The sequence below is a fragment of the Myripristis murdjan genome, chromosome 20, assembly GCF_902150065.1.
Source record: "Myripristis murdjan chromosome 20, fMyrMur1.1, whole genome shotgun sequence".
Classification (NCBI taxonomy): domain Eukaryota; kingdom Metazoa; phylum Chordata; class Actinopteri; order Holocentriformes; family Holocentridae; genus Myripristis; species Myripristis murdjan.
Window position 1 is genome coordinate 2653628 of NC_043999.1, and position 118541 is coordinate 2772168.

Sequence of the window (118541 nt, forward strand, 5' to 3'; positions counted from 1 at the left end):
GGTTGATGACGAAGATGACATTATGATGTAACAGGGATGATGAGAAAGCTGACGTTATGATGTAACAGGGATGATGAGAAAGCTGAGGTTTTGATGTAACGGATGATGACAAAGCTGAGGTTATGATGTAACAGGGATGATGACAAAGAAATGACAAAAAAAATGACAAAGCTTACATTGTGATGATGATGACGAAGTGGATGTCACAGTGTTGATGATGTAACAGCGCTGATGATAGATGACAACAACCCTGACATGAATTATTAGTTGGTGATGTAACGGCGATGACAGTCACACTCATCAGCATGTGGTATGATGACTGCGAATGTGAGATTGATCATCATAATTTCAGTGTAATGATGATGATGATGACAGTGACAGTGACCAGTGCGATGATGAAGGTGTAAAGCTAGTCTGGCATGCTGAGTTTCATTTGTTTATTTTTGATTCACTTCCTGTGGATTTACAACCGTCTGATGAGCTCAAACACTTTTACTACACCATCCAGCCGTTTTCCCTCCCTCACTTCAGTCCTAACACATAAAATATCCCTTCAGTTTCTCTAATATTACATCTTAAAGACTGAAGGAATGGCTTGCTTTCTTTTGTCTCATTTTCCTCTCTCTCTCTCTCTCTGACACACACACACACACACACACACACACTATAACCATGGTCAGTGCTCAGGGCAGAGGAAGTGACTGAAAGCAAACAGCTAAACAGAGAGAGAGAAAGGGAATCAGTCAGAAGTAAATTGTTCAAATATTTTCTTAATCACTCACTCATGTAGGAACACACACACACACTCTCTCTCTCTCTCTTGCCTTCTCTCTGTATCAGGTAGTGTGTGTTACAGTAGTTGTTTTGTTGTTCCGCATCTCACTCCACTGCATTAACGCCACTCCACAAATAGCAGGGACGAGAAACATAGACAGAGAGAGAGAGAGAGAGAGAGAGAGAGAGGGCTTGAGAGAGGGAGGGAGAGAGAGATGAAGGTCCAAACAGCCTTTGGCTAAATGATAAGCAGTGGCTTTTCAACCTCTGCACACACACACACACACACACACAGAGAGAGAGAGAGAGAGACTTGCACGCTTGGACGCTCACACTCTTTCTCACTTTCACTCTTTGGGACACTCATACACGGAGGCAAAGTCACACACACACACACAAAGTCATACACTTGCACATATCCGCACACACACACACGTGGACATATGGATGTGCATTCTTGCACACGCACTCTTTCTCAGCCTGACTCACACACACATACGCACACATTATACACACACACACACACACACACACACACACACTTATACTTACATACGCATGCACTGGCTTGGAAATTGACACACTCTCGCTCTCTCCCTGGGTGTTTTCCGCCTGGCCGTCTTCATAAATGACACTGTGTATTGTGACGTTTTTATTTGGTTGAACTGGCCTGGAGCGAGTGAGCGAGCAAAAGAGAGAGAGAGAGAGAGAGAGTCAGTCATTAGTAATGCAAAGATAGAGACCAATTCATGCACATCTGAGTCAGGAGACAGACTAGATAATCATTATTATTATCATTAGTTATTATTACTGTTATTAGCAGTGGCTATAGATGTAGTAATGGTAGTTGTAGTAGTGTAAGTAATAATCGTACTAGTAGTGACTTTAGTAGCTATAATTTTAGCCTGAAGGAGTGTGAAAAAAAGTAGCATCCTCAGCATTAAATTAGTACTAGTAATTGTGTTAACATAACAACTAGTACTAATATTAGTGCAGTATTACTGGTATTATTGGTTGACCGTATTGTAATCAGCAGCATCAGCATCAGTAGTTCTTGTAGTGTACTACACTCTAATACTACACAGTATGTGCTGAGGGCTAATGTTAACACTGCACTGTTTAGGCTGTTAGGTGTATTACTGGCTTGGTGCATGTTGGTGGAAATAAAAGTACATTTTGGCCTGAGGGTGGCGCTAGAGGAAAGGTCACAAGGTCACCAAATTTGACCAGATTCATCTTCTGTGGAGCATGAACGTGCTTTCCAAATGTCATGGCAGTCCAACCCACAGGTTTCACAGGTCAAGTCATTTTCACAGTCTCATCTGAAACGTTATTGCCTTAAGTCATCCCTGTAGATCTCAGGCTCGGGTAGTCTTTGACGTAACTGCCTGATTCATAAAGATGTCCGAGTTGGGTAATCTTTAAGGTAATTCTCTAACACTATATTGCTTAGAACTGGACAGATCTTATCATGCTATCAGTCTTGGTTAAAACGTGATTCTGTAACTCTTCCCTGTGTTTCTAAGAGCCGGGTAATCTGATTCCTGAACCCTACCGTGGAGCTCTCAGTGTTGGGTAATCCATGATATAATTCCTCAAAAGTTACCCTGTAGTTTGACCAACCTTTGTCATTATTGGTAAACCCGGTTCCTGTACCTATCAGAGTTGGCTCATCTTTAAGATAATTGCCTAACCCTGAATTTCTTGGAATTGGACAGTTCTTCTCATAGTTTCTTAACCCAACTCCCATGTGTCTCAGTGTTGGTTAAAACGTGATTCTTTAGTTCTTATCAGTTCTTATCATACAGGATGTCCATAAAGTCTCTTTACAATTTAACAAATTTATTACAAAAGCAAATGAATAGACAAATCTGTGGAAATTATTACAAAATTAGAAGTAGATACTGAAGTTTTTTTTTTTGCCTCATTTAATCCACCTCTATATGGGTACCGTTAATTGCACAAAGCACATCAAGACGGTACTCGATTTCTCGCCATGTTGGCTGTAGCAGAGCCTCATCGATGGTGGCAGTGGCATCAGTGATCTTTAGCTTCAGGTCGTTGATGTCCAATGTGATTAAAAACTTTGAGAACCACTGAGTACATAGAACAAATCTGATTAACATATCTCATTAATTGCTTTTGTAATAGATTTTTTTTTTAAATTGTAAAGAGACTTTGTGGACACCTTGTAGTTTGTTAATCCAATAAAACGTGATTCTTTAACTCTTCCTCAGTGTTTCCGAGAGCCGGGTAATCTGATTCCTGAACCCTACCCTGGGGCTCTCAGTGTTGGGTAATCTCTGACATAACTCCTCAACAGTTACCCTGTATCTCTCAGAGTTTGTCCAACCTTTGTCACGATTGGTTAACCCGGTTCCTGTACCTGTCAAAGCTGGCTGATGTTTGACGTGATGCCTTCACCCTAACCCCGTAGATCTCAGTTCTGGGCACGCTGGCCCGGGCCGTCACTGTGGACCAGATCACCACCATGCGGGTGCTGAGGACGCTCAGGGCTCTGCGTCCTCTCCGGGCCGTGTCCCGCTTCGCCGGTATCAGGGTAAGAACTCGGCGGGAACCACTGGAAAAACCGCTGGGAACGTTAGAGGAACTGCTGACGGCAATGTCGACCCTAAAAACCTGCCGCTCTGTCACGTGGAAAACTGAGATGTGTGGCTTAGCTGGCTGGCTTCAGGGTTGCTGTTTCTTTTTCACAGCTGATATCTGTGTGTCAGTGCCTTGACAGGAGCTAATAACTCACAGTCATTCAAAATCTTGTCATGTTTTGGTTATGCTTTCACAAACCTTTGCGAAATGGGAATGATGCCTTCAAATGGTACAGATGATTCTGTTCCCAAGTTTTCTAGTCTGAGCGAAGTTTAATTTTATTTCACCAAAAGCTGAAGCTAACCTCAACCAAAGTGCTTTACTAAACTGAAGCATTAGCCAGACATTGTCACCCGGTGTGAATTCGCTTCCATTCACGTCTTTGCATTGACTTTGTATGCAAGAGCATCGCGTGAAAAACTGGCTTTACTGTTGATTTGAACACACAGTTGTTGTTTTTTTTAAATCCCTTCTTTGTTTTAATGCTCGCCCAAAATTGTGTTCAGTATTTGTTCCAGTTCACTGAGGCGCCCTTAAAATATATAATACAATATATTACTACACTTTTCCTAAGGAGTTATTATGTGATTCTGTTTATTAGAATCTCAAAACATCCTAAAGATGCCCTGCTCACTTTTTGTCACTAAGATTTCCATGGATAACAACTTAATATACATTTACATGTGCCGATTTTGCATTTTCCAATCAAATTTAATCAAAAACCATATCAAACTTATGGCACGTTGCCGAGGGCAGAGCGCGGCTGAAAGTGGCGGAGGGCTCAGTGAATCTGGCCCGGGGTTTCAGAGCAGGTTCTCATCTCTTAACAGTTTGTTAGACTGTTCTGCAGCCGCAGACAATTATCTGGAAATGTGCCTCAAAGACATTTTAGCCGACCTGCGCTGGACGGTGAGGTCACTGTCATTTTCAGCAGTGCAGCCGCTTCTAAAAAAACAGACCTCGAGCACCTCAGCGGCTCGGCCACAGCTCTGAAAAACGCTCTCAAACACCCGAGTTTCAGGCAAATGCACCGCGCCGCTGTGATGGTGTTAACTCCTGTCAAAGCAAAACCGACCCACCAACGCTTCTTCTCTTCTCCACAGCTGTGGCGATGGAGGGTTTTCACCAGGAAATAACCAAAACTCACCATAATGTCTCTCTCCTTTTTTCTAATCACGATGCTTTTTCTCTTCCACAGCCATCACCAAGGAATTCAGACTGGTTTCCCTCTGTTCCCACAGGTCACAACTCAATATTTCCTCATGAAAAATAACCTGTTTTATCGATATAAGTCTGTTTTTCCTTGTGACATCTGCATGCAGTTCAAACGAGCAGAACAAGGCACTTTTTGCTTTTGTGACTGAAAATTTGAGCATTTCTGTGGCGTAGGACCTCAGGCGGCGTTCTGCCATCTCTCTTCTCAACATGACTGCATTTTATGAGTATTGATGAAACTCTCTGTTGCACTGATGGAGCTGTGTGTGTCCTCACTGGCAGGTCTTCTCGGGTGTTTTCATCTGTGGATCCAGGCGTTAAAGTTCATGCTCCTGGTTCTCTCTCTCTCTGTCTTCCTCACTTTATTCCCATCTGCCTCCTCTCTCTGTCTCTCCTTTCCACCTGTCTCACCTGTCTGTCTTTCCCCCGCTCTGTCCTGTCTCTCTGCAGGTGTCGTTGGTCAGTTTGGTAGCCAACACGTTGGGTTACTCAGACTTTGCAGCCATCAAATCGCTGCGCACGCTGCGGGCGCTGCGGCCGCTCCGAGCGCTCTCCCGATTTGAAGGCATGAGGGTAAGAGAGTCAGTATTACCAGAGCAAACGCACCCGGGCAGCACACCACCCCCAAATCTTCCTCATCCAGTTCCCCCGCTCTCATCCTCACTGCATCTTTCATTTATTTTATTTTGTCGTATTTGTTGTAGCAGACGCCCTCCACAAGCGTTTAACCTTTTAACTCTTTAACCCTTTAACCCTTTAACTGGAGCAAATTCACTCGATTTCTGTCAAAAACATGGGAGGAAAAGGCTGATCAGCAAATTAACAAGAAATAAGAAATCACCATAAAATAGTAGAAAGTTGCCAAAAAAAAAAACAAAAAACTGAAAATTATCCCAAAATTTACTGAAATTTTGTATGAAAAAAACATAATAAGTAGAAGTAGAAGTAGAAAAAGAAGAAGAAAAAGTCAGTATATAGATAGATAGATTTATTATTATTTACAAGGAAGGTACAGTATATTTAAGAAAATTATCACATTATACATTAGTTTGTTAAAAAAAAAAAAAGAAGAAGAAGAAAAAATGGAGGAACAAATCAAGGAAAAAGAACAGATAGCAACAAAAATTCAAAAGAAAAAAAAAATTCCCCTCAAAACCAGAAAAAAAAAGACAAAATAAGATATAAAATAAGATATTTTCTGGAAGGTGCCCACCCACAGCCTCCTGGGTTTCAAAGGGTTAATTTACACACAATAAAAGCGATCCAAAATTGTTTATTTGATTTCATCTAATAATAAATTTAAGATTAAATTAAATTAAATTTTAAAAAGTCTCACTTATGAAATGCTAGCTCCACCCCTGCAGCTTGTTTTACCTCAGCGTTAGACGTCGGGACACTGAAGACAGAAAGCAGCTCGGTCCTTTTCCTGCTGCTCAAACGTCCCGTCTGAGGTCTTATGGCGGCACCTTTTTTGTTTTTTGTTTTTTTTTTTTTAATCATGGGACTGACGGTAGCACCAGCTAACATAAATCAAGCGCCCCCTCTTGGTGTGCTGTCGGCCTCCTGTCAGTGTTTCCTCTCAGCTGCTTCTCTTCCAGACGCTCGGCGGGTCGAGCGCTGCTTTCATGGCTCATGGTTTCTCTCACCAGGAAACAAAATGATCTCACTGCACTTCTGCCCTCTCTGTCTTCATATTTCCAGCTACAGCTTGATGCTAAACTAAGTGAAGAAAAACTTTTTCCCCTTCATTACGCAAAATATCTCATCTTTGCATGTGGATCACCTTCATCAAACTGACAGTATTATAATTATCATTATTATTAAGATTATTATTTGATAAGAAATAAATGTTAGTGTGATAAACAGCAGTTGTTTTACTTTTTGAGCAGCAACATTTTGTATTATAAAGCAAGTCATTAAAGACTTTTTTCAGACAGCCAGGACTGATTTAATTATTTTCCAGACATTATTTTCCATTATTTACCTTTTTTCACACGAGCTCCTCAGCCTCTCCTCCTCTGCTCCGTCTTGCCAGGATCTTTTACGACCTCAGAGTCCATCCAGTTTCCTCTCAGCTGATGTTTCCGTCTCGTTCGTCAGTATTATTGTCAGCAGAGTCAGAGTCCTGCAGAAGCCTCCTGTCGCTGCAAACTTTGGGGGAAAAAAAAATCCAAAAACTGCAGGGAAACATTCAAGGATGCTGGAGAAAATAAAAGGCAGGAGGACCTGATGAAACTGGCCTCACTGTGGTTCTAAAGAAAATGTTAGATTGGCAGATTATAAAACTTTAACAGACTGGATCCCCTGAATATTACAGACTTTGATGGAGTATTAGGACCACTGTGGAGAAAAAAAAGAAATTATGAAGCCAGGAGAGGGGTGGGATATTCTAAGAATATTTGTGACTTTTTCAAGGTTTTCTTGTCCTAAATTTGTTTTTTTTTTCTCATAAATTTACAACTTTAATCTCAGAATTTCTGAGTGTTTTCTTGCAAACCTGTGACTTTATAATCTCAGAATTTTTGAGTTTTTCTCTCATAAGTTGTGAGTTTTTTTTCTCGGAAATTTACCATTTTAATCTCAGAGAATATTCTAGTGTTCTTCTAGTTTAGTTTTTTAGTTTTTTTTTAGTTTTGTTTTTTTTTTTAGTAAATTTATGATTTTAATCCAGGAAATTCTGAATCGCCCAAGGGCTTTTTTTTCTTTTTGTTTCTTTTTGGGGTTTTTTCCCTACGATGGCTCTGATACACCGTCATATACAGATGTTTTGTTTCCACAGAGGGCTTAAAGAGCTTTAATGGAGGTTTCATATTAAAAAAAAAAAAAAAAACAGTGTTTTTTAGAATTTTAGAGGCAGAGGTTCAGTCTCTTGTGCACGAGGCGAGGCGTGGATTAAAGCTGCAGTGACGGGACGTCCCGGCCCCTCGCTGCCGGTCACCCCCTCTCTCCTCTTCCTGTCTCACCTCCTGTCTCACCTCCTGTCTCTCTCTGCTGTCACTGTCAAATAAATGCTGAAAAAAAAAATAATCTCAAACAGGAAAAGTTGCAGTGACAGGAGGAGGTGCAGCGCTGACTCTGACGCTCCACTTCACATGAACTGCATGCTGGGAGAAAACAAGGCTTTTTGCTATGGATCGCTCCTCCTCCTCCTCCTCCTCCTCCTCCTTCTCTTCATCATCTTCCTCTTCATCATCTGGCTAATCAGATTTGGTCTCACGCCGGTTTACAAATGCTCCGCTCTCAGCGCCACATCGCTCACTCAGCACGGGATTCTGGGTAGAAGCAGTGCGTTGTGGGTAGAGGAAGGAGGGCTTGAGTGGCAGATTACTTTTGTCTGTGTGTGTGTGTGTGTGTGTGTGTGTGTGAGAGAGAGAGAGAGAGAGACAGAGCGCTGACACTCAGCTCTCTCTCTGTAGCAGCAGCAGGAGGCAGGGAGCTAATTGTCCTAAAAATACAAACTGGAGATAAGAAATCCACATTTCACATTTCAGCAGAGCAGCAGCCTCCCTCGCCGGTCAGCAGCGTCACACTTAACTCCGCCGGCTCACACTCACTCACTATTTTTACATGTTGTAACTCAAAGCTACGTTTTACATCCTGGACATTTTGCTGACTGTCTTATTCAGAGAGATTTATAGCGCGGTCAGCAGGACGAAAAAAAAAAAAAAAAACACATCTTAAAGGACCAGCCCAGTGATTCTGCCCGTTTAGCGTAATATCTGCAAAATGTATAAATATCACGTTTCTGCCTCTCCCACATCACTCCTCCTCCCTTTCCTCCATTCATTCCACTACGATATGAACATGAACTTCCAGAGCCTTCACACTTTCTTCACTCCAGTTTTCCATCAGCCCAATAAAGTCCTCCACATGAGTTTTCCTAAAAGCAGCAGCACTGTTGGCTTTTCAGGACTTTTTCAAATTGTGTCCCTCCGCCAGGGAAAATAGTCCCTAAGCGGGGAAACGTTTTGCTTTCCACAGCCGATCATCAGCTGTGTGGTTTCTGAATGTTGAGGACTTTGGCGATGTGGAGGAATTGTAGTAAATGGACCAAACATCCAGAATCACTGGGCTGGAGCTTTAAATTTTTATACTTTCCAACATTACAAGCTGCTAACAGTGAGATGACACGGTGGCTTAATCTGATTGGCCAGATTCACCGGCATGCCTGCACTGTAGATTGTAGAAAAATGAGTGAAAGTGTGATTTTGTCACCGTGAATGAGCCGAGGCTGAAGGGAAACTGCAGCGTTTGGTGGACTGTCTCACTGCTATCGCTACGTTCACGTGCACGCAGGAAATCAGATTATTGTGAGGCGGATGTGGATTTTAAATCTTCATCAGAGGCGGCGGTGACTTGGATAGATAGATAGATAGATAGATAGATAGATATACTTTATTGATCCCAACCAGGGAAATTCTGGAAATCAGATTATTGGAGTTTCCTTCTCCGTTCTCTTTTCCTGCTCATGGAGAACCCGTTCAGAAATGTAAGTGAGGGTTTCCATGGCGACAGTGTTCGGGTTTCTTCAGCTGGACTAAAATCACCAGGATCTCCTGGTCACTAAATCCGATCGTATGAGAGTCTGAGTTTTTCTCGGAAATTTTTGATTGTGTCTTGTCAGAATTTTTGAGTTTTCTTCTCATGAGTTTTATGACTTTAATCTTAAAATTTCTTTTTTTTTTACTCGTAAATTTATGACTTTATAATCTAAGAATTTTCCATTTTTTCCCATAACTTTGAGGGTTTTTTTCTCATGAATTTTACGAGTTTAATCTCAGAATTTCTATGTTTTTTCTCGTAAATTTGTGACTTTATAATTTCAGAATTTTTCAGTTTTTTCTCAGAAACACTCAGGTTTTTTTCTCATTCTTTCAGCAGAAATCTACCTGAGAAACCTGATCATAGAAACCGGATTTCTGTTTACGTGGCAGCTCAGAGACCCGCCTTTATCAGGTTATTAAAGTGCACGTGACCGTCAGAATCAGAAACAGAAATACTTTATTGACCCCTGAGGGGAAACTGTGTCGGTTGCAGTTGCTCAGATTTTCAAGAGATGAATAAGTGAAATGATAAGAAATAGAAAAAGAAATAAAAATCATAAAAAAGTGCATTAAAAATGTATAACCAAAAGGTATGTGCATTATGTATAAAATGTGCATTAATCCAAGTTGTAAAAAAAAAAGTATATGCATTATGTTCATCATGCATAATTATGTGTATTAATCCTGTAAAAACATTACACCAGTAAATACAGAAATAAGAAATTGAACATATGGAAAAAGTATTGCTACACATCCCGTCTTTAGTTTAGTTTTGTTGTCAGTGTAACATAAATAACATTCCCTGTGTTGAGGGATAATAAACCATTAGCATTATGCTAAAAATAAGAAAACGAGTGCTCGCAGCAACTCACAGTTCAACATGAAGCATTCTTACATGAGTTGTGGTAGTTTTGTGTCGGTAAAATGTTTGTTGTCCAGTGAGACAGTCCTCCAAAACGTTCCTGTCCTGTAAGACTTGAACTGAGATGAGTTTTGAAAAAGAAAATTAAAGTTAAAACAAAAAAAAAAAAAAAAAGAAGCTAATTATGTACATCTGTATTTTGGGTTATTTGTGTGTGTGTGTGTGTGTGTGTGTGTGTGTGTGTGTGTGTGTGCTCCAGGTGGTGGTGAACGCCCTGATCGGGGCGATCCCCTCCATCATGAACGTGCTGCTGGTCTGTCTGATCTTCTGGCTCATCTTCAGCATCATGGGCGTCAACCTGTTTGCGGGGAAGTTCGGCCGCTGCGTGAACCGCACCGGCTACATCTACAACGCCTCCTTCATCAACAACAAGACCGAGTGCCTGGCGCTCAACGACACGCAGTTCTACTGGAGCAAAGTCAAGGTCAACTTCGACAACGTGGGCGCCGGATACCTGGCTCTGCTGCAAGTGGTGAGCTGCCCCGCCGCCCGCCCGAGGTTTTCTTTTTAAAGCAAAACTGGCCTCTGGTGCAGTGTGTGTTTGTGTTAGCTAGTCTCCTGGGTATGTGTGTGTGTGTGTGTGTGTGTGTGTGTGTGTGTGCTGTCGAGTTCCCTGGGTGTGATGTGAGTCCACATGGTGGTGAAATCTCCTCATTAGCTGGTAATCCATAACACTGTTTTTTTTTTTTTTTTTTTTTTTTTTTTGTCTCTCTATTCACTTCCACAGCAGAACAGCTCCCAAAATAAAATCACACTTTTAGCACAGAAAGCAACACGAACACACAAGGTCAGGTCATTTCTTGGCACAAGGTTTCTGCAGACACTACCTGCCGGATCTACTTTCCAATTAAAATAGAAAAAAATAACAGGAAAAGAGACGTTTAACTTCCTGTGTTTGACATTTGACGTTTCCTGCGGAACTTTTATTTTGTGTTGATTTTGGCGGCCCCTGTGGACAAAAGCGGTACTGCCTCCCGGAATGAAGACTTGCTCCTAGGCGGCAGGGGGCCAGTGTGTGATTTTGGTGTCATGTCATATTGCACAGACGTGTGTTCCCCAGTACATTTGCACACACACACACACATGGTAAAAAATATGTGATAAATTGTTCATTAATAAACTTTTTTCACTGCTCCTAAATAGCAAATAAAAATCATTTGGGAGCCACATGTGCTCCTTAGGGAAATAAAGTGAGCATGGAGCCCCGTCAGTGTGCGTACATGAGGCTGACCCACAGGTTTATGAACATTAGGTTATATATATATATATATATATATATAATGAATGCAGAGCCTGGGAGTCAGATCTCAGCCCCATGTGTCTCAGCAGGGACATATACAGCCTGGGAAAATGTAAAGACCCTCTCACAGATGGTCTCGTTTGCTTATGTAGGTCATGACGAGGCCTCGGCGTTAAACTTGAGACGCTTTCGTAACCGGGTCTCTGTGTGTGCGGCCGCTCCGAACCAGGTAACGCCACGCCAAACGCAAAACGCAGCGATCAGACGCTTCGTTCCCCCCAGCCACCAAATTCAGGCAGCAAACGGACGAGCCTTTGTACTGCGTGGCTTTTTTTTGTTTTTTTTTAAAAGAGAGGGAGGAAAGAGAAAAAAAAACAAAGGGAAAAAAAGGAGAAGAAAAGCAGCTGTGTCCTGTACCAAACGTAGGAGGTTTGACTTTTCTGCCTCTCCTCCCTCTCTTCGTCTCTGTCTTGTTGTAACCTTAATTTTCCTCCCACGCTCGCACTTTATCTCTCGCTCGCCGTCGCAGGTTTGACTTTTTACTCTTCTCTCTCTCTCTCTCTCTCTCTCTCTCTCTCTCTCTCTCTCACTCGCTTCCATTTTCTTTGTGGCTTTAGTCAGAATGTGTCCCTCTCCTGCTCGCTCGCTCCCTCCCTGCATGTTTTTCTGCCTCGCTCGGCCTCTGCGTCTCTCTCTGCCTCCGTCTCCTCTCTCTGTTCACTCTGTTTTTTTTTTTTTTACAGTTTGAAGCTTTAAAGCAATAAAGTCCAAACAAACAACTCAAAGACAGATTCTCTCTCTCTTTATTTTTCATATTTGAATGTGAAATCCCCTCCTCCTCTTTATCTGTCATTCTCTCGCTTCATTTCTTCGTCTTCGTCTCACTTTTCCTCTCGTCATCACTTTTATCTTTTGAGCGTTCGCCTCCATCCTTCCGTTGCACTTTTCTACCCTTTTCTTCTCTCTCTGTCACCTCCTCTCTCTCTCACTCTCTCACTCTCTCTCTGCATCCCTCGCTCCTCATCTCTCCATCACACAAAACGAATAAATCCAATTACAGTCAACTCTGCTTTTCCACTCCTTCCCCCTCCTCTCTCCCTTTGTTTCTGCTTCATTTTTATTTCTTTCCTCATGAGTCATGTCCCTCTCTCTCTCTCTCTCTCTCACTCTCTCTCTCTACCTCTGTCTCTACCTTGCTCGCCCTCTCCTCCTGCTCTCTGTTGCCCACCAAGGGAGTCCTGAGAGCCTCCAATCAATCAGCTTCTGAGAGGCTTTTATTTTTAGAGCGACTTCAGCCAAGTGGGAGGGAAACGGAGAGATGGAGAGAGAGAGAGAGAGAGAGAGAGAAAGAGAGAGAGAGACTTTTGATTTTTATCACCTTTGTTAAAACATCACCAAAACTACAGGCTGAAAACTAACCACGGCATACATCACAAAAAGAGATTAGATAGAAATTAAGACGGAACCCACTGCCTCTCTCCTCACACACACACACACACACACACACACACACACACACACACACACACACACCAACATCACAATATCTAGAGCCCCCCTCCTCCAGCAACATAACATCAAACCATTTCAGAGCCACAGACGCAAAAATATGATCCAAAAAAAAGTGAAAGAGAGAGAGAGAGAGAGAGAGAGGAGAAGCACAAGTGGAGGAGGAAAATTAAGGTTCAAACTGCGAGCGGAAAGAAAAGGAAAGGGCAGCGAGGGAGGGAGGGAGGAGAAGACATGGAGAGAGGGAAGAAGGGAGCGAGCGATGCTAGAAAAGCAGGTGGAGGGAAGGAGGGGAGGAAGAGAAGAAGAGAAGGAAAAAAGGAAGGATGAAGGAAAGGAGAGAGAGAAAGAGAGAGAGAGAGAGAGAGAGAGAGAGAGAGAGAGAGAGGCAGGAAGTTGCCGGTCGGAGTCTGGAGAACTTGAGTGTTGTTGGCAGGAGGACGGTCGCCTAGCAACAGGTTGCTCGACGCCGCTCTGTGTTTGGCTGGTCGGCGTGGCAACGGTTGGCGGGGGCAACCCTTCCATTAGCATCTGGAAATAACAGCACGCTGCAGAAAGTGACACGGCGATGCTCACAAGGCTGATTCGGTCTGATGGAGCTCTGAGCTCAGTTTAACCCTTTCAATCCCATAGGCAAGCTTTTATTTTGAAAGGTTTTGGTGGGGGGATTTCCTTGTAATTTTAACTTTTTTTGTAATTTTGTGGTAATTTGATGTCAATTTTATCATATTTTTTCCCATATTTTTTTTCTAATTTTATTTTATTTTTCTAATTTTATTTTATTTTATTTTATTTTACTTGTTAATTTTCATAATATTTTCTGGTATTTTTTTTTTTTCTAATTTTCTTATCATCTTTTTCCCAATTCTTTTGAACTAAATGAAGTGAATCTGCTCAGGTGTCTGAAATCTAAAACATTATCCAAACCTATACATGGAATGTGTATGTACAAATACATTCTCATATTTATGTGCACATGGTTATATTTTAGCCGACAAGGCCCTTTAACACCTTCATCGATCAATCGACCAACCAATCAGACTTTAACCTGTAGATTAGAAGCTTGAGATTGCCCAATCAAACAGTCATAGGAGATATAAGGTGTAAAGGTTTTATATCGGTGTGGGACACAAATTCATAACAGAATGAAAACCAAAATATGAAAGGAAAGACTGAGAGGTAGAAACAGTCAAAATAAATAAATGAGTAAATACTCATGAATAAATTATAAATGGAAAGTTTGTGTGTGGTAAAACTGCTCATCATCTTTTTGCAGTGTTGGTCTCTCTCTCTCTCTCTCTCTCTCTCTCTCTCTCTCTCTCTCTCGCTCTCACCCGGCGACCAGCAGACCATAATAATAACAGGTTGTAACCCGCGGCGACGAGCTGGTTTCAGGTCTGAGTGACGGGCGGCGGTCGCCCACGGCTCGCCGCCTCCACGCGCTTTTACCTTCCGTCTGCCCTCCTTCACCTCGGCCTCTTCCTCTCCTCACTCGTTTGGTTTCTCCTCTTTTCTTCACATTTTCTGTCTCTTTCACGTCTTTCACTTCTTTTCTCGCTCACGTTCCCTCTCTCCCTCCCTTCTCCCCCTCTCTCCGGGACGTTCCCCCTCCTCCTCCCCCTCCCTCTCTTCTTGTTGTCTCACCAACTTTTCCTCTCCTTCACTCTCTCTTTTCGTCTCTGCTGTCCTGAAAGAAGGAAGGAAGTCCATAAAAGGCCGTTTGATCTTTCATTGATGAAAAAAAAAAAAACACGGTGGTGGTGTGGTTTCCATGACGCTCTGCCTCTGTTTCTCCATCTCTGTCTCTCTGCGTCTCTCTCTGCTAATTTCCTGCTAAAATAAGAAAGCCACTTCCAGATCCTTTTGTTCACGTTTATTCATTCAAGTCGAAGAAAAACTCAGGAATGGGTCGGTGGTGACGCCGCTGCCGAGCCGAGTGACGACAGCAGCTCCTGTTCACAAAGACAAACACACTCACTGTCATCGTACGTCTAATAAATATAACGACAAAATTATTATTTTTTTTTATGTGGAACTCAAATTCCAGTCAGCATTTTTAACATTCCAAAGAGTCAGAAAGTTGTTTGCTTTTGATTCCAAAAAGCTAAACATCCACTTTGGAAGAATTACGCCGCATGAATGTCATCAGGCAATATTTAAAAAAAAAAAACAGCTGAATGTCCAACTCCAAGTCCAACTCTGCCGTTTATCATCGCCGCACGGCCGAGATTTATTCCAACCCACAGAACTTTATCTGAAGTTCTAGCGGAGATCCCGAGGTTTCCAAAGATCCCAAACATGAGCTGCTGGATTCCTGGGAAATGTGTCCAAAATGATGCACGAGACATGTAGATCTTTTGCTGTCTCGGCAGCCATAAAACTACGGCATCTCGGCTTTGAATTTTTTTTAATTTTTATTGATTTTATTTTGATTTTATTTTGATTTTTGGGGGGCGTTGGAGAGAGCGAGGAGAGGCAAACAACAGAGATCGAGTGCAAGCCGCCAGCCGGTTTAGGGATCAAGTGAAGCGGCAGAGTCGCATAAACAAAAAATTCAACCAGCCAAACTCTAAACAAATGTGCATTTTCTCATGAGGTGTAAACACAGTCCGACAGGCTGATTACATTTCAAAACAAAAGTCGCTGCCAGCCGCGTCGCTTCATGTTTTCTTCGTTCGTCTCCGCGGCGACCTGACCTGGCCGAGTCAAACATACCTTTACGCCTTCGCCATCATCATTTTTGAAAATCTGAAGATGCCAGCTACGCTAAAATGAATTAACGTCACATAAAAACTGATATCAGCACTTTGTCCAGGAGATTATCAATATTTCAATACTGATCAATCAAGAACCAATCTGATCCCGGTTCTCGAGACCCATCCCTACCAATAAAGCTCTGTCTTTTCTTTCTGTTCATTTTAATGTTTTCTCTGGACGTGTTGCTGCGGTCGACTGCAGGAAGTGTGTTTGTGTGTTTGAACGAAGGGAAACAGCCTGGATCTCATGGGAATCGGTTTATTTTTACAGTAAAAGTGATTTCTAAATAATCAGAAACAGAGGAGCATGTGATACTTCTGCAGAAGTTCCACCATGAAAATCGCCAAAATTGATTTATGAGACCAGCGCAGACTACGCATATCAGTCAAGTTACACGTTTTGATTTATTTTATGATTTATAATGTTGGCGCCACAAAGCTCTTTGGACTGAAACGGATTACACAAATCAATCTGACCTGATTTGGCGGTCAGGAAGGAAAATGAGTCTCAGCTGCTGAGGATGAATTGCGGCGTGGCACTATTTAATCGTTTGTTTGTTTGTTTGTTTGTTTGTTTCCAAGGCGACGTTCAAAGGCTGGATGGAGATCATGTACGCGGCGGTGGACTCGCGAGCCGTAAGTTGACATGCAGTTGCTGTGCGACATGAAAACATAGAAGAAGAGCTGGGTGTCGCTCATCAGCTGACGTAAGATAACAGGAGAGATTGAATGAAAAGGTTAAATAGCTCAAGCTGAAATGGAGTGAAAAGGGGAGAAATGAAACAAGATGTGAGAAGAGATGTGATGACGTAGGAGGGAATAAGTCAAGTTTTTAAATTGCATTAACTGGTGAGTTGAGATTAAAAGTAAAGACGAGATGAAATGTAAAGAGAGATGAGAAGAAATTAGATGAGATGAGATGGAGGACGTCAAGGATTTTTCACAATTTATTTAGTCAAGTTTGAACAGGAAATGACATCAACGATGGTGAGTTGAAATAAAGGGAAAAGTCAGAGGAGATTAAAGTTAGAGATTAGGAAAGGAAATGACAAGACAGAGTGAGGTGAGATGAACTGACAGGATGAGATAAGTCGAGTTTTTAAATGAAATTAATTTGCCAGTTACAACTAACGTGAGATTAGAGAAAATGAAAACACAAAGAGGAAACAGGATGAGATGAGTGAGAGGAGAGATGAAAAGTAAAAACTAAATCCAGTGAGTTTTTACATGAGATTAGTAAGATTACAAGTGAAGCAGTTTAAGATGTGAAATTATAATGGAAAGACAGAAATGAATAAAATTAGTTTTTAAATGAGATTAAATCAGACGAGCAAGAAGGAAGACGCCAGCTAAAAACCATTAAATGAGCCAAAAAAGGATGGAAAATTAAATCAGATTAATAATTCTTTTTGAATAATTGAATGTGTGTGTGTGTGTGTGTGTGTGTGTGTGTGTGTGTGTGTGTGTGTGTGTCAGGTTGAGGAGCAGCCAATCAAAGAGGTCAACCTCTACATGTACCTGTACTTCGTCATCTTCATCATCTTTGGCTCCTTCTTCACCCTCAACCTCTTCATCGGTGTCATCATCGACAACTTCAACCAGCAGAAACGGAAGATAAGTACCAAACTAGAACCAGAGAACAAGAACCAGACACTTCAGCACCAAACTAGAACCAGAGAACAAGAACCAGACAGTACAGTACCAAACTAGAACCACAGAACAAGAACCAGACACTACAGTACCAAACTAGAACCAGAGAACAAGAACCAGACACTAAAGTACCAAACTAGAACCAGAGAACAAGACCCAGACACTAAAGTACCAAACTAGAGCCAGAGAATACGAACCAGACACTAAAGTACCAAACTAGAGCCAGAGAACAAGAACCAGACACTAAAGTACCTAACTGGAACCAGAGAACAAGAACCAGACACTAAAGTACCAAACTAGAACCAGAGAACAAGAACCAGAAACCAAAGTACCAAGCAAGAGTCAGAAACTAAAGTACTAAACAAGACCCAGAAAACAAGAACCAGAAGCTAAAGGATCAAACAAGATCCAGACACTAAAGAACCAAACAAGAACCAGAAATCAAAGCGCCAAACAAGAACCAGACATGAAAGATAAGACACAAACAAGAATCTGAAACTGTAGTACCAAACAAGATTAGAGCGAAAAAGGAAACAGACAGTACAGAACCCTCCAAGCAAACGGGTCTGACTTTTAAGGCGATTCCGTGTCTGTATAAAATCATGAAACTAAAATCATAAATCCTGGTTCACGTTCAGTCCGTGCCATTAAACCCTTTCAGATGAAGGAAATGCCAGAATTCACGGTGGTGGTTCCATCAGTACAGACGTGTTGCATGGCCGAGCTTCATTCAAACCCACAGAACTTTATTCGAATTTCTAGTCAAGGTCCTGCGGGTTCCAAAGTTACCAAATAGCATAAGTCATGATAAATTACAGAGAAATGTGTGTATAATCTGGCACAAGATTTGGGTTTGACCGTTTCCATCAGTATACAGATACAGAATATGTATGTGACATTATCATAGGGGAAAAACATAATTCTATCACTGGGGCTACCGACGAGGACAGTTTAAATTGAAACTTGGGGTAAAGATTAAGATTAAGATTAAGAAGGGGATGCCAGGGCAGCAGACCTGCCGAAACTGTTCATAGTTTTAGTTTAATCTGGGAAAAGGTCAAATCTGTGAAGGCGGTGGACGAGCTCTTCATCACCAACAGAGGAACCGTGAAGCTGAAAGCATGAAAACATCCCAGTCGTGGGGTTTTCCTCATGATGCGTTTGAGTGCAGTCCGGTGAAGATAACAGAGGTGCGTCTGTTTCTGGTTTACTTAGGAGGACAGGACATCTTCATGACGGAGGAGCAGAAGAAGTACTACAACGCCATGAAGAAGCTGGGCTCCAAGAAACCCCAGAAGCCCATCCCACGCCCTCTGGTACGAACACGACCTAAATTGTTGATTTGAATAATTTTAGAACCAGTCAAAGTGAGTTTTAAGAGAATTGAAACCACAGAAACCAGCTTTGTGACTTTGTAATTTCAGAATTTTCAAGTTTTCCATCATTGCTTTTGTGAGATTTGGCTCATAAGTTTGCAACTTTAATCTCAGAATTTCAGATTTTTTTCTCACAGATTTGTCGCTTTATAATCTCAGAATTTTCAAGGTTTTTGGAGAATCTGAGTTTTTTTTTTTTTGTTTCTCATGAATCTACCACGTTAATCTCAGAGAATATTCCATTTTTTTCTTGTAAATTTACCACATTCATTATGGAAACTCTGACTTTTTTTTCTCAGAATATTACCCCCCCTCCACTTGGCTCTTTTCTCCTTATAATGGCCCTAATATGCTGTCATACATCTGCACTTAATAGTTTAAAAAAATATATCATTGTAAAAAAATAATGTTGATGTTTGTGGCCTCGAAGAAGAAGCAGTAAAAAACATTAATCGTTGTCTTCTCTCTAATTAAAAGGCGTAGAGAACTGGGCTCTGACACTTCTGCGTGATTTTGAGATGAAGTGAAATCACATCAGCAGGAAGAGGAGGCACAGACTCCAAATCCAATTACTGAATCATAAAAAACACAAACCTGATCTGTGTCTCCCGTGCAGAACTCGCTGCAAGGCTTCTTCTTCGACCTGGTGGGGAAGCAGGCGTTTGACATCATCATCATGATGCTGATCCTCCTCAACATGATCACCATGATGGTGGAGACGGACGAGCAGTCGCCGCAGATGGAGTACATCCTGAACAACATCAACCTGGCCTTCATCGTCGTCTTCTCCGCCGAGTGCCTCATCAAGATCATGGCGCTGCGCTGCTACTTCTTCACCGTCGGCTGGAACATCTTCGACTTCGTGGTGGTCATCCTCTCCATCGTCGGTGCGTTAATCTGTGTTTATTTGTGGCGGGGATGGGTAAAAAAAAAAAAACATTTATTAATGCTACTGTAGTCATTCACGAGTTTAACTTGTCCTATGTGCTCGAAGTCTTTGTGTCTCCAGATAACTCTCCATACCAGGAGGGGGCAGTGGTTTAAAAAAAAGTCAACCAGAAAGATAAAGAAAATAAACACATCATATTTTGGAGGTGTGGTTAAGCATGAGGGGAAAGCAGTCCTACTCTACGCTGCTACAGAAGCTGGTCTACGATATGAGAATGAACTTTTAGAGACTTATTACTTATTAGTTTTCCTAAAAGCAGCAGCACTGTTATGTTTTCAGGACTTTTTCAAACTGAAACGCTCCCTCCTCCTCCTCCTCCGCCAGGGAAAATAGTCCCCGGGGAAACGTTTTGCTTTCCACAGCCAATTATCAGCGGTGTGGCTTCTGAATGTTGAATGTTTTGTTTGCTGCACAAGCAGAACATTTTAAGGCGGCTGCTTCAACCACAAACTCACATTTTGACTCTGAGCTGTGAAACCTTTAGCTCCAGTTAGAACAGCTTATGGAAACATCACTGCCTGGGGTTCATTATCCAGGATTCAGGATCCAGTCTTCAAGTGTGTGTGTGTGTGTGTGTGTGTGTGTGTGTGCAGCCATCACCTCTGGCGGCAGGAAGCTGTAATATCTGTTATCTGTCAGTGAAGTGAGTGTCCAGTTGGCCTTGATGTTTCTCCTGCACCAAGGTCCTATATGGTCCAATTAACACACACACACACACACACACACACACACACACACACACACACTCAAGGCCATACAAAGAAAACTAAGCAGGTAATTTATCCCATCGCTCACAGCTGTTGAGACGTATGAACAAAATATGAACATGAGTCTGACTCATCTGCCAGCTGATCTGTCAGAGTCTGCACAAACTGACACACACACACACACACACACACAAAAACAGGAAATACCTTCTAGTAGCATATAGCACAAAAATATAATTTAGCATCAATACTTTCACAAAATAAATAATTTCATTCTCCTCCCACCGCCGTCACTGTTACCAAATATAAGAAAATGAGAAATAAACAAACACAAATACAGTGTTTACATTTTAATGCAATCCTGCTTGACAAGTTGTCTTAGCATTTGACTGGTGTTTCAACTTGAACTGTGTGTGTGTGTGCGTGTGTGTGTGTGTGTGTGTGTGTGTGTGTCTGTGTGTGCAGGCTGTGTATGTGCATGTGTAAATGTGTCTGGGTGTGTCAGCTGAGGAGTACAGCATAAGAATGTGTGTGTGTGTGTGATACAGTAAGTGTGTGCGTGCGTGCGTGTGTGTGTGTGTGTGTGTGTGTGTGTGTGTGTGCGCGCAGACAAGGCTGCCCGGGGGAGGTGAAGGTAACGGCAGCAATCAGAGCTGCCAGAGGGCGGTCCCTGGAGACAAATCAAACATGATTGACCCGTTACATCAGCTGGTCTCCTCTGTGTGTGTGTGTGTGTGTGTGTGTGTGTGTGTGTGACTGTGTGTGTGTGTGACAGAGATGTCAGGATGGGCGGGGGGGGAGGCAGTTGAGTTGATGTACGGTGTGATGGTGATTCCCTCTCAGCCCCCCGGCCCCCCTCCTCCTCACCCGTCTATTGCCTATAACTCAGACAGGGAGACAGATGGGGGAGGGGGGCATACGAGAAGGGGGGGGGGGGGCGGGCGGGGGGGGGTGTTAACTCGGAAAAGATGGATGGATTGATTCATGGATACACGGCGCAGTTTGCAGAATTACACTGTTGACTTTATGTTGCGGGGGGAAAGACGCCTCCCGACCAGCTCACTGTAAATGCAGCGGCTAAAGGAGCGCTAAGGAAGTCTGACCCGTTGAAACTCAATGGGAACCGGCGTGGGCTGTTGGCTCGCACTTAATCAGAGTATTTCCAGGTGGTTCGCGTTGCCGTGGCAGCAGCTGTAGTGTTCAGACTGATGTGCTGCAAACAGAAAATGAATCAAAGAACTGTGAAAAACACTGTGAAAGCATCAGCTCCTCATGTCTGTTTTTTTTTTCTCCTCTGTCTTTTCCAGGCATCGTCCTCGCTGACATCATTGAGAAGTACTTCGTCTCGCCGACGCTGTTCCGAGTGATCCGATTGGCCCGTATCGGCCGCGTTCTGCGCCTAATCAGAGGCGCCAAGGGCATCCGGACGTTACTGTTCGCCCTCATGATGTCGCTGCCGGCGCTCTTCAACATCGGGCTCCTCCTCTTCCTGGTCATGTTCATCTACGCCATCTTCGGCATGGCCAACTTCGCCTACGTGAAGAAGCAGGCGGGCATCGACGACATGTTCAACTTCGAGACGTTCGGGAACAGCATGATCTGCTTGTTCCAGATCACGACGTCCGCGGGTTGGGACAGCCTGCTCAGCCCCATCCTCAACAACTCCCCCGAGGAGTGCAACCCCAACATCCCGCACACGGGCACCAACGCCCGGGGCAACTGCGGGAACCCGTCGGTGGGCATCACCTTCTTCGTCACCTACATCATCATCTCCTTCCTCATCGTGGTGAACATGTACATCGCCATCATCCTGGAGAACTTCAGCGTGGCCACGGAGGAGAGCACGGAGCCGCTGAGCGAGGACGACTTCGAGATGTTCTACGAGGTGTGGGAGAAGTTCGACCCGGAGGCCACGCAGTTCATCGAGTACGCCAAGCTGTCCGACTTCGCCGACACGCTGTCGGAGCCGCTGCGCATCGCCAAGCCCAACAAGATCAAGCTGATCTCCATGGACCTGCCCATGGTCAGCGGGGACAAGATCCACTGCTTGGACATCCTGTTCGCCTTCACCAAGCGCGTCCTGGGCGAGTCGGGCGAGATGGATGCGCTCAAGCAGCAGATGGAGGAGAAGTTCATGATGGCCAACCCGTCCAAGATCTCCTACGAGCCGATCACCACGACCCTGAGGCGCAAACAGGAAGAGGTGTCCGCCACGGTGATCCAGAGGTGTTACCGCAGACACCTGGTGAGGCGGCAGATGAAGGCGGCCTCCTTCTTGTACCGCCAGATCACAACGCCTCGGCACGTGGGCGGTCAGGGCGAGGAGGGCGAGGAGGAGGGAGGATTAGGAGAGGAACCGCCTGAGAAAGAGGGACTGATCGCCGCCATGATGAGGGAGAACTACGGCTCGGTCTTAGTCGGGATGGAGCGCTCCGAGACGATTTCCTCCACCTCCTCCCCGCCGTCCTACGACAGCGTGACGCGAGCCACTTCCGAGCTCTTTCACTCGCTCGCCGTCAAGGGAGAGACGACCGTTGTCGTCACCACGGACAGCGAACTGAGCGAACAGTCGCCTCAGAAGGGCGACCCCGACAGAGACTGCGAACCATTACCATAGTGGTAACCGGAAGCAAATAAAAAAAAAAACCTAAAACAAAACAAAAAACAAGGAAACAAATGTGGATTTCCTTGTTTTTGGGTTTAATCTGTTTGTTCTTTTGTTTACTGAATGTACCGTGGCTGTAGGACACTGGAGGCCAGTGAGGACGGCGGCAGGAGGAAAGAAAGAAAGAGCAAACGAAGAGGATTATTACAATATTTTATTTAATTTCCTGTTCCTGGGGGAGATTTCTAGCCTCAACCCAACAGCGGTTTGTGGAGTTTCTTAAAGGGAAGGAGTAAAACTGAAAGGCAGGGAGGAGTGAAACCTCTGTCTCGGCTGGAGTCGGCACTGCCTTTTGCTGGAGGAAAAGACAGAAGAAGAACCTCTGGATCCCTTTGACCTTTTATGTCTCTCACGTCAGACCGGAGCCGAGGGTTTTGAACAATTACTGACCTTTGACCTTATCTGGAGGGTCAGGGGGTCAGAACAACTATATCACTGATGTATCCATCATTTATTGGACCGGGGGGTTCACTCCTTCCCACAGCTGATCAATATTTACAGAGTATGCCTGGCTTCAAGAGTGAAGGTCTCATATTCCTGTTGGTGTTTTTCGACGAATTAACGGTCGACGACTTTCTGACTGACTGAGACTTGAGAGAGGAGGGCAATTAATGACAAAGTGATTCAGAAAAAAAAAAATGTTTTTCGTAGTAAAAGTATAACTTTGTTGATGTTACCAGTCTTTTAATAGCGGTACGATTATTACTATTTTTTATATTTTTTAGAGTAAGTTGAAGAAAAATAAGCAGTCTCTCTCTTTTGACTTTGGAGTGGCGATGGCTATGAAAAAGTGGCTGAACTACCAACGTTGTGATAGATGAGAGGGGAGCGGGCGTGCGGGCGGGAATAACTCGAAAACCTGAAAATGAAAAGCAACTTCATCTGTTTTTTGGTTTTTTGGGGGGTTTCTTTTTTTTTGTTGTTGCTGTTGGCAGTTTTGCACTTTTGAGTTTACATGTGTCACCTTTCCACACTTGGGCAACGATACATATTAGAAGAGCCTGAGATTGATGTTTTTCTCCAAAAAAACAAAACAAAACAAAAAAAAAAAAACACATCGAGGTGCATTCAGATAACACCAAATACTAAATCAAGTGCACGCTGAGATTTTCTGGACGGCCCCCAGCCTCTTTCAACATGTATTTTGCCCCGGTGGTTAACATCTTCATGTCTGTCTCTGACCAGTGGGTGATTTGTCAATAGTTAAGAAAAAAAAAAAAAAACTTATTCCAGCATTCCTAAGCTACTTGAACAAAAACAAGAACACTGGTATTCTTGATATTTTACATGAATATGAGGAGAATTATTGGACGTCACAGGTTTGTGATTTTTTTTTTTTTTTTTTTTTTTATTAGCTGCAGATACAAAACTAGGAAATTCAGACTCAAACTCAGGCTCAAAACTCTCTTTTGTTACTGTCATCATGTGGGAAAAAAAACACTAGAAACAGGCTAGAAACTGAGGCTCAACATTGGCAAGAATACCAGTGTTCAGGTAATTTTTTATTATTGAATCTAAACAGAAAAAAAAACAAAAAAACGAACTCCTCCTGGAGGTATTAACACTTTGGTGCGAAAAGCCGAAGCTCAACAAGTGATTTTTACCGTTCTTCTGTTCAGACTGTAAGACGCTGCAGTGGCAGATGTGTGCTCGCAGACGTTTTGTTTTTTCTCACACAGTCTGTTCACTTTAAGTTGGAAATAATAATAAAAAAAAAAAAACGATAATGCAGGCATTATAGGAATACAGAAGACCCAGACTGCAGATTTGAAAAATGAATGGTAAAAGTCACGTTACATTGGGATGCAACGTGAGATTTCTTAGGGCAGAGCGGTGAGATGACAGAAGCTCTGTAAGCTGAATATAATGTCAAATCAGTCACTCGTTAACTTTTTGTGGTATCTTCATTAAAATGAGTTCATCTGCGAGTGATTAAGCAGCAGCAGACCTACAGTCAGAGAACTAAAGCCATGCAGGACACTTTATACGTCATAAAATCACTTGTTGGGCTTTCTTTTTATGCAAACACTTCTCCTCAGTTGTTGGATTGATCGCCGCTGTCCAGAGGAACAGCGCCCCCTTCCTGACAAATCGCCCGCTGCCATGAACTCCCCATCTGGTCTGAGTCAGGCTGGGAACACACTGCAAGATTTTGAACCAAATTTTCTACGTCAGGCGGTTTTGTTTTGTTGTGCCTGGGAGAGATTAAGTGGGCGCTGCAGCGGGTGCAGATCCTGCGGTGTCGACCGGCCTCGAGTGCACTAACCAGGACCAGGAGTGCGACAATCAGTCAGAATCAGGACTCGACCCCGTTTTGTTATCCCCCCCGAAACCTCATGCTGCTCTCCATCGTTTTTTTGGCGTCTCATCTGCCATCGGTGTCCTGGAAAAACCACACCTCCAAAACAGTCAATATGTCAGGAACATAAAGAGCCGCGATGATTATGCAGCGCTGTTATCAATGTAGAGACAGCAGGCCGGCGGTCCAAAGCCCTGCTCCACTGCCAAAAACACCCATCCAGACAAGTTACTCAGATCACTTCTCTTGTTTGCAGTGCACTTTTCACTTAGTTTTACTAGAGGCAAGGCAAATTTTATTTTTTATATGCCCCTTTTTAACCCCTTGAACTCTGATTTTCTCTTAAATTTCCTCTTATGTAGCTTCAAAGTTGCAAATTATTTATATTCCCATATAGTTGGACAGTGTCCATGTTGTGTCTCTGCTGAAGCTCCATCACTCTGACACTGAGGGAAAATATTCAAAGCCAAGATGCTTTAAGTTGTTTTATGGCTGCAGAATCACATCAGATAGAAAAGATCTGCATGTCCCGTGCATCATTTCAGACACATTTCCCTAGAATCCAGCAGCTCATGTTTGGGATCTTTGGAAACCTCTGGATCTCAGCTTTGAGTTTCAAAATAAAGTTCTGTGGAGTTTGGACAAAATCCACCCGCAGGAGCTGCAGAGGTGACGTGGTTCAAGACACCTGATCAAGAAAAAATTGGGCATTTGTTTGAACAAACATACAATTTCAAGGGCCAGTGTTGACTTGTTAATATGGATAATTTATTGAAGTGTTTTTGTGTCAGAGGCTGTAAGGAGCTCCTTTCCCCATCGTGTCTGCTGTATTTTTTATTGTTTCTGCACTCCATGTTCAGGAAACACGCAGATGCAGAAGTCAGACATTTTTCTGCCTCCTTTCTGCAGATTTTCCTCATTTTCTGGCCAAAGAGAAGATGCAAACACAAGAGACTATTTGCTGGATAGATGCAGGGTGAGGGGCTGCCTGCTGAGCACGGATGGGTTTTACACTTTGGCTCTTTGTGAAAATGCAAAGCGGTTTTAAAAAAAAAAATGGGCTGGGTTTTTCCAGGATTGTTGATGCAATGATGCTAAAAAGCTTTTCTGCTTCCTCCTCCTGCTGAAAGGAAATGAAGAGTTTTGTTTCAAATGTATTCCAGAGCGGGAAAATACCGCCAGCAAGTCTTTCTACTCCTAACAAATGACTGGCCATTATTTGCAAGTGACTTTGTATTGGAAATATTCAGTGAAATAATGATATTGGATGTTAAATTTCAGGCACACAAAAGGTTTAACCCCTAAAGCTAAAACTGTGTATGAAGTAGAAGGCTTAATGTTTAATAGATTGAACAATATTCCTTGTCAGTTTTAATTTGAAGAAGCTGCAGTAGAAGACATGCCATTTTGAGAGGAAACTCTTCATGTCACAGCACAGCTTTATTTATTGACTTTTTTCTTTTCTCTCTTTTGGTTGATTGCTTTATTTATCTATGAGATTTTTTTTTTTTTTTTTTTTTGGTTTCATTTTGCACGTTTTTAAAATGCATCATGGCGGAGAAACGGAGGCCGAGCGAGACGGCTCTTTATCTATTTTGCACAGAGAAACAAAAAAAAATAAATAAAACAAAACAAAAAAAAAACACACAAACAAACCGCGTCTAGCAATAACGGTTTGCCGATACCTTTTAAGTGAATTCTTAGGCCACTCTTTGCTCTGCAGAGGCCTCGCTGCAGTCTGTTATCCTGTGCGTTAAGGCGGTGAGGCAGACAGGTAAAGGCCGGAATCTACCTGCTGCATGACCAAACGCACACGTACACAGTGCGCTTCGTGAGTACACACACGCTGCAGCACAACGTGTCCAAAACGCATGATACCGGAGGTCTCCACTAGGGGGCAGACAGCAGCAATCGGACCCGGAAATCGTGCAAAAAGCCGGTATTGTCTGGATATCGCAAACATGGATACGCTTTAGGAGGAAGAACTCATCATTTTGCTTCTATTAAGATTGTGACGAAAACAACGTCGCCATCGGAGGTGGTCGGTGCGGCCTGTCAATCAACCCCGCGTTGTCAGCAGCAGGTATATTCCGGCCTTACGGCTCTGTAAAGTGCTGCTGAGTGTGAGATGAGCTCAGGATCAGCGGGCTGCGCGAGCGCGGCGCCGGCCGAGTGTGTTTCCACGGCACTTTCCCGCAGCGTGTGATCCGCCGGCACCGGAGCCGCTGTAAAGTGAACTGTCGCCGGTTCTTTTTATTAAGATGAAGTGTCAAAGTGTGTGTGTGTACAGCGTTTGTTCAGTCTGCTTCGATCTCAACTCGATATTTCAAACAACCTCTCTCTCTCTCTCTCTCTCTCTCTCTCGCTCTCGCTCTCTCTGTCTCTGTTGTCGTGGTCACCCAAGGGATCTTTACTAACGCTTTATTAGACTAACTAAAAAATTTAAAAAATTAAAAAAAAAATCTTTTAAAAAAACAGAAAGAAAGAAAAGAACAATTCTACTGGCACCGTCTGGACTCTATTTCTACTAGACTCTATTGAGAATAGATAACCATATAAACTAGGTAATACTTAAGACTCTGCTGAGCTCTGCTGCGAGGCGAATTTCAGGTTGCAGTTGTGCTGAAGGGCTGTTTTCAGTAGCAATAGACCCAGAGTGTGCCTGCTACACCCCACCCCCCAACACACACACACACACACACACACACACACACACACACACACACACACACTCCCAGACATGCTTTTCCATTGGTTGATTGGTTAATTGATACAGCTTGATCGATTGATTGGCGGATTCTTTGATTTCTTGACCTGGCAGATCAACTTATCGTCTGATTGGTTTAACATCATCAGGTTGTTTGATTTGATTGACTGATTGGTTGATTGATTGATTCTCATGCTTTTGATATTCAACGAGATTCTCGTTAACCACCACCAACCCCCCCAAACACACACACACACACATGCACACACACAAATGGCATCCCATTCTCATCGGGAAGCATTCTGATTGGCTTTGTGTTGAATGAACAGCACCAGAGGTTTTGGATTTTGGACAAACCGAGTCACATTTGCCTCACGGCTCTGTGTTTTGCACCTCCACACCGTAAAAATGTTCAAGTCCAGGTTCACTAAATGTTTGTGCGGCAGAATTTATAACGGGACTGGACTTAACCAACCTTGAGATTCCAGAAACAGAGAATTTTGACCAACCTTACCAACCTTATTTCTTCCAGTCTGGAGAGTTTGTAAGCAGAATATGAAAATAAAATACAAAACTCAACTGCAATTGTTTTCCCAATAGAGACTTACTGTGTCTAAAAAAAAATACAGGCTAAGAAAATAGTACATCATTTCACTCTATAGGTCCTTTATTACAATGAAAAAGGAAGGAAGTCATCTTCCCAATATCTTAATTATCATATGAAGGCTACGCATGTGCCACATGGGAGCAAATCTACAAATCAAGTTGTTTGCCACTAATCTAAAGACTATCAGGATCTCATAAAACAGATCAAATAATGTGTTGAATCATCTGAATCACAGCCGGCAGAGACTGTCCTCCAGCAAAAACCCAGAGGTCGTTTGCACAGGAGATTATTACAAGCTGTAGTTACAGCTATGTGACTGTTATGTTGTATTAGCGGGCTGGAACAGATGGCCTGTGTGGTTGTTGGTTCAACACCAGCAGTGACGGTATGCACATTTAGACATTGCCCGCTTCATAACACTGACTCCCCCAAATTTCTCAGTGCAAACAAAACCCTTTCAGAGGAGGCGTTGAGCCTTTGCACAGTTTGATTTGCATTAAATTGCTTGTGAGTTACACTATGAATCTGCAAAATAAAAATGTGCCGACAGTCTTAGTGAATCTGGACCTTGAAAAAAAATCATAGTCAAACACCGACAGTGAGCGCTGGGACGGTCGGATGAAGTTAGTCGCCGTTTTGCTGATGACGCTGTGTTGTACAGCACAGAAACAGGCGGAAACAAAGCAGCCCGGGTGTGTTTCTGGGTCTCAGTCGGTGTCAAAAGACAAAAAGACAAACTTCAGCCGACTGTGCCAGAGCTTCATGTTGTACTGTAAGAGGTGGAAAACACAGAGTGGACTCTTTAAAAAGCTGACAAGTGTCCCAACAATGCAGCGTATCAGGGAGGGAAGGGAGAATACTCCAAAATGAAGAACGAACTCACAGAAAAACCTGAAAGAAGTTTGACGACGTTCTGCCTCCTTTCCCTCTCTGATTTGAAGCGCAGACTCCCTTTGGTGTTGTAAACATGTTTGTTATTGGTTAACACTAAAAATCATGGCTGGAAGCGAAGGAAAAGTCCACGTGGTGCTACTGAGGAGGCGGAAGAGTCCAAATTGTGCTCAGATTTGGGGGGGGATCTTTCATCTTTAATCCAAACCAGGTGAATGAGAATCTCTGCTCCCTCCTGCCCTTTTCTGTTTCACGTCGATACCAAAAGCTGCTTCGTCACCTACAAACAAAACAAGACAAAACAACAAAAAAAAAAAAACATCTATGTAACTACATCGAGGAAATGCACAGAAAAAAAGTGGTTTCATTGTTCATTATTATTACTCTTGTTACTATTAACTGTGTGATAAATGCAATACAACAGTTATCTAAACAGGCAGTGAGTGATGCTGTATCTTATTTATGAGAATAATAATAATAATGATGAGTATATTTTTGTTTATCGTCGTCATGGATTTGGTTTTCCAGGCATCCTCTCACTGCTTAAACCACTGTCGCCCCGTTTACACCGCGCCGGCTTTCGCAGCGGTTGCCGAGCTGGTTTTTGCGGCTGAAAGCAAACTTCATATCAGAGTCCGGCAGAAACCTCGTACCTCTGGGACGTTGCCTTTTTCAGGAGCGGAGGGGAAGACTCATTTGTTTTCTTTTTTCCCCCCTTTTCCGCTGGTGTAATCTTGATATCGCAGTGAGAGAGCTGCAGCCATTTTTGTTTGTTTCTGTGTTGATTGTAATGATCTTTCCATCTGTCCAAGACAAAATTCAAACTAAGATCCGTTCTGCGCTGTTTTATTATTAATGTATTTTTAATTTTATGGTCATGAATTTATCGACCAGTTTCTACACACAGGAGACAACCTTAGTTGGACGTGTTGGAAAAAAAAGATCAGAAAATCAGAGATAAGAGGTTTCTTGATGCTGGCTCAATTCAAGTAGTTTCACTTTGCCGCCAATGGAAGAAAACCTGGTAACTAATCAGCAGAGTGTGGTCTGTGGTCGCACACGGCAACAGTAAGGAGATGGAAACCATAAACTGGTGTGGTGTGTCCAGAATTGCTGAAAAAAAAACAGCCCTGATACTAAAAAATGCTTCAAATATACAAATTTGAATGTTTAAATTAGTCACCATGAAGTGGTCAATAAATTCATTTCTGGTTTAGACAGAAATGATAATAAAACCTCCACACAAACTGAGAGTTACTGAGCGTGTCTTCCTGCGGCGGCGGCGGTGGTTTTCTACTTGTGGCGTTTCGGCCGCAGACCGGCTCGCTCCTCGACCGGCGGCGAAAACGTTTGCGTGGACGTTCGGTGTAAAGGAGGCGAAGCCGTGCCTCAGTGACCCACCCTGGTGTAGACCAATGCGTTTTAGAGACAACAATAATTATGACAATAATAATATGAATATATATATAAATATATATACTTTTTAGTACTTTGAGTTGAAATACTTTTTAGTACTTTGCAAATACATGTCTCTGTATATAAAATGAAAGCCTCCTGTAATAAATGAGAAAAAAATTAATACTGAATCTGTGGTGATGGTTTTATGTGTGTGTGTGTGTGTGTGTGTGTGTGTGTGTTGCAAAGTGTTACATAAAATTACAATAAGAAAACCTGATGAATCACCACCAGCTGTGGTGTATTTGCCATAAAAATGTTCACATCAACACACTTTTGGGCCCAAATGAGAAGTTTTTGTTAGTTTGACTAAAAAACAGTGAAAAAGCAGCGTTCCCCTCAAACTGCCTGAGCCCGGACGCATTAATCATCTGAGTTTTTGTCCTTAATATTTGACTAAATGTGCTGTTTTGTCCTCACCTAGGGATTGTGCTTAAGGTTGCTGCGAAAAGAAAAAGAAAAAAGAAAGGAAGGAAGAAAGAAAAAGAAAACGGAAGGAAAAGTCAAATACTTTGTATTTTGGCGGTTAAGCAGAAATATGGCAGAGCTACAGGGGTGTAACTCTGAGGGGTCGGGGGGGCAGATTATGTCATGATCAACACATCAAAACCAGCGAAGCCTTCATCCAGCTCATATCAGCCACTTGCAGTGATGTAGTATTTCATGAAAACATAACCAAGTAGGATCTTTTTTTTAGTTTGGACAGCGATGGAGCTCCACCTGACCCATCTTTCCTCTTAGCGGCAGAAAAAACACCAACAGCTCCTCATTAAAACTAACATCATAAAGCCTGATCTATTTAATGATGATGATGATGATGATGATGATGGCAGTGTCTTCATCCAGCGGGGAGGTAATGTCCCGTTACAGTTAGCTAGCTCCGTGTCTGTCTGTAGTTTTTGAGGCTCTGCTTTGTTTTTGATTTGTTCTGTCCTTTTTGAATTAGCTGATTGGCTGCGGCTGCTGAAATGCCACGCTGACACGTGTCAGCGCGGCATGTCAGCGTGTGTGTGTGTGTGTGTGTGTGTGTGTGTTGCTGCTTGTTTTGGTCTGGTTCCACCTGTTGGCACAGCGGGGTGTCGTCGGCGTAAATGAGTTGTCATGGTTGAGGTTTTCCCGCTGGTGGAAGCTGCTCTGGTAGCAGACGCTGCTGGTTATGAGAGGATCTTCTATCTCAGGTATGGTAATGACATTACTAGCCATACTTTAAGGGGCTAGTTTAGTTTAACTTAGCTTAGTGCCACTCCAGTGTTTTTCTCTGGAGGTGGCTCCCTGCCTGTCACGTTGTGTTGGCGGCCATGTTTCAGTTTGTGTTACTGAACCGAAAGCCCTGTGCCGAAGGGTTCAATAACACTATGTGCATTGTTACACCCCTAATATATACTTGTACATAATTTTAAAACCTTTTATTGAGCTACGTAGAAACAGGTGGAGAGCTGCTGGTCGCTCGTGAGCTGCTCGTTGGAGACCCCGGGTGTAAAGCGTGGGGTTTTTACTCTCTCAGGTGTTTATCCTTTATCCTGTCAGTTTCCTTATCCACTCTTTCTTTCCTGCACATGCGCACACAGAAAAAGCTGTTAGGAAATCGGCATAAGGGTTTACATGCCACAATAATCTGGTTTCTTCAGGAGAAACCTAGAGAAATCAGGTAACTTCTGCACGAGGAGAAAAACCTGATTAAGATGCACATAAACACCACCTTTCCTCATTTGGACTTTTGTTTTGGCGGTCAAAAATAACCTGACACAGTTCCTCTGAGGGGAAAAACAGGATCTGAGACCTGAAGATGAGAATGAATGATTTGTAAAGTTGCAGCTTCACAATCTCATTTTTACAAACGGAGCTTGCAGGCGGGGAGAAACAGGACGGGTCTGCGTCTGCGGCGCCGAGTTCGCGACGCATCACAGCTCGTTTTCCCCGGACAGGTTCGTGGCGTATCTCCCGTGGCATGCTGGGTAGAAATCGGCCCCGTGGCATATTGCTTTTGCACACCACCGTGGCTTCGCATGCCTTATCTGCATCTGTCTCTCCGTCGTTTCCCCGCTCCGTCTCCATCTCACGCTCCGTGTGGGTTCACCTCCCCGCATCGAGCCGGCTCACACGGCCAAACCACTGATGTAATGCTGCCTGATCGCGTGTGTGTGTGTGTGTGTGTGTGTGTGTGTGTGTGGATCAGAACAGATTGAGGATGACACCTGAAGCCGTTGCCGAGAGTCCGTCTGTTGTGTTGCTCTTGCTTTGTTTCCTTCTCTTTTCTGCTTCAGTGGAATTTCAGCGCTGGTGATTTTTTAAGGTGTTTTTTTTTGTTGTTTTTTTAAAGTTGAAGTATTTTTTTCTCCTCCTGTTTATCAATAAGCAGCGTCAGTGTCAACACGTTGCGCTACAGTGTCGTCTCTTCATCCATCTAGACGGTGCAGAGGGCGTCACTCATGGAAAAAAAACGAGGATTTCCAGTTTCTGTAACCAGTTGATTTGTTTGAATTCTCAACGCCAAACAATTCAAAAGCAGGTAGCAAATGTCCGTTACCCCCCCAGAAAAATCACTTTAACAAGTTTTTACTTTTTAAAGCCCCACTGATCCCCACTGATCTCTGATTTTCCCTTAACCCTCCTGTTATTTCAAATTTACTAACATCTTTTATGTTTGGGGTCAATTTGACCCCAGCAGTTTAAACGTCCACAAAATTATTATAATTAAAATTGTTCCCAAAGTTTATGTGTCAGGTACTTTATGTTTCTTTGTTGACAACCTAAATAAATAAAACATGACCCCCACCCCCACTTATACATCCAGTATTCCTATCACGCGACTATGGAAAAATATGCAAATCACCATAAAATCTCACTGATTTACCTAAAATATTAGTTTTTTGGTGTTTTAATGGCTTTATATTATTTCTAAGTACAGATTTTTGTTATTTATAACCAATGCATTACAAAGTGTGTACAGGACATTGAAAACATATCATCATGTGAATTTAATGTTTACCCGGTAGTACCCATTACATTAGGAAAACTCATTAAATATTAAGCAAAAAAAATGATGTTAATGATTTATTTAGAGACGTTAAACACTGAATGGGGTCAAATTGACCCCAAACATAATAGGAGGGTTACATTTCCACCTCAAACACATAGCTTCATATTTGTTTTGTCCATGTATCACGAACATTTGTCGCCACATTTCCCAGAGTTTGATCGTGTTTAGATCGGGGATTATAAACTAAGCCCTTTAACTCTATTTTTCCCTTAAATTCCTCCTTAAGTAGCTTCAAAGTGATGTTTTTATGTTTTCATTTGTGTCTCTGCTGAAGCTCCATCACTCTGACACTGAGGGAAACATTTACGGCTGCAGAATCACATCAAATAGAAAAGATCTGCATGCCTGGTGCATCATTTCAGACACTTTTCCCTGGACGTTCATGCAGCTCATGCTTGGGATCTGCACTAGAATTTCAAAATAAAGTTCCTGCGGGTTTGAACGAAGCTCGGCGGCGCGGCGATGACGAACCCTCTGACCGGAGCAGCGAGGCCGAAGAGGTTTCAGCGTCTTGTAGCTTCTTCTGTCTTTATGTCTCATCTCAGATTCATTTCCACAGAGTAAAGGGTCAGTCCGTGAGTTTTTAAGATGTTTATATATTTTATCCTCTTTCTGTTTGTTTTCTTTTGTTGCTGATTTGTATGAAGTGAAGCATCAGTGAGCCGCTGCGTGGTCTGACGGCTGACGGGAGCGTGGCGGAGGCTGCGTGTGTTTGTGTTTCACGTCACCTCGTCCGCCGCTCTGTCAAACATGTTTACCACTCGCTCACACACTCCACATGTTACACACCGCTAAATAATGATGATTTGCTTTAATGAACGGTTGCACGGCGGTTACCGGGTGAAGAGGCAGCGGTTGCCATGGCATCACCGCCCTGACGACCAGTTTGATTGAAAGCTGTGCAATTATGACTGTTATGGGATGGAGCGGCCGCTAATATCTCGCTGATGTGTCGCCTCCACACACACACACACACACACACACACACAGTCTACATCTACATGTATGAGTCTTGGTGTATAAAGTGAAACTGCCGCTCTGGAGCAAGGCACCAAAGTTGACCTGCACTGCGGTTTCAAACCATTAAAGGACCATCCTTTTTTCTTTCTTTTTTTTCTTAATATTATTATTATTATTATTATTATTATTATTATTATTTATTTTATTTATTTTTTTTTTTTGGCACACAAGGGCGGCAGCAGGGGGAACAAACTGCACAGAGCCGGGGATCGGGGGGGTAATATTCCAAGAAAAAAACTCAGATAGTGTCTGAGATTAAAGTTGTAAATTTATGAGAAAAAAAACACACAAATTTTTATTAAAAAAAAAAAACTTTAAAATTTTGCGGTTTATAAAGTCACAAATTTACAGGAAAAGTTTTTCTTTTTGCTTTTTATGGTAAGTCAAGATGCTGATGAGAAGATTGTAGGTCTGGGCTCAAACCAGCAGGATCCCACAGGACAAGAACAACTAGTTTTTTTTGTTTTTTTCTTGTAAATTTTCAACTTTATAATCACAGAAATCTTTGAGTTTTTTCTCATCAATTTGTTAGTTTTTTTTCTCATAAATTTGCTAAACTTTAATCTCAGAATTTCGGCGTGTTTTTATTGTGAATTTGCGACGTTATAATCACAGAATTTTTCAGTTTTTTTTTTCCCCCACAGAATATATGACTTTAATCTCAAAAATCTTGATTTCTTTTTCCACAGAAATTTGATCTTGACAGCAGGTTAAAGAGCGTAAAAGGAAATGAAATATGGATTTTGAATCAGTTTCTCCACGGAGCAGCTCGGTGGTTTGTTGCACTCTGAACCACTGCATCAGATCTGGAGCTCATTCTGAGTTTTTCTGCTGAAGAATTAAAGGTTTGGACAAGCCTATGGATATTCTCATTCATCCAGGTCATCGTTCTCTTTGGGCAAATAGAATCGTAGGCAACTGGACGTGTAATCATGAAGCCCCTGGGATAAGAGGCAAAACGTCTTCCTAAGACAAATACAGGTCCAGTTGCCCATGATTCAATTTGCCCAAAGAGGTTTGGACAAGTTTTTTAACACAGTGTGAGCACAGCACTCCTCCACGTCGAGCTCGGCAGTTGTTTCCATGCAGACACACACACACACACACACACACACACACACACACACACACACACACAGAGCAGAAGCTGCGTCTGCCTCCCTGACGTCCCTGAGGCGTCTGAACGCGGCGCAGAGTTTTCCAGGTTTCTCACCTGAGCGCCGCCACCAACACAACAAGTAATTTTTCAAATTCAAAGCACGGCGTTTTGTGGTTTGGGAAGCGGTCAGCAGAAACGTAAAGTGTGTGTTCAGAGCAGAAAATGGGCAGAAACGGAAAAACAGTTTCAGCAGCAGTTTGGTGTTTTAAAGTCCGTTAATGAGACGTTCAGGTGCCGCCGATGACAAATGAAGCTCGGCAAAAAAAAGTTCACACGTTTTGTGGGGTTTATTTTTAGAGGCAGAGGCAAGGTGTCACCGTATGTGTGTGTGTGTGTGTGTGTGTGTGTGTGGTATGCACACTAACTTGTTTACATGGTTATGCAACCCTAACTCAGGCCAGGGCCACACGCACACACACACACACACACACACGCACAGATGGATGTGTTGTGCAAAAATTAAAGTACACGCACACACACACACACACACACACACACACACACACAGGGGAAGTCAGGGTTCCTCAGCATATGTTAAACGGAGCTTCCCCATCTGTCTGCCACCCAAAATCAGAGCGCGCTCTTAAAGGGACATTTCACTTCACTTTGAGTTTGTCGCTGCCCTCTGACTGGCTGCTGAGCTGAGTGTGTGTGTGTGTGTGTGTGTGTGTGTGTGGGTATAGGGGGGTACGGGTGACGATGGTTGGGGGGATTGGGTCCGGTGACATCACTTCCTGTAAACAGCAAACAGAAAACATGTTGCAGTCCAATCAGGATGGATCGTAAGGTGTGCAGCATGCGGGCGTGCCGTGCTGCGTTCAAGTCCGGCTCGGACACTTGTCTTATGTCATCATCTTCCTTTCCTCTGTCTTTCAGAGTGGTGTACAATAAAACATAAAACAGAAATATAGAATAAAAAACACAGGTAAAAGTACGTACCAAATCTACCTGGCAAAACACGAGGTGGAAAATATAAGATAAAATATACGAAAATGATACGATAAGATAGAAAAAAAACAAACATATGACCGTGACCTTTTTCTAACCTTAAACTGTTGATGGCTAAAGACTAAACTGTCTCTCTCTGAAGCTCCTAGTCACCCTGCTGAGAAACGTGCAATATCAATTAAATTTATGATTATTGTAATTATTATTAGTAGTAGTAGTAGCAGTAGTAGTAGTATTGGTGGTAGTAGTAGTAGTAGTACTAGTATTAATGGTAGTAGTAGTAGTAGTAGTAGTAGTAGTAGTGGTAGTAGTAGAAGTATTAAAAGTAGTAGTAGTAGTAGTAGTAGTACTAATAGTAGTAGTAGTAGTAGTAGTAGTAGTAGTAGTATTAATAGTAGTAGTAGTAGTAGTAGTACTAATAGTAGTAGTAGTAGTAGTAGTACTAATGGTAGTAGTAGTAGTAGTAGTAGTAGTAGTAGTATTGGTGGTAGTAGTAGTAGTAGAAGTATTAATAGTAGAAGTAGCAGTAGTAGTAGTATTGGTGGTAGTAGTAGTAGTAGTACAAGTATTAGTAGTACAAGTATTAATAGTAGTAGTAGTAGTAGTAGTAGAAGTATTAAAAGTAGTAGTAGTAGTAGTAGTACTAATAGTAGTAGTAGTCGTAGTATTAATATTAGTAGTAGTATTAATAATAGTAGTAGTAGTAGTAGTAACAGTACTAATAGTAGTATTAGTAGTAGTAGTAATAGTAGTAGTAGTAGTAGTAGTAGTAGTAGTAATAGTAGTATTAATAGTAGTAGTAATAGTAATATTAGTATTAGTATTATAAAATCCCACAGAACCTGAAGATGCTGATTAGAAACGTTTTTGTGAGACAAACAAACAAACAAACAAATATAATCGACAACAAAAACACGTTTCCATCAAACCTCATTCAGAGAGCGACCTGAGCGTCATCCTCAGGACACAGGCTGTGACCTTGGGGTTGACCTTGTGTGGGGTCGCGGGGTCGCAGGGTCGGCCCCCCCCCCAGAGGGATTGTGGGTGTTTTCCCTCCCACCGTGGAGCTCTACTGAGCGCGCTCAGCAGGACAGATGGTTAAACATCAACACATCTGACTCTGTAAAGCCAACTGTGTGTGTGTGTGTGTGTGTGTGTGTGTGTGTCACTGTGGTCTAGTCAGCTTCTAAAGCGTACTGACAGGTGTCAGCTCAGGTCAGCACTCGGTGTGTGTGTGTGTGTGTGTGTGTGTGTGTGTCGACCTGCATCACGAGGACAAATTTCCAGTCCTCACAAAAAAAAAAACCTGATTAATTTTTTCTTACTGATTAAAGTTGAATCAGCTGAATATTTTCTCTGCTGTGTGTGTGTGTGTGTGTGTGTGTGTGTGTGTAAGCCTCAGTGTGTATCTCGTGTGTATTGACTCTAACCAGCTGATTTGGCCCTGCAGTTGGTAACTTTAGTCATTTAATTGATTGAATTGTGATTTGGTCTAATTGGTCTAATTTAATGTGATCTCCTGTCTCTGTGGTCCGTCCCAAACGTCTTCCCCCTCTTCCTGCTGTCATCTGGAGGTTTGTTTTTTTTTTCTCAGGTTTTCTTGGTTGTTTGTTGTTTGTTTGTTGTTTGTTTAAAGGCCTTGAGGCTGTAAACAACAACTTGAGGCTCTAAAGGAACGTGAACTTGAGGGATAAAACACACACACACTGTTCAGATGTGTGTGTGTGTGTGTGTGTGTGGAGGGGGAGGGGGGGCTTCTCAACCTGTTAGTGTCAAAAAGCAGCACCTGTCACACACACACACACACACACACACACACACAGGACAGTTGCTGACACAGCCTGTGGTGTCATTTGTCTCAGTGTTTACTTCACTGTCCCCGCTTAGTCATGATGCACACACACACACACACACACACACGCACACACACACACACACACACAACTTTCTTTGTCATTACTGTGTGTGTGTGTGTATGTGTGTGAGAGAGAGAGAGAGAGAGAGAGAGACAGAGAGAGAGAGAGTACAGTGGTCTACCTCCCATCTTCTATATGTTTCCATTTTATTACATATTATATTATTTCCTTGTTTCTGGCATTTCAGGTCCTTTCCTTCCTCCCTCCTTTCCCCGTTTCCTTTCCTCCTTCCTTTCCTTTCCTTTCCTTTCCTTCCTCCCTCCATCTCTCTCCTCCTTCATTTCCTCTCTTCTAACTCCCCTCCTTCCTTCCCTTCGTCCTTCCTTTCCTTCCTTCCTTCCTCCAGCTCTCTTCCCCTTTCTTCCTTTCCTCCCTCCTTCCCTCTCCTCTTTCCTCCTAACTTCCATCCTTGCCTCCTTTCCTGCTTCGTTTCCTCTTTTTTCCTAACTTCTCCTTTGTCACTTTTTATACTTCTTTTCTTTTCCTTCCCCCCTCCATCTCTCCCTTCCCTCTCCTCTTTCATCTTAACTTTTCTCCTTGCTTCCTTTCCTCCTTCCTTCTCTCCATCCTTCCTCATCTCCTCATCTCCTTGACTCCTTCCTCCATCCCGCTTCCCTCCTCCTCCTCTCCTCCTTGCTGTCCTGTGTGATAAGTGTTAGGGAGTCCCATGGGACACTTTTACACTCTGTGTGTGTGTGTGTGTGTGTGTGTGTGTGTTCTCCGTTGCCATGGCAGTGAGGTGTTGATAAAGTCCCGTGACAGTAGCGAGGGGAAAAGATGAGTGTGACCTCGCTCTCCAGAGGTTTAACACACACTACCAAACACACACACACACACACACACACACACACACACATGATCACAGCTGCTGAGTTTTTGTTTTTTGACTTGAAATGTTTAACGCTCTATTTAGTGAGAGAGAGAGAGAGAGAGAGAGAGAGAGAGAGAGAGAGAGAACTGCAGAGTCTCTGTGATCACATTTTGTCCTGGGATTCAAACCTGCAACCTTCTGGCCACAATGGTGTGTTTAATGTGTGTGTGTGTGTGTGTGTGTGTGTGTGTGTGTGTGTGTGTGTGTGTGTGTGTGTGTGCACACCCTGGGTGACTGAATGTCATTTTGCAGTCTGGATGCTCTTTTTTTTTTTTTTTTTAATACATTTTGAAAGATGAATTTCATTTTTTCTCTCTCTCAATGGATATGAAACTTTCTGGAATCACCCAGAAAAAAAAAGGTCACAGGTACCAGACTGAGGTCGCCTACAACTCCCACAATGCACTGCTTCAGGAAGCAGCCAATCACAGAGCTTCATCAGTCTTCCATCAGTTCAACAGCTGAGACAGAGTTTTGTTTTGATCTGGAATACAATATAATTTTTTTTTTACTGACATTAGTGAAATTAATCAGAATGTATTTCTTGACTTCGGCTGGTGACTTCACCATAGCAACAGTCGCTGAGGCTCATGGGTATTGTAGTATTTAGGGCTAGTACTGTTTGATAATTAACTGCAGTCTATGCTTTATTTTCCCAGGAGCCTCTCTGTCATGTTGTGACTGGACAAAATAAAAATATTAATTTGGAGAAGAACAACGAGACAAAACCTCAGGACCCCGTGGCTCCGCCCACTTCACCGCTCCACTAAATCCTCCAAACAAGCAGTGACGGATTATTGCTCACAGCTTAAAATTGATTTTATCTGTTAATTTTTGTGTTTGTTTCTATTTTAACCATAATTTGTGTTGTTGTTGCTGCTGTTTTGGTGGATAAATAAAACAAAAAATGAAGCAGTAAATTAAATCTGAGGTGAAGCGGCTGCGTCTCTTTAAATCCTCGTCATGTGCGACAGCAGAGACGGCCTACTTCTGAAAAAAAAGAGACAGAAAGACAAGACTCAAGTCTCAGTAATTGTTTCTATTTCAGCAGTGTGTGTGTGTGTGTGTGTGTGTGTGTGTGTGTGTGTGTGTGTGTGTGTGTGTGTGTGTGTGCTGGTTTAAGGCCAGTTGGTGTAAAATGACCCAAAAACAACGAGCTGCCTATTAATAAGATGGACTCATTTATTATTTTTAACAGTGAGAGAGAGACGACATGTTGTAGTGCACAGGTAACACACACACACACACACACACACACACACACACACACGCACAGTCATGCATACACACATACACACACACACATGCACAGTCATGCACTTTCTGTAAAACAGAATTATCACATTCATCTTCATCCTGATCATCATGTGATTAAACATCTTCATCATCACCCTCATCATCATCATCTTCCTCATAATCATAATCTTAATCAGCATTATCTTTATCATCATCATCATCATCACCATCATCATCATATTCATAATTATTGTATTCATCTTCATCATCTTCTTCATCATCATTACATCATCATCATCTTCATCTTCTTCATCATCATTATAGTCACCACCCACATTGTTCTGATCTTCATCCTCATCATCACCATCATCATCCTCATCATCATCTTCATCATATTCTTAATAATCATCATCTTCTGCGTCATTTTCATCATCATCATCATCTTCAGAAAATCATCATCATCATCATCATCATTATATTCATCATCATAATTGAATCGTCCTCCTCATCATCAATACATTCATCATCATCATCATCATATTCATCATTTTCTTCTTGATCATCATCACCATCATTATATTCTTCATCATCTTCTTCTTTATTGTCGTCATCATCATCATCCTCAGCAGGTCATCATCTTAATCTTCATCATCATTTTCCTCTTCTTTTCTTCATCATTGTGTATTTTGTGAATAATCAATAATCAATTAGCGGATCGGTCCTCCCTCTCTTCCTCACACATCAGAGGAAACAAGAGAGGAGGAGAGGAAGAGGAGGAGAGGACAGAGAATGGGGGGACTGAGGAGAGAAAAGAAGGGCAGAGGAGAGGAGGAAAGCAAGTGGAGAGCAGGACGGAGAGGAGGAGGAGAAAAAAGGAGGTGAGGAGTCAGATGGTGTTTCAGTCACTGGAGAAACTTTTTACTGCTGTGGATCTGACTGTGGAGTCAGACTGCCACCTGCTGGACGACAGAGGTACTGCAGGAGGACAGGAGAGGAGAGGAAACAAGGAGAGGAGAGGAGACAAGGAGAAGAGAGGAGACAAGGAGAGGAAACACAAAGAGGAGACAAGGAGAGGAAACACGAAGAGGAGAATAGAGGAAAAAAGGAGAGGAGAGGAGACAAGAAGAGGAGAGGAGAGGAAGCAAGGAGAGGAGAGGAGACAAGGAGAGGAAACGAAACAAAGAGAGGAGATGAGGAAAAGAGATGAGACAAGGAAAGGAAAGGAAACTAGGAGAAGCAACAAGGACAGGGGAGACAAGGAGAGGAAAGGAGACGAGGAAAGGAGATGAGAGAAAAGGACAGGAAAGGAAACTAGAAGAGACAACAAGGAGGGAAGAGACAAGGAGAGGAAAGGAAACAAGGAGAGGAGAGATGGGCAAGGAAGGAGGAAAGGAGGGAGGAGGTATAAGCAAAGAAGTGAAGACGAGAAGGGGGGAGGACTTCAGTGAAAAACTAAGACTGACAGAGTGAAACTACTAATTACTGCCTCTGGTGAACTACACACCTGCTCCACACACACACACACACACACACACACACACACACACACACACACACACACACAGAGCTAAATGTCAGTCAAGCCATCCATTCCACCCACACACCGCAAGCTGACTGCGTCCTTCCTGAGGAGCTGTGTGTGTGTGTGTGTGTGTGTGTGTGTGTGTGTGTGTGTGTGTGCGCCTTAACCTGCAGCCCACCAGTGTCTGAAGTAAACAAGAGAGAGAGAGAGAGAGAGAGAGAGAGAGAGAGAGAGGCTGTGCACCTACAGCGCATGTAACAGTCTGCAACACACACACACACACACACACACACACACACACACACACACACACACACACACACACAGTATCCAGGATAAAAACCAGAAGTGTAAAAGTTCATTCAGCTCATCAGGTGAGTTTTGTTCCTCTGGCGCCATCTAGTGGCTGAAGCCCCGCCCACATCCCCTGCACGCCAATGGCCAGTCACTCACAAATCTGTTATACATTTATTATTATACATCTGTTATACATTTATTATTATACATCTGTTATACATTTTTAATAAGTTCATGTTTGGCTCTCAGCAGCTTATTTCTCTTCTACAATTCTCCTCCACATTCTCCTTTGTTCTCCTTGTTTGTTTTTAATAATTGAGTCGTTAACAGGAAGTGACACAAGGTTGTTTCAGTGACTCACAGGTTCACATGCACAAGTGCACACACACAAAAAACAACTAAATAAATTTAAACAAAAACAAAAAAACAAACATAAAACCAAAAACAGACGTGTTCAGGTTGTTTCATTTGCTTCGTTATCAGAGGAGGCCTTGCATTTTAAAACTACTCAACATCTCACAAGAAAACAGAAAAAGAGTACAATCTAGAAAAAAAAAATCATAATTTAAGATAAATAAGATAATGATAATTTTGCATTTTTTTTTTCTGGCCTTTATATCTCAGTAATCCTCCCTCCCCTCCCCCCATTCAGCTTACAAGCTTAATTTGCATGATAGATTAAAAAAGTGAGCCATGCATAATTCCTAAAATAATTACCCTATGCGAATAAGTTCAATAAAACATAAATGTAAGTTTGATAAAGTACATTTTAGAACATTTTATATTCAGTTTTAACTCCGGGTTTAGGGGGAGAAAGAAAGAAAGAAAGAAAGAAAGAAAGAGAAAAAAGAAAAAACTGATTAGTTGGTTGAACTCAGCAAATCGTTTCTACGTGCACGTCAATCAAACTTTTATTCTGGAGAAAACAACCGGAAGTCTCTAGTTCTGGCGGGCTTTACGCTGGTGTTTTGTCTGTACTCTCCTCCGGCTGCATCCTTCTCTGTGATGTTTTCAGACCAGTCAATCTAGCCCAAAAAACAAACAAACAAAAAATTGCAAAAGAAATGTCTCATAGTTTTTATTGGTCCTAATACCCTCCTGAATCATATACTAAAAGTCTTAAGCCGTCGATGGAGTGGAACATATTTTTTTCAAGACTGAAGGCCAAAGTTGTGCCCAAAACTCTAAATTAAATTAAATCAAAAGTAAATTGAGTAGAATAGGGGACAATTTTCAGTTAATAGCTATCACTATGAAACTTCTCCAGTTGATTAGTGACATCATACCAAAGAAAAAATGTATTAGAAGTTTTTAAGATTTGATGTTTGTATATGCAAATTAGGTATTTCTTTGTAAAAAAAAAAAAACTTAGAGTTAGAGTTTTGAGCACAACTTTGGCCTTTAGTGTCGAAAAAAATATGTTCCACTCCATCGACGGCTTAAGACTTTTAGTATATGATTCAGGAGGGTATTAGGACCAATAAAAACTATGAGACATTTCTTTTGCAATTTTTTTTTGGGCTAGATTAACTGGCCTATTTTAACACAAAGTTTAGCTCGTAACGCCAATATAAATCTTTTTTTTTTTTTTTTTTTTTTTTTTTTTAAGGAGAAGTCAGACACGGTTTGGTTTCCGGCTTCTCTCTGTTGAGCATCCAGGTAAGATACAGATTCAGAGAACTTTATTTGTCCATTAGGAGCTTCGTTTGTGGAGGGTTGGTGTATTGTTAGGGCATACAGGCCATTTAAAAATACCCAACACCACGTTACAGAAAAAATCCAGTCAAAACAACATGCATAAAGTCCCGTCTGAGCGTTTTAAGGCCGTATTTGTCCATTCTTAGCATTTAGCAGATACTCTGCTAATCAGGCCGTCCGTTTGCCGGATCCACTGGTTGCCATGACAACGCGGCTCCGCAGGCAAAGTACCGCCACCTTTCTGCTTCAAAACATTAGCTAATGTTAGCCTCTTCAGAGCTAGCCAAAACTACAGATAAAAACCAAAACATATGGGTGGGGAAAAAAAAACATTTGAGTTACCAGTACCTGAAATTAAAAATAAAGCGGGGAAAATGAAATCTATGCAAGCATACATGGGTGGGAGTCAACTGCCTTCACCAAGTGTTGTGTTGTCTGACAAACACTGACCATGTCAGAATGAAAAAACAAGACAAAACTAACACAGAAATGAATAAAAACCCGGGCTGGCTAGTTTAAGTGGGTGGAGTCACCTTATGTGTGACTCCACCCACTTAAACTAGCACTTCGAGGAAGTGCTGTCTGCTCGTCTTAAAGGGAGAGTTTCAAAGAACGGGCTGTGTGCATTTCTCCGTTTATCACAGGCTTAATGCATGGGACAGTATAATGTGGCCCCGAGAGCTTCCCTATCATGCAAAAACAACCAAAATTGCATGTTTCATGCCATGGGGCCTTTATTAAGGCCTATATTTCAGGTAATGTAAAAACATTCAGAATCTTTTGAATAAAATATCTGCTATCCACTTTTCTCATTTTGGAGCAAGCCATTTTCTTGTTCTCATTCTGTTGGACATGGCTTTCTGTCACGTTTAGCATCAAATTAAATGATGCAGTTCCTGTTATGTGGCCATAAAAACACAAGGGAACTTCTGTTCACCATAAATTCAATAACAGAAGGGAACTACTGGAAGGACTAGCAGTGAAATAAAGGCAGCTGAAAAGACAACAAAAGGGTAATTACCACCAGAAACAGAGTAAATAGCAAAAAATAGTAATCAGGATCTAGAACAAAGGTAATAGCAAAGAATAATACAAACATATATTGTCAAACATATTGTCCAAAAATATGTCCCCTCCAGAACATTACTGGTTGCTTGCTTATAGTTCATAAGTAGAGCACAAAGCTAATTGTGGCCATAATGTACAATCATATAACTGCTGTTAGAATTGAAAGCAGTTGTTTTTGTCTAAAACTTTTTGTCTAAAACTAGTCTTTGTCAATAGTATGAGGATATTACCTGAAGTGGAAGGCTGCTTAAAAACATATTTTGTGAAGGTGAGAAAACCATAATTTGAACATGTTAAGACAAACAGTAATAATCATAATATGCATAACCATGAAATTCAAACCCATTAAATCTCATGTGTCTCATATGTCCTGGAGAGGACATATTGTCCAAACTATGTAAAAGCTCATACAGCTGACAAAAATTACCATTCTCATGAATATATTCAGTTAAGTATATCTGATTTTCATTTCTAAATTTTGTGTTAATTTATGTCAGTTTCATTTTCCTCACATTAGTGAGGAATAAAATAAGGAGTGTGCTGGAGAGGACTGGCTTTGGATGGACATATGTATACTATATTTGACATCAACTTGGTACATGTGAATAATACGATTCCTTCACCTCTTCCATGTCATTAATAATCATAATCCTTCGTAAAACATATAATTAATGTCAAAATGTGAGATAGTGGTTGTATTATCTGTTTGATAGGCATTATTCTGGAGAGGACATTATGAAATTCCTTTGGACGGACAAATTGTTGCTTCACAAATTTTGTTGTAAAATCTTTATTGGATGGTGGATTTTCTTCAAATAAACTTTGTTTTACTCATGAGTTATGTACTATCACAGATCATCATTGGAAAATACCTTTAGTAATTTATATGTGCAGGAATGTATTGTAATAATATTGATGTAATGGAGATGAAATCAAGAAAAACTGAAAAAAAATGTCCAAAAACAGGACTTCCACAACATTTTCGCTCCAATTGATATGGAATTTGTGCTGCAGCTTGAGATTCATACTAGCTTTAAGTAATATAAGTAAAATTGACACTGTGTTGAAGATTTTCACAAATAACAGGACATGAACTGATTTTTTGTGGAAATGTCATTTTACATAAAAGCACCCATATCCTCCAGGAGAGGCTCTTCAGTTACTTTTGCCAGGATCTCCAGCATCTCGTCAACTATTCTGTGGGATCTGTAGTTGCTTTTCTGATCCACCTTTGGATTACATAATTAATTATTTACCAAGCTATACACATCTTTTGTAATTACTTACTCACAGAAATAGTTACAATTTCAATCAGGTTTACCTTCAGTTTAGTAAAATAATCACATGCCAAAAGCTCAGCCAGACTTAATAGTTTTGGGTAGTTGGTGTGATGTGCTAATCCTCCAGTAACAGCTTCATGCTCAGTGATGATGTTAGGGCCGAAAGCTTGCAGCCTATACAATGAGCAAAGGAAAGCCTTGTTTCAAAGGCTTTGGTTATAGACTGATAATAATGTGTTATTAGTAGAACACCAGATGCTAATGATGCCTGCTTTCCATGCTTTGTTTGTGAGGCTCAGAGGTGATGTGGCGATCCAGATCATTTTTCCGGAACACAAGGGCTCCTACCTCAATAAAAGCCCCATTTCCAGGACCTTTTTCTGCTGGTGGTTTGTGCTGCCTGCACACTCGGCAAAACATACCTGGAAAAAAGAAGCTATGATCAATCCAATAAGCTAAGAATTAAACGATGAAAGAGAATAGTTGCTCACAGCCCTGATTAAACATAGCATGCTTTGTCAGATACAGCCAGGGCTTGTACTGTGGCATCTGAAGGCACTCAGGGTTCCACCCAGATTTGCGGTGCTATGGATCATCTAAAATAAGAGTGTTTAGAATCAGCATTACATGACTAATAAATTGTCACTTTAACTTTCACTTCTCCCTTCTTCCTCTGCCTCTCCATTCCCTGCTAGTTTTCTAACTGACATTTGAGATTTAAAATATGTAAATTTATATATGTGTCTAATTTCCAATATCAAACTAAATTTTGTCTGATGGGTAGCAAGGCTTTATTGATAGTAGCACCGAGAAATACCATTCATATTCAGACAAAATCTCACTCCAGCCCTTTAAAAGTCTAATAATTTTCAACGACAACCGATCTGAGGAGTGCTAGTTACTTGTTAATGTGACTGGAAGTACGGTGGGTTACATGAAGCCGCACAGCACTCCAGCCGTGTTTGCATCCCACCTGTGCAGCTCCCCGGCTCTCTCCAGCTTCCTCCTGCTTTCTTTTTTGCTGAAAATAATGTTCAGATGGCTTCATGGCTGACGACAGTGGGGAAAAAGCATCAGTTTATCTTCTTCTGTTCTGTGGGGGGACTGCCTGCACTTCTGACGGCCCATTATTCCGAAAACCCAACAGTTCGAAAAACGTCCCATTGGACCGAAAGCCCTTTGCTCCCTGTTGTCCCGGAAAAAGAAGCCCACTGTTCCAAAATCCCATTAGTCCGAAAGCCTGTTATGGTTAGGGTTTGGGTTTAGGGTTAGGGCCGCGTCACGCATGTCGAGCACACACATTGTGGTGAGAAGGCTCCACCCACTTGTCTGCAGGTGTGCGCAGCCTGCAGCGCTGAGGACATGTAGGGCTGTCTATGCAACACTACTCTGCCTTATGAAATGACAATTTTGCATCTTGCTTGAGGGGTAAAAAAAGAAATTTGGATTTTATCTACCTGGGCAGGTCATAATTTACCTGGGCGGAGCCTATGTATGGGAAACACTAAGCATACGCCCTCTTTCTCAGAGGATGTTATAATGTTATGGAAGATGTCAACTACATACATGAGCTTAACATGCCTTCTGACATGCCAGTCATCATAAAGAAGTTGCACTACCGGCTGAGGGATAAATGGAGAACCGTGGCGTGTGATTTCCAGGAAAACCACAATCAAAGAGCTACATTTAAGGAGATGGTGGACTTCCTCGAAAGGCAATTGGAGATTGCAACAGATCCAGTATTTGGAGATATCAAAGACAGTCCAACAGTGAGCAAAGATGTGAGGAGGGTTATGTCACAACCTCATCCAAGAATTAAAGGAAGCATCTGTGACTGTTGCAGATTAAAAAAAAAAAAAAAAATGATAATGGAACTAACGAAAAGGGTGGTTTGCCTATGGTGAAAAGCTGCTTGTTCTGTGGAGGTGGACATGCTTTGGAAATGTGTCCACAGTTGGAAAAGAAAGTGGAGCTTGTTTTGGCTGTCTGTGTAAAGGACACATCAGAAGAGACTGCAGGATGTGACTTAGCTGCAACAGATGCAGTTTAAAGGACCCTAGAATGCAGCATATCCACCAAAGAAAGAGGGAAATTAACAAAGAGCAAGCGGAAAAGAAGGAAGCGGCTGAAGATAGTGCTGCAGCCTCCGTTCAGACGAGTGGTCTTACTGGGGCCGTTGAGGATAACTGAGAACTGTCAAGAAGGGCAATGCAACAGTACATACTGTATGTTTATGCATTTCTCGATCCAGGTAGCTCTGCATCATTTTGCACAGTTGGACTAATGACTAAGCTTAATCTTCAGGGAAGGAGCTCAAATATCCTGCTGAGAACTACAGGTCAAAGGAAGGTTGTTGAAACCAGGATTGTTTCAGGCTTAGAAGTTGCTGGACTGGACAGTGGTGAATTTTGTGATCTCCCGAGCATATACACTAAGGAAGATTTTTTTTTTTTTTTCATTTTTATTCAGTATCATGGAAACAATAGTTTAGAATCAATCACAAGTTTGTTACATTTGTTTCATTCCGTGATCAAAAAGGGGCAGGAAGAAGTAAGTCTTATATTACCAGCCCCTTTCTCAAAAAAAAATCAATCAATAAAATAAATGGATGGTCTGTCCATCAGTGATTTAACAGTCATTAAACAAGAGTAAGATAAAAACCATACCCAATATATGCCTGTGCACAAAGGAAATATTCTACACCAAAATGACATCAATCGATATAAAGCCACCAAATGCATTGATAATTTAAATTGAGTAATATAATGCATCTACAGATGTTTGTTTTATCAGTGGCTTGCAGCTCACCTGAAGTTTTAGAAATACAAATGCAGTGGAGCAAAATAAAATAAAATGAAAAAATACTATATATTACTATATATTTTATTTTATTTTACTAATTTATCTATTTGGCATGCCCAATGTCATAAGGGATGTTCAGATGAATAGAGGGCGGATTGTAACAGCTGCAAAAGATTTTTGGACCACTCTATAGGTGTACTTTTTGTGCTTTTATATGAAACTAAAAGTCTTTCTGGATCTTTCAACATGTCCAATAATGAAATCCTCAATTAATTTCTGTACAGAAAGAGATTCAGCTTTACACAGGCAAATATTCAGGCTTTTCCTGTCCCACATCACAGTACTTCTTTAGGAAATATGGGGGTTATTTTGTTCTACTGATCAGTTGCTTCACATTCTCCATCACATATTATATAACAATATTTAAAATGAAATATGAGGAGGAAAAACCTGCCCTACCTGTCCACAAAACGATCATAACAACAATCACAGATACTTTATAGAACATTCAAAAACATTAATTTTCTCTAATTATATTTATCTACTAATCTGTAAAATATTCACAATACAAAATAGGATTACAGACAGCAACCTTGTACTTGTACCCATAATCTGAGCGAATGTCTCCCTCTAGAGGATTTTTCTTGTATTTACCAAGTAAAGCTCCCATTCAGTTTCTCCATAGGCATTTTAGAAAAGTTTATCTTATGCTGTAACACCATTCCTACACAAAGCAAGTCAAAGTGCTTTGCAGAGGGACAGAAATGCATTAAGGAAAATAAAACACTGAGAAAATGTGACCAGTTTGACATCGAAACAAAACGAAAGCTGAAATTTTAAAAACAATAAAAGAAAAAGACAAAAAAAAAAAAAATTAAACACAATAAACGAACAATATACGAACTGACCATTAATATTGATTGTGCCTATTTATTTATTGTTGATCTAGTATTGTTTGATTATTTGTCTGCTGATTTCTTTTTTTCCCCTATTGTCAGAGGCCACTGTGTAGTCTCGTATGCTTTAACTGAGTGTATCGCTGTGTGCAGGCACCCACGCGGATGTATGTATGTATGTTTATGTATGTGTGGTCTTGGCGGATTGCTGAACTGAATTGCCCTTTGGGGATTAATAAAGTCATCTAATCTAATCTAATCTATAACACCATTCCTATACAAAGCAAGTCAAAGTGCTTTGCAGAGGGACAGAAATGCATTAAGGAAAATAAAACACTGAGAAAATGTGACCAGTTTGACTATTCCATATTTACACTTTTTTTTTTTTTTTTTTTTTTTTTTTTTTTTTTTTTACCTTGCTTTATTTATTTATTTAGGCTTATACCGGGACCTGAGTGCTAATTTTGTACCACTAGCATGTAAATGTGAGCTGGTATGACAATAAAGTTCCTTGAATCCTTGAATCGACGAAAGCTGAAATTTTAAAAACAATAAAAGAAAAAGCCAAAACAGTTTAAACACAATAAAATCAGAAGCAAAAGAAGACCCGCACTACTTTTTGTTTCACTGTCTTGACGCTTCACACACCTGTAAGCAATGTTGTCAACTTTATTCATGACTGGAAATAAAGATTTACAAAAAAAAAAAAAAAAAAAATCCAGGTCCGGTTTGACGCTTTCTTCTGCGCATGTGCAGAAGTACTTGTGACGGCAGCACCGCGCCGCGCGCACAGACCGAGCGACGCTGAATGAACGCAAACTGATTTCTGCGCAAAATGATGAAGTTTCTCCCCAAACTGCTGCTGCTGGTGCTGCTGGCCTTCCCGGCCACGATCCTGATGAAAGGTGAGGGGCCCCCGGGGCACGGAGCCGGGCACGGAGCCGGGCACGGAGCCGGACAGGCCGGGGGGGGGACGCGGCTAACGGCGCTAGCATGGCTCACGGTCCAAACAGGGGCAGGCCGTCCGCTCTCGCTGCGTGTGTGACATGTGCTAACAACCTGCACTGATCTCACTGCGCACAAATAACAAGAGGCTTTTCATATTTTCGTGGCATTTTGTAAACGTCTCACTCAGGTTTTTATTCTTTGTCGACGTTACGCTTCCGTTCCCAGTGACCGAGCGGCGGATAGACGCCTCTCTGCCGCCGTGCCTTTAGACTGACGTGTCCTTACCGTCCGCCTGTTAGCATCAGGCTAACCCAGCCGTGCTAGCTGTCACCGCGGAGACAACTTAAGAAGTCAACCTGCCCTCAGGGAGGTTTAATTCCTAATTTATATCAGTAATCAAGCGGTAAACGTTCACTTTGGTGACTTCACAGAAATCTGGCTAGCGGTCCGTACGGCTAATGGTGCGAGCCAGTTAGCTGCCGAGGCTCATGGGCTTTCTGCGCCCAGCGGCTGGGCTCAGGCTGGACTCTGTGCTCAGCCTGAGCCCCGTGGGTCACTTCGGCTCCTTTCATTTGTTTTATTTTATTTTATTTTATTCAATTTATAAAGGACAGTGTGCACTTTCATTAGCTATTCAAAGGAATAAAGAGATGAGTGCACCAGATTTAGCAAGAAAGCTAATTTCCATCTGTAGTTGATAAATAAATAAATAGCGCCCAGATGATAAATAGATGATAAAAAGCCAATACACCGATGCACACTGGTTTTATTGGCTTTTTATCATCTATTTATCATCTGGGCGCTATTTATTTATTTATCATCTGTTTATACTGTAAATACATTGTATACATCGATGCACACTGGTTTTATTGGTTTTTTGCACATTGTTTTTTTGCACATTGGTACTTAGATCCTTAGATCTCGAGGGTCATCTTTATTCTTTATTTTTGATTTACTTATTCTTTATTTTTGATTTACTTAATCTTGTACTCTGTGGATACTGCTGGAAACTGTGAATTTCCTTCGGGATGAATAAAGTATCTAACTAACTAACTAACTAACTAGTCCTTACAAATAACATTAATACAATCAACACAGTAAAACAAACATTAAAATAATCCACACAGTAAAACAAACATTAAAACGATTAACACAGTAAAACAAACATTAAAGCAAACAGACCTGCACCTATCACATACCAATACACACAACATAAACACTACAGGCAGGCCATACAAACATAAATAAACAACCTAACCATTCCTAATGTAAAGTGCAGTGTAAAAAATGCCAGTTATACCGTCATACCGTCATTCTAAACAAATCGTGTTATTCCCGTGGTTAAAATCAGCTCTTTAACAGGTTAAAAGAGAAATCTGGCCGCTGTTTGTGTGGAGGCGGTGGGATGTGGAGCAGACATGCTTATGACTGTGGTTGTGGCTCTTTGCATAAATGACCAGTGCATAATTTTGAACTTTAAAACAGATAATTGAACAGTGATTATTGGTGCGGTTGATTTAAATGCACAGATTTACAGCAGCAGGAGCAGAGTGGCTTCATCACAGATTAACACACTTACAAAGGTGTCAAGGGCCACTCGGCTTTTGGCAGCTGTTAATGTACTTGTGCAAAAATAAATCTGTGTCACATGGAATAATGTTAACAGATCCTCGATTAGCTTCCTTACACTAGCATTTTAAATAATAATGAATATTATCTATTGTTTCTTGCAGAGCGATGTCTATTCCTGTTCTGTCACTGAAGTTGTGAATATGAATATTAATTTTCATATGAAAATGATTTGCCAAAACATATTTGAAGCTTTATTTAAAATATGAAATAAAGCAGGACATCTTAAACTTAAAACACGTGAACCTCTCTCAAACGTGGACCCGCCGTCTGCCAGTCTCTCTTTCCCAGTCAGTCGCTGACAGAATAATTTCTCCCCCACCTCAGTGTGGTTACTTACTAAATAAATGAGAACTTACAGGACTTTCTCCTGCATTGTTTACATATGTGCACAGTGGAGGACGTTCTTTGCCTGTTTGGAAACATGAGACACTCTGAAAAGTTGAGGTCTCTGTTTGGTAAGCTTTTCATTCATTGGAAGCACAACAAGAAAGGGCAAAGCCGAGGGAAATTGGCCGCAGATGGAAATGGCAGAAATATCAGGTAAACAGAAAGGAAAGTCGGCCTAACAATTTCCTTTTCTTCTTCTTTTTTTTTTTTTTTTTTTGACTTGGCCAAGGTATTCAGGGAACTATTAATGGCTTTTACTGGCACTGGGAACTACAATCTGCCTCTTCTTCAGTAGTGAGGGTTGAAATGATCGGTGGCAGTTCTTAGGCAAAAAAAGAAGAGATTGTTCCAGCTTTTGCAGGGATTTGAGCTGGCAAAACCATAAAGAAACAAACTCTGAGATTTATCGTTTGCTGCAGCTCGTCCTCCCTCGTCTTTCCTCTCCCACTGAACACGGTCTGGTAATGGAGAGACACCACAAAAATGATTTTTATAAAAGCATACATTCTAAAAAATATGCTCTTTTCCTGCTTACTTAGCACCAGTAGTGGCTGCTCAGGATCCCACTGAGGATGAAGAGGCCGAGGCCGTGGATGAAGATGTGGTGGATGACGTGACAGCTGAGGACGAGGATGACGAGGCGGAAGTGGAAGACGATGAAAATGCAGAACTGGTGAGTGATTACATCAGGCTGAGAAATGAACACAAGACAGTTTATCCACTGGTGGTTATTGTCATCGTCTCTGTCTCTGTTGATTAGTTCATTTAATTAATCAATAATTTATTCTATAAAGGATCAAAATAATAATGTCAAATACTTTATGGGTGTTAGATTTAACCCTGGAGTCTTAGTTGCGACTGAAATAAAACTTTTCTTTTTATCTCCCTTGTCAAATCTGTGTGTGTTTGTGCATCCAGACAGAAGAAAAAGACGATGAAGAGGAAGAAGCGCTGGCCGGCGAGGTGAAGGCTTCTCCCAACGCCGACACCACCATCCTCTTCGTCAAAGGAGAAGGTAACAGTAAGCTGCTGCCTGCCACCACCTGAACGCTTGGGTTTTATGTCTCGGGTTATTTAGTGGCTCTACCAGCCACCACACTAGGGAACCCATGATTTTGAGGTCCTGACACTTGAATTTAATTGGAAATGTTTGGTTAATTTCAAAATGTACAAGTTATTGCAACCTTTGAGACACCAGAGGCAGTTTGGATGTTCAGACAAAGTTGCAGCTGAACATCCTTTATTTTAAAACATATAATTTATTGGCTCATTTGTCGGGCACACAGCTGAATGAGCTGTACTTGTGTCAGCGTCAGTCACTTGATCACCAATCAGGATCACAGCTGGATCCAACAGTTTGGTGCATTGGCTGTAAAAATGTTGAGTTTACAAAAGTAATGCTTATAAACTTTTAAAACTACCTTTGGAGATGGTTCAGGTGAATTTCCTTTCTTCAATGTGGAGCACTTTGGGTGTCAAGATAAAGCGCTATATGAATATAATCTGTTGTAGTTATTAATTTTTCTCTTCATCATGATCATGAAATAAATTCTGAGGAAAATCCTGAATGCATGTTGTGGTTTGTCGCTGCGTCCAGACTTCCCTGCCAACAACATTGTCAAGTTCCTGCTGGGCTTCACCAACAAGGGATCGGAGAACTTCGTGGTCGAGTCTCTGGACGCGTCTTTCCGTTACCCACAGGTACACACACACACACACACACTCTCCTGCTGCTTTCTAGCTTCACCATCTTCTCCACTCTTCTGAGGGGGTTTTGCTTGGACAAATGACTCTAAATGGAAAAGTGGACCCGGTAGGTCATTACAGCCGCAGTTTCAATAGAATGCCATTTATTAGTGTGGGGAAAATATCTCTTTTTGCATCAAAGCATCAGAATAGGCCTGTGTTTTTTTCTCTCTCACACCAGTAATTAAATACCCAATGAAATGGACTCTTATTTGGCTGTCTGGGAGGGAAACATACTTTTATTTTGAAGGGATGAAGTGGGTGAGAGAGGATGTTTAATGATTTGTGAGGGTTTTATTGGTTGAAATTTCAATTTCCAGCCACTAGAACAGGATGATGTCACTCTGTTTTATAGGAAGTAGAGGTCATGTGAGGTCAGTTCATGGAGCCTTTAAGAGTTTTGTTTTTTCCTACGTTTCTTTTATCTTCATCTTTTCATCTTTAGTGTTAATATTTTTTGTCACGAACAGTGTTTTTATTTGCAACTTCAATTTTAACTCTACTGTTGTATCATCATCATCAGCCTTTTTTTAAATTCTACATCCGAGCTATTAGCTGAGCTACAACCTACAAACAAAGTGTAGGTTTGTTTTTGACCAGGCAGCAGTTATCAGATATGAAATGGAAAGGCAATGGAAGAGATCGCAGATTGTTGTTGTTGTTGTTTTTGTCCTGTGTGTCATTTCATGGGCTCTACAGCCAAGAACACACAAGATGAATTCAACCCAGTGTTAACTTTGTTTTATTGTGGCTTACAAATTCCCAGCATGATGTTGGAACATAAAGTTGGTGGTTTAGGCTCCAGTCTGCACGCACACACCATTTTCCAACAGGCCACAAGAACACATGTGGACTGCAGGCTTTGGGGCCCAAACTGCATGGGATTAGCAGAAGGTGGGCGTGTCTGCAAAGGGGAGAGAACCCATTTTCATTCACACAGCTGGAGGTCAGAGGTCAAGGGACCCCGCTCCAGTTTTTCCCTCAACAAAATTAAACTTTGGAGCGATATTTAGCCGCCTCGTTGACAACTTTGCATGACGTCCTTGGTACCAATGGGTTCATTCGGTCGTCTAGTTTCATCTGATATCAGGATCTTTACTTTGAACCAATTCTGAATTTAAAAAAACGTGATACTCCCACCCCTACCAGCATGTCAGAGAGGCAGCATGTGCTGGGCTGAATGTGTAGTCTGGACTCTCTCTTGGCCAAAACATGGAAAGGATCTGTCACTGGACGTCGATGTGGCGTGGAAACCGTCCTGACAGAGGAAGAGATCCTGGTTTAACACGACTCTGTTTGCTCGTCTCGTCAGGACTTCCAGTTCTACATCCAGAACTTCACGGCTCTGCAGCTCGGCACGGTGGTGCCCCCCGGCAGGCAGGCCACCTTCGAGTACTCCTTCATCCCCGCCGAGCCCATGGGAGGACGGCCCTTCGGTCTGGTCATCAACCTCAACTACAAAGACAGCAACGTAAGGAGCCTTTTCAACATCTCACTTTTCAGTAGCTGTCTTTCTGAATTGGGCCGCCGGGGCTTAAACTGAAATCTGTACCTCAGCAGATTTTTAAAGAATTTTTTATCAGCATGGAAGATAAGAGGGAGAAAAGTCCTCTGCTTAATCAAGTAGGAAAGTTACCTGGATCTCTGTTTTTCTCCTTATCTCCTCTTCTTTCTGCCCTTTCTCCCTGCACTTTGCATTTCTTTTCTCTCCTTCCCTTGTTTCCCTTCCTCTTCTCTCTCTCCACTCTTTTCTCCCTCTTCCTCACTTTGCTCTTTTCTCTCTGCAGGGAAATGTTTTCCAGGATGCCGTGTTCAACCAGACGGTCACCATCACGGAGAAGGAGGACGGCCTGGACGGAGAGACGTGCGTTTTTGCTCATTATGTTGCTTTTTAAAATGCATCCTGATTGTTTGCTTGTTTGTATCTGCGTCAGGATGCATCTTGTTTGTTTATTCTTTTAATATCTTTATCCCCCATTCCTCATTTTTATTCCTACCTCTGCTCTCCTTTTGAAATTTGCTCTGTCCCGTCTTTCTCCTCCTCCTTCTTCTTCTTCTGTCCCAGGATCTTCATGTACGTCTTCCTGTCAGGCCTCGGGCTGCTGGTCATCGTGGGCCTTCACCAGCTGCTGGAGTCCAGAAAGGTAACAGCAAACTGAAAAAATACAAATCAGTGCAACACTATTGGCTACCCAGAAATCCATAACCCTCCTTGATGCTTTGATCCCAGGGATCATGGATATTTGAGAAGTTTATTCCAGACGGGGGAATTTCAGGGAATTTAATAGGGTTTTGGAACAAGTCATGGAATATCAGTTTTAGTCTGTCGATTCAAAAACAAAAACAGCAACTAGTTATTCACTAATTGTAATGTTTATTTCAGAATAAAAACCAACCGTGAAAAAAAAAAACTCTTATTGTGAAGTAGGTTTAAAATTCAGGGAAAGTGGGGGAATTTTATTTTTGACACGGTGTGGGAACGCAGGGTGAAGTGAAGAAGCAAACCTGCCTTTTCCCCTGTCTTTTTTTTTTTTTTTTTTGATTGTGTTCTTCCCGTGTAGTCAACTCAAAACATGTGTGTGTGTGTTCACAGAGGAGGCGTCCAGCTCCCAAGGTGGAAATGGGAACTTCCAGCCACAACGACGTGGACATGAGCTGGATCCCCCAGGAAACACTCAACCAAATCAGTATGTGCACCGTCTCATGCTCCCTACATCCTACATCCTATATCCTACATCCTATATCCTACCTCCTACCACCTCCACACTAGACAGGCATCCTGAAAGAGAAAAACAAACAGCCAGACCAGTGTGTGTAGTAGCTGCTGTTCCTTTATTCCCTACAAACCACATTATAGAAGCTCTTTTGAGACCTTCATCCTGCTGCCTGGCCTGCAGATGTAAAGTGTTGGATGGTTCTGGGACCTGGGAGCCTCTGCAGGCTTTCTGGATGGACCTTCTCACTGGGTTCCTGTGCATGGGGCCTCACTCACTCTCTCTCTCTCTCTCTCTCTTTGTCCTTGTGTTTCTCTCCCTCTCCGCCTTCCTTCGCTGCCGTGTTTTCTTGCGTCTTCAGTGCAGAGTCGTCGAGGTGAGGTTTCCCTGCTGCTGTGTGTCGTGTGGTAGAAACGTAGCGCTCGGCTGGAGTCGCTTCTCTTCACGCTCACTCGATTCTAAAGTCAGGCCGCCGCCGCCTTCAGCGTTCAGTCTCAGATTTCTGCATCAGAAATGTTTCCCGGATGTAAAATTTTGCATCAAATTCACACTCTTTCCAGTACCGACGCTCTGATCATTTGATAAGATTCTTTGTAAGCATCATAGCTGAAACCTGGATTGATATGTGGCCAGTATTTGTTGTGTGAGCTGACTGAAGTGAGGCGACTCCAGCGCTGCGGTTGGTCGTAGTGTGACGTGAGGTGCTGTGCTCTCCTGTGTGTTGACCTGAACTCTGCTCAGAAGCTTTTTCTTCTGCATGAAACATTTTCAGCGGCTAAAGCTTTCTCTCTGTCTCTGGGCTCTTCACCCTCCCTGCTGCAGGCAGCCGCCTCACCTCATTATTTCTGAGGCTGGAGGTCACAGGGACTGTCTTCTGCTCAGATTTAACAGATTTGGAAATGACACCTGTTGAATATTTGTGTGCATTTGTGTTAACACCTCCTCCCAGAATTGATTGGGCAGATGAATTTCCCTGAATGTGTTTTGGGTGTGGCCTAAACATACATCACATTTTCATAAACCATCAGGATTAAATCATTTTTAAAAGTAAAAAGAGTCTTTTATTGAAATAGATGTAAAAAAAATAAAGCCAGGATTTGCTGGGTGTTGCGATTATGGATTCTGTTCAGAAAACTCCAAAAAAACAGAACAAGAACCTGTTATGATCTCTGCAGGTTTGTGACTATGAATAATCTGTGTGAATTTCTCCATAATAAGTTATTTCTATTTGTAATGGAAAGCTCTAGCTGCTGTCGATGGTTCCCAAAGTTTAGTTTTTCCAGTTTCTACAAGTTAAGAAGGTTTGACTTCAAAGTAGCGATGCAGAACGTGTCTCCATCTGTCTCACGTGGAGGCCGGCAGCCGTGTGGCTTCCCACGAGTGTCACTTTCACTCAGCAGGAGTCTGAGTCTGCCAGGGCAACATGAATATCACCTGGAGAGACATTTGTAGTGATTAATGGCTTAAAGTTTCCAAATATATTCATGTCTGTAATTTTAGTTGTAATTTGTTCCGTCCTCCTGTCCTGGAAAGACGAGGCAGTGCTGAGATCACACAGAACAATGTCAGTGAATTTTCTGCAAATTTATTTTAAAAAACATCTACATGATGTGCAAATTGGGCTTAAGATCTGATGAACACCACAGATTTGGAGTTGACCACTTCAGGTGTGCAGAAGTGTCACTTCCTGTAGCTTTATTTTGATAGAGCTCTTCCTGTAAGTGGACTGAGTGTTTTCTCTCGGTCTTGTCCTGCAGACAAAGCCTCTCCCAGACGATCTCCCCGCAAGAGGAACCAGAAACGCTCCGCTGGCTCCGACGAGTGACGGGCCAGCCGGCCAGCGCCTGGCACCGGACGCGGCACGACCGAACCCACCGCGCCAAACTTTACCCGCCCGTCTCCGCACGAGGAGGGCCGGGAGCGCCGAGGCGAGCGCACCCCGCCCTTTCTGCAGAGAGACTTCACACAGTGCCAACCGCAGCAAGGCTGGCTCTCCACTTTTCAGCTTACGAACTGTTGAACACGACTACACACACACACACACACACACACACACACATAAAACACGGTCCCGTTTGTTTGATGATTACTGTTTTTCTGACGCTTGAGGGAGAGGAGCGCAAAGGGGGGCGATGCTTTCATTCACCGGGAGAAGTGTCAGCTTTGGGAGGGTTTGCTGGGTTTGCTGGGTTAGGAGGGGCGGGCGGGGCCGAGAGGGGGACTGGCAGCAGCGGGACGGTTGTTAATTTTCCTGAATGATGACGTTTTGTCTGTGGCGGCCTTAGGAAGAAAACCTGTGACATGATCATTTTGAGACAGAAGTGATTGTTGTTCCCCCTGCGGTGCGTCATGAAGCCATGAGAACTGTAACACACCTGCTCTCTCTTTTCTTTTTCTCTTCTTTCTCTCTCTCTCTGTCCACGTTTTGCTCGCTCGGGTTCCTCCTGCACATTTTGGGCTGCGGTCAGATTTGCGTCCCCTTCCTCACAGCTCTTCCGTCCCTCCCTTCCCTTCTGCGTCTTTGCTGATTTTCCCCCCCAGATCTTCAGGATTAAGAGACAAAACACTTCACAGACCTGCGGAGTGAAGCCACATAAAAGAGGACGATCTGACGGGAGTGAATCTTTGTCGTGAGCCTGCCCTCCAACCCGCACGACCTAAAACTCTCCTCCTGCTGCTGAACTCCTTCATATGTTCCCTTCTCGTGGACTCTCAGCCTCTCTGACAGGCGACAGGTTTTAACAGTGAAAATGACAAACAGAACAGAAATGCCATGGGATTACTGTGAATACTGAATAAAGTTTTGGTTTGGCTTTTCAGTCTGAAGTGCACTGTACCGCTCAGCCAGGCTGAACAACGCCCTCCTCCTCCCCGGCCCTCAGTGTGTGTGTGTGTGTGTGTGTGTGTGTGTGTGCGTGTGTGCGCCCGCGCGCCTGTTTTCTACCTTTTCGTTTCTAATCTTGTAAATTTGTCCTCTCTGCATCGTTTTCCTCCGCTTGGCTCCTCGAGGAGCTCAGATCAGATTTACAAAATATTGAATTCATTTTTTTGTTGGTTTGTTTTTCTTTCGTTTAACTGGCCGAAGCACTGGTGTACATACTGGCTGATGGACGCTGACGTTAAAATTTACGAGTTAATTTATTCCTGAGGAACAAGACGGGGCTCACATGGGGTTGGGGCAGGGTTTTTGAAACTGTAGTTCATTTGTGTTACCACTAGGGGGCATCACTGATTTCCTTTTCCACGGTGAGGATCACTGACTTAGAGTTGTTTTACTGCTAAGCCATAGAGAGGCTGTGTGTCTGAGGTTGGACTGGTGCTGTGAGCCGGCAGCCCGGCCAGCAGAGCTCCTGCGGTGTTGATGTGGACCGCCGCCGCCGCCACCGCTCCGTGTCCCTGCAGCTCCTCTGAACTGCGGCGCTGCTCTTTCAGAAGACACGTCTCCACGATGGAGCAGAACGCCGGGGAGATCTCGCTCCAGACTTCTGTCCACGGCTCTCGCAGGTTTCTGTCCAGGACTCGTCATACCACTAGTGAACCTACAGCAACCTACAGAGAGAGAGTGTGTGTGTGTGTGTGTGTGTGGATCTCCGCCTGCAGACCCACAGAGAGCCAGGCTAACCGCTTCCTTGTGTTTTTCTAAATCAGTGTTGGGGCTGTCAGATTCATAGATACGAGCTTCTACTTTTATTTGCTTTTAAATGTGCAGGAAAAAAAATAAACTTTGATGATTTGCTGTAGACGCTTTCCAGAGTGTGTTTTGTTTTTGTCTCCCTGTGTTTGCGCAAAATTTTTACAAATGTTGAAATGTCACTTCACAGGAGAACGATGCAAATGTGGGCGAGAAATGAAGACATGCCGCTGCTGTTAGAGGCTGATCTTCAGAAAAACACCTTTATTGATTCAGAAAAAAAAAAAAAATTAGATGATCAGGGTTTCAGAGTCCACAAGAAAACAAACAGTTTCTGAGGGAGAAAATATTTGATCAATTTTGGGGTAATATATATTTGGCATGATTCCATTTTCTGCCTTCAAAGAAGTTTTTCCAGAATGAATTCATTCCCAGTGAGCTTGAAAAATCCAACCTCTAAGAACTGTTTGTTTTCATTCTTTATCAAAACATTTACAAATTTTGAATAAATGTTTAATAAGCAGATAACTTGTATTCAATCAGTCAGTATTTGCAAATCAACACTTTAGATTTAGACAGCAGAGTTATGACAGAACATTTTCAGTAGACTCTGGTTAAGGCATTTCAACAAGAACAGATTTAGCTTTCATTGCCAGTATAACTTCCAAAAATGTCTAATATACAGTTTGATGCATGCTAAATATTCTCAGATTAGGAATGAACCGCGGAGACGAGTTACTCATTTAAACAGAAATCAGTCGACCGTCTCGCTTCATCCTGCTGGCTGTCAGGAAACAAAACAGAAACATCCAGTCATTTATTTGGTTTTAGTGAACTCTGTCTTGTTGGTTTCATGTTTCCTGATCAGCTGGACCCTGAATGTTTGGTTACACCTTTAAAAAAAAAAAAAAAATTATGTGTGTAATGCAGGCATGGCACTACACTGGAGCTAGGGGGCGCTATAACCCCGTCTCAAGTCGGCCCGTTTAATCCCCCTGAAGCATTTTAGTAATTTATTCTATTTTGAAACAAAGGAATATGTAAACATTAATAATCAGCGTGCCATGCATGGACCTCTCTGTGGAACAAATAATCTGCCAGATTTAATCCCTCAGGCAACAAGCAGAGCAAGTTTAAAAAGGCAGCTAAAGACTCTAATATTGGGTACAAGCCAGCAAACTATTTATTTGTTTTGTTTTTTTTTTGTAACATAACCATCCAACAAATATGGTTATAGAAGCAGCTGTGTACAGATGTGTGTGTGTGTGTGTGTGTGTGTGTCAGCGTGGGGTTGTGCGTAATCTGGGTTTTATGTGCATGTAGAGAGGATTGCTTTAAATGTGACATGGTTACTGAAGTGCGTTTGGTTTTGTAATGTCTCCATGTCTTAATTAGGGTGGAAACGGTGTGTGTGTGTGTGTGTGTGTGTGTGTGTGTGTGTGTGTCCATAACATTAGAACCAACACACAGCAGGACGCGTGGATATCGCAGTTGCCTGTGAGATATTTTGGGTGCAGTTGAAATAAAATGAGTAACATGAACATGATGGACATTAAAAGACATTTTTGGCGCCACCTTGTGGTCGCTTGTATTTGGCTTTGTTGAATATTCTTTGGCCAAATTCAATCAAAAACTATATTTATATCAAATGTGCTGGTGCCTGAATCTGTTTTTATTTTGGGGAAAAAAAAAAAAAAAAAAACGAGAAACTCCTTACAAAGTCACTCTGAAGGCGTGAAACCCTGACGCTGTGTCTGCTGTAATGTGATGATGATGATGATGCACACTGAGATAAACATCTACCTGCATGGTGACACATCTCTGCTGAGTTTATTAGTTTCTGGTCACAGGAGAGGCCAAGGTTCAGGAGCAGTAGCTGAAGGCAGAGACGTGAGAGAGAAACCACAGCGCTGCTCTCACCGCCGAGCCGCACCTGAACGCCCCGGCGAGCAGGTAACAACGTGTGTTTCACTTCATAGTTGTCGGGCAGATGTTTGAAACATGTTAATATATAAAACGTTAATTTTCCGTGATCCGCTCCAGTGGGATTTAGATTTGTTGGTAACGGATTTCCTCGTCTGTCCCGGCCGCTCGTTAAGCAGCTTCAACGCTCCAGAGTTGTGTGAAATCTGTCCGACTGATCAGGCGATCAGAAACCTTTAGTGTGAGATTTTTCACATGAAACAAACACAACACGTGGACAATCACAGCTGTTTCCTGAGACAAAGGGTCCGTGCAAAATGTAAATTCTTGCAATTCATGGGGCGTCCCAGACTCTGGAAATTCATCAGCGACATGCTCATCATGTCAAAATCGGGCTGAATTCGTGTAGTCTGAACGGGCATCCAGAAAGAGCAAAGCAGGGAACAGTTTGCTGGACTTAACTGGAGTTTAAAGTCTCAGTTTAGAGTAAAAACTAAACTGAAGGTTAAACGGAATCCTGCATTTGAAAGTTTTTAAGCTTGGTGCAACGGAATTTAATGTTAAAACGGTTTAATGTAGTTAAAAAAAAAAAAAGAATGCAACCCACTCTTAAACTTGAGGTTGTATTTTTGAAATGCTCCCCCAAGCAGCATTTTTTTCACACTGTCAGCAGACACATATTCACTTCTTTAATCTCTTTTAATTTAATTATCCCTGATCTTAGAATAAAACCTTCTTGAGAGCTCACAAGTGAAGTTTACCATCTGTGAGCTTTAATCATGCATCTGTAGAATATTTACTCCATTTGAAGTTAGGAAGTAGACTTCCTGGTTAGTGTTGTAATATTTCATACGATGATGACCTTTGGCTCTGGAAGTAAAAATCCTGTTCATTTTCCCAAAGTCAGAGTTGGACGTACATGAAACTCTCCCGGTGGAATCGTCAGTACGAAGGGCCAACCTGTGATATCTGGGGGCCCCATAGCAAAAAAAACACTGGTGTGTGTCACTATTTCAACAACAGATAATCATAAAGAGCCAACCAGGAAAGAGGAAGGGCCTTAAACTGCATTACCAATCTAGATGAAACTTTCTCCCAAGACGGACAAAACATGACTCCATCCACTGGGACCGATAATTAAAATATCAGACAACTTGGGAGAATGCATAGCTGCCAAAGAAAAGTTTCAATCAATAGATATAGTCAAACAAAAAACAGCCAATCAGGAGGACAGTAGACGTTTCAGTGACATCAGCGGTCAGTAGGATTGATCTCCTAATCAGACAAGCTATCGATTATCTTAGTTCAATTCTGTTAATGATGTTTTTGACAATGTGGAGATTTTCCATACATGAACATTTTAAGATCAAGGATATTAAGAGTGCCTGAGCCTCAACAGCTGATTATTTTACTGCCAGCAGAACCACACTAGAACCAGGAGACCACAACCCAAACCCAGGGTGGAGAGGCTCAATGAATGTGTTGTTGAAGGTGTGGAGGAGTGTCAGTCTGTTAGAAGAGATGCTGTAGAAGGACAGAGTTCCAGCAGAGCAGTCCAGATACACTGCTACTCTGTTAGATCCACGGGGACGGACAGAGATGCTGGTGGACTCACTGTTGTGAACAGCTGTGTAGTTCTCATCACAGCACCACAGACTCCAGGAGTGATCATTGAGTCCAAACTTACCTCTTCTGGTTCCTCTGCAAGTCACAGCTATATCAACCTCTCCTCTCCACTGGACCTCCCAGTAACATCGCCAAGTCAGAGCTTCTCTACACAGAACCTGAGTCTCCAGGTCAAATCTGTCTGGGTGATCAGGATACGACTGCTCCTCTTCCACTCTCATCACCTTCCTGTTGTCCTCAGACAGACAGAGTTCTCTGTTTGCTGTGTTTGGATCCAGTGTAAGTATATAGGCATCTGATGAGAAGACACACAACAGACGTCAGAAATCATTATTTACTGAGACCCAGTTAATCAGCTGTCAGTATGACGGTCAGTAGGGATTTCAGCGTGTTCACTGACTGCAGTGAACACACTGAGCTCACGGCTCAGAACATTTCAAGTGTCAAGTCTCTTCTCTGCACACACACTGCATATTTCATTCAACATGCATTAGAATCAGAAAATGTGTGTTGAGCTTTGTTGTCAAGGAACAATCGACACTCTATGTGAGTAATGTGTTTTGATACTGAATAAAAATAGCTCAAAATAAAAAAAAAGTAGCAGATATATGCAACATGTTCATATTGTGTCAGTACTCACATTCTCTGAGGTTGTTATCTGGGATCAAGATTTTTTTATCGTTTGTCCTGTGGAGATGAACAGATCATCATCATCATCATCATCATCTGCAGGTCACCTCAAACACCAGCTAACAACACACCTCCAGCTGATCTGTTGTGTTTCTCAAAAATTTCATTGTCTGTCTGGTTGCTCATCCCAACCTTAAGTTCCACGGAAAGAGCTGTGCCAATGATCAATTTTTTTTTTCTCACCTGAGATGATGTTGGTTAGTGGAAAACATTGTTTCAAGAAATGATAAGAATGCCTTGTCCATTAGATAATTTCCACTCAGGTCCAGCTCTGTCAAATGGGAGAGGCTGAACTTCAGAGAAGCACAGTAACTCCTTGACAAGCTGCAAGACCTCAATCTGAAGAGAGAAAAAGAGCATGCATTTATGGGACATTATACCTAAAAATCCTGTTAAAAATGATAGTGTCTCAGTGTTTTCCCTGGGCAAACTTGTGTATAACTTTCAATTAGTAAAGTTACAGAGAAGAAAGTTACCATAAAAGCTTTTGGGAAACTAGCATCAACAAATCCAGAGGAGGTGATGGTTAGCCTGCTGCTAACTTACTCTAATCAGATGTTTTTTATACTCTCTCCCTGTACCCAAACTTATTGTTGAAACTCTTCTAATATTTTACAGTAAATAGGAACCTCCAGTTGTACAATATGCAGTAGATAATGCAGATATATGAATTTTAATGTTAGGATAGGCCATAAAGAAAGCCTCCCACAGATGTAAAGCTAAACAGGTTCAGGGACCAAATGACTTTCCATAACCTCACAATATGTAGAGCTGAGCTGAACTGAACAGAGAGCGGCACAGCAGAACACTGCAAAAACTCAAAATCTTACCAAGAATATTTGTCTTATTTCAAGTCAAAATATCACATTACACTTAAAATAAGACATGATCACCTCAGAAGTAACTTGTTTTTAGACAATTTTCACTTGTTTGAAGTGAAAATTTGCTTGAAACAAGTGAAATTTGGTTGTTTCATTGGCAAAATTTGACAGTGGAAAAAGTGAAAATTCACTTGTAACAGGTGAAAATGAGCTTGAAACAAGTGAAATTGTCTAAAAACAAGTTATTTCTTAGGTGATCATGTCTTATTTTAAGTGTAATGAGATATTTTGACTAGAAATAAGACATTCTGACTTGAAATAAGACAAATAATCTTGGCAAGATTTTGAGTTTTTGTAGTGAAAACACTGGCCATTTGATTAGAACAAATAAGTAGAGCTGGTTGTTCCTGCCCCAGTATTTGGGATATGCTGGTCTCGTGAGAGGAACTGACCGTTGATACAGTATGTTTGACATTAATACTGCTGTTACATAGATGTCAAACATTATTGAAATATTTACATAATATTTATAACAAATGTATGTCATCACAGGACTAAATAGTTATGTCTGACCTCAGAGTCTCTGTATCAGCTGTCTGCATCAGCAACAGTACAACACAGTACATGAACTGACCTCAGGATCTTCAGCCTACAGTTTGGACTCTCCAGTCCAGCAGACAGCAGCTTCACTCCTGAATCCTGCAGCTTGTTGTTGCTCAGGTCCAGCTCTGTCAGATGGGGGTTGGACTTCAGAGCCGAGGCCAGAGAAGCACAGCTGCTCTCTGTCAGTTCACAGCTGTCAAGTCTGTAAGAAGCAGAAAGTCAATCACACAGGATTTATGAAAAACTGGTGCATTATTTTAAATCACATGATCTTCCAGAGAAGATATGCATCAGCAACAGTACAACACAGTGCATGAACTGACCTCAGAGTCTCCAGTCTGCAGTTTGGACTCTCCAGTCCAGAAGACAACAGCTTCACTCCTGAATCCTGCACATTGTTCTTACTCAGGTCCAGCTCTGTCAGATGGGGGTTGGACTTGAGAGCTGAGGCCACGACTTCACAGTGAGTTTCTGACAGTCCACAGTCAGACAGTCTGCAATTACAGATTTAATAAAACAATTATTAGCAGAGGTGGAGCATACCAGTCACTACAGTGTAATGATGATTATAATGAAAATGTTCACAAAAGTATTCACTATATGCAGAACCCAAGAAGGAAAACTTTTATGTATACTCAAAATGACAAATATTAATTGAAAAAAAAAAAAAAAAACAACAAAAAAACACTACTTTATCATATGCAGTGAAATTTCCATTTTCACCAACTGAGAAAAAAGTGTCACTGGCAGCTCATGGAGGATCACTAGGGGGCGTCCCCTACTTGAGTGTCAGTTGTGTCAGGTGTATGCACAGAATTGTGTATGTGCAACTGTGTGCACCTCTGCTGTGCAGTTTTCAGCAACTTAGTTTGCGGCGAAAAACAGATTAAGACAGAAAGAAATTTCCGATTCCTGCATTGCCAAAGACAGCTTACACAGTCAAGTTAGATATGTTTCAATTTACAGTACATTTCTGATTACTGGTCATCTTGCATGTTGTGGGTACAACCATATGGGCCTCATGCTCGCATGTGCAAGTGGGTGGGAGCAACATGGTGGTGGGACTGAAGTTCAGCTGGAAGTAAAGTGGTAGTTCTTGACATTTAACATATTTTCTCCCATTCCCTAAACTTGCCTTTAGTCCTGAAGCTTCTTGGCTGGTTTTGAATTGAGCCTCTGTGAGCATCTTCACATTAAACTGTAGAGTCATAGCAGTTACTGCAGCTAAAAGAAACGACTCTTCATTATTATATATAGCTAGAAAGAAAACCAGCTGAAAACTAAAAGTGTAATATGTTCTGGCATAGACAGCATTTGCAAATAAATTAATTAATATTTCTGTCATGTCGGTTTATCTATACCTATATGTGTGTATTATAATTGTGATGGAATCAGTTATGAATGGAGCTCTAAACTGTTGTATAATGTTGATGTTAACATCAGGACTAACCGAGCCTTCCTGCAGTTCCTCACAGCTGGGATCAGTCTCTGTCGTCCCTCTGCTGAGGCGCTGTACATCTGCAGGTCGAACACATCCAGAACCTCCTCTGACATCTGCAGCATGTAGGCCAGAGCTGAGCAGTCAATACCAGAGAGTTCCTTCTCTGATCTGTTCTCTGACTTCAGGTACCGCTGGATGTCCTGATACACCGAGTCATCATTCATCTCCATCAGACAGTGGAGGATGTTGATGCTTCTGATAGGAGAGAGACTGAAGGTGTTCATCATCTTCAGGTTGTTGATGACTATTGGGATGTTTTCAGGTCTTCTCTCTGTCTGACCCAGTGGTTCTTTTAAAAGACTCTGGTTGCACTCCAGTGAGAGGCCATGAAGGAAGCGGACAAAGAGGTCCAGGTGGCCATTTTTACTCTCCAGAGATTTGGACATGGCTGTCTTCAGGAAGACATCCAGGGATTGACCACTACAGCCATATCTATACCAGTTTTCTCCCAGGAATCTGTCCAGTACTTGAGACTTTTCACATCTAACAGGGGGAGCACCAGAGATATCTTCACCATCCAGTGATGAATCACTGTCTTCCCTGTCCCATTCTTCCAGGAGAAGGAGTTGCCTTATGTCTCTGTTGGTGTAGCAATGGAAGATGTACACTGCAGCAAGAAACTCCTGAATGCTCAGATGAACAAAGCAGTAGACTTTTCTCTGGAAGAGCACACACTCTGTTTTGAAGATCTCTGTGCACACTCCCGAGTACACCAAGGCCTCTCTGACATCAAGACCACACTCCTCCAGGTCTTCTTGGTAGAACATCAGGTTGCCTTTCTCCAGATGTTCAAACGCCAGCCTGCCCAGCTTCAGAAGAACTTCCCTGTCAGTCTCCATCAGCTCCTGCTGACTTCTGTCATGTCTCTCATCGTACTTGTGCTTCTTCCTCTGTGTCTGAACCAGCAGGAAGTGTGAGTACATGTCAGTCAGGCTCTTGGGCAGCTCTCCTCTCTGGTCTGTAGTCAACATGTGCTCCAGAACTGTAGCAGTGATCCAGCAGAAGACTGGGATGTGGCACATGATGTGGAGGCTCCTGGACGCCTTGATGTGTGAGATGATTCTGCTGCACAGCTCCTCATCACTGGATCTCCTCCTGAAGTACTCCTCCTTCTGGAGGTCAGTGAACCCTCGCACTTCTGTTACCCTGTCGACACATGTAGGAGGGATCTGATTGGTTGCTGCAGGTCTGGAAGTTATCCAGAGGAGAGCCGAGGGAAGCAGATTCCCCTTGATGAGGTTTGTCAACAACACGTCTACTGATGATGTCTGTGTGACATCGACGACCTCATTGTTCTGGAAATCCAATAAAAACCTGCTTTCATCCAGGCCGTCAAAGATGAGCACGACTTTACAGACGGCGAGCTGCTCTGCTGTGACCGTCTGTAATGTTGGATGGAAAACACGGAGCAGCTGGAGAAGACTGTAGCGCTCATCTTTGATCAAGTTCAGCTCCCGGAACGAAAGCAGAACCACAAGACTGACATGTTGGTTTTCCAAGCCCTCTGCCCAGTCCAGAGTGAACTTCTGCACTGAGAAGGTTTTTCCAATGCCAGCAACGCCCTGCGTCACAACTACTCTGATGTGTGTGTCTTGGCCAGGTAAGGGTTTAAAGATGTCCTGGCACTTGATTGGAGTGTCATGGAGGGTCTCCATCTTGGATGTTATCTCCAGCTGCCACACCTCATGTTGGGTATTAACCCCTTCCCTCCGTCCCTCTGTGATGTAGAGCTCAGTGTAGATCCTATTGAGAGGGGTTCCAGTTCCTGCTGCAACAGTTCCTTCTGTCACAAATTCACATCTCCTCCTCAGACTGATCTTATGCTTGTCTAAAACCTCCTGCAGACCACCGTCCACTGTGCTGGTTTGACTGGTTGTCTGCAGTCCAGGTCTTGCTCTGGATCTTTCTCCACACTGGGGACAGGCAGAGTCTCCTGATAAACCAGACTGGTCCCAGTCTGAGGTGATGCACTGTCTGCAGAACCAGTGTCCACAGCTGGTGGAGACTGGATCCCTCAGGACCTCCTGACACAAAGCACAGCAGGACAGCTGCTCCACCACAGCCTCACTGCTCCTCTTCCTACAGAAGTGAGGGAAATCAATTATGACCGATTAGATATTAAAACTTACCATTTTTAATTAAATATATTTTGATGTTAGAGTATTTTACGTGGTTTGTTTTGTATGTATCATTTATTTTTCTTTCATCATTAATGAATGCTTGCTCAAAACAAACAGCAGACAGTGAACCTGATATGTTTCAGTGAAACTTTTCCCTTTTTGATGACTCCTGAGGTCAGGCAGTTTCAGCACAATCCAGACTAATCACAGCATTTACACAGGTGTTTGGAAGATGGCAGAGTTAAAACTGCAAAACTGTGTTGCAGTACATCTATTCTGATGGTCAGTGTCTACACCTGTGGACATGACTGATTGATGCTGGCAGAGGAATGTTACCAGTTGAGACGAACGAGGACAGGAAGATTCAATTCAATTCAATTCAATTTTATTTGTATAGTGTCAAATCATAACAAAAGTTATTTCAATGTGCCTTACAGAAACCCAACAGATATTGGCCAAAGATGCAATCATTTTTATTTTAACTGTTCTTACTGATAGTCAAAAAGTTTAGTGTAAAGCATTTTAGAATACACACATCATTTTGGCACCAAATGCTTCTAAGCATTCCACAAAAATTGTGGAAAACTGTGGACTGTGCAGGTTGTGCAGTGATGTGTAACAACATCTGACAGCTTGTAACAGCTGCTGTGAGAAACATTTTTTCTGGAAAAAAAAAATTCAAGACTAAAATATAGGAATGCATATTTAAGATACACCGATTCAGATTTTGACTTGTCAGCTCCTAAATGTCTACTGTGTTTTTAAGTTTAGGACGCAGCTATGTAAAAAAAAAATGTCGATTAATTTCAACATGCAAGTTATCAGGAGTTTTGCTATAAAAAATAAAAAAAAATAAAAATAAAAAAAAATAATAAAATAAATAAAATAAAATAATAAATAAAAATTATATCACATTCCATTGGGAGTCCTGCAGTGGAACAGAGCTCTTAGATAGATAGATAGATAGATAGATAGATAGGTATACTTTATTGATCCCAAACTGGGAAATTCCCAAGCTCTTACTTTGTGCCTGAAGGTCCAGGCTCAGTGCTGAAGTTGTGAAGAACATCTTTGGACCGGTCACTCTTCATAGACAGACAGCTGGAGACTGGAGACTCTGCTCTGAGCCTGTGGTGGAAACCTCTGGAAATAAAAACATTTAACTCATGTCATTATTAGTGTAACACAGACAAACAATATGTGAAGTTACACATTGTCACTTTTTATGTCTATCTGAATAATTAAAACAGTTGTGTTAATATGGAAACCTACATGTTCTGTAGGGTTGAGACAATATGCTCATCTCCCGATTCAATAATATCACGATATTTGGATGCCGATTCAATTTATATTGCAATTTTTTTAGTATTGTGATTCTACAAGTATTGAGATTCAATATCACAGTTTATTGCAATTTTTGTTTTTTGAATTCTCCTGTGTGTGTGAAGTTTGATGAGGCTTTGGTCAGTGAAACTGCATGCTATGGGGGCGAACATCATCACATACGAATCAAATGTGGCTCATTGAATCCACAAGAGTTTTCCAGTCAAAGCCAACTGATGCAACTCCAAGACTGTTTAGGCCCCAGTCTGCACAAACACACCATTTTACAACAGGCCACAAGAACACATGTGGACTGCAGGGTTCACACACTGAAAACTGCTGGGTTAAAAAATAACCCAACTTTAACCCAACCACCGGGTCAAAAAGGGTCCAACTACTTGCTGTGGTATTTTGACTCAAGAAATTGGGTTATGCATTTTGACCCATAATCTGGGTTAAATAAACAACCCAATTTTTCGTTTAACATGACCCAGGATTGTAGTCAATATAACCAAACTTATAGGTCATATTCATATAGCCCACTCAACCCAAAAGTTGGGTTATATTGACCCAGGATTGTAGTCAATATAAGCAAAGTTGGTTATTTATTATTTTTATTTTTTTAATCCCCTACCCAAAATGTAGCCTATAAAAGAACCACTTTTAACTTATTTATAGATTTATTTATTTATATAAAAAAGATATTAGCTCATATTATAAAATATATTTCTATAACTCAATGAAATACTCCCCTACAAGAAAACATGAATATGACAAGAAAAATTATATATAAATTAAGTTTCGGGCAATTTAATACACAGGACCCCAATGGAAACAAGCCATAGTGCTTAGGTTTATCATTTTAGCATCCTTTTGTATGAAACTGTACCTCTCTGTTGTTGTTGTTGTTGTTGCTGTTTTTGCAAACTGTTTGTAAAGTATTCAATCAATCAATCAATAAGCAATCAATCAATAAAACCCAAGTGTCTGACCCAATGATGGGTTAATCTCAGAAAAAATAACCCAGAAATATTACCCAACTCGAAAAACCCACAAATTGGGTCAAAATAAAATCCTTATAACCCAGGAAATGGTTGTGGCTCTGGAAAAATAACCAAGAAATGTAACCCAACACAAGTAACCCAGGAATTGGGTTAAAGAAATAACCCAAGTGTTTTTAGAGTGCATGTACTCATATTCTGTCAGGTTGGTTTACAGTACAACAGTTCTCTCACTTTGTGTCTGAAGGTCCAGGTTCATCACTGAAGTCTGGAGGTTGTGGTTTAGACCAGTCACTCTTCATAGACACACAGCTGGAGACTGGAGACTCTGCTCTCCCCTCCTCTTCCTTCTCACCATCACTCATCTTCTGGACACAGAGTAAGAAAAACATGGTAAGCTGGTCCTAACTTAATTTCCTTAAACCTTTCATGCATGAATTATTAAATCAAAAAGTTATCAATTTTGTCATGTTTAATTATTAGTACTCAAGCTGAGAGGCTCCAAAGACACCAGGAGAACAAGTATTAAATACTGTTCATGTTTTGTAGTGGGCACCATGTATTAACTCGGGGGGGGGGGGATTAAAACTTCAGTTTGGTCAGAACAATGTGTGTTCTTTCAAACCAAAGTTATCCGACATATAATGTTAAAAACACAGAAGTAAAAACTCATAGTTTCGAATAGCATATCCCCTTCATAAATATAGCTCAGTGGCAGTCAGAGGGACACTAAACTCCGCTCTGCACTAGTCTCCCTCCTCTGTAACACTCACCTTCTCCCGGTAAGTAGACGTTGCCTTGTTGTTGTTTTTAATATATAGGGTGAATAGTGGTAAACCGGAACGATTTCTGATTTTTCAAATTCATCTTCAGTTTTAAAATGTTCCAGATGTCTCAGGGCCTTCATGATACCTTTCTAAATAGCTTAAGGGCTCTCCTATACTACAGAGAAGAAAAATTAAAGAAACATTTAACTCAGGGGGGATCGTTCCTCTTCAAACATACACTGACCTCAAACTACATTTTTGCAGGCGCTATTGTCAAACCGGAACACCTCTACTGTCAAACCGGAACACCCATTTAGAGCCATTGAATTACATACAGGGTATTTTAAAAAAAAGGGTTATTATTGTTGTTATTTATTTAATTATTGATAATAATGATTGAGAACCAAAATATTTTCAATTGTTTATTTTAAAAAAGGGTACAGAACATTCACCCCATCCAACCCTTCCTCACAAGTCCACCCACAACATCTCAGTTTATTTTATTTCTCTTATTTAATTTATTTTAGGGTTAGGGTTAGCCTGTTTATCAACTTTATAGTGAGATTACTGTAATTCTTTCTAGCTCTAAATTTAGGCCAACATGTACGCCCACAATATTCCACAATGTATTGTATTCAGCCAGTTGCTATCTGCAACCTCACCACTAGGTGCAACTAGCTAGCTATAGTTATTAGTACAACTAGCTAGCTAGTTATTAGTGAGGGGGTTACCTTAGGCCTACTAGGAACATATAAAAACAAACTAAGAACAAATACAAACAAAATGTCCCCACTGGAATGAATTAAATGGCTGTTCCGGTTTGACAATAACGCCTTGTTCCGGTTTAACAATATGGTACTGTTAAACCGGAACGGTGACAAAATCACAAAAAAATAGTAAAGAAAAGAATAAAATTAATATATTTTTTGATGATTCTGATTCACCATTAGTTCCCATAGCAAAATCTGAAACATCTACAAACCATCCATCATTTGTTTTTCTTTTATCACCTTAACATTTTTTTTCTCAGAGCCTTATGTCATTTGACTTACCATCTTGATTCACATGTGGAGTCAAAGAGGAAGATAGGCCACACCCCTGGAATTGATATCAGACTCCAAAACTCTTTTTATTTTATTACCATACTGTCTCATGTAGAGCACAGTATGGATTTTTAGCAGTGGAAGTATATGGATAAAAAAATAACAAGAGTTAAACTAAACTGTTCCGGTTTACCAGTCGTTCCACTTTACCAGTATTCACCCTATAGATAAGTATAATCAACTGTTTCAGTTTGAGCCGTGTCGCGTCAAAATGGAGTCTGATAGGGATGGGCAGATCGATATTTCGATACTCACAAGTTACTCATTTGGCATCAATTCCTTTTGAAGATATCGATAAAAAGTTACATAAAAAACAAAACGTTGATCACTGCAACAATTCCAAACGTTTTCGGTACTTTCTGATAATGTTTTCGTAAATAAACAGCCCGCATCTGTTAGCTGGCCCGTGTCACATGACGGAAAACTAATGACATATTAGAATCGGGCGTGTACATTTCCCCGTCCGACAGACAGAATCATGGAGAGGATGGAGACGAGAAAACGCAGCGTAGTTTCAGCCACTGATAAAAACACATCAAGAAGCACAAGTTGTGGAAAAAAAGACACAGCTGCCGCACAGCAGTAACACCAGTAATCTTTTCAAGCATTTAAAATCACACTCTGACAGTTTCAAAGAGGCTGAGCAAACGCCAGAGCAGCCTGCCACACCCAAGTCCCCCGCAGCACCCCCTGTCCCCTGTCCTCTGTCCGACACAGGACTTTGCAAGAGACTTTACAGAAAAGCAAATCCAGGGAGCACCGCTGTTAGTTAAAATCTCTCCCAAGGAAGTGGCAAAGGTTGGTTTTGTCATGTCTGTCTGTCACAAAACAGTCACCTTAGGCTGCAGTGAGGCAAGCTTTTGTCACGTATGGATGTGCAATGAATGAATCAATGAATAAATAAATATGCAGGCAAAAAAAAGTTCTGCACCGCTTTTTCAATCTATAATTTCTCCCCTTTATTTATACCCAATAGTGTTGTATCTTATACCGTTGTAAAGCCTCATTCGTCCTCTTTCCAATGAGATACAACTTGTACATTTCTGGAATGAGTGACACCAGTAATTGTGTGGGAAGCGACCAATTTTTTTTTTTTTTTTTTGACAAAATCCCCTGCAATATTTTTTCAGTTAATCATTTCTCCCATTTAACAATACCGATTGGTGTGGTCTTTCATACCGTTAGAAAACCTGATTAGTCCCCTTTTCAATGAGAAATAAATTGTAAGGATTGTCAATTGATTGGTATGACCAACATGGCTAAACATGTCCCCCCCCGCCGTTTTTGAGGGGAGCAAAATCCCATTCAATGTGTGAGCCTCATGATCCTTCTCCCTGCTCTGTCCTGGCTTGGTCTGACTCGGGTAAGTTTCAGTTTTGCTGGTGGCTTTCAGTTTCGTCCGTGACAGTGCCTCAGACAACACAGCTGGAGGCGTTATAACTGCTGGCATGACCGGGGATATGATCGCTACGGCTGGATCATTTCACAACGGGAGTGGCGCCTCAGTCCAGGACGGGGGCAGCCAGAGAAACTGTGACCAGCCCCGCCGTGGAAAACACAGGCTGCAGCAGCTAGCCATGCTACACTTGTCATTTTCTAAGTGACAGGCAAAAAAAAAAAATAAATAAAATAAAATAACGACGATGATAACAACAATAATAATACTGACAATGAAATCGTTGAATTCCTCTTTCATCCGCGAAGCCTCCAGCGAGAGAGGTTCGTCCATCCCCAACACATTTATTTATTTATTTTACTGTGTTCCGTTTTTCTTGTGACCTGGTTTTTGATCTATGAAAACATGCTGGCACGCTGTAAAAAGTGATTACTTTCAGGCCGTAGGGACTGGTGCAACACTGAAATTATCGTTAAGCAGCTGTCATGAAAATTAAGGTAATTCTGCCCTAATGTGACCTTGCTGCAGTAGCCAGCGCTGACTAACGGTCAACCCAATTTGAAATTAACCAATTAACGATGCAGCGCGTGACGAATGGCGCTGTTGTCCAGTGAGATTTCCTGACGCTGCCGTTGTCGTCCAGCGGGTCAAAATTAACATTTTTTTTTTGCACAAATTTGATCAACTTTGTTACTGGATCGGTTAATAATAAAGCTATTTAACCTAATTAACATTTTTTTTTTTTTTTTTCACAAATTTGATCAACTTCGTTACTGGATCAGTTAAAAATGAAGCTATTTAACCTAATATTTCTTTGGCCAAAAATGAAGCAATTCACATTTAGTTATAGCAGTTGGTAGTTATGCTGCATTCAATATCACCGGAAAGTAGGAAAAAACATTTCTGCTACTGGGAAGTCTTTGAATTAGTGAACATGTGCCATCTACACAGCCCAATAATCACACTGGTATTGAAATAAAACATTAACCTTGTTACAGCTCCCTTCTTATTCATCATTTGTTTTACATAATTCATTCATTCATTGCATATTTCGCCCATTTGTCTTGTTAGTTTCTATTCATTGTGATGAGTTTTCCTTGTGTCAGTTGTATTTTATGAATGATATGATGTCACGGCATCCCCGGGATTCCCCCTTCGAGTCCACGCCCTCCGGTGCTGTTGACTCCCTTACTGCCCACCTGCTGGTTGCCCCGCCTCTCAATTGCCGCTGGTCCAATCCACGCAGGACGAATGATCCTTTGTCGGCTCATAAAAGCGCTCCTGTGATTTATCCTGAGCAGTCTGCCTTGGTCTTTGTGACTCGGTACTTTGTACTTGCACTTGTGTTTTGGAATTGTTGATTTGTGTAACTTGCACGTGTTCTTTTGTTTGCTGTTAACTCCTGGTTAACTAGTAAAATTGTAAACTTTGGTTTACTCGAGTGTTTGACAAGCGGTATTTAAGTGGATGCCGTTGTGTTGATAGCTGTGCAATTTATTTTGGCATCAGAATTGATTTGTTCTTCTAGCCCCTGATCTTGTATTTTATTTGGCTGTGTTCAGGTTTTGAGTGGTGGCTTAAATGTAAATTTGTTTTACGCAGGTAAGTTTAGTGTAGCCTGGTAGGCTCTTTTTGTTTACGCCCTCAGCTGTTTTCAAGAGAAGCTGAACGGCGGACCAGGTAGGTTAGTATTTCTTTTGTTACAGAGCAGGCTAGTATCGTGTCTTTTGTGTGTGTATTTTGCTCTGTCTTGTATATCCATTCCCCTGCATTTCCTTCATTGTGTTCTTTATTTACCCCGAGTTACTACAAATAAACGGCTGTACATGACTGTGCATCCACCTTTGTTGCTTCCCTTAATTCCCTAGACGTTTCCCATCTTTAGGGTTGTAACAAACCTTTACAAGTGCTATACGAGTATCTTCTTTGTTTTACAAGGTTTTTACAGTAGATTCATCAAAATGGTTTATTTACACATCACATCAGCAGAAGCATTATCACACACTGACGATTCCCAAGCCAAGGACTCTTTATAATCTTCAGAATAATCCTGTCATTACGGTGGAACAAACTGGCTCAGTCACATTTGGAAAAATGGCAATGGCCATTCTGACCTATGAAAATTAGTGAAAGATTTTTATTCATTCATTCATTCATTTATTTATTTATTTTTGTGTGCGTGTGCTTTTATTTGTTGCACTTTCAGTGTTAAAGTTTGCCAAACAGCTATTATCATAAATATTACAACTGTGATCTTTTTAAAAATTTTATTATGATTATCATGATGCTTCATCTGCATCTTAATCAACTTCTTGTTAATGGGAAAACTTTGATCCTCAGTCAGGATAAAAATGTAAGCTATATCATATTGTGTCGAATTGTCCTTTTCTGAAGCATGTATCAAACACCTCAACATTTAAATAGAAAAACAGCTTTGTGGATCAGGTTCTGAATCCCCACCTTGTCTGTATGTGGAAGAATGTGTTTAACTGGATGAATGCAAAGCCGTGCGTTGATTGACGCAGGGCCGCTGCTAAGCTTTTGGAGGCCCTAAGCTAAACTGGGTTAGGTTAGGGTTAGGGTTACCTAACATTCAGCCTTTTTTACAGATTCAAGTCATTAACACCAGAGTACAGCTTCACTTTCTCCAGTCATCCAGCAAACTTTCTAATCCCAGTCTGTGAGATAATAGACGTGTGTGAAAAAACACACATGAAGTCCAGATTATGTAACAACTCACTCTGATTTCATGTGTCCTAGCTGGACCCTGAATGTTTGGTTTCATCTTAAAAAAAAAACAACAAAAAAACTGATGAGCGGCAGAGTGACAAGGCAGCGAGAGAACACTTTCACTTCAGCTTGGCAAAACACAGATGTGGTTTCAAACATGTTTAAACTCATCTGGGATTTGAGCTCTGGATCCACGTCTCCTGTGGGAATTAATCCTAATGTCTTCATTGTGTGTGTAATGCAGGCATGGCACTACACTGGGGCTAGGGGGCGCTACAGCCCCGTCTCAAGTCTATACAGGCCCGTGAATCCCCCTGAAGCATTTTAGTAATTTATTCTATTTTTAAATAAAGGAATATGTAAACATTAGCCTAATAACCAGCGTACCATGCATGGACCTCTCTGTGGAATAAATAATCTGCCAGATTTAATCCCTCAGGCAACATGCAGAGCAAGTTTTAAAAGGCAGCTAAAGACTCTAATATTGGGTACAAGCCAGCAAGTTATTTATTTGTTTTTTTTTAAACATAAGCATCTAGCAAATATGGTTATAGAAGCAGCTGTGTACAGTGTACAGTGTGTGTGTCAGCATGGGGTTGTACATAATCTGGGTTTTATGTGCATGTAGAGAGGATTGCTTCAAATGTGACATGGTAACTGAAGTGCTGTTGGTTTTGTAATGTCTCCATGTGGACAGCATGTGGACAATTTCTGCTCATGTCTTAATTAGGATGGGAATGGTTGTGTGTGTGTGTGTGTGTGTGTGCGCGCGTCCACATTTCTGCCGAGTTTATTAGTTTCTGGTCAGAGGAGAGGCCAAGGTTCAGGCAGGGGCGCCGTATATGGGGGAAAGTTAGAAATATATATATACGTATATATGTATATATATATATATATTTTGTTTTTAATTTATTTTATTTTTTTATTTTTTTTGTTCACTGATTCAACCATCAGCAGCTGAAGAACCTCTTTAGGGGCTGGTTCCTCACACTTTCTGTGGTTCTTTAAAGTGCTAAGGTTCTTCATGTTTATTGGAGTTATTTGGTGGCGGCAGCAGCTAACAATTCTTTTCATCGCCGCATCACTGTCATGACAGTAATGACGGTCAAGCACACCCTCGAGTGTAGTAATGCAATTATACAGCTATTGCCAACAAAATAAAATGCATTATCAAAATGTGTTCATACTGTGGGCATTTCGCTCTCAAAATGAAAAAGTTTGTACCGGTATTTTCTCCGTTTCAGCGGAAATACACGAGTCTGACTGTAACTAGTCCTTGTCAACTTGCGCTTATCATGTTTTCTAGATGTCGTGATTACCCAAACTGAATAAATACCTCACACAGCAACACAAAACTGCTTTGCTAGCTCAATCAGAATATCCGCTGGAAAAAATATTTTTTTCATGGACTGATTGTTACTTCTGCCAACTTCTCAGTCATTTTTAATCCAACAGGTGCCATGACAGTGACTCAGCAGCACAGCTGATCTTTATCTACAACCAACTTATATTATCAGTTACATTTAAATACAGTCTACTGCTTTCCAGTGTCCAGAACAAACATCTGTCTTTTCATAAACTCACCGGCAGATGTTTTATTTCAGCTGGGTTAGGGTTAGGGTTAGTGATTAATGTGGCTAAGCAGCAAAAGTAACGACAGTAAGCAGTCACATTAAGGCTGAACAGTTATATCATTTCAACCCCACCTTTCGGGGGCTTTTGCTAATCACCTTTTCAGGCTGTTTCAGGCAATTTACTCCTGAAATAAAGACGACAGTTTTCACAGATGTGTTGATTTATTAAATGTTCAATGTACAGATGCAAACGAAGGACAAATTTATTAAATCAGTGGCCTAAGAAACTCATAAAGACTGAACAAATTAATAATGATTAATAGGCTAATTAATAACTGATAACAATAACACATTAATAACAAGAACAAAGTTATAGCTGCACATCTCTGTGGAAAATCTTACAGGTACTGTCCGTGGTGCTGAATCTGCCTCAGCAGGTACTGTCTGTGGTGCTGAATCTGCCTCAGCACAGGTACTGTCCGTGGTGCTGAATCTGCTCAGCACGGGTGCTGTCCGTGGTGCTGAATCTGCCTCAGCACAGGTACTGTCCGTGGTGCTGAATCTGCCTCAGCACAGGTACTGTCCGTGCTGCTGACTCTACTGAGGCATTTCATTCTCTTTATTATAGAAATTAAACAGGGTTTTTCCTGCATATAAAATTACGAGGCGGCCGCTTCAGCCTAATTTCGTGCCGCCCCCTGCTCTCAAAACTCTGACGTCGGGAAAATTGTTATTTTCTGACAAGCGCCGTGGTAGATGGCTGTCATTTTAACTGCAGTTGCAGCATTGCGCCGATGTGGTGGCGCTGTATCAACAAGAGTGCACTGGAAGTCGCTGCCAAAACTGCCAAAGAGGAAGAACAGAGCCGAGAAATTCCCTTCCTAGAGGATTTTGTTTTGTGTTTCGGTTTCTTCGCTAGTGTGTGTGTTAATCGGCATCCTGGTAGTGGAAGTGAAATTGCAGTTTAGTTTGACTGCTATGTGATTGGTATACGACAAGCTCACACACGCTGCCGATCTGTGCGGCGTGTGTGTTTGCGGGGATTATTTGCCCGCTGACGTGTGAATTAAAGGATCTTGTCAAACCAACCGACCTCCCTCGAATTTCCACTTTCCCAGCCATCCTCTTAGCTAGCTGTTTGTTTTTAAAACACAGTTCAGTAAGTTAAAAAAAAAAAAACTGCCAGTGGAACAAGAAAAATGATCTTGAAACAAGTGAAAGTGGTCTAAAAACAAATTACTTTTTAGGCGACTGTCTTATTTTACCGGGATTTCCAGGCTACAGCAGCGCACAGACATAGATTGTGTAACAATATGAAGAGGGGCCACTCCGCTTTATTTTCACTGGCTAACAGCAGCACACTGGCCTGGCTTGTCTATTCAGAGAAGAGGTATCACTTCGGCTTAGTTTTCAATCTGTTATCACATGCATACTACTGCTCATTCATTGGTAGCTGAATTGTTAGGTCTGTTTGATAAGTAATTTACATTTTTAAAATAATAGTAATTTAACATATTGTTAACATAAACATACACTAACACTAAATACCGACCCCTTAGCTCTTCTTTACTTACCGTTGAGATATATATATATATATATATATATATATATATATATATATATATATATATATTTAAAATCAATCCTTTTCTGAATTATTTTGAATTATTTTCTGCTTTTGATTAAACTGCTTTAGGAGTGTGTGTATGCTGAACTGTCTCTGTGAGGTCGGCTTGCTGTAATGTAATTCCCAGTGGCCTTAAGTTGCAGGGGAAAAAATCTTTACACAAATTACACATCGTTGCTAGTAACACAGTTGTGCTTCTATTGTTAATATGCTAATAAACTTTATTTATACAGCACCTTTCATACAGGGTGTAGCTCAAAGTGCATTACAGTAAAGTAAAAAAAACGGGAGTACAAAACAGGCAGTTTAAAACAAGTGCAAAACAAATACTGCAATGACAAACCAAGCAATCACCTGAAAAACAAACAGCAGACAGTAAAAAACAAATATGTACAAGATGAAGATGAAGGTAAAAATGTAGAAACAGAGGAAAAGAACAGAGTAAAAGAATAAAACAAAGCAAGCGTGACAGTTAATAGCAATGTTGATTACAGTTTTTCATTATGGTTTAAAAAGGTTAACAAAACTTACATTTCTTTATAGCTTTGGCAGAAGATGATGATGATGGCAATATTCCATGAATACTGTGAAAAATCAAGCTGTAAAGGCCACAGACTGACTGTGTGTGTTTAACTGCAGATGACACATCTACCTGAAATGACGTCCACAAGAGCCCGGCAAGCGCTGCTCGCTGCAGTGAGGAGTTGCTCTGACTAGCAGACGATTTCCTCAACCATCATGGCAGCTCAAGAGAAGGCCAGCAGGCCAACAAAGAGAGGAGCAGCTGCTGCTCCTAACGCTTCCCTGAGTTCATCTGGCGTCGGGGAGGAGGGTCAAGAAACTGTCAGTCATGTCTACAGAAACACTGTGTATGATGAAACACTGTGTATGATGCTGACAGTCTTCTGTTTGGAAAGCAAAAATGAAAAAAAGACAAATCGCCTGTGGACTCGTTCTTGGGTATTAAGAGGAGGACAGGATGGGCTGTCTCTGCAAAGACGTTTCAAAGCCTCCTTTCTTTCTTTCTCTTTGTGTGTGTGTGTGTGTGTGTGTCAGAACAGGGTCCTTTTCTTCTGTTTCCGTGAGAGTGCTCTGTCTTCCTATTAGTCAAAAATCAACAAACTCGTCACAGGAGATGTCAAACTAGGCAAAAAAAACACAAAAAATTCTGACAGGCTAAACTTTGCGTCAGGATGTCGTGGGGCGTCCCAGACTCTGGAAATTTGTCACTACGTGTCCATCATGTTAAAATCGGGCTAAATTTGTGTAGTCTGAACAGGCATCCAGAAAGAGCAAAGCAGGGAACAGTTTGCTGGACTTAACTGGAGTTTAAAGTCTCAGTTTAGAGTAAAAACTAAACTGAGGGCTAAACGGAATCCTGCATTTGAAAGTTTTTAAGCTTGGTGCAACAGAATTTAATGTTAAAACGGTTTCATGTAGTTTAAAAAAATGAATGCAACCCACTCTTAAACTTGAGGTTGTATTTTTAAAAAGTTCCCCAAGCAACATTTTTTCACACTGTAGGCAGATACATATTCACTTCTTTAATCTCTTTTAATTTAATTATCCCTGATCTTAGAATAAAACTTTCTTGAGAGCTCACAAGTGAAGTTTACCATCTGTGAGCTTTAATCATGTATCTGTACAATATTAACTCCATTAGAAGTTAGGAAGCAGACTTCCTGGTTACTGTTGTAATATGTCATGATGATGATGAACTTTGACTCTGGAAGTAAAAATCCTATTCATTTTCCCAAAGTCAGAGTTGGACGTACATGAAACTCTCCCAGTGGAATCATAAGTACGAAGAGCCAACCTGTGATATCTGGGGGCCCCTAGCAAAAAATAATCATTTGGGGCACTGGTGTCTGTCACTATTTCAACAACAGATAATCATAAAGAGCCAACCAGGAAAGAGGAAGGGGCTTAAACTGCATTACCAATCTAGATGAAACTTTCTCCCAAGGCGGACAAAACCTGACTCCATCCACTGGGACCAATAATTAAAATATCAGACAAAGAACAACAACAACACACCTTGAGGGAAGAACGCATCGCTGCCAATCAACATATATGGTCAAACAAAAGACAGCCAATCAGGAGCAGGGTAGACGTTTCAGTGAAATCAGCGGTCAGAAGGATTGGTCTCCTAATCAGACAAGCTATCCTTTATCTTAGTGTGAGCTGATTATCAACTAACACTCACACAGAAAATGACCCCAATTATTTTAAAGCAAGACAGAAATTGGTCACAGAGCCACACTAGAACCAGGAGACCACAACCCAAACCCAGAGTGGAGAGGCCGGGCCAATGTGTTGTTGAAGGTGTGGAGGAGTGTCAGTCTGTTAGAAGAGATGCTGTAGAAGGACAGAGTTCCAGCAGAGCAGTCCAGATACACTGCTACTCTGTCAGATCCACGGGGACGGACAGAGATGCTGGTGGACTCACTGTTGTGAACGGCTGTGTAGCCGTCATCACAGCACCACAGACTCCAGGAGTGATCATTGAGTCCAAACACACCTCCTCTGGTTCCTCCGTAAGTCACAGCTATAGTAACCTCTCCTCTCCACTCAACCTCCCAGTAACATCGCCCAATCAGAGCTTCTCTACACAGAACCTGAGGCTCCTTGTCAAATCTGTCTGGGTGATCAGGATACGACTGCTGCTTTTTCACTCTCATCACCTTCCCGTTCTTCTTAGACAGACAGAGCTCTCTGTTTGCTGTGTTTGGATCCAGTGTGAGATGACAGGCATCTGATGAGAAGACACACAACAGACGTCAGAAATCATTATTTACTGAGATCCAGTTAATCAGCTGTCAGTATGACAGTCAGTAGGGATTTCAGCGTGTTCGTAGACTGCAATTGATTAAGTTCATTTTGTCTCTCATTGACATATACACAAGTTTTTCCTTTGTTCAGACAAAAATACAAGATAGAGCTGTTCATACCTGCTTGACAGTTTCGACTGTGGCGCCAGTCTTCCTCAGAAGCGTCATCTGACGTGTTGCTGACGTGTCATTTATCAGCTGTTGGTACACCCGAAGGACAAAATAGCACCGGACAACAAATGCAACGTCATATACGAAATACCGTGCAAATCATGCAGAAAAACATACATCGGGGAAACGGGAAGAGCGTTCAGCACCAGAAAGAAAGAACACAAAAAAGAATGTGAAAGGGAGACAGCGGGACGGTTCACACGAACACAGAAGGACAAAGCAGAGCAAGAAAACCTAAAATCAGCCATCACAGACCACTGCAGGAGGAATAACCACATTATGGACTGGGACAAGGGAAAGATAACATCTGAGGCCAACAAATTTAAACGGTGGATAAAGGAGGCCATCGAAATTAGGAAGCGGGCAAGGGACACCATCAACCGGGACGAGGGGGCATACACCCTCTCGCACACCTGGGATTCAGTGCTCCAAGAACCATCCAGGGAGAAGGGGGCGTGGTCGGCCCGACAGACTCTGACAGGTCTGTCGAGCCGATCAGCTGATAAATGACACGTCAGCAACACGTCAGATGACGCTTCTGAGGAAGATTGGCGCCACAGTCGAAACTGTCAAGCAGGTATGAACAGCTCTATCTTGTATTTTTGTCTGAACAAAGGAAAAACTTGTGTATAAGTTCATAGACTGCAGTGAACACACTGAGCTCACAGCTCAGAACATTTCAAGTGTCAAGTCTCTTCTCTGCACACACACTGCATATTTCATTCAACACGCATTAGAATCAGAAAATGTGTGTTGAGCTCTGTTGTCAAGGAACAATCGACACTGTACGTGAGTAATGTGTTGTTTTGATGACTGAATTAAAAATAGCTCAAAATAAAAAAAAGTAGCATATATATACAACATGTTCATATTGTGTCAGTACTCACATTCTCTGATGCTGTTATCTGGGATCAAGATTTTTTTATCATTTGTCCTGTAGAGATGAACATATCATCATCATCATTATCATCATCATCAACATGGTCACCTCAAACACCAGCTAACAACACACCTCTAGCTGATCTGTTGTGTTTCTCAAAAATTTCATTGTCTGTTTGGTTGCTCATCCCAACCTTAAGTTCCATGGAAAGAGCTGTGCCAGTGATCAATTATTTTTTTTCTCACCTGAGATGATGTTGGTTAGTGGATGACATTGTTTTAAGAAGTGAGAAGAATGCCTTGTCCATTAGATAATTTCCACTCAGGTCCAACTCTGTCAGATGGGAGAGGCTGAACTTCAGAGACGCACAGTAACTCCTTGAGAAGCTGCAAGACCTCAATCTGAAGAAAGAAAAAGAGCATGCATTTATGGGACATTATACCTAGAAATCCTGCTGAAAAACAATCCGGTGTCTCAGTGTTTTCCCTGGGCAAACTTACACTATATTACCAAAAGTATTCGCTCACCCATTCAAATGATCAGAATCAGGTGTCCTAATCACTTGGCCTGGCCACAGGTGTATAAAATCAAGCACTCAGGCATGCAGACTGTGAAACAAGACATTTGTGAAAGAATGGGCCGCTCTCAGGAGCTCAGTGAATTCCAGCGTGGAACTGTCATAGGATGCCACCTGTGCAACAAATCCAGTCGTGAAATTTCCTCGCTCCTAAATATTCCACAGTCAACTGTCAGCTCTATTATAACAAAATGGAAGCGTTTGGGAACAACAGCAACTCAGCCACGAAGTGGTAGGCCACGTAAAGTGACGGAGAGGGGTCAGCGGATGCTGAAGCGCATAGTGCAAAGAGGTCGCCGACTTTCTGCACAGTCAATTGCTACAGAGCTACAAACTTCATGTGACCTTCAGATTAGCCCAAGTACAGTACGCAGAGAGCTTCATGGAATGGGTTTCCATGGCCGAGCAGCTGCAGCCAAGCCACACATCACCAAGTGCAATGCAAAGCGTCGGATGCAATGGTGTAAAGCACGCCGCCACTGGCCTCTAGAGCAGTGGAGACGCGTTCTCTGGAGTGATGAATCACGCTTTTCCATCTGGCAATCTGATGGACGAGTCTGGGTTTGGAGGTTGCCAGGAGAACGGTACATTTCAGACTGCATTGTGCCGACTGTGAAATTTGGTGGAGGAGGAATTATGGTGTGGGGTTGTTTTTCAGGAGCTGGGCTTGGCCCCTTAGTTCCAGTGAAAGGAACTTTGAATGCTTCAGGATACCAAAACATTTTGGACAATTCCATGCTCCCAACCTTGTGGGAACAGTTTGGAGTGGGCCCCTTCCTCTTCCAACATGACTGTGCACCAGTGCACAAAGCAAGGTCCATAAAGACATGGATGACAGAGTCTGGTGTGGATGAACTTGACTGGCCTGCACAGAGTCCTGACCTGAACCCGATAGAACACCTTTGGGATGAATTAGAGCGCAGACTGAGAGCCAGGCCTTCTCGACCAACATCAGTGTGTGACCTCACCAATGCGCTTTTGGAAGAATGGTCAAAAATTCCTATAAACACTCTCCTCAACCTTGTGGACAGTCTTCCCAGAAGAGTTGAAGCTGTAATAGCTGCAAAAGGTGGACCGACATCATATTGAACTCTATGGGTTAGGAATGGGATGGCACTTCAGTTCATAGTATGAGTAAAGGCAGGTGAGCGAATACTTTTGGTAATATAGTGTATGTACAACTTTGAATTACTAAAGTTAGGGAGACGAAAGTTACGATAAAAGCATTTGGGAAACTAGCATCAACAAATCCAGAGGAGGTGATGGTTAGCCTGCTGCTAACTTACTCTAATCAGATGTTTTTTATACTCTCTCCCTGTACCCTGAACTTATTGTTAAAACTCTTCTAATATTTTACAATAAATAGGAAACTCCAGTTGTACAATATGCAGTAGATAATGAAAATGTGTGAATTTTAATTTTAGTATAGGCCATAAAGAAAGCCTCCTACAGATGTAAAGCTAAACAGGTTCAGGGACCAAATGACTTTCCATAACCTCACAATATGTAGAGCTGAACTGAACTGAACAGAGAACAGCACAGCAGAACACTGCAAAAACTCAAAATCTTACCAAGAATATTTGTCTTATTTCAAGTCAAAATATAACATTACACTTAAAATAAGACATGATTACCTCAGAAGTAACTTGTTTTATGCAATTTTCACTTGTTTGAAGTAGGGCTGAACGATTAATTGCATTTGCGATAATATCGCAATATGATAAAACGCGATTTCCTAACCGCAACCTGCGCGATTATAAGTTGGTCACGAGACGCGAGCTACAGCGAGTGAAGCTCTCAGCCGCACCAACTTTTCATCCTGCCCACCTGTTGCGCAATGGCCTCTGGCTCAATGGAGCAGTGAGAAACTGATGCTGCGTTCCAGGCCACCCGTAACTGGTGATTTACCGGTTAAAAGTGGGCAGCGGCAGGTGTTGTGCTGCAGAACATGCCGTGCTACCGTTGCTACTTCACGGGGTGACACTTTCAAACATTTCGGTCAGTGATCCCTGTCTTGAGGTATTTGGCTTGCCAGGCGCAATCGGCATTTTGGCCAGACAACTGTCATATATGGTTTTGTGGTATTTTTTAAGTGCTGGAACAAGTTCGTAGTGTTACCCCGTGAAGTAGCAACGGTAGCACGGCATGTTCTGCACAACACCTGCCGCTGCGCAGGTGCCACTGCGCAGGTAATTAGCCGCTGGATAATTATTGGAAAATTTGCTTGAGACAAGTGAAAATTTGGTTGTTTCATTGGCCAAATTTGACTGGAAAAAGTGAAAATTCACTTGAAACAGGTGAAAATGAGCTTTAAACAAGTGAAATTGTCTAAAAACAAGTTCTTTCTTAGGTGATCATGTCTTATTTTAAGTGTAATGAGATATTTTGACTAGAAATAAGACATTTTCACTTGAAATAAGACAAATATTCTTGGTAAGATTTTGAGTTTTTGCAGTGAAAACACTGGCCATTTGATTAGAACAAATAAGTAGAGCTGGTTGGTCCTGCCCCAGTATTTGGGATATGCTGATCTAGTGAAAGGAACTGACCGTTGATACAGTATGGACGACATTAATACTGCTGTTACATAGCTGTCAAACATTATTGAAACATTTACATAATATTTATAACAAATGTATGTCATCACAGGATTAAATAATTATATATGACCTCAGAATCTCCAGCCTACAGTTTGGACTCTCCAGTACAGCAGACAGCAGCTTCACTCCTGAATCCTGCAGCTTGTTGTTACTCAGGTCCAGCTCTCTCAGATGAGAGGGGTTAGACTTCAGAGCCGAGGCCAGAGAAGCACAGCTGCTCTCTGTCAGTTCACAGCTGTCAAGTCTGTAAGAAGCAGAAAGTCAATCACACAGGTTTTATGAAAAACTGGTGCACTATTTTTAATCACATGATCTTCCAGAGAAGATATGCATCTGCAAGAGTACAACACAGTACATGAACTGACCTCAGGATCTCCAGTCTGCAGTTTGGACTCTCCAGTCCAGCAGACAGCAGCTTCACTCCTGAATCCTGCACATTGTTCTTACTCAGGTCCAGCTCTGTCAGATGGGAGGGGTTGGATTTGAGAGCCGAGGCCACGACTTCACAGTGAGTCTCTGATAGTCCACAGCCAGACAGTCTGCAATTACAGATTTAATAACAACAGGGCCCTCTCCCCGGTAGGGGCTCGGGCACTAATAAAACAATTATTAGCAGAGGTGGAGCATACCAGTCACTACAGTGTAATGATGATTATAATGAAAATGTTCACAAAAGTATTCACTATATGCAGAACCCAAGAAGGAAAACTTTTATGTATACTCAATATGACACACAAAACCTGTAGGCCTGTACAATAATTATATAAACCTAAGTGCATATAGGATACCAGTGGACATCCAGCAGAACATCTAACTGCTGCTTAAAGCAGCTGTAGGCAAGTTTTCTTTGAACACAACTTCATCATATGGGGTGAAATTTCCATTTTCACCAGCTGAGAAAAAAGTGTCACTGGCAACTCATGTAGGATCACTAGGGGGCGTCCCTATTTTAATGTCAGTTGTGTCAGGTGTATGCACAGAATTGTGTATGTGCAACTGTGTGCACCTCTGCTGTGCACAGTTTTCAGCAATTTAGTTTGTGCCAAAAAACAGATTAAGACAGAAAGAAATTTCCTATTCCTATATTGCCAAAGACAGCTTACACAGTCAAGTTAGGTATATTTCAATTTACAGTACATTTCTGAATACTGGTCATCTTGCATGTTATGGTTAAAAGCATATAGGCCTCATGCCTGTGTGTGCATATGGGTGGGAGCAACATGGTGGCAGGACTTAAGTTCAGCTGGGAGTAAGGGGGTAGTTCTTGACATTTAACATACTTTCTCCCATTCCCTAAACTTGCCTTTAGTCCTGAAGCTTCTTGGCTGGTTTTGAATTGAGCCTCTGTGAGCATCTTCACATTAAACTGTAGAGTCATAGCACATAGTGCAGCTTAAAAGAACGACTCTTTATTATCATTGATAGCTAGAAAGAAAACCAGCTGAAAACTAAAAGTGTCATTTGTTCTGGCATAGACAGCATTTGCAAATAAAGGAATGAATATTTCTGTCATGTCAATCTATCTATATCTGTATGTGTGTATATATTGTAATTGTAATGGAAGTTATAAATGGAGCTCTAAACTGTTGTATAATGTTGATGTTAACATTAGGACTAACCGAGCCTTCCTGCAGTTCCTCACAGCTGGGATCAGTCTCTGTTGTCCCTCCACTGATGCGTTGTACATCTGCAGGTCAAACACATCCAGAACCTCCTGTGACATCTGCAGCATGTAGGCCAGAGCTGAGCAGTCAATACCAGAGAGTTCCTTCTCTGATCTGTTCTCTGACTTCAGGAACTCTTGGATGTCCTGATACACCGAGTCATCATTCATCTCCATCAGACAGTGGAGGATGTTGATGCTTCTGATAGGAGAGAGACTGAAGGTGTTCATCATCTTCAGGTTCTTGATGACTGTCGGGATGTTTTCAGGTCTGCTCTCTGTCTGACCCAGTAGTTCTTTTAAAAGCCTCTGGTTGCACTCCAGTGAGAGGCCATGAAGGAAGCGGACAAAGAGGTCCAGGTGGCCATTTTTACTCTCCAGAGATTTGGACATGGCTGTCTTCAGGAAGACATCCAGGGATTGACCAGTACAGCCATATCTATACCAGTTTTCTCCAAGGAATCTGTCCAGTATTTGAGACTTTTCACATCTAACAGGGGGAGCACCAGAGATATCTTCACCATCCAGGGATGAATCACTGTCTTCCCTGTCCCATTCTTCCAGGAGAAGCAGTTGCCTTATGTCTCTGTTGGTGTAGCAGTGGAAGATGTAGACTGCAGCGAGAAACTCCTGAATGCTCAGATGAACAAAGCAGTAGACTTTTCTCTGGAAGAGCACACACTCGGTTTTGAAGATCTCTGTGCACACTCCTGAGTACACCGAGGCCTCTCTGACATCAAGACCACACTCCTCCAGGTCTTCTTGGTAGAACATCAGGTTACCTTTCTCCAGATGTTCAAACGCCAGCCTGCCCAGCTTCAGAAGAACTTCCCTGTCAGTCTCCATCAGCTCCTGCTGACTCCTGTCATGTCTCTCATCGTACTTGTGCTTCTTCCTCTGTGTCTGAACCAGCAGGAAGTGTGAGTACATGTCAGTCAGGCTCTTGGGCAGCTCTCCTCTCTGGTCTGTAGTCAACATGTGCTCCAGAACTGTAGCAGTGATCCAGCAGAAGACTGGGATGTGGCACATGATGTGGAGGCTCCTGGACGTCTTGATGTGTGAGATGATTCTGCTGGACAGCTTCTCATCACTGGATCTCCTCCTGAAGTACTCCTCCTTCTGGAGGTCGGTGAACCCTCGGACTTCTGTTACCCTGTCAACACATGTAGGAGGGATCTGATTGGCCGCCGCAGGTCTGGAAGTTATCCAGAGGAGAGCCGAGGGGAGCAGATTCCCCTTTATGAGGTTTGTCAACAGCACATCTACTGATGATGTCTGTGTGACATCAGACACGACCTCATTGTTCTGGAAATCCAATAAAAACCTGCTTTCATCCAGGCCGTCAAAGATGAGCACGACTTTACAGACGGCGAGCTTCTCTGCTGTGACCGTCTGTAATGTTGGATGGAAAACACAGAGCAGCTGGAGAAGACTGTAGCGCTCATCTTTGATCAAGTTCAGCTCCCGGAACGAAAGCAGAACCACAAGACTGACATGTTGGTTTTCCAAGCCCTCTGCCCAGTCCAGAGTGAACTTCTGCACTGAGAAGGTTTTTCCAATGCCAGCAACGCCCTGCGTCACAACTACTCTGATGTGTGTGTCTTGGCCAGGTAAGGGTTTAAAGATTTCATGGCACTTGATTGGAGTGTCATGGAGGGTCTCCATCTTGGATGTTATCTCCAGCTGCCACACCTCATGTTGGGTATTAACCCCTTCACTCTGTCCCTCTGTGATGTAAAGCTCAGTGTAGATCCTATTGAGAGGGGTTCCAGTTCCTGCTGCAGCAGTTCCTTCTGTCACAAATTCACATCTCCTCCTCAGACTGATCTTATGCTTGTCTAAAACCTCCTGCAGACCGCCGTCCACTGTGCTGGTTTGACTGGTTGTCTGCAGTCCAGGTCTTGTTCTGGATCTTTCTCCACACTGGGGACAGGCAGAGTCTCCTGATGAACCAGACTGGTCCCAGTCTGAGGTGATGCACTGTCTGCAGAACCAGTGTCCACAGCTGGTGGAGACTGGATCCCTCAGGACCTCCTGACACAAAGCACAGCAGGACAGCTGCTCCTCCACAGCCTCACTGCTCCTCTTCCTACAGAAGTGAGGGAAATCAATTATGACCGATTAGATATCAAAACTTACCATTTTTAATTAAATATATTTTGATGTTAGAGTATTTTAAGTGGTTTGTTTTGTATGTATCATTTATTTTTCTTTCATCATTAATGAATGCTTGCTCAAAACAAACAGCAGACAGTGAACCTGATATGTTTCAGTGAAACTTTTCCCTTATTGATGACTCCTGAGGTCAGGCAGTGTTAGCACAGTCCAGACTAGTGACAGCATTTACACAGGTGTTTGCAAGATAGCAGAGTTAAAACTGCAAAACTGTGTTTCAGTACATCTATTCTGATGGTCAGTGTCTACACCTGTGGACATGACTGATTGATGCTGGCAGAGGAATGTTACCAGTTGAGACGAACGAGGACAGGAAGATTCAATTCAATTCAATTCAATTTTATTTGTATAGTGTCAAATCATAACAAAAGTTATTTCAAGGTGCCTTACAGAAAGCAAACAGATATTGGCCAAAGATGCAATTATTTTCATTTTAACTGTTCTTACTGATAGTGAAAAAGTTTAGTTTAAAGCATTTTAGAATACACTCATCATTTTGGCACCAAATGCTTCTAAGCATTCCACAAAAATTGTGGAAAACTGTGGACTGTGCAGGTTGTGCAGTGATGTGTAACAACATCTGACAGCTTGTAACAGCTGCTGTGAGAAACATTTTTTCTGGAAAAAAAAATTTTCAAGACCAAAATATAAGAATGCATATTTAAGATACACCGATTCAGATTTTGACTTGTCAGCTCCTAAATGTCTACTGTGAGTTTAAGTTTAGGACACAGCTGTGTTAAAAAAAAAAAAAAAAAAAAAAAAAAAAAAAGTCTATTAATTCCAACATGCAAGTTATCAGGAGTCTTGCTATAGAAAATAAAATTATTTCACATTGCATTGGGAATCTTGCAGTGGAACAGAGCTCTTACTTTGTGCCTGAAGGTCCAGGCTCAGTGCTGAAGTTGTGAGGAATACCTTTGGACCAGTCACTCTTCATGGACAGACAGCTGGCGACTGGAGACTTTCCTCTGAGCCTGTGGTGGAAACTTCTGGAAATAAAAACATTTAACTCATGTCATTATTAGTGTACCACAGACAAAAAATATGTGAAGTTACACACTGTCACTTTTTATGTCTATCTGAATAATTACCGTATTGCCCCGAATAAAAGACGACCCTGATTTTAAGACGACCCCTCTTTTTCAAGACCCTTTTTTCAAAAAATACTTTTTATATGGACCATGGGCACAAATACATATATATACATATATATATATATATATATACATGTTCTGTGGGGCTGGGACAATATGCTCGTCTCCTGATTCAATACTATCACGATATTTGGGTTAGGGTTAGGGTTAGGGTTCAATTTCTATTGCAATTTTTTAGTATTGTGATTCTACAAGTATTGAGATTCGATATCACAGTTTATTGCAATTTTTGTTTTTGGAATTCTCCTCTAGTTTGTGTCTGTAAAGTTTGATGAGGCTGTGGTCAGTGAAATGGCTGCTATGGGGGCGAACATCATCACACAGGAATCAAATGTGGCTCCTTGAATCCACAAGAGTCTCAGCTTTCCAGTCAAAGCCAACTGATGCAGCTCCAAGACTGTTTAGGCCCCAGTCTGCACAAACACACCATTTTACAGCAGGCCACAAGAACACATCTGGACTGCAGGGTTCACACACTAAAAACTGCTGGGTTAAAAAATAACCCAACTTTAACCCAACCCCTGGGTCAAAAAGGGTCCAACTACTTGCTGTGTTATTTTGACTCAAGAAATTGGGTTATGCATTTTGACCCATAATCTGGGTTAAATAAATAACCCAATTTTTTATTTAACATGACCCAGGATTGTAGTCAATATAAGCAAAGTTGGTTATTTGTTATTATTATTTTTTTAATCCCCTACCCAAAATGTAATCTATATTAAAGAACCACTTTTAACTTATTTATAGTTAGAATTAGTGTTGTATTGCATTACAATCTATCTATCTATCTATCTATATATATATACACACACACACACACACACACACACATACACACACACACACACACACACACACACACACACACACACACACACACACACATATATATATACAGCAGGGGCGAGCGGTCATAATAAGCTATAAATGCGGCGCATGCCCAAGCCCTTCAATTAAAATCTTTAAAATGTTGGTCTCCTAGTGTGTCATTTTATAATATACCCTATTTCTATCATTTTGGTTGCAAACCGCTGCCTATATACACGTATCTATCTCAATTTACTAGCGAAATGCTGGAAAGGTGACAGCTTGTCGCGCGCATGCGCTCTGTGATTCCGAGTATTCACAGTAGTGTTGTAGCCGGTGTTTCCTGCTGGCGTTTTGAATGGAAAATAAGCTGCCTGCGAAGCAGCTTTTCAGAAGACGCATGCGCAACACGAGCAGCTACGTAGCAGCTCGCTTGAAATGTTCAGGGGCAACAGCAAGTCATTCACTTGACAGCTAGCTACCGTTAACGTCGTTAGCTGGCTAGCTAGCACGGGAACGTTAACATTAGTTTGTTCTTTCATCTGCATCGTGCCAATCAAAATGGGTGAAAATACAACTTCAATTGAGTAACCTGGCATGTTTCATTGATTTAGGCTATTGCAGGTGTTATGAAAAAGGTGTTCTCTGACGTTTATCACTTTGGTGCGTTGCCCGATGGGCAGCTGGGCATGTTTGTGTGTCATTTCATTGACCATGTAGGCTAGCTGGTGACATTGCTGTGTGTTTGCTGTGTGTTTTCACCCCGTGGCACGTCCCAATAGTTCCGATCTCATGGTAAAGTCCAACATTTTGTTGGTAACATTGTGAGCACATTCATGTGTCATTTGCTCGACTCTGTAACTGGTTATTACTGCATCATCCGTCCGTTCTAATAATTCCCGCTTTCATTTACACTGTAAATTGCAACACATTGTTGTTGGTAACATTAGGGCAAAATGCGCACGCGTGTCTATCAAAATCGAGTTGTCGAGTTGATGTAGTATAGTTAAAAACCATATTATGCGTTTTTATTAATAAATAAATGCCCCAAAATTTTCAAGCTCGCGCCCTCGCGGGCGCTCGCATTAAATTGGGACCACAGCATGACTACACAAAAACGTCACCGCTCGCCACTGATATACAGTATATATATATATATATATATATATATATATATATATGTTAGCTCATATTATAAAATATATTTCTATAATTCAATAAAATACTCCCCTACAAGAAAACATGAATATGACAAGAAAAAATATATATAAATTAAGTTTCGGTCAATTTAATACACAGGACCCCAATGGAAACAAGCCATAGTGCTTAGGTTTATCACTTTAGCATCCTTTTGTATGAAACTGTACCTCTCTGTTGTTGTTGTTGTTTTTTGTTGTTTTTTTTTTGCAAACTGTTTGTAAAGTATTCAATCAATCAATCAATAAGCAATCAATCAATCAAACCCAAGTCTCTGACCCAACAATGGGTTACTCTCAGAAAAAATAACCCAGAAATATTACCCAACTCGAAAAACCCACAAATTGGGTCAAAATAAAATCCTTATAACCCAGGAAATGGTTGTGGCTCTGGAAAAATAACCAAGAAATGTAACCCAACACAAGTAACCCAGGAATTGGGTTAAAGAAATAACCCAAGTGTTTTTAGAGTGCATGTACTCATATTCTGTCAGGTTGGTTTACAGAACAACAGTTCTCTCACTTTGTGTCTGAAGGTCCAGGTTCATCACTGAAGTCTGGAGGTTGTGCTTTAGACCAGTCACTCTTCATAGACACACAGCTGGAGACTGGAGACTCTGCTCTGCCCTCCTCTTCCTTCTCACCATCACTCATCTTCTAGACACAGAATAAGAAAAACATGGTAAGCTGGTCCTCACTTAATTTCCTTAAACCTTTCATGCATGAATTATTAAATCAAAAAGTTAACAATTTTGTCATGTTTAATTATTAGTACTCAAGCTGAGAGGCTCCAAAGACACCAGGAGAACAAGTATTAAATAGTGTTCATGTTTTGTAGTGGTCACCATGTATTAACTCGAAAACTTCAGTTTGGTCAGAACAATGTGTGTTCTTTCAAACCAAAGTTATCCGACATACAATGTTAAAAACACAGAAGTAAAAACTCATAGTTTCGAATAACATATCCCCTTCATAAATATAGCTCAGTGGCAGTCAGAGGAACACTAAACTCCGCTCTGCACTAGTCTCCCTCCTCTTTAACACTCACCTTCTCCCGGTAAGTAGACGTTGCCTTGTTGTTGTTGTTTTAAAATATATATAGAGAAGTATAATCAACTGTTTCAGTTTGAGCCGTGTCGCGTCAAAATGGAGTCTGATAGGGATGGGCAGATCGATATTTCGATACTCACAAGTTACTCATTTGGCATCAATTCCTTTTGAAGATATCGATAAAAAGTTACATAAAAAACAAAACGTTGATCACTGCAACAATTCCAAACGTTTTCGGTACTTTCTGATAATGTTTTCGTAAATAAACAGCCCGCATCTGTAAACTGGCCCGTGTCACATGACGGAAAACTAATGACATATTAGAATCGGGCGTGTACATTTCCCCGTCCGACAGACAGAATCATGGAGAGGATGGAGACGAGAAAACGCAGCGTAGTTTCAGCCACTGATAAAAACACATCAAGAAGCACAAGTTGTGGAAAAAAAAGACACAGCTGCCGCACAGCAGTAACACCAGTAATCTTTTCAAGCATTTAAAATCACACTCTGACAGTTTCAAAGAGGCTGAGCAAACGCCAGAGCAGCCTGCCACACCCAAGTCCCCCGCAGCACCCCCTGTCCTCTGTCCGACACAGGACTTTGCAAGAGACTTTACAGAAAAGCAAATCCAGGGAGCACCGCTGTTAGTTAAAATCTCTCCCAAGGAAGTGGCAAAGGTTGTTTTTGTCATGTCTGTCTGTCTGTCTGTCTGCAAAACAGTCACCTTAGGCTGCAGTGAGGCAAGCTTTTGTCACGTATGGATGTGCAATGAATGAATCAATGAATAAATAAATATACTAGGCAAAAAAAGTTCTGCACCGCTTTTTCAATCTATAATTTCTCCCCTTTATTTATACCCAATAGTGTTGTATCTTATACCGTTGTAAAGCCTCATTCGTCCTCTTTCCAATGAGATACAACGTGTACATTTCTGGAATGAGTGACACCAGTAATTGTGTGGGAAGCGACCAATTTTTTTTTTTTTTTTTTTTTTTTTTGACAAAATCCCCTGCAATATTTTTTCAGTTGATCATTTCTCCCATTTAACAATACCGATTGGTGTTGTCTTTCATACCGTTAGAAAGCCTGATTAGTGCCCTTTTCAATGAGAAATAAATTGTAAGGATTGTCAATTGATTGGCATGACCAACATGGCTAAACATGTCCCCCCCCGCCGTTTTTGAGGGGAGCAAAATCCCATTCAATGTGTGAGCCTCATGATCCTTCTCCCTGCTCTGTCCTGGCTTGGTCTGACTCGGGTAAGTTTCAGTTTTGCTGGTGGCTTTCAGTTTCGTCCGTGACAGTGCCTCGGACAACACAGCTGGAGGCGTTATAACTGCTGGCATGACCGGGGATATGATCGCTACGGGTGGATCATTTCACAACGGGAGTGGCGCCTCAGTCCAGGACGGGGGCAGCCAGAGAAACTGTGACCAGCCCCGCCGCGGAAAACACAGGCTGCAGCAGCTAGCCACGCTACACTTGTCATTTTGTAAGTGACAGGCAAAAAAAAAAATAAATCAATCAATAAAAAAAATAATAATAAAAAAATAAAAAAAATAAAATAATAATAATAATAATAATAATAATAATAATAATAACAACAATAATAATAATAATATTGACAATGAAATCGTTGAATTCCTCTTTCATCCGCGAAGCCTCCAGCGAGAGAGGTTCGTCCATCCCCAACACATTTATTTATTATTTATTTATTTATTTATTTATTTATTTTTTTTACTGTGTTCCATTTTTCTTGTGACCTGGTTTTTGATCTATGAAAACATGCTGACACACTGTAAAAAGTGATTACTTTCAGGCCGTACTAACTGGTGCAACACTGAAATTATCGTGAAACAACTGTCATGAAAATTAAGGTAATTCTGCCCTAATGTGACCTTGCTGCCGTAGCCAGCGTTAGAATAAACACGGCTCTCAGCCGAGTGCGGTCCAGGCTGTAGGCTAGCTAATGTTAGCATTTGCGGACCAGATTCTTCAAAAAGTATGAGAACCAACATAAATACTGACCTTGTTAATGTGACAATATTAAACTCAAATTACAAACAAACAAACAAACACAACAAAGATGGTGCTTACCTTCTTTTAAAAGGACCTGTAGTATTTTTTTAAACTCCATTTCTCGTAGTTAAAGTGCACTAACGGTCAACCCAATTTGAATTTATCTAATCATCAATGCAGCGCGTGACGGATGACGCTGTTGTCCAGTGAGATTTCCTGACGTCCAGGGGGTCACATTTCTGTGCACAAATTTGATCAACTTCTTTACTGTATCAGTTAATAATAAAGCTATTTAACCTAATATTTCTTTGACCCAAAATGAAGCAATTCACATTTAGTCATAGTAGCTGGTAGTTATGCTGCATTCAATATAACCGGAAAGTAGGGTTAGGGTTAGGGTTAGGGTTAGAAAAAAAAAAAAAACATTTCTGCTACTGGGAAGTCTTTGAATTAGTAAACATGTGCCATCTACACAGCCCAATAATCACACTGGTATTGAAATAAAACATTAACCTTGTTATGGCTCCCTTCTTATTCATCATTTGTTTTACATAATTCATTCATTCATTGCATATTTCGCCCATTTGTCTTGTTAGTTTCTGTTCATTGTGGTGAGTTTTCCTTGTGTCAGTTGTATTTTATGAATGATATGATGTCACGGCATCCCCGGGATTCCCCCTTCGAGTCCACGCCCTCCGGTGCTGTTGACTCCCAATTGCACCTTACTGCCCACCTGCTGGTTGCCCCGCCTCTCAATTGCCGCTGGTCCAATCCACGCAGGACGAATCATCCTTTGTCGGCTCCTGTGATTTATCCTGAGCAGTCTGCCTTGGTCTTTGTGACTCGGTACTTTGTACTTGCACTTGTGTTTTGGAATTGTTGATTTGTGTAACTTGCACGCGTTCTTTTGTTTGCTGTTAACTCCTGGTTAACTAGTAAAATTGTAAACTTTGGTTTACTCGAGTGTTTGACAAGCGGTATTTAAGTGGATGCCTTTGTGTTGATAGCTGTGCAATTTATTTTGGCATCAGAATTGATTTGTTCTTCTAGCCCCTGATCTTGTATTTTATTTGGCTGTGTTCAGGTTTTGAGTGGTGGCTTAAATGTAAATTTGTTTTACGCAGGTAAGTTTAGTGTAGCCTGGTAGGCTCTTTTTGTTTACGCCCTCAGCTGTTTTCAAGAGAAGCTGAACGGCGGACCAGGTAGGTTAGTATTTCTTTTGTTACAGAGCAGGCTAGTATCGTGTCTTTTGTGTGTGTATTTTGCTCTGTCTTGTATATCCATTCCCCTGCATTTCCTTCATTGTGTTCTTTATTTACCCCGAGTTACTACAAATAAACGGCTGTACATGACTGTACATCCACCTTTGTTGCTTCCCTTAATTCCCTAGACGTTTCCCATCTTTAGGGTTGTAACAAACCTTTACAAGTGCTATACGAGTATCTTCTTTGTTTTACAAGGTTTTTACAGTAGATTCATCAAAATGGTTTATTTACACATCACATCAGCAGAAGCATTATCACACACTGACGATTCCCAAGCCAAGGACTCTTTATAATCTTCAGAATAATCCTGTCATTACGGTGGAACAAACTGGCTCAGTCACATTTGGAAAAATGGCAATGGCCACTTGTTCTGACCTATGAAAATTAGTGAAAGATTTTTATTCATTCATTCATTCATTTATTTATTTATTTTTGTGTGCGTGTGCTTTTATTTGTTGCACTTTCAGTGTTAAAGTTTGCCAAACAGCTATTATCATAAATATTACAACTGTGATCTTTTTAAAAATTTTATTATGATTATTATGATGCTTCATCTGCATCTTAATCAACTTCTTGTTAATGGGAAAACTTTGATCCTCAGTCAGGATAAAAATGTAAGCTATATCATATTGTGTCGAATTGTCCTTTTCTGAAGCATGTATCAAACACCTCAACATTTAAATAGAAAAACAGCTTTGTGGATCAGGTTCTGAATCCCCACCTTGTCTGTATGTGGAAGAATGTGTTTAACTGGATGAATGCAAAGCCGTGCGTTGATTGACGCAGGGCCGCTGCTAAGCTTTTGGAGGCCCTAAGCTAAACTGGGTTAGGTTAGGGTTAGGGTTACCTAACATTCAGCCTTTTTTACAGATTCAAGTCATTAACACCAGAGTACAGCTTCACCTTCTCCAGTCATCCAGCAAACTTTCTAATCCCAGTCTGTGAGATAATAGACGTGTGTGAAAAAACACACATGAAGTCCAGATTATGTAACAACTCACTCTGATTTCATGTGTCCTAGCTGGACCCTGAATGTTTGGTTTCATCTTAAAAAAAAAACAACAAAAAAACTGATGAGCGGCAGAGTGACAAGGCAGCGAGAGAACACTTTCACTTCAGCTTGGCAAAACACAGATGTGGTTTCAAACATGTTTAAACTCGTCTGGGATTTGAGCTCTGGATCCACGTCTCCTGTGGGAATTAATCCTAATGTCTTCATTGTGTGTGTAATGCAGGCATGGCACTACACTGGGGCTAGGGGGCGCTACAGCCCCGTCTCAAGTCTATACAGGCCCGTGAATCCCCCTGAAGCATTTTAGTAATTTATTCTATTTTTAAACAAAGGAATATGTAAACATTAGCCTAATAACCAGCGTCCCATGCATGGACCTCTCTGTGGAATAAATAATCTGCCAGATTTAATCCCTCAGGCAACATGCAGAGCAAGTTTTAAAAGGCAGCTAAAGACTCTAATATTGGGTACAAGCCAGCAAGTTATTTATTTGTTTTTTTTAAACATAAGCATCTAGCAAATATGGTTATAGAAGCAGCTGTGTACAGTGTACAGTGTGTGTGTCAGCATGGGGTTGTACATAATCTGGGTTTTATGTGCATGTAGAGAGGATTGCTTAAAATGTGACATGGTTACTGAAGTGCTGTTGGTTTTGTAATGTCTCCATGTGGACAGCATGTGGACAATTTCTGCTCATGTCTTAATTAGGATGGGAATGGTTGTGTGTGTGTGTGTGTGTGTGTGTGTGTTCGCGCGTCCACATTTCTGCCGAGTTTATTAGTTTCTGGTCAGAGGAGAGGCCAAGGTTCAGGCAGGGGCGCCGTATATGGGGGAAAGTTAGAAATATATATATACGTATATATGTATATATATATATATATATATATATATATATATATATATATATATATATTTTGTTTTTAATTTATTTTATTTTTTTATTTTTTTTGTTCACTGATTCAACCATCAGCAGCTGAAGAACCTCTTTAGGGGCTGGTTCCTCACACTTTCTGTGGTTCTTTAAAGTGCTAAGGTTCTTCATGTTTATTGGAGTTATTTGGTGGCGGCAGCAGCTAACAATTCTTTTCATCGCCGCATCACTGTCATGACAGTAATGACGGTCAAGCACACCCTCGAGTGTAGTAATGCAATTATACAGCTATTGCCAACAAAATAAAATGCATAATCAAAATGTGTTCATACTGTGGGCATTTCGCTCTCAAAATGAAAAAGTTTGTACCGGTATTTTCTCTGTTTCAGCGGAAATACACGAGTCTGACTGTAACTAGTCCTTGTCAACTTGCGCTTATCATGTTTTCTAGATGTCGTGATTACCCAAACTGAATAAATACCTCACACAGCAACACAAACTGCTTTGCTAGCTCAATCAGAATATCCGCTGGAAAAAATATTTTTTTCATGGACTGATTGTTACTTCTGCCAACTTCTCAGTCATTTTTAATCCAACAGGTGCCATGACAGTGACTCAGCAGCACAGCTGATCTTTATCTACAACCAACTTATATTATCAGTTACATTTAAATACAGTCTACTGCTTTCCAGTGTCCAGAACAAACATCTGTCTTTTCATAAACTCACCGGCAGATGTTTTATTTCAGCTGGGTTAGGGTTAGGGTTAGTGATTAATGTGGCTAAGCAGCAAAAGTAACGACAGTAAGCAGTCACATTAAGGCTGAACAGTTATATCATTTCAACCCCACCTTTCGGGGGCTTTTGCTAATCACCTTTTCAGGCTGTTTCAGGCAATTTACTCCTGAAATAAAGACGACAGTTTTCACAGATGTGTTGATTTATTAAATGTTCAATGTACAGATGCAAACGAAGGACAAATTTATTAAATCAGTGGCCTAAGACACTCATAAAGACTGAACAAATTAATAATGATTAATAGGCTAATTAATAACTGATAACAATAACACATTAATAACAAGAACAAAGTTATAGCTGCACATCTCTGTGGAAAATCTTACAGGTACTGTCCGTGGTGCTGAATCTGCCTCAGCAGGTACTGTCTGTGGTGCTGAATCTGCCTCAGCACAGGTACTGTCCGTGGTGCTGAATCTGCTCAGCACGGGTGCTGTCCGTGGTGCTGAATCTGCCTCAGCACGGGTACTGTCCGTGGTGCTGAATCTGCCTCAGCACAGGTACTGTCCGTGCTGCTGACTCTACTGAGGCATTTCATTCTCTTTATTATAGAAATTAAACAGGGTTTTTCCTGCATATAAAATTACGAGGCGGCCGCTTCAGCCTAATTTCGTGCCGCCCCCTGCTCTCAAAACTCTGACGTCGGGAAAATTGTTATTTTCTGACAAGCGCCGTGGTAGATGGCTGTCATTTTAACTGCAGTTGCAGCATTGCGCCGATGTGGTGGCGCTGTATCAACAAGAGTGCACTGGAAGTCGCTGCCAAAACTGCCAAAGAGGAAGAACAGAGCCGAGAAATTCCCTTCCTAGAGGATTTTGTTTTGTGTTTCGGTTTCTTCGCTAGTGTGTGTGTTAATCGTCATCCTGGTAGTGGAAGTGAAATTGCAGTTTAGTTTGACTGCTATGTGATTGGTATACGACAAGCTCACACACGCTGCCGATCTGTGCGGCGTGTGTGTTTGCGGGGAGTATTTGCCCGCTGACGTGTGAATTAAAGGATCTTGTCAAACCAACCGACCTCCCTCGAATTTCCACTTTCCCAGCCATCCTCTTAGCTAGCTGTTTGTTTTTAAAACACAGTTCAGAAAGTTAAAAAAAAAAAAAAACTGCCAGTGGAACAAGAAAAATGATCTTGAAACAAGTGAAAGTGGTCTAAAAACAAATTACTTTTTAGGCGACTGTCTTATTTTACCGGGATTTCCAGGCTACAGCAGCGCACAGACATAGATTGTGTAACAATATGAAGAGGGGCCACTCCGCTTTATTTTCACTGGCTAACAGCAGCACACTGGCCTGGCTTGTCTATTCAGAGAAGAGGTATCACTTCGGCTTAGTTTTCAATCTGTTATCACATGCATACTACTGCTCATTCATTGGTAGCTGAATTGTTAGGTCTGTTTGATAAGTAATTTACATTTTTAAAATAATAGTAATTTAACATATTGTTAACATAAACATACACTAACACTAAATACCGACCCCTTAGCTCTTCTTTACTTACCGTTGAGATATATATATATATATATATATATATATATATATATATATATATATATTTAAAATCAATCCTTTTCTGAATTATTTTGAATTATTTTCTGCTTTTGATTAAACTGCTTTAGGAGTGTGTGTATGCTGAACTGTCTCTGTGAGGTCGGCTTGCTGTAATGTAATTCCCAGTGGCCTCAAGTTGCAGGGGAAAAAATCTTTACACAAATTACACATCGTTGCTAGTAACACAGTTGTGCTTCTATTGTTAATATGCTAATAAACTTTATTTATACAGCACCTTTCATACAGGGTGTAGCTCAAAGTGCATTACAGTAAAGTAAAAAAAACGGGAGTACAAAACAGGCAGTTTAAAACAAGTGCAAAACAAATACTGCAATGACAAACCAAGCAATCACCTGAAAAACAAACAGCAGACAGTAAAAAACAAATATGTACAAGATGAAGATGAAGGTAAAAATGTAGAAACAGAGGAAAAGAACAGAGTAATAGATATAGCTTTGGCAGAAGATGATGATGATGGTAATATTCCATGAATACTGTGAAAAATCAAGCTGTAAAGGCCACAGACTGACTGTGTGTGTTTAACTGCAGATGACACATCTACCTGAAATGACGTCCACAAGAGCCCGGCAAGCGCTGCTCGCTGCAGTGAGGAGTTGCTCTGACTAGCAGACGATTTCCTCAACCATCATGGCAGCTCAAGAGAAGGCCAGCAGGCCAACAAAGAGAGGAGCAGCTGCTGCTCCTAACGCTTCCCTGAGTTCATCTGGCGTCGGGGAGGAGGGTCAAGAAACTGTCAGTCATGTCTACAGAAACACTGTGTATGATGAAACACTGTGTATGATGCTGACAGTCTTCTGTTTGGAAAGCAAAAATGAAAAAAAGACAAATCGCCTGTGGACTCGTTCTTGGGTATTAAGAGGAGGACAGGATGGGCTGTCTCTGCAAAGACGTTTCAAAGCCTCCTTTCTTTCTTTCTCTTTGTGTGTGTGTGTGTGTGTCAGAACAGGGTCCTTTTCTTCTGTTTCCGTGAGAGTGCTCTGTCTTCCTATTAGTCAAAAATCAACAAACTCGTCACAGGAGATGTCAAACTAGGCAAAAAAAACACAAAAAATTCTGACAGGCTAAACTTTCCGTCAGGATGTCATGGGGCGTCCCAGACTCTGGAAATTTGTCACTACGTGTCCATCATGTTAAAATCGGGCTAAATTTGTGTAGTCTGAACAGGCATCCAGAAAGAGCAAAGCAGGGAACAGTTTGCTGGACTTAACTGGAGTTTAAAGTCTCAGTTTAGAGTAAAAACTAAACTGAGGGTTAAACGGAATCCTGCATTTGAAAGTTGTTAAGCTTGGTGCAACAGAATTTAATGTTAAAACGGTTTCATGTAGTTTAATAAATGAATGCAACCCAGTCTTAAACTTGAGGTTGTATTTTTAAAATGTTCCCCAAGCAGCATTTTTTCACACTGTCAGCAGATACATATTCACTTCTTTAATCTCCTTTAATGTAGTTTTCAATTATCCCTGATCTTAGAATAAAACCTTATTGAGAGCTCACAAGTGAAGTTTACCATCTGTGAGCTTTAATCATGCATCTGTAGAATATTAACTCCATTAGAAGTTAGGAAGCAGACTTCCTGGTTAGTGTTGTAATATTTCATAGGATGATGAACTTTGGCTGCAGGTGTTTAACTGTGACAACAAAGCAGCCGCGCACGCTGCATGCCACTCAGCTCTGAACAACACAAACACAAATTGGACTGAGTAGATGGGGCTACTTTAGGCAGCCAAGACTCTGGAAGTAAAAATCCTGTTCATTTTCCCAAAGTCAGAGTTGGATGTACATGAAAATCTCCCGGTGGAATCATCAGTACGAAGGACCAACCTGTGATATCTGGGGGCCCCTGGCAAAAAAAAAAAAAATCATTTGGGGGCACTGGTGTCTGTCATTACTTCAATAATCAATAATCATAAAGAACCAACCAGGAAAGAGGAAGGGGCTTAAACTGCATTACCAATCTAGATTAAACTTTCTCCCAAGGCAGATAAAATATGACTCAAGCCACTGCGACCGATAATTAAAATATCAGACAACTAGGGAGAATGCATAGCTGCCAAAGAAAAGTTCCAATCAACAGATATAGTCAAACAAAAGACAGCCACACAGAAAATGACCCAAATTATTTTAAAGCAAGACAGAAATTGGTCACAGAGCCACACCAGAACCAGGAGACCACAACCCAAACCCAGGGTGGAGAGGAGCGGTGAATGTGGTGTTGAAGGTGTGGAGGAGTGTCAGTCCGTCAGAAGAGACTCTGTAGAAGGACAGAGTTCCAGCAGAGCAGTCCAGATACACTGCTACTCTACGAGATCCATGGGGACAGACAGAGATACTGGTGGACTCACTGTTGTGAACGGCTGTGTAGTTGCAATCATAGCACCACAGACTCCAGGAGTGATCATTGAGTCCAAACACACCTCCTCTGGTTCCTCTGTAAGTCACAGCTATATCAACCTCTCCTCTCCACTCAACCTCCCAGTAACATCGCCAAGTCAGACCTTCTCTACACAGAACCTGAGTCTCCAGGTCAAATCTGTCTGGGTGATCAGGATACGACTGCTGCTTTTTCACTCTCATCACCTTCCTGTTGTCCTCAGACAGACGGAGCTCTCTGTTTGCTGTGTTTGGATCCAGTGTGAGATGACGGGCATCTGATGAGAAGACACACAACAGACGTCAGAAATCATTATTTACTGAGACCCAGTTAATCAGCTGTCAGTATGACGGTCAGTAGGTTTCAGCATGTTCATGGAATAGAAATAGCTCAAATAAAAAGTAGCAGATGTATACAGCATGTTCATATTGTGTCAGTACTCACATTGTCTAAGGCTGTTGTCTGGATTAAGGATTTTTTTATCATTTGTCCTGTAGAGATGAACATATCATCATCATCATCATCATCTGCAGGTCACCTCAAACACCAGCTAACAACACACCTCGTGTTGATCCGTTGTGTTTCTCAAAAATTTCATTGTCTGGTTGGTTGCTTAAGTTCCCCTTAAGTTCCCCTTAAGTTCCCCGGTAAGAACTGTGCCAGTGATACATTATTTTTTTCTCACCCGAGATGATGTTGGTTAGTGCATGACACTGTTTTAAGTGGGGAGGCTGCCATTAGACCATTTCCACTCAGGTCCAGCTCTGTCAGATGGGAGAGACGGGACTTCAGAGAAGCACAGTAAGTCATTGACAAGCTGCAAGACCTCAATCTGAAGAGAGAAAAAGAGCATGCATGTATGGGACATTATACCTAGAAATCCTGCTGAAAAATGATAGTGTCTCAGTGTTTTCCCTGGGCAAACTTATATATAACTTTCAGTTAGTAAATAAGTAAGTTACAGAGAAGAAAGTTACCATAACAGCTTTTGGGAAACTAGCATCAACAAATCCAGAGGAGGTGATGGTTAGCCTGCTGCTAACTTACTCTAATCAGATGTTTTTTATACTCTCTCCCTGTATCCTGAACTGATTGTTAAAGCTCTTCTAATATTATACAATAAATAGGAAAATCCAGTTGCACAATATGCAATAGATAATGCACATGTGTGAATTTTAATGTTAGTATAGACCATCAAGAAAACCTCCTACAGATGTAAAGCTAAACAGGTTCAGGGACCAAATGGCTTTCCATAAACTCACAAGCTGAACTGAACTGAACAGAGAGCAGCACAGCAGAAAACACTGGCCATTTGATTAGAAAAAATAAGTAGAGCTGGTTGGTCCTGCCCCAGTATTTGCGATATGCTGGTCTAGTGAGAAGATCTGACTGCTGATACGGTATGGATGACATTAATACTGCTGTTACATAGATGTCAATGATTACTGAAATATTTACATAATATTTATAACAAGTCTGTTGCTATCGGCACCTTCTTTTTTCGACTTTCGACGGTTAAACCTTTCCGTTAATGCCCTAGTGTGTGTACGTCACCGCAGGACTAAATTATGTCTGACCTCAGAGTCTTCAGCCTACAACGTTGCCTCTTCATTCCAGTTGACAGCAGCTTCACTCCGAAATCCAGCAGCTTGTTGTCACTCAGGTCCAGCTCTGTCAGATGGGAGGGGTTGGACTTCAGAGCTGAGGCCAGAGAAGCACAGCTGCTCTCTGTCAGTTCACAGCTGTCAAGTCTGTAAGAAGCGGAGAGTCAATCACACAGGTTTTATTAAAAACCGGTGCATTATTTTTAATCACATGATCTTCCAGAGAAGATATGCAACGGCAACAGTAAAACACAGTACATGGACTGACCTCAGGATCTTCAGTCTACAGTTTGGACTCTCCAGTCCAGAAGACAACAGCTTCACTCCTGAATCCTGCACATTGTTCTTACTCAGGTCCAGTTCTGTCAGATGGGGGTTGGACTTGAGAGCCAAGGCCACGACTTCACAGTGAGTCTCTGACAGTCCACAGTCAGACAGTCTGCAATTACAGATTTAATAAAACAATTATTAGCAGAGGTGGAGCATACCAGTCACTACAGTGTAATGATGATTATAATGAAAATGTTCACAAAAGTATTCACTATATGCAGAACCCAAGAAGGAAAACTTTTATGTGTACAGTGGTCCCTCGTTTATCGCGGGGGTTACGTTCTAAAAATAACCCACAATAGGCGAAATCCGCAAAGTAGTCAGCTTTATTTTTTTACAAATATTATAGATGTTTTAAGGCTGTAAAACCCCTCACTACACACTTTATACACTTTTCTCAGACAGGCATTAACATTTTCTCACTTTTCTCTCGTTTAAACTCTCAAAGTTCAAACCTTAGTAGAAAAATAAGTCCAGTATTATAGAATGAACGCATTCTGTACTGTACAGGAGACACGGCACGGAGGAGACTGATTGATAATGGTCTACAGTCCCTTAGCCAATCAGGACGCAGAACACAATGCGCGGGCTCTCCCTTAGCCAATCAGGACGCAGAACACAATGCTGTAAAAAAAAAAAAAGCATGCAAAATTACACTAAAAAAAATCTGCGAAACTGTGAGGCCGCAAAAGGTGAACCGTGTTATAGCGAGGGACCACTGTACTCATAAAGGCACACATTGATTTGGAAAAACAAACAAACAAACAAAATAACAAAAAAAACAGTAGGCCTTACAATAATTACATGAAACTAAGTGCACTTAAGACACCAGTGGACAACCAGCAGAACATCTTGCTGCTGTTTAAAGCACCTGTAGGCAAGTTTTCTTTGAACACAACTTCATTATTGTTTAGTCAGGTCCATAACTATTTGGACGGAGACACAGTACTAATAATTTTGCCCTTGTACACCACCACAGTGGATTTGAAAGAGTAAAAAAGATTTGATTGAGGTGCAGATTTTCAGCTTTATTTTATGGGGCTGGACAAAAATTTGACATTAACCTTTTAGGAATTACAGCCAGTTTTATACATTGAGACCCCATTTTCTGAGGCTCAAAAGTAATTGGACACTTGACTAAAAAGTAGCTTCATGACTAGGTGTGACTTTTCCCTCATTATTCCATGACAAATTCAGAAAATAAAACGTCTGGAGTTCATTCCAGGTGTTTGCATTTGCATCTGGTAGCTGTTTATCAGAACCCTCAACATGCGATCCAAAGAGGTGTCTATTCAGGTGAAGCAGGCCATCATTAGGCTCAAAAGGCAAATAAAATCCATCAGACAGATATCAACAACTTTAGGAACAGCCAAATCAACGGTTTAGTATATATACTAATAGCATATATATATATATATATATATATATACACACACACACACACACACACACACACACATATATATATATATATATATATATATATATATATACATATATACACACATGGCACCACAACAAACCTGCCAAGAGAGGGCCGCCCACCAAAACTCATGGACTGGGCAAGAAGGGCATTAATCAGAGAAGCAGCACAGAGACCTAAGGTAACCCTGGAGGAGCCGCAGAGTTCCACAGCAGAGACTGGAGTATCTGTCCATAGGACCACAATAAGCCGTACACTCAATAGAGCTGGGCTTAATGGAAGAGTGGCCAGAAGAAAGCCATTACTTTCAGCTAAAAATGAGAAGGCATGTCTCCCCGAATGTGCTAAATACAGGGACATTCTTGAGCAAAACCTGTACCAGTCTGTAAGTGATTTGAGACTAGGATGGAGGTTCACCTTCAAGCAGGACAATGACCCCAAGCATAGTGCTAAAGCAACACTTGAGTGGTTTAAGGGGAAACATATAAATGTGTTGGGATGGCCTAGTCAAAGCCCAGACCTCAATCCAATTGTGGTCAGACTTAAAGATTGCTGTTCACAAACGCAAACCATCAAACTTGAAGGAGCTGGAGCAGTTTTCTCTTGAGGAACGGGCATAAATCTCAGTGGCAAGACTTATCAAAAGCGACTTGAAGCTGCGATTGCCACAAAAGGATGGCTCTACAAAGTACAAAAAATGCCAAAGGGGTGAATACTTTTGCAAGGCACTGTAACTTGTACCAGAATGATGTGAAGAGAAAGGTGTGGAGAATGAAAGGAACAGCACATGACCCAAAGCAGAGCACATCATCTGTCCAGCATGGTGGAGGCAGTGTTATGGCATGGGCATGTACGGCTGCCAGTGGAACTGGGTCACTAGTATTTATTGATGATGTGACTGCTGATAGAAGTAGCAGGATGAATTCTGATGTTTATAGGTCTATACTATCTGCTCAGATTCAGCCAAATGCCACAAAACTGATAGGACAGCGCTTCACAGTGCAGATGGACAGTGACCCAAAACATACTGTGAAAGCAACCCAACAGTTACTGAGAGCAAAGAAGTGGAATATTTTTTGAATATTGGCAAAGTCAGCCCCCAGACTTCAGCCCAGCTGAGCTGCTTTTCACCTGCTGAAGACCAAACTGAAGGCTGAAAGAAAAACAAAGCAGCAGCTGAAGGCAGCTGCAGTTAAGGCATAGCAGAGCATCTAAAGGGAGGAAACTCAGAATTTGGTGATGTTATCTATGGGATCCAGACTTCAGGCAGTCATCCACTGCAAAGGAATTTCTTCTAAACATTGAATATAATTGTTATAATTAGAGTTATGTATATTATGTATAGTTTGTCCAATTAATTTTAAGCCTCTGAAAATGGGGTGACAATGTATAAAACTGGCTGTAATTCCTCATCGATTAGTGTCATATTTTTGTTCAACCCTTAAATTAAAGCTGAAAGTCTGCACTTCAATCACATTTTGATTACTCCTTTTCAAATCCACTGTGGTGGTGTACAAGGCAAAATTATCAGTGTTGTGTCACTGTCCAAATACTTATGGACCTAAATGTATGTGGTGAAATTTCCATTTTCATCAAATGAGAAAAAGTGTCGCCAGCAGCTCATGGAGCATCACTAGTCCCTACTTCAGTGTCAGTTGTAACTTTCTCCCATTCCCTGAACTTGCCTTTAGTCCTGAAGCCTCTCGGCTGGTTTTGAATTGAGCCTCTGTGAGCATATTCACATTAAACTGTAGAGTCACAGTAGTTAGTGCAGCTAAACAGAATGACTCTTTATTATCAGAGATAGCTAGAAAGAAAACCACCTGAAAACTAAAAGTATCATTTGTTCTGGCATGGACAGAATTTGCAAATAAAGCAATGAATATTTCTGTCATGTCAATCTATCTATATCTGTATGTGTGTATATATTGTAATTGTAATGGAAGTTATAAATGGAGCTCTAAACTGTTTTATAATGTTGATGTTAACATCAGGACTAACCGAGCCTTCCTGCAGTTCCTCACAGCTGGGATCAGTCTCTGTCGTCCCTCTGCTGAGGCGTTGTACGTCTGCAGGTCAAACACATCCAGAACCTCCTCTGACATCTGCAGCATGTAGGCCAGAGCTGAGCAGTCAATACCAGAGAGTTCCTTCTCTGATCTGTTCTCTGACTTCAGGAACTCTTGGATGTCCTGATACACCGAGTCATCATTCATCTCCATCAGACAGTGGAAGATGTTGATGCCTCTGATAGGAGACAGACTGAAGGTGTTCATCATCTTCAGGTTCTTGATGACTGTCGGGATGTTTTCAGGTCTGCTCTCTGTCTGACCCAGTAGTTCTTTTAAAAGACTCTGGTTGCACTCCAGTGAGAGGCCATGAAGGAAGCGGACAAAGAGGTCCAGGTGGCCATTTTTACTCTCCAGAGATTTGGACATGGCTGTCTTCAGGAAGACATCCAGGGATTGACCAATGCAGCCATATTCATGCCAGTTTTCTCCCAGGAATATGTCCAGCACTATAGACTTCACACATGTAACAGGGGGAGCACCAGAGATATCTTCATCATCCAGGGATGAATCACTGTCTTCCCAGTCCCATTCTTCCAGGAGAGGGAGTTGCCTTATGTCTCTGTTGCAGTGGAAGATGTAGACTGCAGCAAGAAACTCCTGAATGCTCAGATGAACAAAGCAGTAGACTTTTCTCTGGAAGAGGACACACTCTGTTTTGAAGATCTCTGTGCACACTCCTGAGTACACCGAGGCCTCTCTGACATCAAGACCACACTCCTCCAGGTCTTCTTGGTAGAACATCAGGTTGCCTTTCTCCAGATGTTCAAACGCCAGCCTGCCCAGCTTCAGAAGAACTTCCCTGTCAGTCTCCATCAGCTCCTGCTGACTCCTGTCATGTCTCTCATCGTACTTGTGCTTCTTCCTCTGTGTCTGAACCAGCAGGAAGTGTGAGTACATGTCAGTCAGGCTCTTGGGCAGATCTCCTCTCTGGTCTGTAGTCAACATGTGCTCCAGAACTGTAGCAGTGATCCAGCAGAAGACTGGGATGTGGCACATGATGTGGAGGCTCCTGGATGCCTTGATGTGTGAGATGATTCTGCTGGACAGCTCCTCATCACTGGATCTCCTCCTGAAGTACTCCTCCTTCTGGAGGTCAGTGAACCCTCGCACTTCTGTTACCCTGTCGACACATGTAGGAGGGATCTGATGGGCCGCTGCAGGTCTGGAAGTTATCCACAGGAGAGCCGAGGGAAGCAGATTCCCCTTGATGAGGTTTGTCAACAGCACATCAACTGATGATGTCTGTGTGACATCAGACACGACCTCATTGTTCTGGAAATCCAATAAAAACCTGCTTTCATCCAGGCCGTCAAAGATGAACACGACTTTACAGACGGCGAGCTTCTCTGCTGTGACCGTCTGTAATGTTGGATGGAAAACACGGAGCAGCTGGAGAAGACTGTAGCGCTCATCTTTGATCAAGTTCAGCTCCCGGAACGAAAGCAAAACCACAAGACTGACATGTTGGTTTTCCAAGCCCTCTGCCCAGTCCAGAGTGAACTTCTGCACTGAGAAGGTTTTTCCAATGCCAGCAACGCCCTGCGTCACAACTACTCTGATGTGTGTGTCTTGGCCAGGTAAGGGTTTAAAGATGTCCTGGCACTTGATTGGAGTGTCATGGAGGGTCACCATCTTGGATGTTGTCTCCAGCTGCCACACTTCATGTTGGGTATTAACCCCTTCCCTCCGTCCCTCTGTGATGTAGAGCTCAGTGTAGATCCTGTTGAGAGGGGTTCCACTTCCTGCTGCAGCAGTTCCTTCTGTCACAAATTCACATCTCCTCCTCAGACTGATCTTATGCTCGTCTAAAACCTCCTGCAGAACGCCGTTCACTGTGCTGGTTTGACTGGGTGTCTGCAGTCCAGGTCTTGTTCTGGATCTTTCTCCACACTGGGGACAGGCAGAGTGTTTGGATGAACCAGACTGGTCCCAGTCTGAGGTGATGCACTGTCTGCAGAACCAGTGTCCACAGCTGGTGGAGACTGGATCCCTCAGGACCTCCTGACACAAAGCACAGCAGGACAGCTGCTCCCTCACAGTGTCACCAATCCTCTTCCTATGGAAATGAAGGAAATTAATTATAACTGATCAGATAACTCCTGAGGTCAGGCACAGTTAGCAAGATCCAGACTAATCACAGCATTTACACAGGTGTTTCAAAGATAAACAAAGATGGCAGAGTTAAAACTGAAAAATTGTGTTGCAGAACATAGACACTGACTATCAGCAGTGTCTACACCTGTGGACGGTTTGCAAATGCTTGTTACCTCAGCATCAAGCCAAATAGACAACAGTTCATCAACATGACTGACTGATACTGGCAGAGGAATGTTAGCAGTTGAGATGGACAAAGACAGGAAGATTCAATTAAATTCAATTCAATTTTATTTGTATAGCATCAAATAATAACTAAAGTTATCTCAAGGTACTTTACAGAAACCCAACAGATATTGGCCAAAGATGCAATCATTTTTATTTTAATTGTTCTGATACTGGAAAAGTTTAGTTTGAAGCATTTTGGAATACACACATCATTTTGGCACCAAATGCCTCTAAGCATTCCACAAAAATTCTGGAAAATCGTGGACTGTGCAGGATGTGCTGTGTAACAGCATCTGACAGTTTGTAACAGCTCATGTGAGAAACATTTTTCCTGGATTTTTTTTTAAGACCAAAATGTAAGAATGCATGTTTAAGATAAACAGATCCAGAATATGACTTGTCAGCTCCTAAATGTCTACTGTGAGTTTAAGTTTAGGACACAGCAGTGTAAAAAAAACAACTTTATATTAATTTAAACATGCAAGTTCTCAGGAGTCTTGCTATAAAAAATAAAATTATGTCACATTTCATTGGGAGTCTTGCAGTGGAACAGACCTACTTACTTACTTACTTAATTACTACTGTTGCAGTGTAACAGAACTCTTACTTTGTGCTTGAAGGTCCAGGCTCAGTGCTGAAGTTGTGAGGAACATCTTTGGACCAGTCACTCTTCATAGACAGACAGCTGGAGACTGCAGACTCTGCTCTGTGTCTGTGGTGGACACCTCTGGAAATAAAAACATTTAACTCATGTCATTATTAGTGTAGCACAAACAATATGTGAAGTTGCACATTGTCACTTTGTATGTCCATCTGAATTTGGGATAAGCTGTTTTAATATGGAAACCTACATGTTCTGTAGGGTTGAGACAATATGCTTGTGTCCCGATTCAATACTATCATGATATCTGGGTGCTGATTCAATATGTAATACAATTTTTTAGTATTGTGATTCTAAAACTATTGAGATTCGATATCACAATTTATTGCAATTTTTGTTTTATCAATCCTCCTCTAGTTTGTGGCTGTAAAGTTTCATGAGACTGATTATTCTAGAGGTCATTTTACATAGCGACGTCCAGTTTGACAAAATGCTCTGCCTGCAGTGAAATGGCTGCTATGGGGGCCAACATCATCACACAGGAATCAAATGTTGGTCATTGAATCCACAATAGTGATGGGAATTCCAGCTCTTTTTAGAGAACCGGCTCTTTTGGCTCGGCTCACTAAAAAGAGACGGCTCTTTTGGCTCCCAAGCGGCTCTTCAGATTTTTTTGTTGCTTAAATTAATTTATTACCAACAATAATGTAAAATTATGCGCAAAATGAATAACTAATGTAAAAAAAAAAAAACAAAAAAAAAACATGCGTTACGTTTTTAATTATTTATTTATTTTGTTTATTATATAAAGATGCCTTTATTTATTCACTCTACATAGTGCTACAAAAAATACATTATAAAATACAAAAACAAACTTTTAACTAGGCTATTTACAGTTGAATTGAATTGCTGTACACACTGCAACAGCAGCAGCAACAACAACAGTTGCAGTAGACACACTTCACCTTCATTAATATCAGGTTAAACTGCTTGTGTTTTTTCTTCCCGTTGCACTGAGGGTGGACAGTTGTCATGTGCCTGTGCAGGTTGTTGGTGTTCTGGAAATCCTTCCTACCCGTCGAGATATCCTACCTAGCCAAGCATATTCTGACAAGGTAATTTCAATTGTCAGAACATCCTCCCTAATGTAGAAGCATATTCTGACAAGGTTAAGGTTAGGGTTAGGGTTAGCTTAGGGTTAGGGTTAGGTTTAGGGACACGGTAGGACGTTTCGCGGAGGTAGGACGATTTTTCTTGCAGACTCTACACTCTGCCTTTCTATTGTCAATAACATTGAAATGGGTCCAGATTGTACTCCTTTTCCTGCTGTCACTCATTTTCTTAACTCCACCTTTCCAGCGCGTTTGTGTTGTCTCTCCTTGTGGCCCCTTGCTCTTTCTCTTTCGTCTCCCTCCCTCCTGTTCATGTGTGCTGTGTGTGTGTGTGTGTGTGTGTGTGTATGTGTGTGTAACTGCCGGTCCGGGGTGAAGCGCTCAGCGCAGACAGACGGCACCCCACATCTTGACCAATCATGTGCGGCTTTCGCAGAAAAAATAACCAATCGGCTCCCGAAAAAAAAAAAAAAACGGCTCCCAATCAGGAGCCGGCTCCCGTCGTTCACTTCAAAGAGCCGGCTCTTAGAGCCGGTTCGTTCGCGACCGACTCATCACTAATCCACAAGAGTCTCAGCTTTCCAGTCAAAGCCAACTGATGCAGCTCCAAGACTGTTTAGGCCCCAGTCTGCACAAACACACCATTTTACAACAGGCCACAAGAACACATGTGGACTGCAGGATTCATGTACTCATATTCTGTCAGGTTGGTTAACAGTATAGCAGTTCTCTCACTTTGTGTCTGAAGGTCCAGGTTCATCACTGAAGTCTGGAGGATGTGGTTTAGACCAGTCACTCTTCATAGACACACAGCTGGAGACTGGAGACTCTGCTCTGCCCTCTTCTTCCTTCTCACCATCACTCATCTTCTGGACACAGAATAAGAAAAACATGGTAAGCTGGTCCTCACTTCATTTCTTTAAACCTTTCATGCATGAAATATTACATCAAAAAGGTAACAATTCTGTAATGTGTAATTATTAGTGTTCAGGCTGAGAGGCTCCAAAGAGACCAGGAGAACAAGCAGGGTAAGTGTCCCTCTTAAGCCCACCAAATCTGCTTTTCAGACATTTTTAATATATACCGCCCCAATTTAAGTGAGAACGTTTTAGCAAAAATGATAGTCTAATGTCTCATTTGAAGTGTCAATAATTCATTTATGCCAATTTTTAGTGTTTTTATTGTTTAATTTGTCAAAATATGTCAAAAGTCTGGCATGGGCTTAATGGGTTCTTAATGTACCCTTTAAGCCCATGGGTGTTCCAAATAAGCCCACTTCATGATTTGTTGATAAATACATATATATATTTAAAAATCTTAACAATCCAAACCTGTTCTATTAAAATATGTAATCTCTTAGCTCTCAATAGCTATTTTCATTTTGTCTTTACTCCTTTCCTCTGGCCTGTAAATGTCATTTGAAATAGGCGTGATCAGCCTTTTTGCTGTGTTGTCAACACAGAAAAAGCTCAACTTACAACATGTCTTCTTTGGAATGTAGCCAAAAAACTATTCATGAACAAAATCAAAATTAGAATGGAAATTACTCTTCAATACTTCATCTTTCAATATGTGTTG

The 118541-nt window shown here is 41.7% G+C and overlaps 4 protein-coding genes across 5 annotated transcripts in view; 2 read left to right on the plus strand and 2 right to left on the minus strand.

Annotated features, from left to right (window-relative positions):
• Positions 1-23782, plus strand: part of scn5lab (sodium channel, voltage gated, type V-like, alpha b) — a 192721-nt gene extending 168939 nt beyond the window's left edge. The window contains exons 25-32 of the mRNA XM_030079285.1: positions 5047-5169; positions 10262-10534; positions 16150-16203; positions 17044-17185; positions 18433-18533; positions 19210-19480; positions 21557-22730; positions 23642-23782. Of these exons, the coding sequence (XP_029935145.1) occupies positions 5047-5169; positions 10262-10534; positions 16150-16203; positions 17044-17185; positions 18433-18533; positions 19210-19480; positions 21557-22730; positions 23642-23735 (2232 nt within the window). The 3' untranslated portion in view covers positions 23736-23782. The remainder of the gene's footprint in view (positions 1-5046; positions 5170-10261; positions 10535-16149; positions 16204-17043; positions 17186-18432; positions 18534-19209; positions 19481-21556; positions 22731-23641) is intronic.
• A 27582-nt stretch (positions 23783-51364) lies between these two features.
• ssr1 (signal sequence receptor, alpha) lies at positions 51365-61793 on the plus strand. Of its 2 annotated transcripts, XM_030079482.1 has the most exons (10): positions 51365-51531; positions 54133-54266; positions 54512-54608; positions 55191-55294; positions 56652-56810; positions 57127-57203; positions 57405-57483; positions 57933-58026; positions 58415-58429; positions 59811-61793. In XM_030079482.1, the coding sequence occupies exons 1-10, from the start codon at positions 51462-51464 to the stop codon at positions 59876-59878; spliced, it is 897 nt and encodes a 298-aa protein (XP_029935342.1). In that variant the 5' UTR covers positions 51365-51461; the 3' UTR covers positions 59879-61793. The 2 variants fall into 2 exon arrangements, with proteins under 2 accessions (XP_029935342.1, XP_029935343.1); XM_030079483.1 differs by lacking the exon at positions 58415-58429 and having other exon boundaries at positions 51367-51531.
• A 4886-nt stretch (positions 61794-66679) lies between these two features.
• LOC115379179 (NLR family CARD domain-containing protein 3-like) lies at positions 66680-97612 on the minus strand. The gene is made up of 8 exons (XM_030079900.1): positions 97595-97612; positions 97070-97203; positions 91168-93300; positions 89914-90087; positions 89619-89792; positions 67671-67841; positions 67379-67549; positions 66680-66704 (listed from the first exon to the last, which is right to left on the minus strand). Exons 2-8 carry the CDS (start codon positions 97198-97200, stop codon positions 66680-66682), a joined length of 2979 nt encoding a protein of 992 aa, XP_029935760.1. The 5' UTR covers positions 97201-97203; positions 97595-97612.
• A 9658-nt stretch (positions 97613-107270) lies between these two features.
• Positions 107271-115925, minus strand: LOC115379181 (NLR family CARD domain-containing protein 3-like). The gene is made up of 8 exons (XM_030079901.1): positions 115858-115925; positions 113408-114984; positions 112858-113353; positions 109372-109542; positions 109077-109250; positions 108185-108331; positions 107944-107990; positions 107271-107776 (listed from the first exon to the last, which is right to left on the minus strand). The coding sequence occupies exons 1-8, from the start codon at positions 115923-115925 to the stop codon at positions 107271-107273; spliced, it is 3186 nt and encodes a 1061-aa protein (XP_029935761.1).
• Positions 115926-118541: the final 2616 nt, after the last annotated feature.

Coding starts and splice junctions, on each gene's coding strand:
- ssr1 (XM_030079482.1), top strand. CDS start 51,462: ATGATGAAGTTTCTCCCCAAACTGCTGCTGCTGGTGCTGCTGGCCTTC. Junction 55,295..56,651: donor CGTCTTTCCGTTACCCACAG/GTACACACACAC, acceptor TCGTCTCGTCAG/GACTTCCAGTTCTACATCCA. Junction 57,204..57,404: donor GACGGCCTGGACGGAGAGAC/GTGCGTTTTTGC, acceptor CTTCTGTCCCAG/GATCTTCATGTACGTCTTCC.
- LOC115379179 (XM_030079900.1), bottom strand. CDS start 97,200: ATGAGTGATGGTGAGAAGGAAGAGGAGGGCAGAGCAGAGTCTCCAGTC. Junction 89,793..89,913: donor TGCAGACTGGAGATCCTGAG/GTCAGTTCATGT, acceptor TGCTTCTTACAG/ACTTGACAGCTGTGAACTGA. Junction 67,550..67,670: donor TGCAGACTGGAGACTCTGAG/GTCAGTTCATGC, acceptor TGCTTCTTACAG/ACTTGACAGCTGTGAACTGA.
- LOC115379181 (XM_030079901.1), bottom strand. CDS start 115,925: ATGAAGAGTGACTGGTCCAAAGATGTTCCTCACAACTTCAGCACTGAG. Junction 114,985..115,857: donor CCTGGACCTTCAAGCACAAA/GTAAGAGTTCTG, acceptor TCATTTCCATAG/GAAGAGGATTGGTGACACTG. Junction 107,777..107,943: donor AGACAACAGCCTTAGACAAT/GTGAGTACTGAC, acceptor TCTTCTCATCAG/ATGCCCGTCATCTCACACTG.